Source organism: Ziziphus jujuba, chromosome 1 (assembly GCF_031755915.1).
Source record: "Ziziphus jujuba cultivar Dongzao chromosome 1, ASM3175591v1".
NCBI lineage: Eukaryota > Viridiplantae > Streptophyta > Magnoliopsida > Rosales > Rhamnaceae > Ziziphus > Ziziphus jujuba.
In genome coordinates, this window is record NC_083379.1 from 16,243,729 (window position 1) to 16,387,907 (window position 144,179).

The 144,179-nt window shown below is 31.5% G+C and overlaps 8 protein-coding genes and 1 long non-coding RNA gene across 10 annotated transcripts; 4 read left to right on the top strand and 5 right to left on the bottom strand.

The window, feature by feature from the left end:
• Positions 1-365: 365 nt before the first annotated feature.
• LOC107420023 (cytochrome P450 77A1) lies at positions 366-2,395 on the bottom strand. The gene has a single exon (XM_016028885.4). The coding sequence runs from the start codon at positions 2,154-2,156 to the stop codon at positions 633-635; it is 1,524 nt and encodes a 507-aa protein (XP_015884371.1). The 5' UTR covers positions 2,157-2,395; the 3' UTR covers positions 366-632.
• Positions 2,396-11,053: 8,658 nt separating this feature from the next.
• Positions 11,054-11,665, top strand: LOC107419314 (vacuolar iron transporter homolog 4). The gene has a single exon (XM_016028075.3). The coding sequence runs from the start codon at positions 11,054-11,056 to the stop codon at positions 11,663-11,665; it is 612 nt and encodes a 203-aa protein (XP_015883561.3).
• A 2,139-nt stretch (positions 11,666-13,804) lies between these two features.
• Positions 13,805-19,296, top strand: LOC132804570 (RNA pseudouridine synthase 6, chloroplastic). The gene is made up of 9 exons (XM_060819253.1): positions 13,805-14,077; positions 15,061-15,189; positions 15,298-15,552; positions 15,633-15,714; positions 16,239-16,354; positions 16,444-16,498; positions 16,768-16,879; positions 17,478-17,647; positions 18,167-19,296. The coding sequence occupies exons 1-9, from the start codon at positions 13,851-13,853 to the stop codon at positions 18,449-18,451; spliced, it is 1,431 nt and encodes a 476-aa protein (XP_060675236.1). The 5' UTR covers positions 13,805-13,850; the 3' UTR covers positions 18,452-19,296.
• Positions 19,297-21,888: 2,592 nt separating this feature from the next.
• Positions 21,889-40,700, bottom strand: LOC107419322 (beta-glucosidase 46). Its single transcript, XM_048469774.2, is given in 13 exon segments — positions 21,889-22,904; positions 23,185-23,293; positions 23,458-23,560; positions 23,648-23,903; positions 24,019-24,134; positions 24,600-24,766; positions 24,769-24,851; positions 25,004-25,091; positions 31,451-31,525; positions 31,638-31,713; positions 39,750-39,808; positions 40,137-40,203; positions 40,497-40,700. Coding segments are annotated over 13 exon segments (1,572 nt in total). The 5' UTR covers positions 40,650-40,700; the 3' UTR covers positions 21,889-22,684.
• A 14,882-nt stretch (positions 40,701-55,582) lies between these two features.
• On the bottom strand, positions 55,583-67,643 carry LOC107420379 (beta-glucosidase 45). Its single transcript, XM_016029321.4, has 12 exons — positions 67,363-67,643; positions 66,391-66,460; positions 66,241-66,299; positions 64,620-64,695; positions 64,429-64,503; positions 63,912-63,999; positions 57,399-57,651; positions 57,030-57,145; positions 56,527-56,779; positions 56,323-56,425; positions 56,116-56,224; positions 55,583-55,958 (listed from the first exon to the last, which is right to left on the bottom strand). The coding sequence occupies exons 1-12, from the start codon at positions 67,528-67,530 to the stop codon at positions 55,763-55,765; spliced, it is 1,566 nt and encodes a 521-aa protein (XP_015884807.3). The 5' UTR covers positions 67,531-67,643; the 3' UTR covers positions 55,583-55,762.
• An 8,676-nt stretch (positions 67,644-76,319) lies between these two features.
• Positions 76,320-78,832, bottom strand: LOC107420411 (glucose-6-phosphate/phosphate translocator 2, chloroplastic). The gene is made up of 5 exons (XM_016029368.4): positions 78,083-78,832; positions 77,679-77,904; positions 77,334-77,556; positions 77,016-77,229; positions 76,320-76,678 (listed from the first exon to the last, which is right to left on the bottom strand). Exons 1-5 carry the CDS (start codon positions 78,587-78,589, stop codon positions 76,667-76,669), a joined length of 1,182 nt encoding a protein of 393 aa, XP_015884854.3. The 5' UTR covers positions 78,590-78,832; the 3' UTR covers positions 76,320-76,666.
• Positions 78,833-126,246: 47,414 nt separating this feature from the next.
• On the top strand, positions 126,247-134,500 carry LOC107420599 (polyadenylation and cleavage factor homolog 4). 2 transcript variants are annotated; one of them, XM_048474164.2, is made up of 10 exons: positions 126,249-126,536; positions 126,662-127,237; positions 128,460-128,561; positions 128,676-128,930; positions 129,961-130,022; positions 130,289-130,781; positions 131,829-132,740; positions 132,838-133,386; positions 134,187-134,233; positions 134,317-134,500. In XM_048474164.2, the coding sequence occupies exons 2-10, from the start codon at positions 126,860-126,862 to the stop codon at positions 134,369-134,371; spliced, it is 2,853 nt and encodes a 950-aa protein (XP_048330121.2). In that variant the 5' UTR covers positions 126,249-126,536; positions 126,662-126,859; the 3' UTR covers positions 134,372-134,500. The 2 variants fall into 2 exon arrangements, with proteins under 2 accessions (XP_048330129.2, XP_048330121.2); XM_048474172.2 differs by lacking the exons at positions 128,460-128,561; positions 128,676-128,930 and having other exon boundaries at positions 126,247-126,536.
• Positions 134,501-138,655: 4,155 nt separating this feature from the next.
• LOC107421024 (tryptophan synthase beta chain 1) lies at positions 138,656-142,506 on the bottom strand. Its single transcript, XM_060815200.1, has 5 exons — positions 142,059-142,506; positions 140,584-140,940; positions 140,022-140,455; positions 139,363-139,457; positions 138,656-139,235 (listed from the first exon to the last, which is right to left on the bottom strand). Exons 1-5 carry the CDS (start codon positions 142,398-142,400, stop codon positions 139,054-139,056), a joined length of 1,410 nt encoding a protein of 469 aa, XP_060671183.1. The 5' UTR covers positions 142,401-142,506; the 3' UTR covers positions 138,656-139,053.
• LOC132801746 (uncharacterized) lies at positions 140,665-141,802 on the top strand. The gene is made up of 2 exons (XR_009636871.1): positions 140,665-140,805; positions 141,599-141,802. It is a non-coding gene; the product is annotated as an uncharacterized LOC132801746 (long non-coding RNA).
• Positions 142,507-144,179: the final 1,673 nt, after the last annotated feature.

The window sequence follows — 144,179 nt, forward strand, 5'->3', positions numbered from 1 at the left end:
TGAGAGCAAACCACCATATCCCATATGAGCTACGAACTATATATTCCACCACAACAATCAATCATCCATATTATATATATATATATACATACTGTTTTGTTGCAAAGAGTACCAATTCACTTTATAAAATGAAAATTTAATATTGAATATTATTTTAATAGAGTTAATTTTATTCCAAAGCAAATACTCAATCACATATTATACGAGTGAATCTGTACCTTTTAAAATTAAACTAACTTTTATAAAATAATATTTAATATTATACTTTCACTTGATAAAGATCGGATCGATTTTAAAAATATATATATTATTAAAAGAATGTACGTAAAGTTGACAAATATTCATGAAGGTGTGGAAGTAGTAAATGCATTTGATTCATAAATTCTGTATTCTATTCCAATACAAATTCATTGCTTCTACTACATAATATAATATATATTATATGATCCCTCCACAAACAAAATAATAATAATAATGGCTACTCAGCAAGCAATACCAGGAACACCGAGACCAATTAAAAAAAAAAAAAAAAAAAAGGAAAAACAGTAAAAGTGATATCAATGAACATCAACAGTAACAGTATGGGCTACGAGCATATATCAAAATGCCTTTAACCGGGGAATAAGAATAATTTAATTTCTTCTCGGCAAAATCACAGCCTTAAGAGGGTCCTTCATCACTACAGTAAAAGCGAAGGTCTCAGTCGGGTCGGGGGGGCTATTCGGAACGGGTAACCATTTAAAAGCTTGGACCATCCTAGCAAGCAGCAAGTTCACGTGCAGAGTTCCCAAAGTCATCGCCGGACAGATCCGCCGTCCGGCTCCGAACGGCACCATCTTCACTCCCCTCGTCCCCGTCACATCCACATCCACTCCATCTCCATCCAGGAACCTCTCGGGTCGGAACTCACCCGGATCCTTCCACAGATTCGGATCCTCAGTCACCCACGCAGTGTAAAACTCCACGCTTGCATCCGCCGGAATCGTATACCCACCGAGCTCCGTCTCCTTCACGGCAGCATGAGACAGCACGAAATGGCTCGGCGGATGCCGTCGGAAAGTCTCCTTGACCACGGCGCCGAGATACCGCATTTTTTCGACGTCGTTTTCCGTCACAACTCCGTCTTTTCCGACGCACTGGACGATCTCTTCATACAACTTGTCTTGAATCTCTTGGTTGGTGACCAAGTGAAGCAGGGCCCACTCGACGGTCGTGGCACTCGTATCGGTTCCGGCGTTGATAGCTTCGGAACACAATGTTATGAGCTCATCCTCCCCCAACCGGCCACGACCGGGAGCTTGGAGGTCGAAAAGCGAGTCGATATAAGCAGCACCAGCAGGACTAACCATCTCCTCGTCAACTTTTCCACCGTTTTCCACAAACGACCTTCTCTTTCTCAAAAGCGGAGTCAGGCATTCCATCTGCTTCTTCCTCAGCTCTTTCGCTTCCCGAACTTGCCGGCGAAACAGCGGAGTTAGCACCGGCAAGAAATCGGGGAGCTTCGGCGTTGTCATCAGCATGACGTCTTTTAGTACGTTCTCGATTTTCTTAATCCGATCCTCTGAGATTTTCGCTCCGAAGCATAGGCATATCAGGACGCTACAGATAGTAAGCCTACAGTTGCTCATGACCTCCACGAAGCCGTTCTCCGAAGCTTCCCTGCGAAGCCTCTTCATGTGGTGCTCCAGCGCCCAACTTCTTATCCAACTGCATTGCTTTATCCTCGCCGGGTTTATGAGCTCCGTGACGAAGTTCCGCCTCAGAGTCCGCCAGAGAGGCCCGTATTCCGCCGAGTTTATGGCGCATTTCCCGACGCTGAATAGGAGCCGGATGGGGGAGTCAGCTGGTCGGCTGGCGAAAGTTGGTCCTCTCTGGACTAGGGCTTCGTGGATGAGTTCGGAACTGGTGACGATGACCAGCGTGCGCTGACCCATTTGCATGGTGAAGATTGGGCCGTATTTTTTACGTAAATCACGGACTATAAATATGAAAGGACGGCGTTGGAGGATAACTTGGATGAGGTTTCCAACGAGCGGCCAACCCGGTGGTCCAGGCGGGAGGTTCTTACGTCCACCGCCGGTGACCGACCAGTAACGCCACCATAAGCGGACGAATACTATTGCGGCAAAGAGGATAAGAACATCTAGTAACTCCATTATTATTCAGGAGAAAACTTTCAGAAAAGCTAGTTGAGTGAAGCACAGAGAGAGAGAGCGAAAATAAAGAGCAATATGATAGTGGGGGTGAGTGAATGAGTTTTATCTACCAAAACTGATCCAATTCAATATATCGTTCAGAAAATAATTACACTAAAGTACGGACTAAGATGAAAAGTTGGGCATTTTGCTTCTTTTTTTTTTTTTTTTTTGGCCCGTGTAATTGAGTATGAAGAACTGAAAACACACACACACACACACACACACACACACATATATATATAGAGTAGATGTAAGAACTAAGAACAACTATATATATATATATATAAATAAAATAAAATTTTAACTGTTTTGTAAAATTTATTTATGGGAGAGGGAGAAAACTAAAAGAGTAGGAAAGGGACAGGTAGGGTTAGTTGGCGATGCATCAACCATAATTGAAGAATCAAATTACTTTTTAGTAAATGGCTGTGTGTTGAGGGTATGCCTCTCTTTTTTCGTTTTGTTTTGTTCTGCTAAATTCTGGTCCATTTTCCATGGTGTGAAAGCTAAGACTTTAGAATTTATATAATTATACATTTTGTAATCAGGCATAGAAATTAGAAAAGGGACCGTTTCTATACCAAAGCGAAAAACATTACCCCTTCATTTTTATTTTTATTTTTATTTTTTTTTGTTGTGCAAAAGTATTTAACATGGAGCGGAAAGTAAAATCAACCGATTATAGCAGTTTCTTTTTTTTTTTTTTTTGTTTTTTGGATCTGGACTTATATATATATATATATATGGTCTAATTATTTAGCTGAGGCAAACACTCCCTTCCTAGTGGATTTGAGAAATTTTTTAGGAAAAACTCAAGAAGTTGTGACCCCACGACATGCCGTTTTAAGCCATTTGAAGTTGCAATATTATGATACATGCCGTTTTATACTAGTAACAAGCATATAGATATATATATATATATATATATATATATATTTATACACGTTGTTTTTTTAGCTTAATTTAAGATCCAAAAACAATTGTTAAGCTGGTGAAATGAAGTTTTTCAATAATTTTGTCTGAAAAAACATAAGCACTAAAAAGGGATAATCAAAAGTTACTTCAAACATAATATAATAGTATTCTATGAATTACCAGTCTTCCTATTTAAATTAAGCTTGCAAAATTTGACCGACACCATATACATGTAGGTGGATATTTCTCCAATTTTATTTGGGGTTCACCGCATTTTAATATACCCTCTAGTATCAGCTTTTCTTTTCTTTTTTCTTTTTTTTTAAAAAAAAAATCAACCATCAAATTTAAACAGTTGTAGTTTAGATATTTAAATGTTAACTTATTAAATTTGGTCCAACAAGAATTTTTGGCTAACATCATTATGAATAGATGTTTACTATTTTTTTTTAATTCACAATTTAAAAAGTACGAAGTTTTTATAAATTTATATTATGAAAAGGTTAAATTTATATTATGAAAAGGTATTTATTAATTTTTGTTAATTGCATGTATTACAATGATATAGACTTGTATAAAATTTTAACTTTTAGAATATGAATTATTTTATTTTTTAAGTGATCTTATAATAATTAAAAGATAATAAAAAAAACGACAAGCCTTATTAAATTATAGGCTTTGCTTAATTTATCAAAAAAAGAGTTATAGGCTTTGCTTAAGGACACCTAAGCTTGTAAGATTTGAGCCTTGACTTAGCTGCCTTGCTAGGCTTTATGCCTTTTAAGCCTTGATTCTAACCATTAATTGTCATTAGAGAAAAGAAAAAAAAAAAAAAAAGAAGTAAATCAAAATGAAATAAATTAAAACTTAAAGGCCTAAATTGTAATATATTAAATTTGAGGGCTAAAAATATAACTTTTCCTAACAAGAAAATATTAAATTGCATTAAACCCTTTTATTTATTTATTTATTTTAAGCTGTCCAACTGTGAATTTCACGAGTTGGGATTAGAAGCATTTTCCTTTCAAAAATGGACCAAACAAAGACAGTTTTGAGATGTACATTGCTTCAGTCAACTAAAACCCTCCATGGAAACTTTGCTGATTGTGTGCTGCAATTGTGGTGCTAGTTTGTCTGTTTTTACTATTTTTTGTTTACTTCCAGTCGACATTGGTTAATCTGCCTTCTAACCCAAATAAAAAATGCTTGCTATATTTTGTCTCTTCCAATGCATATCTCAATTTCAAATTTTGTAGTTATCAACAAAAACATATTTGTGCCAACTTCCAATAACTAGATTGAGTATAATCATTCGTTTCCAAAAGACAAATCTACGTATAAACCAATTTAATAAGATTTTGTAAGGATTTGGTTGGTTAAGTAACTTAATTTTGAGCTGTATGTTATTGCTGATTATGATTACTCAAGATTGGCCTCTATAGCATTGCATTTTCACCATATATATATATATATATATAAGGTAACTCAAACCCTGCACGAAACCGATGTTGGATCTTAATGCTATATACATGGTCAAAATATACAAGGAAACGCAAAAGAAGCCAAGCATTTTTCAACATGTGGACTACTATGCAGGGAGATGCTTAATTAAGGGAAGGGAGAATTAGTTACTTGAATTTTGTACTATGTAGCCTCAGCCTAATATATATATATATATATATATCATAATTTTTTTGAGACATAAAAGTGGTAATTTATAAGTTATATAATAAGGAATTGTAGCATTAGCCATTTCACCAAATGGTTAATAGAAAATTTATAATCTTATATTTTATTCTGCCATTTAACAGCTAGTTTACTTAATAATAGTTTTTTTTATATAGATGTTAATGAAAACAGACGCTCAATAATGATTTAATAGGTACATATATATATATATATATATATAGGATAAAAATGTTTTATATTGATATTATACAAGGTTATATATCATTCAATTTACATTGCGTGAAACCATTGCACCTTAAATATAGCGTGTAACTGCTGCTACATACATATAAAATTTTCTCCCAATTAGATATAAAGATCCCCTGGCGGTCTACTTCCAGTCTTAACTATGGGGTAGCCAAGCTAGCTGCATATGTTCCAAAAGTTTATATTTAATTTGGTTGGTATAATTAATTTACGCGTGCAGATGTGGATATTAATGTGTAGATTCAATTTAATTTCCAACAATATTACCTAATAAAGAGATTGTTTGAATAAGCGGTTCTGAGTAAAGTACTACTTATTTATGGAACTTCATCATTATTAATTAGCTACAAAAGTTATAATGCAAATTATATTGCTAAATCACTTTCCTAAACATATATTTAAAAGAAGGAAAAAAACTTTCCTAAACATATGAATGTATATATATTTGCTTTATATGTTGGAACCTAAACTTATATATGCTTATCTCCGAAAAGGAAAAAAATAACATATATGCTAATCCTTAAGCAAAAACTCTTTAAGTAGGTCACATGTTATATCATAATTATTCGATTTTCTTCATTCAATATATATAGGAGTAGGTTGAAATAAAATGCACTTTATTTTTGTTTTAAAGTAAAGTGTACTTTTGATGATTATTGGAATAATTTCATTTACATGATAAACTTAAATTTAATTGAAAGATCTATCTGCTATGAAGGATGGACTGTGTTTTAAAAAGTATAATACACCTGATTTGTTTAATTGATCTGTAGATACATAAAGGCAATACTTCTGATGATAAATAAGGTGAATCCTTTTTTAGGGAGAAAAAAGAAAATTGTTAGAGATATGCAATAGAAGAAGTGAAATTGACTGAAACTCAAACGAAATTATGCCTATCAATTTGTAAATTAAACCTAGTTTTCACAGAAAAAATAATAAAAATAAAAATAATAATAATAATTAAACCTTGTTGGTTTTCTTTATTATTATTGTTGTTATTATTTATTATCCAAGAAGATTCATTGTATGATCAGTTGGAAAAGGGAAATAGAAGGAATAATAGACGGTAAAGCATTGGGAGGATTTGATGAACATTCTCATTTAATTCGGTTCCTAGATGTAGGGCAAATTTTCCGAGAGATGTGCAGAATTCTGGCCAATTTAATCCTGACACAGCCCAGCCAGTAGGCCACTAGCTTAGGTACTTGCTATATTTAAACCTCCAGCTTATTTATTTACTTCAATTTTTGGCCATACAGTTACTTAATTGCTCACCCACCTGTTTACTTCATCAAAATAATTGACTAATCTACGTGTGCTTCTTTATTATTATTATTTTCAACAGGCCACAGCAAGTGCCCCCTCCTTAGCTAATATACTGCTGTAAAACCTGAATAATTTTATTAAAAAAAAAATAATTTTTACATTAAAAAAAATGGAAGGAAGTAAAAGAAAGGCACAGAAGACGAGGGGACCTAATATTTAAATTTAAGACTAGTCTCCCAAAAATTAAACTAATTTCTTTTCTTTTTTTTTTTTGGGAACTTGCAGCTTAGTTTTGAGTTGCAGATACATTAATATATATATATATATATATATATATATATTTGGTAATTGCAGATATATTAATATGGATACGAGATATATTTCATAAAAAATAACACATCTTTTATTATTATTGTTTTATTTTTTATGAATTATTTTTGTTGTGGTCAAGTGATTATGAAAATTATTTTTAGATAGTTTTGGCTGAAAGGAGGCTGTGGGCTTTCCAAATTTATGTACATTAAAATATTTGATCACTAAAGTCCAAATTAACAATCACTTATGAGTCGTTTAGTGTAGGAAATGGAAATGGCAATGGGCCACGAGATCCTTGTGATTTGATGATTAAGATGTGAATTGATGATTGTGATTTGATATTTTTATAAATTTTTTAATCTATTTTCTTTTATTATATATATATATATATATATATATATATATATTAGACTATGACAGAGTATGAATACTTCGAAAAAAATAAAATAAAAAGTACTTTGAATACTTCGACGAGGAAATAGAACAGTTCGTGATCTCATTTCTCAGAATAGAAGAAAATTAATTAAAAAAAATATTTTTTTGAAATATTTTAAAAAACTATATATTTTTAAAAATAAACTACATGTTCATAAAATATATTCATATTCATTAATATAATTGTATTTAAATATAAAAAAATATGGTTTTACCTAAAAAGGAAAAAACAGACATGAAATATAAATAAGAAACATATATTGTATAATAATATATATACGGGCTGGGTATGAGATAGGAAATATAATTTCAATTCTTATCCCGATTTCGACCAAAGTACAGTTTTTTACAATTCACTTCACTTCATAGATGTGGATATAGAAACATATTGGGTCATTTTTATTTGATATGAAAATTAACCAGACAACATGTTATATTGAATTGTTTTTGCATTATGTTATGTCGTATCATGTTCGTATAAAAAATAGTTAACTTGAATATCATTATTAAGTTTTCGTATAAAAATAAATACATTTAATCATTAAATTATAGTATAATTTATCACCGATTAACTAACTTATTAAGAATTTATATAATTTTTATTCAAATTTCAAATAATATAAAATATATATATATATATATATATTTTTTTTTTAAAACTTATAACTATATATGCTTGTTTGTTTTTAGGCTTTTTCAAAAATTAAATAAAAAAGGATATAATTATACATGTTTGAACTAATAAAGTACTTTTAGTATTATAAAAACTTGTATAATTAAAAAAATAATTTTTTTTAATGTGTCTAATGGCTTTACGGTGTTTTTCATATTTCACTTATCAATTTATTGAATCTTATTTATGTGATACTAATATAAATATATTATGTCATGTGCTATTTTATGAAGCCTAATGAAAATATTATAGTTGTATATAGAAAAAATATGTTATGTATAAAGTCCATATAAATGAAAAATTATATACTTATTTAAGTTCATCTTTTGTCAAGTGACATTAATTTAGTGGTTAGTATCTCACATCCATATAATGAGCATGGGTTTAGATATGCTTTCCTTACTTTTAAAGTGTAAATTATTTGTAACCTCATAAGAAAAAAAAGTTTGTGTTTTGTCTTAAATGCAAGGATTTTCTAAATCTAAACATACTAAAATTTTAGTGGAAAGCAATTTAATTTTACTAATTGTACGTCGTCCTCGCCTTTGGCTTAGCCCTAAAGTACAGTGCTTTAATTCGTCGGCAATACTTTTGTGCAAAAACTAAAACCACTTCATATCCTTGCCTGCAGCGCCATTACATTTCAAGAAATGCGTACATTATAAACTTTTTCATCCCATTAATGGGAAGAGCTGACGTAGCATTTAGGTCTGTTGCTAATAGTACATTTTAGTTTTTAGTTGCATTTACTAGACATTTTTTCAACCACCTCCAAATTGTTTGTCTTTTATTTTCAATTTATTTTTTATCTTATGGTTGAGGAAATTCGAATTCAAGCTCAGGCTCAGGCTCTGGCTCTGCTTGGATTCCACAAAACTGCTATATATAAGAAATGTTGTCTGCCACACACTTCATCTTTAGGGAAGCTTTTTAACTTATGCACCAGCCGGAGGACACCAATGAAATTAATAGAAATGCATATATGTTAGTTGAACTAAAAGTTTTCAGCGTTAATACATTATAATTACATGTACGTGTGTACTAGTAGCTGCTTAATTATATCAACCAAATTAATACCAAGTATATATCCAAAAATTGTAACCACAGGAGAGTATAACTCTACACAACACACCACCTTTGCTTTGCAGAAAAATTCATGTACTCCCGGAATACTGTACAGCTGGATACTCTTGCCATTGGTTAAATGACATCTGGCCAAGTTTGCCACGTCAGCTATCTAACCAAATCTCTGTGAAAACGTTACCTTCTTTCTTCTAATTCCCGTTCTCAGTCTTCTCGATCTCTCTCCATCATCCTCTATCTTCATTTGCATTGTACTTCATTTTTCTATCAATTTAAATCCTGGTGGCCAATGATCAATTCATTTAGGTTCTGTTTAAAGCTTGGATTCTGGTGACCAAAAAAAAAAAAAAAAAATTGAGGAAGGATTTTACTTTCCAATTCTTAGCGAAAAGAAAAAGTGCGAGAAAAAAAAAAATATATATATATATATATATATAGAGAGAGAGAGAGAGAGAGAGAGAAAACTTGAGGAAAGCCACAACATGAGAGGGATTTTTATGTTCACCAATTTTTGGTGGGGAAAGTAAGAATATATATATATATATTTTTTGGTCAAAGTATCCATATTTCAAACTACTCAAACCTCTTATCTACTTGCATTTGTGTGTACTGATTTGGATGCTCAACCATTAAATATGGAGGAAAGTAAGAATCCGAAGGAAAAATAACTTATGCGCCCTGATGATCCACTTGTCTCTCTTCTCTCTCTCTCTCTCTCTCTCTCTCGCGCGCGCTTCTCTCACTTTTTTTTTTTTTTCTCAAATATTTGAATAAATAACCACCATAGAGAATTTCAATTTTTTTTTCTCATATGTATTTATTTATCTTTATCTTTCTTTTTCCTCTCGGTTTTTTATTATTATTTTTTTCCGTCGATTTTTTTGACTTCCAAATTAAGCCTTAGAATATTTGTACAGCTTTAAAGAAAAGAAAAAACTACGAAATAGATAGAAAAATTTGAAGAAAATTCCCCAACATGTAATATTACAATGAAGTATTTGGAAATGTTGGAATCCTTAAAATTTTCCGTCAGCTGTAGATCTAGCTTAATATTCGCTTCCTGCCTGCTTCGAATTTGCTTCAATTTTGAAAGTTTGGAAGTCTTCTTTTGTTGGTCATTCTGCACATTAGAAGCCCAAAAATTCAAAAGGGGAATATCAACTCTAATTCCACGATTGGTTTTTAAAGAGAGTTTTGAACTTATTAAAGGAAAAACATGAGATTTTTAGTAAACTCAAAACTAGGGTTCAGATAGAAAAGAAATGACGACGAACGAGACTTTCCCATCTTCTAGCGTTTCTAAATGACGTTTTCACAGAGGTTTGGTGAGGTAGTTGATGTGGCAAATGTGTCCAGTTATCACTTAATAACCAATGGCAGGAGCATCTTTGCATATAGCATGTATACAAAATTAATTTAATCATGCAGTCAATAATTAATATAATCTTGAACTATGATATTATGTCTGTTTATATATACTTTCTGTTCATTAAAGTCTGTAATGAATTTATTATTCAATATATACAACAATGTTAGCAGCAAAATTAGGTAAGTAACTTAATACCTGTATCAACTAATTCCTTATAAAACAAAAATGGAGTTAGGAACAGGAAGATGAGTAAAAAATTTGGACCACCCCCTGCGGCCAATATTACTAATTTGAGCAAAAAGTTGTAACGTTTTAGTAAAATAGTAAAGAAACATATAAATTTGAACAGAGAAATAGTCTAACAGACCCTAGCAGTCACTTCTTAATTTCAAAAAAACAAAAAGATTAAATATGGCACCATTCAGCAGCTGCCACGCACTTCCTTTTAGAAAACAAGACCCCCGACTATATATTTTTCCCAATTGCGACAATGAGACAAACAGTAGTCAGAAACCTATTCTTATACTAAAGCTGTAAATGTATAGCACAGTAGATCATTGCGTATACAACTACTGTGTCTCTCATATCGCGAAGTTACTTTCTCTGTTTTGTCAAATCGAAAATTAACCGACAACATTGGTAACATAGTCAAATTTGTGTAACGTTAATTAATACCAATGTCAATGATACTTCTTTATATGCTGCACTCCTGCAGATAAACCACCACATTTCTCTTCCTTTCTCTTTGCCACATTAATAATCCACGCGATATATACTCGATTTCAATCCCGAAATTCTTAGTTGCATAGCTATTAGTATTTTATTGCATTTCAAAATTTTCTCCTTTTTTAACTTTTCGTTATGGAAGTTAACAATGTTGAATCACAGATGCACCACTGGCAAGTAGAGGATGCCAAGCATTTCGATTACTCACCAAGGGCACTATGGCTCCGAGCCATAGTCTTAGGAGGGCTCGAAGGCTTGGTCTTTTCGGCGGTAACTATGATGGGAATAGGTATGCTTAAGGAGGAGGATAACAAAGTTAAACTCATCACAAGCTTCCTAGGTTTAGCGTCTGGGGCATTCAACGTGGCAATTGCTGAATTTGTATCTGTATACACCCAGTACGATATAATGAGGTTCCAATTGGAGAGGAACATTAGAATGGGAAAAGGGGATCAAAAAGCCGGGTTGATCCCCAGCCCAATTGTGATTGCTGTGGCAGCTTCAGTGGCATATTTTGTAGGGGGTACAGTGCCTGTATTAGGAGGTGGGTTTATTAGGGAATCAAAGTGGAGATCTTTTATTGCTACAATAGTGGCTTCTTCTTGTATGATAGCGGTTGGAACCATTGGAGCTGGAGTTGGGAATTCACCTGTGGCAAGGTCCTGCGTAAGAGTCCTGTTTGGTGGGTGGGTTATGATTTCCATTGGCTGGGGGAAGAATTATATTCTTAGGTATATTGGGGTCTAGGAAATATACAAATTAGGAAAATTTTAAAAAAAAAGTTATTGGGAACCTCATTTTTGGAGGGTCATCCCTGGGATGGAAAAATTGGGCAATTGCAATAATAAATCCATATATATATATATATACTGTATGCATGTTATTCTAAGGGATATATGATGCATCTCTCTACCTGTTTTTGACTCCTTTATAAATATATATATACTGTATGCATGTTATTCTAAGGGATATATGATGCATCTCTCTACCTGTTTTTGACTCCTTTATAAATATATATATATATTCATGATCTTGACGATGGAGAGTAGAATATATAATAGAGTTGTATAAATAATTTAATAGTATTGGAGTGCTGCTATGTATATGGAAATCGAAACCTGCTTTCCATGTTGTGCATTTTAATATACGTACGTAGGAGTGCCTCTTATATTTATCATCACCTTCTCAAGATGTAATGCGATAATTCCTGCTATATATATATATATATATATAATGTAATTTATCATCATCTTCTCAAGATGTAATGCAAAAATTCCTGCCAAATATAAATATATATATATATATATATAATGTAATTTATTATATACTATATATATATAAATATAATGTAATTTATCATCATCTTCTCAAGATGTAATGCAATAATTCCTGCCAAATATAAATATATATATATATATATAATGTAATTTATTATATACTATATATATATAAATATAATGTAATTTATCATCATCTTCTCAAGATGTAATGCAATAATTCCTGCCAAATATAAATATATATATATATATATATAATGTAATTTATTATATACGTTATATATTAAATATCACATAAAAATGTTTTGGTATAATTCCTTCTATATATATATACATAACATAATTTATTATATATTAATTATCACTTTTAGCCAATATATATATATATATATATATTAATTATCACATAAAAATATTTTGGTTTTAACGAAATCCGGATAAAAACTAATCTCTCTCTCTCTCTATATATATATACACACACACACACATTGGCTTCAGCCTTCATGCATGCTAGCTGACTTCATTATTATTATAATCATTATTATTAAAATTATTTATGAAAGATTAGCTGACTATATTATAATTTCATATGTATTCTCATATTATTATTAATATTGTTATTAGTATTATTATACACGCGTAATGGATATTAGCTTAATATTGTTAATATAATTATCCTTGATGCGATTTGCGAAACATTTTTAGAGATGTAAATTTCTGTTTTCATCCCAGCTATGAGAAATCCCCTATATCCCTTTCCATGGGAACGCTCCGACTGCGATTGCCATATATTTCCAACATCGATTTTTTTTTAATTATTTATTAGTATCATTATTATTATTAGAAATGTCAAATTGTAGGCATAAATCTCTCTCTCTCTCTCTCTCTCTCTATATATATATATATTTATATATTTTGACAAAATATTAATTCTAAGGGTCAATTTAACGGCCAATATCAATAAAACAAAAATGAACATCCTTTTAGTGAAGGAAACTTACATTTTGGACTTTTAACATGTTGAAATTAATGTCTCAATTTGTACTTGGTTGCATTCCGATCCAATTTGTTTTTTTTTAAGTAAATGGTGGTTAATGTCTTGACCTACTTTATCAATTTTAAAATATAATTTAATCAAATTGTTATTGTTTAAACCATTTTATTAAATTAAATTATATTGAATTTGATTGAGACAGCAAAATGAAAATGATTATCATTATTTAAACTGTCTTTTAAAAAATAAATCATTTAATTTTAATTTGTTACAATTTAAACTCTTCAGTTGCATAAAAGTTTCTTACATTCAACTATATATTTGTCCCTTGAAAATGATACAATTTTAAGTTGATCAATATAATCCAGCGTCAATGGACCAAAAAAAAAAAAAAAAAAAAAAAAACCCTTGTTTCTCCCAGTCTTGACCAAAACGGCAACGTAGTTTGTCTATGATATTAAACTACAAGTCGTATTTACAATATAAACGACATATCGTCTTTTATTACCTGTTTACGGGTAAGCCCAATCGAACGGCTGTCAGTTTCCGGTCATGCTTTGACCCATATTTGACACTGGATTCGAACCCGATTTCCTGAGTTAAAATCTTCTTTAAACCTCCAAACCAAAACGGTCTACACTGTGGTCGCTCAGAACCGAAGATGAGGTCGATGGGTTTCGCTTCTGTCTTCGCCAATGGTTGCCGGAGTTTCAGTGCCCCTGCGGCCCACGCGCGCACATTAGCACTCGCCCCTGTCTCTCTCAATGGACAGCGCAAGAAGCTTGTTCAGGTGGCATGGAATTCTCCGAGTCCAAATAAAAGAACCTTTAAATGTGAATCCGCACTACCAGATATTACCCGGACAGCTCCCGCTTCTTCCGTTAATGGGTACCTTAAATCTTCCGAATTTATCGCTTATAATCATCTTGGCTTTTTGAGATTTTGGTTTGTCTTCCATATTCTTCGTTTCAGTTTGTTTGATTGCTGAGAATAGTCGCGAGTGAAAGGAAATGGAAGTTTCATTTTATATTATTTCATTGTATCAATCCTGGTCACAATGGGATTGTCGAATTTCTCACTGATTATTATCTTGGATTCTTTTTCTCCGACGAAAGTACATACATGGTTATTTCTAGTTGTTCTAAGTCTAAAATGCAATTTTTAGTTGGTTTCTTTAACTGTGGAAGCATTAGTAAATTTGAACATTTTGTTGTTTCAGTTTATAGCTTGCATATATTTTAGCTTGTTGGTACGATGAAACACGTTTTTCATTTTTCTTGATAAGGAAGTTCAAACGAGGATTCTTAAATGGGTAATTTTGAATTAGCTTAAGTGTCAAATTATTTTAACTTTTTGATTCTGTGTTGCTATTTTGACGAATCAGTTTGTGTTGGGAGTTCTAGGTTTTTCTTTGGGTTCAAATCTTATGTGGCATAACGGTTAAAAATTTAAAGTTTCTTAGTGATTATTGTTTCTTTTAATGATTGGTGAAATTTATGCCTGATCATGTACAAAGCATCTAAATCTTTGACGCTTCTCAAAAGTAATAACTTCTGACAAAAGGAAAGTTAAGTGCCTGCTGTCATGTTCTATTATTCACTGTATGAAAATAACTTACTGAATCATCAACTAAACTACATTCCTCTAGTTCTTCAAGTACATGTTGTTGAACTCTAGTAAGAGCTGTACTTCAATACCTTGATTTTTCTTGGTCTTTTAAGTTGTTTACAAGCTGAAGACAAGTCAACAAATGATTATTGTTGCTGTCTTTTGCCTTTTTCCCTAGTTAATTTGAAAGTTATATGTTGTATCTTTTATCACCTTTTCCTACTGCCTTTTGATGCTGATTTTAGGAATTAAATTGATTGCAGCTACCCTGAATATGATCGCTTACTTCCATGCCCCTCACACAATATAGCTCCAAGAGTTGAGCACTTGGTTGTTAGAGAAGGAGTGCGTGTTCAAGATTATATCTGTAAAGCTTTGGATCTTCCTCCTCTGTAAGTGCCACAGTTTTGTTGCATTTGTACTTTTATGTAGTTGGCAAGACCCATAATTGCTATCATCAATTAAGATGGAATGATAAATAGAAATTTCATTCTTTGAAGGTTTGTTGCAGATCTCATCCATTTTGGGGCTGTATATTATGCCCTTGTGTGCCCACAACCTCCTCCAAATGCAACCCCAGAGCAAATAAATGTTTTTAAAGAAGTGACAGCACCATCAGTTTTGAAAAAAAGAGCTTCCATCAAAGGCAAAACTGTACGAGAAGCACAGAAGACTTTCAGGATAACTCATGTAGACCAATTTGTTGAAGCTGGAACATACTTGCGTGTGCATGTACATCCAAAACGTTTCCCAAGGTATATCAAAATGCTTGAAATATTTTCACTGCCACTTGTTTTTGCTAGTACTTTTTACCTTGACACCTAAATTTGATCAGGTGCTATGAAATTGATTGGAAATCAAGGATTATAGCTGTGACTGAATCCTACGTGGTTTTGGACAAACCTTCTGGTACATCAGTATGTAACCAATCCATGAATTTTTAGTTGTGCTGATGTGACATCAGATAAAATGTGTTTCTCATAATTGAAGGTTCTGTCTAGCTGTTTTCATATTTCTGGAGGTTGAATTTGTAGATGTTATTTTCTTCTCTTTTGGGAATGACTTTTGTATTTGGTCTCATCCTTCCCCTCCTTGGCCCACACTCTGAAGTAGGTTGCAATGATCTGGTGAACATATCAGCTTTATAACTTGAGCAAAAAATGTTGTCCGCAGAAATTGGGTCAAGTTAATTATAAGCTTATAATATGGTAGCCTTTCAATATAGGATTTTATTCCTGTAAAGTTTAGCAATACTAGCAGAGACTATGATCCTCCCCTTCATTTTCTCAATTTTCAAAATGCTTAAACACAGTTGGATAAATTTCTGCATTGAAATTCTAAGAACCTATACTGAGTTATCTGGTTTTGTATGAATGGCATTTTCATTTTTGTTATTTGATTAAATAATTGCTTGCAGCACTTATGAATATGGCAAATGTAGGTAGGAGGAACTACAGATAACATTGAAGAAAGTTGTGCAACCTTTGCTTCTCGTGCCCTGGGATTAAAAACGCCGCTGAAGACTACTCATCAGATTGATAATTGCACAGAAGGATGGTAGTGCACCTTATTGAAATTACCATGTCAAAATTGTTGTACTTGTTTTTATTTTAGATATGGAGATAATAGTTGTTTTACACTTGCAGTGTGGTGTTAGCTAGGACCAAGGAGTATTGCTCTATTTTTCATGGAAAAATTAGAGTAAGTTTCTGTACTTTCATTCTTTTCATTTTTAGATTAAGCTAGATCTACATCTACTTGTAAAGTGGGAAACTCCAATAATTTAGAAGCTGTATGATCATTCTTATTGTGGTCCTACTCTGTTAGGGTATCCCCTTTAGAAAATGGATGCAGAAGCTGAACTTTTATGTTTCACAATTGAGACATATTTGGGATATCCAATGCATAATCTGAGCTTGTCTCCTCAGCCTAGTATAGTATTAATATTTCTGTGTTAAACTTATGAGCAGGAGAAAAAGGTGAAGAAACTTTATCTTGCTCTTGCTGCTGCTCCTATGCCGGTTGGAACAATTACTCACTATATGCGTCCAATTAACATGGCTCCAAGACTCATTTCGGAAGGTAGTTATCTTTTTCATGCATTTCAGTGTAAGAGAAAATCTTTTGACCCTTGAAGAGATGCACTTTGGTGTTTTGTAGCAGCGACATGCATCTTTTAGTCCTTAGAATTTCCTCTACTGCGGACATGCACCAAAGATGACAACGAACAAACACATACATCCTACTCTGTCTTTCCTTTCTTCTTCTTCTTCCCTTTGTTTATATTTTTAAATACCTGTTTGGTAGTTTTCAATACGTGGAGAGCTAGTGTTTTGGCAGAGTAGAAAATAATTAGCTTATCATCATAAGCTTTGTATGAGGTGACTCAATTTGATGGGAATCTTGGTACATAACAATTTCTGTGGAAAGCTGTTGTTTTTCCCTCCATAAACTAAATTAATTGTTTGTTAAAACTTTTTTATATGTCAACTTGGATTAATGGGTACAAATCTTTCAATTACATGCTGAAATGTGGTAGTTATATTTAATAAAGATATCTCCTTGACAATGGCAATTACTTGAAACTTTCTATGTGGATCTACATGATTAAAAGGAAAATTCTCTGTTGTATGTGGGTTTAGATGGAGGAAACTAAAACACAAAGCCTTTTGGAATGCAGATTTTATTGAAGGATGGCACTTGTGTAAACTTGAGATCATGGAATGCAGGAAGGTTCCTTGGCCAAATCAAGTCACTGAAGAGAAATATTGCATTGAAGATTGTCACTGGCCTTCAAAAGATTATGCATATGAGTGTAAAATCAACCTTCTGACTGGTCGGACCCATCAGGTTTGGAACCAAATATTATACAAGCATATGTTTCTTGAATATTCATTTCTTTTCCCTTTATGTTTTGGAGCAACGTGGTGTTCTTTTATCTGTGGGTTTCATACAATTATCCCTTGATTAAAACCAGGCTCTATATAATTTCAAGCTTGTAGTTCTCAAATACTGTGAACTTTCAAGAGGAATGCACAGTTCAAGATAGGGAAAAAAAAGAAAAAAAAAAAAGAAAAAAAAGAAAAATTGATAATATTTGACAAAATTTACTTGGGAAATTGATGGATTTTGAAGATCTGGTATGAGGTTCACTTGATCAAAGAAATACCGTGCGTTGCAAAATATACTGAACAGACAATTTGGCCACATATCAAATTTCATTTACAATTAGGTTTATTATTGTTGTTAGATATGATATGATGACTGGGATTCGAAGAGTAGTTTTTATTTTTTTTATTTTTTTAATGCAGTATTATAACTAAGATGCAACCACATGTATTGCTTTGATGATGAGGAGTTATGATGCAGATTCGAGCACAGTTAGCCGCCTGTGGTGCACCAATAGTGGGTGATTCGATGTACATGCCAGCTGCTATTGCAGAGATCACCAATACTGGGGTGAACCCATTTGGAAAATGCAGAAAAAGCTATACAAGTGAGAACGATAAAGCAATTGCTATTACAGAGTGGATTGCTCATCATGGAAAGGAACCTAGTGTTGCTATAGGTCTTCAAGCATGCCAGATATCGTGGGATGATGGGAAACACATATATGAGGCTAGATCTCCTTGGTGGAGATATCGAGAAACTTAAAAGAAGGGATATGGATTTGATGAGCAAGATCAGATAATTACTTAAGCTGAAATTCATTTCTGAGTTAGTAATGATCTTTGTTAGCGGTTGAAGTTCTTCACATTGGTGGTACTCGGCATTGAATTTACCTCTCATGAAAGTAATTTGGTGATGAAAATATGCGATATGTGCCCTTGAGCAGGCATGCGCAATTGAGCAGGCATGCATGTTGACAGGGAAGTCTTATTTATAGAGACATGAGTACTGATAATACGAGGACACTAATGACTTGTGGCATGTCACATCTCACTGTGATGGAAACAGAGCTTGGCATGGTTTTAAGAAGGCAGAACGTGAGTGCCCAGCTCTGCTTAGGTACTGATTTATTTTGTATGTGAAGCAAATCTATTCACTCTAAAAAGTAGTTCCATACTTTTGTCGGTTTTTATTTGTTGGTTGGTGGTGGTGGTGGTTGTGGTGGGGAGTTCATATAGATGATTCTGTGTACCAGTATGACATACTTCTTCTAGCATGATAGCTGCCTATAAGCATTGACACATGCACCCAAATCCTTTTCTCAACATCACATAATCTTGTTGCCAAACAGTTTGAATGGTAGAAAAACTTTTGAAATGAGAGAAAACGAGAAGATGATGGCAAAAATAATTAGTAATGATAAAAGTTTACTAAGTCTCCAACGTGAGGGTATTAATCCTTTTATAGGCTTGAGGAAAGTTACCATGGAGTGAAGCCAGATACGGATTTTTTTCCTTTCATGTGATTAAAGTTGACCTCACATTTGTATATCATGTCTATATTTGATGGTGCGGTTTAATTTTAATTATAATTATTATTCTTATCATTTAGTATATTTTTGTTCTTAAAGTAAAACAGCCAAATGTCAAAACTCTCCATTTTTTGCGCTCAAGTTTGACTTTCTCATTCTATGTTAATGAACCGTATGTTCGATGGTTAGATTTGTGTTATTTCATTATAAATTATGAAAGAATTTTTGATTAAATCAAACATTATTTGAGTTCCGTCTATACAATTAAAGTTCTTCAAAAATCAATACAATCCAGTTTATAATACTACTAGGTTTTATAGAAAAGATAAAAAAACATTTTATAGTAGCCTAAAGTCACAAAAAGTACATTAAAAGTCGGATTGCTTTAGCTCAAGTACCCTATACGATGAGGGAAACAGTGTAAGTTACTTGTTATTGGAAGTGTTCTCCATTATGTTTTGGCATTTGGATTTTAACCTTATGCTTTGCAATGGACTGCTGGTACCAACTTGCTAATAATTTTCTAGTTTTGTTCAGTGAACTGCAATCAACATGGTGAAGTTCAAGCCTTACAGTATATCCACTTGCCCACTCAAAGTTGTCGAGCAAGGTAAAATAACCCCTCAAATCTGCTCCTTGCTTAAACATGTAAAGAAAATGTCATAAGAAAAGATATGGTTATAGCATCTGAATTGATATAATATTACAATGAAATTATGAATTCCCTAATCTAAGTGTGGCAATAGACTATTCTAGACCAATACATTCTCATAGAAAAAATCCCAGATGCAAATATTTTTATCTGAGTTGGACCATGGAAATTGAAAGTTGAAACTATGAAACTTCTTCTGCATTTATACCTCATTGTTCTAATTAGGGCAGCTAAGTAGTCATCCATGTATTCTACTCGTTTGACATTTTTCACCGTGCATGATCAGCTTCCGTGTATGATCCTCTATAATAATTATGGGTATGTTCTTGTATCTCTTCATTACATAGATTACTACTTTTTTCGTTCCTTCTGGATAAACATATTGGCATTCTATGGCAGCTGCACAAACAAAAAGTTTAACAGTATTGAGATTGTTAGATTTAACTCCTAATAATACATAGGATGAGGTTTATATAGAGTCTTTCTGTGCTTTCACTATAGAGGCCTTCTGTCCTGGAGACTTGACGTCCAGGATCACAGGGAGCATAAACCAGTATATATTGGTTGATGCCGAGAAAGTCCAATCCCTTCTGCAGTTTCTCCCTCCCTTTAGCTGTAAATTTTGGCAAAACAGATCTGATAATGTTTTCCATCTCCGCTGGATATTTCTCATAAATGATTGGGTCGAGGAACCTGCATCATACTTGGTACTATTTTTTCAGTGTCTGCCAAAGAATGTCTTCTACAAGTCGTTTGATGGTTTGATCATAATCAGTTTAAGAATAAAAAAAATCAACCAGTTGGTAGTAAATGACATAGCCCTGTCAGCAGCTAACTTGTCTGCTATGGAGTTGCTGATTGGTTCATATTTCATACCAGGGTATATCCATGACAATCCCAAGGATGCCTCCTCCTCCTTCTTTCTGGACATTTATAGGGATAAAAGAAATTAAGGGAAAAAAAATTGTGAAGAATGTTCAGCAGTAGTAGTGAGAATCTAGGTTGCTATGTCAGGATTTATTTGTATTTGGAAAGTGTAGTAACAAGAATCTATATAAAAAGACTTTTATTAGGTGTGACCTTTTATTATTATACTAAAGAGTTGATGTGATAGGTTTTTCGTATAATTCATAGGTTTTAGTATAGTATTATCAAATCCACCTGATAAAAGAATTACCTATGGTATTTGGTTCTGTAAATATCAACAGCAGAAGCATGGGATAGGATAATATGAAGGGCTGCAACTAGGACATTTACATAATAAGAAAAACAAAATCGGTCTGTTGGACAATCTGCTTTGGTTTTGCCACTTTGCTTTAACAATCAAGTAACGTTTTTTTATCAAAATGCTAAACGTACAGGTTGGTAGAGCATTTGGACTCTCTCACTTAAAAAAGGTAAAAGTTCAAGCATGGGGTTGAGAGTATGTTGTCCCACCAACCCCCTCATTTTTTAATTTATTTTTAAGATTATTTTACTATTTTATCCTATTTACAAACAATAATGCTTATCTTTAATTTATGTTAAAAAAATTTATTCATAATTGAAACGGAATGTATATCTTAATCTACAATAAAATACTTATTTAATTTTTTAACTAAGAGAAATTTGAGCTGCCTATTATTTGGTTTTAATTATAATTATTTTTTATTCTGTTTTTTGGTAGTTTTCACTATTACTTTGATTACCAGATTCTAACATAAAACTGTACTTTGTTTTGGCATTTGTTTTTATAATTTTTGATGAATATATTGTGATGTCAACTACTTTTATTTTTTTAAAATTATATTACCAATAAATTTTAATTTATAACTATGTAATATCATGTATGAATTTTGAATTGAAATTTTAAATTTTGAGATAGTTATGGAGGGGCATTTTCAAATGAATTTACATTATTTTCCAAAGAACTAAAACTAGTTCAAACGAAACTTTTTCTTAACTATATTGAAAAAAAAATAAAAATTTAGTGAGTTTTCACTGTATAATAATACCCTTTAACTTTTTTTCTGGTCACAGCGAGGCCGGGAAGAAAAAAAATAAGAAAAGGGTGAAAAGCTCAATATGGTGAGGCTCTCATCGATATGAAGTGCTAGTAATTGTTTTAAAAGCAACTTCATATAATTTATTTGTTCAAAATCAAATGCAAGGCCTGCATGTACGGCTTGGTGGGTGGTGGGATTCGAAAGTTAGAAAGTTGCTAAAGCACAGAGTTAGCAAGCATGGTTTCTGTCCAGGAGGCGAAGCTTATGCTTGGCCTTGTAATTTTTGTTTCATAAAAAATACTGGTAATTCACTCTTAACCAAAAAAAAAGAAAAATAAAATACTGGTAATTCACTTGTGTTGTGTTATCTAGCTAGGACATAGAAAGGGCTCTGCTTTTCATTTTTTTTCTTTTGTCCATTAGGATTACTCGAATTTAGAGCCTTCCATGAATATAATAAAAATATGATATGGTATATTTTACAAATAAATAAACATAGGAAAATTATCTAAAACTAACAATATAATTCTGATAGGAATTATATATATTTTTTCCAATTTCATTAAGGATCTATTTTAATTGTCTTTAATTGCATCGGAAAAAGTAAATTAAACTAAGATCTTAATTGTAAAGCTTTAATTTGCGGATCTTTTTTATCGAACTGTCCTGAGGGACTGGTTTCATTACATTGACAGTTTCATGATCATATTGAAGGTGAGGGGCGAAATTATTATTGTAATGATGAAAAATTCTCTATACATATATCTATAGATATATTATATTATTTCACCAAATATATATAAATCAATATATATTCTATTCTCTATTCCCTAATATTGGGAATGTTTTCCATGACGTCTTGGCATTAATGGGGATTTAACCTTATGCTCTGCAATGAACCGTTTGTACCAAGTTGCTGATAGTTTCCTACTTCTCTTTAGTGTTGCATAATCAACATGATAAAGTCCAAACCTTATTGTATATCCATGAGCCCACTCAAAGTTGTCCAGCAAGGACCACACGAAGTACCCCCTCACATCTGCTCCTTTCCTAATCAAACACATATACACATATAAAAAATACAATAGTAACATTATGAATTGTTGAATTGATGAGACAATAAAAAATTTAATAATGATTCCTTTCTTTTGATTCTTTTTCAAATTTGATAAATGTTGGTTGATCGTATATTTCATTCTCTTAGTAGCTAAGAATTTGAAAATAATTGATGATTCAACTTTGTATCATATTAAACATCCATTAACTTCGACCAAAAAACTGAAAATGAGTCCAAATTATGATCAGCAGTGAAATTGTATACTTTTCATACCTCATTGCTCTCAACAGGGCATCTATGTAGCCAGTCATGAACTCCACTCGTTTGACATCGTGGAGAAAATCAGGGGTGGTTAAATTTGGACTGTTATACTCGCTGTACCCTACAAAAAACCATCAAATTTTCTGTATCAGAGAAGGGAAAAAAAAAAAAAAGTTTTTTAAATTGGTTTATATCAACTTCTTCATACTCATTCCTCTCCGTGCAGCTTAGTTTTTATTTTATTTTATTTTACAATATATATATATATATATATATATATATTACCGTTCTCTGTAATGAACAAGGGTATGTTCTTGTATCTCTCCGTTATATAGAGAACTATTTTTTCCATTCCTTGTGGGTAAACTTTCTGCCAAGCTAACCCTGCCTGAACCACCAGTTGAAAAGCATAAGCATATATTTTTTGGGAGTCCATAAAGTTAATGTGTTACAGCAGGGTTTGAAAGTTACATACAGATTCTCCAATGGGGACACCATTTCTTTCTGAAGTTATAAGATTATAACCTTCTGTTCTGGAGGAGCCCAATCCTGGTTTACAGGGAGAAGAGATGCAATCTTGGACGTAGAAACCAGAATATTGATTGATGCCAATAAAATCCAATCCCACCTTCAGCCTCTCTACATCATTACTAGAAAACTTTGGCAAGACATTTCCAATAATGTTTTCCATATCGGTTGGATATTTCCCATATATAATTGGATCTAAGAACCTGCTTATATATATATATATATATATCAAACATGAAATATTAGTAATATTTCTTCAGCACGATCTGCAAATTAAAAATATTGGTCAAAAACAGGAAGGGGATAGAAGAAATTAACCACTTAGTAGCAAAGGAATGAGCCCTTTCAGCAGCTAACTTGTCTGCTGTGGAATTGCTGATTGGTTCATACCATCCCATGTGTAAGACAATCCCAATGCTACCTCCTTGCTCTTTCTGGGCATTAATTAGAGGAAATAAATTAAGAAACAATGTCCAATTAATGTTTCATGGCCTCTTGCACAGATATATAGGTTTCCCAATATTATTGCCAAGAAATATAAATTGAACTTTGCTTTTGTTTCCCTTCAAACATGGTTGAGGTTTACTCAACATCAATCTGCCACTAAATCCAACCATTACCATTTGGGTTTTGCTATATCTGTAACTAGTAATTATTAGCATTGGAATCCAGCTAACATGGGAATTATTTATTCGGTTTGTTCCTAACTAAATTTTTTTCAAAATAAATTCATTAGTGATAACAATAGAATTAGATTAGTTTATTTATTTATTTATTTATTATTACTCTTATTCATTTATTTTTGTTTTTTTTGTTATTATGATTTTTAATTTATATATATATATATATATATTCAATCCATCTATCCCTGTTTTTGGAAATAAAGCGATTTGCAATACCTGATATTTGTTTCTATAAAGATGAACTGCAGCTGCATGACTTAGGATAATATTATGAGCAGCAACAAATGGCTCTACATCAGAATCTCCATCACTACAATTTCCAAACTGCCTGGAACATCGAGATGGTGGGAATATACCGGTACGGTAACCAAATGTAACTTGAAGTTTGGTTCATTGAAGGTGACCCAGTACTTTACCCGGTCTCCAAATGATTTAAAACATATATCTGCAAAATATGCAAAATCCTCCCTGTACCAATTTTTAATATTATGCCATGATTAAATGTTTCAAATTACTATACATCTATGTAGATTTTAAAATATATACTTACAAAACCCACAATGAATTTCTTATTAAGGAAAAAAATAATAATTAAGAATTAAGAATTAAGAGTTACTTACTGTGATTCTGGATTTAGCCAACTGCCATATCTGTCTTCAAGCTCTTGGGGAACATCAAAATGGTGCAATGTTACGAATGGTTGAATCCCTGTAATTACTGGATATATAATTTGAAAAGCCAAAAACATAACATATATATATATATATAGTTTTAATTGGCTGTAAACATAATTCTCATCTTATGTTGGAAATATAGTTCCCAGTCAACATATAAGCACATTTCCACTTATTTTATATGTTATATATAAAAACTCTCTAGTCAGGAATCTCTTACTTATTAAAAGCTTATTTCAAAATGACTTTTTAAATTTTTTATTATTTTTTATAACACTTATTTGTTGTAATACTTATTTTCATAGTAGCATTTTTATTAAGAAGTGTTTCATAAAATAAATTGTTAAAGTTAAAAGTATATAAAATAAAAAAAGACTTAAAGTTATTTATGGTATTTTTACAGTTGAATTAAATACACTTTGCACTATTTTATTTTCATTCCGAAGTATTTATTTAGAACAGTATGGAAGCACCTGTAGTGCTTGCTTTTTTTTTTTCGAGGTTTTTGCTAAACATGTAAGCAGATGCTTTTTTCTCTAGGCCGCACTTATTAGAACTCCAGAAACACTACCAAACACACTCTAAATTAAAGATTCTTAAGTGGTAAATGCTCATAGTTGCCATATCTTATTTAAGATTTTTGGATTTTAAATTCAAATAACAATTGATAATACAGCTCATTAACAAACATTTGCCGTATAAATATTCTCGATCTAACTAAATTAGGAATTTCCTAAGGTTTCACTTGATAAATGATAAAATTAGTGAGAATTTAATCCACTTGAAAAAATAACAATGTTCATGTGTTTTATTTTGAAGTGGAAAAATATGGATCTAGAAAATTAAATTTTCATCTATGTCGGAATGTTATTCCTCCCTATGAAGGTGTTATTTTGACAATATTTGGAAAACTAGTTTTATAATTTTTTTTTTCTAAAATACAAATTTATCATTAATTTATTACATACAATTAAATTTAATTACTTAGAAATTTTAACTTACTTATTTTTACCAAACATAACAAGAGAAAAATTGATTCTTAAGAAATTAATTTCTGAGAATATAAATTTTGAAAATCAGTTCCCTTCAAAACTTTAACATTTTCCAAATAAGATCTAATAAAAAATTTATTCTCTCTCTCTCTCTCTCTCTCTCTCTATATATATATATATATATGATTTTGCTAACATGGGTTATGTTGCCCACCTTCTAATGCGGGACAAGTGTTGATTGCTCATGATTATATGATATAATCGCATTTAATTACATGTAAACCACATGGATTAGGTATTGATGTGCATATATATATATATATATATAACTAGGCTCGTATTGGATTTTATGGTTTTATCATAAGGTTTTTCTTTATCAACTATTGGGTTATTTTAATAGCTGAGATTTAATAATGCATTTGTGGTACATTAGGTTCTTTCAATTTTTTTTTTAAAAAAAAAATTAAGATTTTAGTATATCATTAAATTTATACCACTAATTTATTTTTAAATCCCAACTATTGAAGGGATCCAAATACTGATAAAAAAAATTGATGCTAAAACAATCAAGTTGATATGATGTGAGTCTTATTATCTCTCTCTCTCTCTCTCTCTCTATATATGTATATACACACATATATATATATATATATATATTCTTTTATCAGAAAATCATTAAGGCCTCACTTACTGGCTTTTAGATTGCTTTAAATGTTGATATTTAAAAATATATTTAGGTTTCAAATAAGTCCATACATACATAAATACATATATAGACATTTATATATATATATATATATAATACATATATATATATATATATACAATTAGGCTCATATTAGGACGATTAGTTGTTTTTAATATTATTTTTCTTTTATTAGCTTTTGAATTATATTAAAAACTACAATTTAAAAATCAAAGATGTTAAAATATGGATTTACTGACATACTAAAATCATATTTAGGAAAAATGAATCCATCAAAATCCAATTATTAATAAATATAATTTTAAATATCAATTCTGGATATAATATAAAAGTTAGAAAGTGAATTTTTGACATTAATCTTGATATTAAACATTTAATTTTAGATTGGTTGTATATATATATATATTAGTAAGTCTCTAATATAGAAATCTTTGACAAAAGTTAAGCCTAGGATTCTAATATTGACTGTTTGATCTTACCAACAGTTAAGATCATCAAATGGTTAAAGGCAAAAAAAAATCTCACATGCTTTTTATCTGTTATAACTTTAGAGATGGTCTTACTTCATCCATCATCAATGAGCCTCTCTTTCCTTTTCCAATTCCAAATTCTAGGTATTGTAAACTCTCCTCTATAATAATTTTTGTCTTAAAACTACATCATCATCTCATATTTTCAAGAGGAGCAATACTACAGGTATCAAATTTTTTTACCAAAATTTTGATAACTAATTATGTGGTAGTTTTTTAATGGTGTTAAATTAATATTGCACTATATTCATGGGAAGGTAAACCATTTAAAAGATGCTAAATCATGGATACCAAAATTTTGGTAAAAAAATTTGATCATTCTAGATTTATTTTATCAAGAGTATTTAACACGTAAATAAACACAATAAAAGAAAAACCTACATTAGACAAGGATTTAAAGAACCCCAAAAGCGAGCAAAGAAAAAAAAAAATCAATCCAAGGTATTTTATTTTTGTTTTTGTGTTGAATAATCATTGATGCCATTGGTGTCAATGGAGAATGCAATCTTTCATATTCTCAAATGCATTCAATGGAGAACATGTTTTTTGTGTAATACCCCATCCCGAAGTATACCGAAAATTTCTCAAGTTGACTGAAGTTGATCGAGTTTGACCGTCGTTGATTGAGAAGGGTCAAACTTTGACTTTTTGACTCAACAAGAATCCTAGGTCAACCGAGGCACTGTTATGAAGTATGCATCGACCCGAGTTCATAGACTAGGAGCACATTGAAAACGGAGCTACGGTTTGAAGGTTATAAGCAAAACAAGTTAAGGTCTGAACTGTTCGAAGGTGCCGATTGACTTTTTCTTCTTATAAAATTGAGCTTTGAATCATGTATGGTTGTAAAGTACTCATCGATACGAGTCCATAGACTAACAGCACGCCTAATTTGGACATGTCTTTGAAAAGTTATGGACCTGCAAAGTTGTCCAAATACTGTATTATTTTAATATTATTTTTAAATGTGTGAACTGTGTGAGTCACATATCAATTTGTTAGCCAATCCTGTGAGTGCACAGTGGCACTCATGGGTGGGCTTCTTATTGGGTGGATGAGTGTGTGAGCTAGGAGAGAGAGATGAGAGAGAAAGAGGGGAGGAAAGAGAGAGAGGTGAGAGAAACCACCACCACCGGCCACCCCCACTGACCATCTTCTGATCATTTCTAAGCCACATGCACCTGACCACCTTGTAGCCCATTCCTTTTCTGGCCAGCCATCCAAAATCCACGGCCAACCACGCACTGGGATCGCGGGTTTTTCCGTCAACAACATTGATAATGTTTTCCAATGATTTCTCCCAAATCAGCCATCCATTTTTGTCACCGCCGGTCCCATTAGAACATCCATCTTCCGATTTACCTCTCCACCAAAAATCACGGCCAGTGGCCACCAGATGTGCCGTCGGCAGTGGCGGTTGCTAGTGGGCATGGTGGCTCGCCGGAAACTGTGATTCCGGCAAGTTCCAAGTCATACCACCCACCCTTACCCACTAATTCGACCTCCCTGAATCCAAATCCAAGGTCAGTTTCCTTCAATTCTCGATGATTTGTGAGATTCGAGGACTTGAATTCTGAGAGATTTTTGATAAGATTCCGACCACCACGGGTCTGATCTCCAGAAGGTGAGATTCGATTCTTAAATCCTCGTGTTGTAAGCTTCGTTTTGATATATTATTTGCGAATTTTGGATGTCGTTTGTGTTAGCTCTTCCAGGTACTGTGTATTATTTATCCGAATAAAATATTTGATCTTGTATAATATTGATATTTTAGGAGCACGTGTGAATTGTGGAATCGATTTTGTGAAAGATCTTGATTGAATTGCGTGCTCAAGATGAGTGACTCACCTTTAAAAGAATTTTTATTCAAATACATTATTGATGTTTGCTGTTTAAAAGAATTTCTATTCAAATTTATAGTGCCAATTTTATGATGAATTGAGATATATTGCTGCCAAATTGTATTTTGGGTTGTGAAACTTTGACATTCTCCAGTAGCCTTTGGCTCATAGCTCAATGATCCCAATTAATGAAATTATCTCTATTTGTACCCAATTTGTTTATCATCTGGTGGTTACTCAATTGCCATGGTTGACAGACGACGGCCAGATCTTTTTCATTCAATTATTTGTCGATGGTTGTTGATTGTTGCTTGAGTGCCATAGTTGGACGATTTCAAGTTGAATAGGGAATTATATTTTTTACATTTAAAAAATTTAGAGTGAATGGGAAAGAATGTTACATGATAAATTTTCAAATCTAAATCTAATCTTGAGTATAAGATTCAACGGTTGATATTAGAATCATAGACTTAATTTTAGTTTAAAATTTTTTCATTAGTGTTTCACTTTATTTTTTATAAGTCTACCTAATCTGCTAAAGAATCAGTCTTTTAGATTTAGTTTCAAAAATAGCTCAAGCCCAATTAAACAAGCCCAAATAAATATAACTGTTGTAATTAAAATCTTTAGCATAATATTGTCAAAGTGATATGGTGATAAGAAAATTATTGTATATATATCAATCTCAATCTTTTATCAGGTTGACTGAAAAATTTATAAATCAAACCTTAGATTTAGTTCTAAAATAGATCCAATCAAATTAACGAGCCCAAACAAATCTAAGCGTTTTCATTAAAAATATTACTATAATATTGTCACTTGATACACTTCTTATCTATGGTTAACGTTTTGCCATGCATATATCTATGATTTAGTTAAAGTATAAATTCCCTTGTAAGAAACTTTCTCTCTTTATATATACAGTCATACTATGGGTGTAGTCGTTGCATACCATAAATGGGTGTCAGCTCTTGACTACAGCTAATTAGTAGGATATCTCGATTGCATATTATAATTTATGGGATTTATGTCTAAATTACATGTAATGGCGCTAATGGCTATCATGTAATGAGTGACTATGCCTATAATATGAAAATTATATATTATTTATATAATATAATATATATATATATATATTTTTTTTCTAGTCTAATAATTCTAGGTGTATAATAAGTAGAGTCGGACCAAATATTGACATTCTCAAGTTTGGCTAAGTAAAGTCAAGCTAAGTATTGACATTTTCAAGTTTGGCTTGCATGATTTTAAGAGTACTCAAGTTTGATTTAAGTTTACAAAATTTTGAAATTACTTGTTTAAACTCAACTTAACTCATTACATGACAAAAATTTAAAAACTTGAATATATATATTTTTTAACATTAATAGTTAATAAATTTTAGTTATTCTATTAAATTATTATAAAATTAATTTAATTTTAAAAAGTTTATAAATTTAAAATATAAAAAATATTATTATGCATTTTAAATATTCAATGTGCCTAAATTCATAATAAAATCTTTATATAAATACATATAAATAATAAATTCAAACTATTTATAAGCTATTCACGAGCTTAATTTATTGCTTAAAATCATATTAAGAGTTTCATTTCTTGTTCAAGCTAGGTTTGTTTTCTTACTAATCAAATTCAAGCAAGTTAAAATCGAGCAGAGTTCAAGCTGATCATGAGTTGAGCCTACTTACATGCTTAAGTAATCCGTAAGTTTCTTACCTGATAAATGCTAAAGGTTATAGCATCCGATTTTAAGTTTTAAGATTCAAATTAAAATAACAACTCACACATGGAATGCATGAATACAATAGTTATTCTATAGATTTAGTTTTTTCTAAGTTTGATACCTTTTTGAATTTGGGAATAACTATTTTATATGAATAAATGTGATTATATTTGAAAGAATAATAATTTCTTTTTAAAACCTTCGAATTTTTATTTCTATATTTTAATATTGATAAATTTTAAATATTCTTACTATATTTTGATAAGTTTATATTTAAATTGATTATCATATACTTAAACTATATAAATAGATATAAAATTTAACTTTTAATTAATTTTTATCAAATTTGAATATTTTTGGAAAAAAAAATATTTATAGAAGTTTAACCTTATTTCTAATTTAATATTTTTACTAAAATAAGAATGATTATTTCTTTTTCCATTTTCTATTTTTATAAATAACTATTCCTATTAGTTAGCCATTCGCATTCGTGCCCTTGTTGTATACATGTATGCATATATATATATATATATATACATATTAATTTTAATAAGAAATTAATATGATGAGATGGATGGAGATTCACCTTTAGCTAGAAGAGCATCAATGACGTTGTTGTAGAAGTTGATGCCGGCCAGGTTTACATCTCCAAATCTCCCTTCTGTTTCAAATTGTGTCTCATGGAATTTCAGATAGAATTCTTTGTTTGGTTTGTATGGTTTTTATTTGGTGAAAGTATTCAAAGGATTAGCAGAGGGAAAGAGAAAACAAACTAGGCAAAATTCTGGTCCATGAAATTGAGAATCTGTAGCTGTTAACACCAAGGGACTCCATAAGATCTATGTCTTCCTGTTGTTATCAATATATATTGCCACTTGTTAGTGATCCGTACATTAAATTAAATCACACCTTCAGTTACTCATCAATAACTTATAAATAATCCCTTAAAACTATGTAGATAATAGTAAAGGTAAATATTCAACTTGAATATCAATATGTATTTTTAAAAATTACGCATCAATATTGTGATATATATATATATATATATATATATGCAATGCAGGGATTTAATGATAGATTTTTCTAGAAAAAATAATGGATTTACCATTAATTTGTTCCATGGAAATTTATGATTATAAATTTGTATTTGTAAATATTAACAGTTTAAAATACTTTAATGTAATTTAAACTAAATGATAATGCTAAGCAATATATTGTACTTTGGAAGGAAAAGAAGTACATATATTGTACTTGGCCTATTCAAGCAGTTTATCTTTTGGACAATAATGAAGTTTCCAAATATGATAATCCTTTTTGTTTTTTTTCAGGTGAAACCTCAAAAAAATGATAATGCTAGCGCAGAGTGATGGAAGATGGAAGTGATAATGTTTAACTGATTAATAGTCACATCAATAATGTTGACTAATTTTTCATTAAAAAAATTAATAATCATATCAATATTACAAAATAAATATAATCACATCATCTATTAGCTATCATTAATATCGGACTTGATAATTGATGCCACGCACTCTAGACACCGCGCTTGTAAGCCAAACGAAAATTTTTTTTACTCCCCAAAGTGAAAATGAAAGCGTGGCGCTCCGCTGCATTGAATGATTGATCGAGTTACTAAAGTGTATGTAGAAAAAAAAACCTCTTCCATGGCGATTCTCTCTTATAGATCTGCCATCTAAGTCCTGCTACAGACTGCTTAGGTGATATAATCAGTTTCAAAGCTGGTTAGTCTCTGTTTTAGTTTTCTTTTCCTTTCTACAAGCTTTCCCCTTTCTTCTCTCTTTTTGTTTTTGGGGGTTTTTTTTTTTTGGTTTCTGCTGGAATGGGGCAAGATCAACTGGGTTTTATTCCTCTTCATGAATCACTTAGAACATTATCTCTTCAACCAAGGACACAGGGGGGCGAGCTCGCTTGTAACAGAGTCTTGGTAGGGAAGCTACTTTCTACCCGTACCTTTCGCCAGTTCACAATAGGAGAAATTATTTCCAAAACTTGGAATTTAATGGGCAAAGTCAAGATTGAAAAATTGGAAGAAAACATTTTCAAATTCTCCTTTGAGCGGTCAGGGGAAAAGGAAAGGATTTTCAAAAGTCGACCATGGACTTTTAATGGGGCACACATCATTCTCAAGGAATGGCTAGAGACTTTAGCGCTATCTGAGATTTCTTTCAAATTCTCGACTTTCACAGTCCAAATTCACGGTCTTCCACCAATTTATTTACATGCTGAGGCAGCTTTTCAAATTGGAGCACGTTTAGGGAAGGTTGTCAAAGAGTCTATTACAAGAAAATCGGTTGTTTCTCAACGTTTCCTACGTTTTAAAGTGGACATTGACACAGACAACCCTCTCCCGGCTGGCTTTTTTCTAGAGAGAGCAGAAGGAGATGAGTTATGGGTCCAGTTCAAATTTGAAAGATTAAGTGATTTCTGCTACAAATGTGGGCGTCTATTCCATGTGACCGGAAAATGTCTGTTTGAAAAACCGGCAATGATCAGAGCAAGCACAGGAATCGAAACTCGCCTTTATGGGCCATGGATCAGATCGGAGACTTCGGGCAGTCTACAGTTTGTCAATCCGCCGATGGCAATTAATGAAGAGATCCATCTAAACAGACAAGCAAGTCAGATAGAATCTAGGGAAATTATCATTCCCAATAATTTTCGGCTGACAGACACCGTTCACCAAAGCCAGGCGAAGCTCGAGGAGAAAGGAAAAAGCAGCAGCAGCCTTTGTCAGACTTGGAAGAAGAAATACTTTGAGAATATCAAAGATTTGTGCCCAGAGGTCGATGCTCTCAGTCTTACCCTAAAAAGACATGATTTAAATTTTGAAAAGGAGTTGCAGGAGGAGGTTCTGCAGAGATTTAAGAGCCCAAAGTTTAATGTATTGGGCCTAAGTAATTGGGCTGCATCTATTATTAAGTCCATAGCAACTTCTAAAGACACCGAAAGAAAAGAAATAGACTCCCTTGACTCGGGCTTCTTAGAAACTATTGGACTGGGCCCACCTGCTTTAGTGAAAGCCTCGGGCAAGCAGATATGCTCAATTGATTTGCACAAGTCAATTTCAACTCAAAAACGCCCAGCCCCAGTTGATTTGTGTGGCCCCCCTTGTAGCTATTTACGATTAGAAGAGCCCATTGATGGTATTTTCCAAGAAGGAACGAGTAGTTATGGATTCGCTGGATCTTCTCTCCCAGACTCCCAACAAGTAAACCCCCCTGATTTAAACAACTTTACAGGAGAAGTGGTGACCGAAACCTGTGAGCTATCTCTGGAAAATATTGCTTTTGGTGGTGAATCACCCAGAGAAAGAAGAATTCCCCCTGCTCAAGAATCAAGGAGGACAAGATCCTGGAAAAAAGATGCACGAAGAAGGATTTTATCCCACTTAGAGGAAAGTCGACCACTGGAGAGAGCTGAAGGGTCCTTTTCCAGGCGAAAGTTGGATTTTCAATAGGCCAAGGAGGCGGGCCCTCTCATGCCCCCCCCTCAGCCTTGAAAATTCTTTCATGGAACTGTAGGGGATTATGTAACCTGGCGGTTACAAATGTTTTAAAAAACTTAGTCAGAAACCACAATCCTTCATGCCTTTTTCTATGTGAGACAAAAGGGAGTAGGAAACGGTTAGAAAAGGTGAGTAGAAGTCTTGGCTTCTTTAATGTTGAGATTATTGAGGCCAAAGGAAATGCAGGGGGCTTGTGTCTGATGTGGAAGGATGAGTGCAATTTTAGTATTTTTTGGTCCTCTGAGCGAATCATTTGCGGGATTGCTTCTGATGAGGAAGGATATCCTAGTTGGAGTTTTCTGGCTTGCCATGGCACTCCATATAATTCGGAAAAGAACCAATTCTGGACCCATCTTGCTAAGGTTGTGTCTGTTTGGGAGAGACCCTGGATTTTATTTGGTGACCTTAATGAGGTGATCGATAGCTCGGAAAAATTCGGAGGCCGTCCTATTTGGAGAAAAAGACTCCACTTGAAAAACTTTATGCAGGAAGTTGATGGTAGCGATCTTGGGTTTATCGGAAGACGTTTCACATGGGACAACAGACAATGCGGCCAAGCGCTTATTAGGGAAAGGATTGACAGAGTAGTGGTGAATAAAGAATGGATTGCTAAATTTCTTCTATCTTTAGTGGAGCATCTTATGTTTGAAGAATCAGATAATTGCCCAATTCTTATTAGGCTAGGTGGTCAAGAGAAGAGAATAAAGAAACCTTTCAGATTTTTGAAGGTCTGGACTACTGACAGATCTAGCAATTATGTTATAGAGAAAGCTTGGAATGCAGACATTCGACCTGGGATGAATTGCCACAAAGTAAAAAGAAGCTTTCAGGAAACTACTAAGGCCCTAAGGATATGGAATATGGAGGTCTTCGGTTTTGCTGATAAAGAAATTCGAAATCTTGAAGCCGATCTCCTTCTTCTTCAGCAACGGGAGGATAGAGACATGGGAAAAGAAGCTGAAGTTTTGGATAAGTTGAGGTTACATAGATCTAGATGGGAGTCTATCTTACGTCAGAAATCTAGAAAAACTTGGCTCAAAGAAGGGGACAAGAACACTAAATTCTTTCACTCAAGTCTTCTGAACAGAAGAAGGAAGAATAAAATCCAGGCAATTAAGGATGATCAAAGGGGGCTTTCTAATCCGGATCAGATAAGACAGTACTTTCTTAACCATTTTAAAGAACTCTACAAATTTGATTTTCCACAAATTCCGGAGAATTTTAAAGAGCTTGGAGAGAGACTTATTTCGCCTGAAGATAATATAGCCTTATTGAGATTACCTACGCCAGAGGAAGTTAAGGAGGCAATATGGAATTTGCACCCGTTGAAAAGTCCAGGTCCAGATGGTTACCCAGGTATATTCTTTCGATCATACTGGAATATTGTACAAGATAAGGTGGTAAAATACACGCAGGAATGTTTTCGATTACAAAGGATACCTTCTTCGATGAATGAAACTTTTATTGTTCTAATCCCTAAGATCAATCAACCTCAGAATTTTAATCATTTCAGACCAATTAGTTTATGCAACTTTGTGTATAAAATTGTGTCCAAGATTTTAGCAGGGAGACTTAGCAATGTTATTGAGAAGATTATTTCTCCTTACCAAGGCGCTTTTGTTAAAGGACGTTGGATAGCGGAGAACACTGTGATTGCCCAATAACTAGTTCACAAAATTCGAAAACACAAAGGAAAACAAGGCCTTATGATGATCAAAATAGACTTAAAGAAGGCTTACGATTGCCTTGAATGGAGTTTTGTTGATAAAGTTTTGGAATTGTGGGGCTTTTCTAGCGAGTTCCGGTGGATGATTCGGAGCTGCTTAAGCTCGGTGCACTACTCTCTCCTCCTTAATGGCAGCGTGTGTGGCACTTTTCAGCCCGAACGTGGGATTCATCAAGGTGATCCCCTCTCACCTATACTTTTTATACTCTGCTCTGAAATTTTGTCCAGACTTCTGCTAAAAGAGGAAGATCAAGATAGATTACACGGAATTAAAGTGGACCGTAATGCTCCAGCAATCTCACACCTCATGTATGCGGATGATCTAATCATCTCCTGTCGAGCAAACCCCAAAGATGTCACTATTATCAAGGAGTGTTTATCTTATTTCTGCAGCTGGTCGGGGCAAGAGGTAAATGAAGAGAAATCCAACATTTTCTTTTCAAGGTCCATTCCTCGGAAAGCAAAAATGGCCATCAAAGAAATCCTAGGATTCAAGGATATGGGAACCTCGGCAATCTACTTGGGGAATTCATTGGTTTTTGGGAGAAACAAAACGAAAGAATTCCATATTCTCAAAGAACGGATCAAAGGAAGACTTGAGGGATGGAATAGACATTTTCTTTCAAAGGTTGGAAAGGCAACATTGATCAAATCCGTGGTTCAAGCAATCCCTAGCTACACAATGTCCACCTTTTTACTTCCTGTAAATGTGTGCGAAGATATGGATGCCATTGTTCGAAAATTTTGGTGGGAGTCCAAGCCGAATGCTACAGGTTTTTTGGCTCTGAAGGCTTGGAAGGACCTGTGTAGGCCTAAGGAAATGGGAGGTTTAGGCTTCAGAAGCTTTAAGGATTTAAATTTGGCCCTTGTTGCTAAGCTCGGTTGGAAATTGGCTTGTGAAGAAGATAGCCTATGGACAAGATTAATGAAGGCGAAATATCTGAGAAATGAAACTTTTTTTGGTTATAAACTAAAAAAAGGGACCTCTTGGGTATGGCAAGGAATCATCAAAACAAGAAATATCATAAGGAAGGGATCATGTTTTCAAGTTGGAGATGGTGTGACAATAGATATTTGGAAGGACCCATGGCTGCCGGTATAGAGTCAAAAAATCCTACTGCAAGACTTGAATCAGATGTTTCACGATGGAGGAGAGTTTTTGAGCTTCGAGATGAGAGAACTAATCAGTGGAAAGAGACTGAGATTCGTCATTTTTTTCATCTGGACTCTGCTGAAGCTATTTTACAGTTGTAGAGATAAACTTATCTGGAAAGGCAATAAGGAAGGCAAGTTCTCAGTTAAACATTGCTTTGAATTTCTATGTATGTTAGACCAAAGCAGAGAATCAGAGGCTATTTGGAAAAATCTGTGGAACATCAAGATGCATGAACGTCTTAAAATGTTTCTGTGGAGAGTGCTGTCCAATGTGATTCCCACCAGAGATTTGATTTTTACTAGAATTGGGAAAGGGGACCGCAACTGTGTTTGGTGTGAAGACAAAGAGGAAACATTATTGCACATTTTCAAGGACTGTCACTTTATCAGAAGACTAGCTTTTGCCAGTAACTGGGGGTGTAGACTTGAGAACTGGAATGTGTCCAACACGAAGGAGCTAGTGGAGATGTGTATAAATCCTATTACAGCTGGAGGATGTCAAGGCAAAGATAAGAGATCAATCTCCATCTTTCTTACCACTTTACTTTATTTTACTTGGCTTTGTAGAAATGAAAAGGTTTTTTCGGACTCTTTCCCTAGCCAGGATATGTTACAACGGTTCAACATTCTTGTTGATGAATTTGAAAGTGTGGAAGAGTTAATTCACAATTGCTCTTCAAAGGAACGATGGAGCCCTCCAACTAAAGGGTGGTGGAAAATCAACTCTGATGCAGCCTTTAACAATGATCAAGCTGGGATTGCTTTTGTTGCTAGGGACTGGAAGGGGGAGGTCGTTTACTGCGATTCTAAACGTATTTTTTATAGTTCTCCTCTAGAGGTTGAGGTGAAGGCCCTTTCTTGGGCAGCCGAGACGGCTGAGAGGAACAACTGACAAGACCTTTGCTGGTCTTCGGATTGTAGAGAAGCTGTAAACACTATCCTCTCGGCGGACAATCCTTTGGTGTGGGAAACAAGGCATGATATAATTTTCCTTAGATCTTTATTTAAAAAGGAGAATTGGTGCCTATCCTGGAACTCCAGAAATTCTAATAGGGTGGTTGACTTGATGGCCAAGAAAGCCCTTCAGACAGGATCATCTTTTGTTTGGCTTGCTTGTAATGCAGGTTCATTTCCTAAGGACATATCGGACTTGTTAGCTTTTGATGCCTTGGGAAGTAACCTATCTATGTAATTTCCTCCTTTTTTTGGGAGGTTCTCTTTTTGGTCTTGTGCAATGAAATGTCAAAAAAAAAAAAAAAAAGAATCTTTTTTGGGTAATAAAATGCAAAAGACTCTTCTGAATACGAAAGTCATACTTAATTGATGACAAAATGGCTGGTTAGGAGCCCCTGTGTCAAAGATGATGCATGTTCAACTCATTGGGTGGGGACACAGGGGACAGCCGAAAAAAACAAAGAAGAAGAAAAGAAGAAAAGTCATACCTAATTCCAAACACGTATTCCAGTGTCCTTTTGCTGCACAGGTAGAAATTCACGTGGGAACAACAAATTCAATTTATTATGGTCCTTCCCTACAGAAGTTTTATTGTTTTATTGCTTTTTTTTTTTTTTTTTTTCCAATTTATTTTGGTCCTTCCTGCTGAAGGTTTTTTATTTTATTTTTATTTATTTATTTTTTTGTTTCCAAACACATATTTCAGCGTCTTTTTGCAGCACAGGTAGAAATTCACGTGGGGACAACTGATTCAATTTAATATGGTCCTTCCCTACGAGAGATTTTTTTTTTTTTTTTTTTTTTTTTTTTGTTGCGTTCACTGACGAAGATATGTTGCTTGTGTTTTAATTTTCAGCACATGAAGTACCATATATAATAATGATAAAAAAAAAATACCATACATAATAATTCGCCAATTAATTTCGCTAACTACTACAATTAGCTAATGACATGATCTTGATGATGAAAAGAAAAAAATCATTGTTAACAGTGCCCACCACCCAAAAACAAAATCAATAAAAAACACCAACGATTAACGTGCAGAATTGTACGCAACCTTATTCATCCAAAAATAAAAATAAAAAAAAAACCAACAACAACAACAAACTTATCTGTATATGGAAAAATAGGTTTTCCTTTTCACTTCAGTTTTAAAATCACATCACCAATATTAGTTTGTGATTAGGCATAATATAATGAAAAATTCATTATCCTTTTTAGCAATAATATTTGGAATCCCCATATTTCCATTATAAAATATAAAAATAGTTGATTACACATTACATTGAGATGCTAGATCCTTATTTCATGCCATAAGTGTCGGATGGCTAATAAAATATCCAAATTTAAATTTAAATCTGTACGTACTTAAAAAAAAAAAATCTTGCTTTTATAATTATTATTATATTATGGATTCTCAAAACAGACAATATCTTTTATTGATTGATTTAAAGTAGAGCAAAATCATATTAGTAATCAATCACAACTATACGAGGTAACGGAAGTAGCTAGAAGTTTGATTACCAGATAGCGATGGTAGTGATCCACTGCAACATCTCCATTACTTCCATCTTCTATGTTGCCTGCAATGATTCATAAAGCCAATTACTTTCTTCTTCTTTTTCTTTTCTTATTATATTATTTTGCTTTAATTTATTCAAAACATGTCAATATTTATTGATTTCGCAGGGCCTACTTCATAGTTTATATTTATAAATGCTGCTTTTATTTTATTTTTTTATTTTACTGGGAAACGAACGTGTATATTCTATTTAAAAAAAAAAAAAAAACTTTTTTTTTTTTTTTTTTTTTTTCAGTTTGGAGTTGGAAACTTCAAGAATGAAGAGCAGGGTTTTGTTTGGATGGATGGAATTTTTATTTTTTATTTTTTTCCTTTTTTTTATGTCTCACCTGAAGTGTGCGAGAAAACGTCCCAGTTATTGAGCCCTTTACCATCGGTTATGTAAGCCCCTTCATACTGCATGTAAGATTTAGATCATCATCCTAAGTATAACTATAACAGAGCCATTTATTCATTCATTCTCTCTGGAAAATTTAATGAATCTATATATATATATATATATATCACATTGGGTATTTTTCCTCTGTATGGTTTTGTGCTTTCACTTGTAATTAATAATCCCATTTTGTGATTAAGCAGATAGATGAAGAAGATGATTGTGACCATAAACAAGTGAATCGAAACTAGTTAAGAGAAATAGCAGTTTGGAATTAATTAATAAAATTAAAGATGGAGATGGTCAAAGTCACCTGATAGGAAGAGGAAGCAGTACCAAAGAGAAAGTTGGAGGGAAGTGAAGAGGGATCTGAGCTTTCCTTCATGGACATGAAAGCAGGTAGTGATGCAACAAGTATCTCTATCAGTAACACAGCTTTGTGAACAGTTTGAACTCCCATTTCCATGGCGATATTTGCTAAACTCTCTCACTGGCTTGCGATATGCCTATTGCAAGATGGATAGTGCTTTTAAATGATATCGAAGAAATAGAGAAAGCATTAAATAATAAACATATTATTATGTAGGGCCCAATGCCACCCCACCCAACCTTTTTTTATTGGTTGTTTCCCACACCTCTGCTAAATGCTTTTGAATTTTTTTAATATTATTTTTTTTTAATTTTTTTTTTGTGTTTTAAATAATTTGTTTTATTTATTAATTTTTTGCTAAGAATTTGTTTCATTTACCTAAACCATCATCTTTACATATATTTCTACTATTTTTCTCATTTATTTATTTATTTATTTTGCTATCTTATTTAACTAAGATAATAAGATTATACTTTATTACCAATTTTTTATTTTTTTTTAAAACTAATTAACCAACTTTTTAGTTATATCAGGCTTGATATATAAAAAAAAGTTATATCATGTTTATTTAAATATTGTTATTTAATAGAAAAATACTAGAAATGTACCTTTTTTAACAATATAATATTTATTTAATTACCTTTTGATTAGAAATTTATTTAAACTTTTGATTTTAATGACAAATTTCTTTTATTATTATTTTCATTTATTTTTGTGATTAATTTTATATATTTAAAATATACAATAAGTGTACAACCTATTTAAGAAAAATACCCAGATTATGAATCTTTGATAAGGCCAATGAAGTGGACTGTTTATGGATCTTATATTTGATTTTTCTGTATAGTCTAAAGTTTTAATTTGACTGGTATATCATAGTGTAGAGTTTATTGAACTTGTCATAGACTAGCGACACGTGTAATTCTGAGTTACGCTTAGGAAATTATTGTTCTAGAGAGTTTTTAAATATCAATATAGATCTATGTTCAAACTATTCTATATTTTCATCTTTTAATAGACTCAAGACCTATATATACTTCAAGAACTATGTCTTTATTAAACAAATTGAAAAATATTCAAAAAGCCCCTAAACCATTTAGTAGACCCAAAACCCGTGAAATTTATTCAACCAAACCCATCAACACCAACAACCAGCTCACACCGATTTTCTTTTTTCCCAGCCACCATTAATTACCATATGCCAGCCAGGGTTGTTGCTTGCCATTTGACGAACTCCGCCCCCAAGTCTCTGGCCAGATTATGGCCAAATAGAATGGGCTGGCCAGTCAATCATTGTGACAAGGCTGGGTCGCAGGAGATTTTTTCATTTTTCGGTAATTCTAGGCCAATCCATACTTTTTATCCCCTATTTTGAAACCTCTGATCTTGAATCCAGTCTCTATTTATCAAATTTCTTCATGATTTTGAGAGATCCATCAACATTAAGTTCGGCCAAATTTTCTAACGTGTTTTCCAACCACCAATAATGTTTTTGGACTAAGGTCAACTTAGATTCTTGTTACCCATTCTAAAAGATTTCCACTCATATAAAGTTTGTAAATTTAGATATCGTTTGATAATGTTTTCATTTATATGTCAATTAATTAATACCGAATAGAAACTGGATTGTATTTGGATACAATTGGACAACTTGGACAAAATTGAAATTGTATTTACATAAATAGGTGTTAATGGGACTTAGTAGAAAGTTCAATTTTAATAAATTGTCTTCTGGATGAAAAACCTCAATTTTGGATATTTGGTATTTAGGGCTCACAGTATAATTGGACTACTCGTGTTTAATTTTAGAAATTTTAGAGTTATAAAAGTTATTTTGGAACATTGATATACACCAATACCTTAGATTTGATTTTTGAAGTTTGAGGCATATTTTATTATATTATAAGCACTTATACTAAGCTTGGAGGCCACCTCACGGAGGAGTAGAGTGGACATCTGTGGTATCTGCTAGTGATTTATATTTTTAAATATTTTTGGACATATTAATACAATTATATAGTTTGAATATTTTATATATATGGTTTGATGTAAATACTTATTGAATATATCTATAAATATATACTTTTACATATATGTGTTATCATTTTATGTGAATTTTGGCAATATTTTAAATGATTTTAAATTTAAATGAGTTATGGTGAACTTGGAAGTTTTGGTATTTAAATATCTGGGTACTTAAATTGATATTTTAGTCCTTTGAAAAATATTTGATTTTGAGAAAGTGAATTTAAAATTATATATTTTTAAACATGTTTAAGTGTTTATATTCCAAAATGCTTAAAAAATGGGCTTTGGTAATATATATTTCCCTATTGGTATTTATGTTTCGGTATGAAATAATGATTTTTAAATATTTGGAGTATTTAAATAAATGTTTGAGTTTGAATATTAAATTTCAGTTTACAATACTATATATGTTTGGAAAAAATAGAAAATATGATTTTGAAAGGATGGTTTATAAATATTGCACTGTTGCTTTTAAATGGTGTACTATATAGTATCAATGGTTCTATTTATATTATTAGCTACGCGTAGACTTAGTCATCCTATGTGTAGTTGCAATATAAGAGAATGCTTATGAGCTGTGTGACATTTTCTAGGAGTGATGATGAGTTGTGTGCCACTTCCTCATGGTCATAAGATGATAGGTTATCATGACATGAGAGAATAATAATGAGAGGTGTGCCATACTTTTGGAATGATGATGAGTTGTGTGCCACTATCTTATGATGCTAGTTTTTGTATATCTCTTTACTGTATGATGGTGTTTTGAGATATCATGTATCATTTGGTAACACTATGTATATCATATGATACATTATATGTGTTTTTTATGATATTTTGGTCGTTTTAGTATGTTTCATTATTGTTTTTAAATTATGATTATATTGTTTATTGTATAGTATTAATTTATGTTTCAGTTTATTAATGATATTTTAAAATTTTTAATTATAAAATACTTATTTATGATATTGATTTAGGATACAAGTTGGGTTTTGTAAAATGATTTTAAACGGGAGAACTTTTTAAAAGAGTGAAAATGAGATCTTGAGTGAAAAGTTTTGAAATTAAATGGCTATTTTCATGTTATTATTTTATTCCATTCACTAAGTTTACATCATAGTTTTATATTTTTATATTGTTCCATTAGGCCTTAGCTAACATGTTATGCACCCTATGTCTGGCATTTTTGTCATCTTTCTAGTATATTATCATCTCATATTTTTATGGCCGTTGTTATTCCCTTATTGATGTATTTTCCTTTTCACGTACTTTTGTAGACTTATTTTTTTTATCGTTTTTTATTCAGTTTTAAGCTTCTGCACTTTTTTAGATTACTTTGGTAGAATGACCTAATATGTATAATTTTTTATTTTATTTCTTTTTCTTTGGATTTGGATTTGAAACCCTTGATTTGATATTGTCAATTTATGAAAAATCTTTTAGAGTTATTATTGGTATTTTACTTGTACTATTGGATTACATTAATTTTATAGGAGGTCCCATTTGACTTTTTGGTGCTGATTTGATAGAGTTATTCAAGACGAGACCACTTTGGACATCTGGGAAGGAGTCCGAGGGTGGTCCTATCAATAAGTTTGGAGCAATTATCAAGAAACACATAGAAATAAAACATTCATTTCACCATTACTAGAGATTAATGTTTGAAAAGGGTTTTGTAAGCTTGTCAATCCCTTTACATCATATATATATAAATATATATATATTTTTTCTTTTCAAATAAAAAAATTGTTTTAATAAATCTTCTAATTGGTTAGACTCTATATAGCTAAATTTGTTGCATTTTATGTATATAATTATTTCTTCAAAACACACATTTGAAAACAATTTGATGCTTAATTTTGTAATGGTGATCCCTACAAAAAAATAAAAAATAAAAAATTATGGGTCTGCCACCATATATATAGTTAATCTTTCATCAAGATATTCTAATGGATTTTGGTATAGATCTATTACATGATTTTTTTTCCCCATAACATGTTGCATAATGTGAATTTTCATTAAATCTATGACGATTAGTCCCAAGAAATAAATAAGAATTTAAATGTTACATGGTTTGACTAGATTTGACTAATTGGACTACATGAGGGCCATAAGTTTTAGATTGATTGGTACACTATGGGTGTAGAGTTCGTTGATGTGAGTTCGTGACTGGCAATATATTTAATTTTGAGTTACGGTTAGAAAGTTATAGTTTTGAAAAATTTTGAGCATAAATATTTTATCTATGACTAAATCAATCTTGAATTTTTATCTTTTAGTGGATCCAAAGCATATAAATACATGGGAAAGCTTGCTCATTTTAAACAAATCCAAAAATACCAAAATTGTCTCAAAACCCATTAGATTTTCAACGCAACCTATAATGTTAGGACCTGTCCAAAATTCCTTACCGGAACCCTAGATAAACCCTGATCCCAGAAAAATCTTACCGGACCTTCCAATGGAAAATCTGGTAGCATCTCCTCTAAGGGCTTGACTTACCACAAAATTCTCTGCATATAAAACACGCTTCTAAATACACCACCTTATTCCTCTCATCTTGCTACAATTTAATTCCACAAATTTGCAGCAGTTCAAATAAATACAGAGAATCAGTGCATAAGTAATTAAGTAATACATCCAACATAGTACACAGAGCATAAATAAAATTCTAAGTGTGATAGTTATTATAAATAGAGTAGAAAGAAATATTATAAGGTAAAAAGTGAAGAAAAGGAGACTTCTCAGATTTCCAGGAACAATCAAGCCGTCGAGCTCACCTCGATCGACAATATCTACCACCTGTGCCTAGAGGAACAAAGGTTAAAAATATGAGATGTTAATTATCTTAGTGAATGACCCAATCTACTATACAAGGAGTAAAATATAATAAAATAATAATAAATAACAATAAAATGAACTTGATTAATTAATAATAAGTAAGTGGTTTAGTAATAATAGTTGAAAATAATTTTTCTCTCAAAACCTCACAATCATTCAGTTGGAAAAGTTTCCTTTTTAAAATGTTTTCACAAAATCCGATATTTTATGCCCCAAGATTCAGAAAATAATTGGTCAAATAATTTACAAATAACACAACAAATTAAGAATCCAAGGTTGTAATGGAAATAATAATAGAAGTGAAAATAAACTTTTATAACAATTACTAAAAGATTAATAACATATCATAAACAAATAATACAAAAATATCAATGAAACTCATATTAAGACAATTCAAGAAATAATTAATTAATTAGAATAAATCAATTAATTGAATAATTAAGTAAAGGAATAATCAAATCAAAATAAAACACCCATTTAAATAAATGGTAAGAATAAAATAAAATGAAAGAAAATAGAATATATTAGAATTGATTTTAAAATACCAAAACAATTTGAATAATAAATTCTTAACAACATTTTCATAAAAATTGTGTAAAACTTTAAATTTAAATAAATAATAAAACAATGTTAAATATATTTTTATTAAAATAAGATTTTAAAATATTTCATATTTGAAAATCATGTTGTGAATATCATTTGATGCACCAACTATATACCAGTGGCGTCGAAAGTAGCCAGCATCCCAAGCACCGTCAGACAGGGAGGTTAAAGAGAGAAACTGGCATATAGGTGTCCCGGCCATAAAGGGGCGGCCTATCTTTGATCCAATGGCAACCACAGGACAACTCCATAAATCACCTGCGCGCTAATTACATCCACCTGCACGCTAATCACATTCACCTGCGCGCTAATTATATCCATATATACAGAACACCAGTACGTATACGGTGCATCTAAAAATCATAAAATTAATATACTTTTCCAAATCTTAAAAACTCATAAATACTACCGGATTTATTTTATCCACAATTTCCTTTTAAATTATCTCCACAATCCATCACTTTAAAATCCAACAATTTCAAATCCATCAACTCTCAATTCCATCAATTCAAATATACAAATTTTCAATCACATAATAAATCCGTCAATGAAATTAACAATAATTTAAAATAAATATTCCTTCAATTCCTCAAAATTCAATATATGAAAAATTACATTTAAAATCGCATAAAATTCCACAATGCATAAATTTATATAAATACATTTTTATTAAACATAGATAAATTCACAATTAAACTCAACAACAATTCAATTAAAATTAAATTCACAATTTCTTTAAAATTGAATTTCATAAAAATAAAATTTTCATAATTTATCAAAATCAAAATATGCTTTAATGCAAATATACATTTCAATTTACTCAAATATTGCATCAAAAATTTAATTAACAATTTATCTAATAATCAACATAGAATAAAAACATTCAAATATTAAAATATCCCAAAATATAATTAATTTAACACCCAAAAATAATTTTGAAAGTGGATCACTCACCTCGAGCACACGTATCAATCAAAATCCTCCACAAGATCAGTTTCACGACTTACACGTGCTCTTAAAATATCAACATTAAATAGATCAAATATATTAATATTTTATTCAGATAAACAATACACGGTACCCGGGGGAGCTAAAACAAACGGTAACTAAAATTTATGAATTATATACCGAATCGAAGCTTGTGAAGTGAGGATTACGGACTTGGTCTTACTTTCAGGAGATTGGACCTGTGGTGGCCAGAATCTTGCCGAAAAGCTCTTGGGTTTTAGGCCTTTGATTCTCACAATTTGTTAAGAATTGGGGAAAAAGGACATCGGATTTGAGTTTAGGGGGTTGGAAGTAGTGGGAGAAGATGGACAGTGTGATTGGGAATTTGCCGAAAATTGATTTCCCAATGAGCCGTCATGGTCACCGGAAACCATCATTGCCGGCAGTGCATCCGGTGGCCACTGGCCATGATTTTTGGAAGAAAGGTAGATTGAAGGATGGGTGAATTGATGGGACCAGCGGTGAGGCAAACAGAGGCTGGATTGGAAAGAAATCACGATTTGAAATAATCGGCGATGCCGCTGAAAAAAAGCCTCCATCTAGGCTCGTCGGCGGTCGGCTGGTTGTGATTTTTCTGGGGTTCGACCATAAATGGGATGGAGAAGGTGGTTGGCTGGGGCATGTACAGGAAGGGTGGCTGAAGCAAGGTGAACGGGTGGTGGCCGGTGGTGGCTCTCTCCTCTATCTCTCTCTCCTCTTTCTCTCTCTTCTTTCACACGGCCCACACACGCAATTTTGGCCAATTAAAAGCACCCCCGTGAGTGACACTGTTCACTCACGGGATTGGCTGAGAACACATCACATGGCACACATTGTTCACTCAATTAAAAATATATTAAAATATTACAGTATTCGAAAAAATTTGCAGGTCCATAACTTTTCAACGAAATGTCCAAATTGGGCGTGCCACTAGTCTATGGACTCGTCTCAACAAGTACTTTACATACACACAAGAGTCAAACCAAAATCTTACAAGATTAAAAAGTCAAACTTGACACCCTTGGACAATTTGGACGGCCACTTGTCTTGCTCGTAACTTTCAAACGTAGCTTCGTTTTTTATCTACTACTGGTCTATGAACTCAGGTCGATGTGTACTCTGCAACGGTGTTTTGGTCAATGCAAAATTCCACCCAAAACAAAAAGTCAAAATTTGATCCCTTTTGGTCAATAACGGTCAAACCCGATCAACATAAAGAAAATTCTGATATACTTTGGGACTGGGTGTTACACATGAACCCATTTACCACTTGAATCGGGTTACCACCATCTGGCACTTTCTAATCACCCACCACCAACATGCATTGGTTGACATTGAAGTCCTTTAGGTGGCAAACCCAACAACCAAATTCAAAGCTAGCTAGTTGGCTATGCGTTGAGATTAGGCTTTTGAAGCTGACAATGGTCACCTCTCGTCCTTTGTTGATTTGGTCGTAATTACCCAACCTAGGCTGAGCCACCCTTCCTTTTTCTTATTTTGGACTTTTTGAATTCATTTTTTACCTCTATTTGCTAAGGTTTCTCGTTGTTTAAAAGATATATTAACATTAATTTTGGCGAAAACTTTGAGAAGGTTTTTAGCCGTTGGAAAAACTTTTGGACCAAGGTAAGTACACCAATGCGTTTCTCATCTTATGGGCTTTTTGTCGGTATAAAGTTTGTAAATTTTGGTTTTTGTTTGATAATTTTTCCATTTTTGGATCAATTAGTTTAATATTGAATAAAATTATATTGTGTTTAGATCATTTTGGACAAAATAGAAGTTGAGTTTGTGTAATTAGGTGTTAATATTATCCAATAGAAGGTTCAATTTTATAAAATTGGCCTTTGGATAAAAAATCTCAACTTTGGATATTGGGTGTTTAGGGCTTGTAGTATAATTGGACTTTTTAATGTCCAATTTTAGTCAACAATATCTTTGGTTTAAATTTTGAAGCCTGAAAAATATTTTATTATTATTTTAGATACCGGGATAAAAACTATAGGTGATCTGGCATGACACCAATATCTTTGATTTAAATTTTGGTGCTTGCAAATCATTTTAAGCACTAGAACAGATACTAGATGTGATCTGATAAAGGATTTGGTTTGAGCTATGATTTGAAAGTAAATTTTTATTTTTGATGATGTTTTGGGAATTATCTATTTAATTATGTATTACTTCATCATTATTTTTTGAATTATTTAAGTTATATGCTTTAAAATGTATTATGAAAGGATTATCTGAATTGTCATTTTATAATATATTAAAAAGAATGGTTTGACAGAAATATATTTCGATATATGACCATATAAAAGTATATATTAATATTTGTGAAAATATTTTGTCATGATGATTATGGATAATAACTTATAAATTATTTATATAATTGATTAAGAGTTGAATATTGGTTAATAGATTATTATGTACTATACTGTATCATGGTTACGGATTTGACAAATTATGGTTTTGAGTATTTGATTGACCATCTCCTGCTTAATCACATGATTCTTGAGGTTAGATGGGAGGTTTGCGACACTTCTAGGATGTCGAGGATGGTATTGATAGTTTTTCCCTCCTTGATAATTGGCAAAAAATTAGAACGCTAGATATGGTTGTACGATAGGTTATGAAAATTATTATGGTACAAAGGGATGTTATATGGTACACTAAGGATACAACAAAATCTATGGCTGTTGGTATTATATGAACCATGATTGATCATTTGTTTATATTAATTTCTATCTTATGACTTATGAGAATCATAATTGTTTGTCACAATAGATGAATTTTCAAATAGCGAAAGTGAGGTCTTGAGAGAAAGAACTTTGAAGACTAATTTTTTTTTTTTTTTCATAATATTTCACTTGTTCACTAACTAAGCTCATCTCATAGTTATATATATATTTTTAAACTTTTCCTTAGACCTTAGTTGACAATTGGTGCATGCTACGTCTATAAACTCTTCACCATTATCTTCGAGTATATTGTAGTTTTCACATTTTCATCTTCATTGTATTTGGCTGCTAATGTACTTTCCCTTTTCTATACTCTTATGAAATTTATTGTTTATGTTGTTTTATTTGCCTTGGGACTTATATACTTTCTTTAGATTTTTCTAGTAGATTAACCTAATATATATACTCTTATTTTTATTTATTTATTTATTTTTTTTTTAGGGTTTGAGTTTGGAACCTTTAATGTTTATGATGACAGTTTATGGAAATTCTATTGAAAGCGTTCATGTTATTCTATTTATACTATTAGATTATATCCAATTGATGAGGAGGTTCCATTGAACTTTTGGTACCAATTAAATGGGATTTTTCCAAGCGAAACCACCTTAAATGTTAGAAAAAGACCCTAGGAGCAGTCTTGTCAAAATTTTTACCTAACAAATTATATATATATATATATATATATATGTAAATATATACTGAAAAGAGAAAATTAAAAAGCTATATGTATACTTATACATACACATTTAGTTTCAGGTCAGGATGACCAAACTTTTTTAAAATCGGGTATAAACCCTTCCTTTTGATTCTATCACTTGGATTGAAAAGAAAGGTAAAAACCTAGTTCAAATGTGAGAAGTCAAAGTTAAGGATTTAGGACATTGATTTTTAAAAAGTCAGGGCGTCATGACCTGAGACTAACTGTATATATAATTCTATATATATATATATATGTGGACTATTTGTTTGTAGAGTTTCTCATAATAAATCTTTTACAAGAAGAGTTTCTATTAAAAAGCTAATGACTATTTTCTTATCAATTCAAAATTTGTTGTGAAGATTAAATTGAGTATTTGGCTACATAACTATACGAGTGATTTCAACTTAAATGTGTACAATATTATTTTTTATTATATATTCAATAATTTTTTCATATAAGTAATGCTAATTAAAAAAATATGTAACATATATTAAAAATTAATAATACTAAAATTAAAGGGTGTTTGTTAGTGTTTTTCAAGTTAAAATAAATACAACAAAGATAGAAAAACACTTGGTTATACGTTTGACAAAATATTAGGAAGTGTCTTTTGTATTAAAAAAAAAAGAAAAAAAACACTTTAGGTCCTTGTTTTAGCTAGGTTGTGCTTCTAAAAGTGGCACTTCTCTAAATAAGTGTTTTAAGAAAAAAGAAAAAATAAAAAAAAAGACATTCAATGCATTAATTAAAATATTTAAATATCAAAAATAAATTTAAAAGTGCTTCTTATTTTGTATAGTTAAATATTTTACCATTTATTTTATGAAGCATTTATGAACAAAGTATTACAAAAAATATATGTTCCGTAAAATAAGTGTTTACAAAAAAAGAACTCTTAAGCACGTCCTAATGTGGTAATTATTATTGTTTATACATTATATTATTTTAAATTTTTATATTTAGCTTATATATTTAGTTTTATATATACAAAATAAAAAAATAATATTGAAGAAGCAAAAGAAAGTAAGGTAAGAAGCCAAAACAATTTTAGCAGTTGAATTTTATGGAGGCTTTAGTTAGGACATATATTGGATATTTTAGTAAAATAACGAAGAAAAATAATAAGTAACAAAGTTTCATTTAATGGTAATTTGGCTTTTTGCGTAAGTTAGAAGTAGAGTTTTTATAGATAAGTTTAAAATTTAGATTTTTATAAAATTGCTTAAAAAACGGTTTATTTTTTTTTGTTAAAAAATACTTTTTAACCGCTGCGCAACATTTATATATATAAAGATCTTTTGGCTCTCAAATAGAGCTTTTTGATTTTATTTTTTTTCAAAAAGATCGTACCAATCAAACGTTTATGAGAGATGGTTTTTACTTATTTTGGAAGCTATAGTAACGTAACATTATGTGATCCACAACATATGCTCTTATAATAATTTAAAAATAAAAAAATCAACAGATCTTACAATATAAGTTGAAAAGTGAAAACTATTCCACAGAAAATAAATTTTGTATATCGTCCATGTAAACTTGCATTAGGGGACAAGAAACAGATTTCCACTTTGTAGCAAGCTACTTCATCAAAATTTCCACATTCAATGACAGGACCACTTCCGAGCCCTTTTCGAGCACCTGGGATGGGCAATAAAAATTTGGTTGGGCCTCATAAATTTTGAATATAACCCAATAGTACAAATGAAATATTATAAATATTTAATAAAATTTCCAAAAGATCATCAACATAACATCAAGGGTTCCAAACCTAAGACCCATGAAAAAGAAAGATAATATAAAAGTTATACATATTAGGTTAATCCACCAAAACAATCTAAAAAGTATAAATAAATAAATGTAAAATATGATATCAGAACCAGCGAAAGAAGAATAAATAATATCATCAAAGGAAAAGAACAATATATCTAAATAATACTATCAAAGGAAAAGAACAATATATCAGTAGCGGAAATAAAATACGAATAATAAAAATGCATGGACATTATGTATGTAATTTGTCAGTTAAAGCCCATGAAAAAGTTTAAAAGCAAAACTATGAGACAAGTTCAGTGAGTAAACAAAATATATATTAAGAAAATAATGATTATCCTTTTAAAATCATCTCTCAAGATCTTACTTTCATTTTTTGAAACTTTTCCTATTTGCTTTTACAAAATGCATAATTATTCCCGAAATATAACAGCTCTCATATCACATAAAATAAAATAGATAATATCAAAAGTTTTCATAATTCCATAAGCAAATTAACATTTCAATGTAATATAATCCCAATCAAATCCATATCTTTATATGTATAAAAAATTTCAATGTACCATATAATATTTTTAACATTCCGACTTTAGAAAATGCCCCGGGTTTTTAATTTTTAATTAAGTTTGACCAAGATTGACTGGGATTGATTAAGTGGATTTTATTGTTGACTTTTTACTATGAGAGAAATTTCATGTTGACCGAGGTACCATGGCAGAGTACTCGTTGACACGTATTCATAGACTAGTAGTATACCAAAATTAGAGCTAAGAATAGAAAGTTATGGTTAAAACAACATATGATCCAGACTGATCGATGAGTTCGGAGTTGATTTTTTATTTACGTAGATTTTGTTGTTGACCCATGTGAAAAGGATCATTGATGTGAGTCCATAGACTAGTGGCCCGCTTAATTTGGATCTACGTTTGAAAAGTTACGGATCTATAAAGTTGTATTTATTTTTTTGGAGATTGATTTTATTGGATAGTGAAATATCTAAAAGAGTCTTTGATTTGTGCCATATGTCATCAATTGGGATGAACCATGTATTACATTTACAAGGATGCCATGTGTCAAAATGAGAGAGTGCCACATATCATTCTTAATAAAATATTATTATTATTATTTTTATATTTTTATATTTCTTTTCCTTTTTCTTTTTATTTTTCTTTTTCCTTTTTCCTTTTCTTTTTTTCCCTCTCCCCCTTTCTTTGGCTCTCACATGTTTTGAAGGGAAAAAAATTAATTCTCTTTCTTCCCCCTCTTTCTCTTCTCTTCTCTCTCTCTCTCTCTCTCTCTCTCTCTCTCTCTCTCCCCTTCTCTTTCTCTTTCTCTCTCTTCATGTGGAGGACAAACCACCGTGTCCAGATTGCTGGGTGCAACACGCACTGATCGGCGTTGCCTGCGGCCGACAGCCAAATTTCCAGCCATTTGGCCGACAGATGCACCAGGATCGACCATCCAAAGTTAGCAGCTGGTGTTCTCCAATTAGCCGATTTTTTGATGGTTTTTGACCATGATCTCGGTCCCTTCCCCTAGTTTTCAACCCCCTAATCTAAAAAATGATCTTAATTTGTCCGAAGTCTAAGCCGCTTGTGAGATACATGAATGGAAAGTTTGGCCGAAACTTCTCGGCCATTTTTCGGCCACCACCAGTTAAGCTGAGCCCATCGGAGGTTAATAACGTGTTCCTTGTCTTTTTAGCTTTCCAATGATACCTTATTTGTGATTTATAACTGTGTATTTGAAAAAGTTGCCACTTTTATGTATATATTATATTAATCATGGTAATTGTATTGGATTGTATATGTATGTACATAATTGTGTACAAATATGCACATATATATATATTTGTAATGCATATTCCTATATATATATATACATGTGAGTGTGTAAGTATGTGTGAGTACTCTATTGGCATGTGTGTAGATGTTTATATGAGCTTATATAAATGTAATTTTTCATATATTCTTAATAATGTCATCCATGTAATAATTCATTTAATAATTAAATTCAATTATAAACAATTTTTCTTTGGTAATCATGTAAAAATATCTTGTTAAAATATTAATATTTAGGAAAAAAAATTCTTGAATTTTGTTTTCGTTTACCCATTTTCTATACGTCATTTTTTTTACTTAATTATTTTATTTCTTTTACTTATTTTTTATTCTTTAAAAGGATCATATATTGACACTATAATCCTATAAAAAGATACATATATTTTCATATATATATAAATATATATATATATATATATATTTTTTCCCTTTTACAATGCAGTCCCCCAAACTAATTATCCTGATTTCGTTCCTCACAAAAACAATCATATTATATGGGCCATATATAGGTTCTACACATTTGTGTGGAAGTAGACAGTGTGATCTCACTAACATCTAATTATTTTTATCAAAGGTGCAAATTTCAGGTGATTGTAGGACTACCTGATTACTCTAACAAAGACTTTCACGTCATATAAATTCCATACAAGTTTTTGAAATAGACATGTGATCTTTGGACCACCTAATTATTAGTTTTCTTAATCCAAGGAGGCAGTAAATTAGGGTTGAGCCCTTTCAGCTCCTAACTTCTCTGCTGTGAAGTTGCTAATTGGTTCATACCATTTTACTTCCAATACAATTCTAATGCTACCTCCTTGTTCTTTCTAAAAATTTATCAGAAATATAATAAAAAAGACTAAACCGATTAATCGTTTCGCAATCTTATTTGGACATAAAGCAATAAGAATATAAACCTGATATAGTCTTATGATCGACGTCCTATGGTCAATTTTTTTTTTTTTTTAGTTTTTTAATTTTTTAAATGAGGTCCTACGATCCTTTGTTTTTGCTTTCTTTAAAAATCTAATTGATAACATGGAATAATTATCAGTCTATGGATAGATTTCATGTTCTTTTTAGTGATCACACGGATAGTCTAGATTAAAAAGCAAAGAAGACAAGACTAGCACTTGTCAAGCCGAACAAAACTCCTAGTAAAACTACTTGTTGAATATTAATTCAAAATACTGTTTGACTGATGACAAAGTTTTACCGAGAGTTATTACAATCCAATGGGAATTACTTCTGCAGAATATAAACAAAGAAAATCGTCTATTTATTTATTTATTATGTTTATTACTGTATCCTCATAATTGGATGGTGTTATATACATTTGCAATCATGGCGCAGCTGAAAACTTAGGTGTTGTTTATTTTGGCGATGTGTTGGTTTTTTTGGTATGTAGTTTTCTTCTACCTAATTTCGTTATTTGCTTATTTAAAATGTCTGTTAATCTAAATTAATAGTGATTAAAATTTGTTAAATATCTTCTTAATTAACTACAAATTGAGGAAGAAATAAAAAAAGGGAAAAGAAACTAACTCAATCACAACCATATGTAAACTTTGTTCCACAATGGCATTACTGGTCACAGTAACATCCTATCTTTGCGGTTTAAAGGCATGATACAAGTTTATGAAATTCCAAGTTTAGTATTTAATTAGGAACGTTTTGGATGTGCGGTATATGTGTGTAGAATGTTAATTATGCCCTGGCAGTGAAACTTTTGGCCTTGTGCTTAGCAAGGAAGTGTCTGAACCAAGCAGCTGATAGTTTTGGAGTCCTGTTGAGGTTGGCATAATCGACATGGAAAAGTCCAAATCTGGTGGTGTACCCATATAACCACTCGAAGTTGTCAAGCAATGACCATGCAAAATAGCCTCTTACATCTGCTCCTTTTCTGCAATTTTTTTTTTTTTTAAATCATCACTATATAATTGATCTCCAAAATTAAAACAAACAAACAAAAGATATATATCCACTCAGTGAAAATTGTTATAATTCAAGAAACGAATGCAAAGACATATTGTCATGGTTAATTTTAGTTGATTATTTACCTTATTGTAGTTGCTAGAGCCTTTAGGTAGCGCCTCATGTAATCCACCCTTTTGAAATCATTCAGAAAATCGTCATTGGTGGAATTTGATTTTTCCATCTGACCATACCCTAAAACCAAATTATGTATTATTGATTAATTGATTAAGATAGTCTTTATAATGGGGTCAACATTTAAGTCCTTAATTAATTTCCTAATTTTCACTGACCATTTTCAGTAATGAACATTGGTGTGTTGTTGTATCGCTCTTTTATGTATGTTACTGTTTTTTCCAATCCTGGGGGATAAACATATAACCAATCAACTTCAGTCTGCACCAATGAAGCAAAACACAAATTAAAAATTAAAATAAAATTAAGAATTAGCATAAAATGAGATGGCAATTTGTGCCAATAACAATCAGTTGACACACCGGTTCTCCGATGTAGATTCCATCTTTTTTTGCTGTCCGTGAAACAAAACCTTCTGTCTTAGAAGCTCCTGTTCCTTCACATGTAGAAAATATACAGTCCTTTGCATAAAAACTTGTATAGTGATTTATGCCAATGAAATCCAATCCACTCTTCAGCTTCTCTAAATCATATTCTGTAAATACAGGCAGGTCATTTCCTATAATTTCTTGGACTTCTTTAGGATATTTTCCGTGTATGATTGGGTCTAGGAACCTGCATTGCATTGAAATTTCAATTTTAGTTAGAGTACTATGGGTCGCTCAATTATTGATGTACATATTTAAGAGTATATTTTGAAAACAGACCCTTTAGTTTGTAAATTTCGTAAATGAGTCTCTCTGTTTTGAAATTAAATGTTTCAATTGAATCCCTTGCAATTTTAATTCTGTTTCAATTTAACCATTTTTACATTCAATTTAACTTCAACTGTTAGTCAAAAAAAGAAAACTAGGAGAAGCCTGACCAGTTCATAAAGAAAGACTGAGCCCTCTCAGCTGCTAATTTGTCTTCTAAGGAGTTGCTGATTGGTTCATACCAAATAGCATTCATGACAATTCCGATGCTTCCTCTTTGTGTTTTCTGAAAGCAAGTTTTTTTTCCAGCAAAAAAGCATTTTATTAGTTTGAAAAACACTATTAATCATCGCTGATTTGATGATATATAGATAGATACATAGATATATAATTTTGCTAAAAAACACACCATTCTCGCATTATAAAAGGCGCATCACCAGTCTTTTGTTAATAAGAAATTGGATTTTCAAAACTGTTCTCAATAAGAAAAAAGTCGCATTGTAATATGGCTGTGTATGTATATGTATATGTATATTTACCTGATATTTGGTCCGATAGATATCCACTGCAGCTGCATGGGATAGGATCATGTTGTGAGCTGCAATAAAAGGCTCGGTCTCAGAATCTCCACTACTACAATTCCCATATAGGCCAGAGCAACGCAATGGTGGATAAATCCCCAACCTATAACCATGAATTGCTACAACATTGGGCTCGTTAAAGGTGGCCCAGTACCTTACTCGGTCTCCAAATGATTTAAAGCATATGTCTGCATAGTGTTTGAAATCCTCCCTGCAAAATATTATGTTTAATAAATTTTAGACATTTTTGTATTGATAATGCCTGCCGAACTTTTTTTGGTCCCTTTTTAAACAAAAGTTCCAAAAACTCCTTCTGTACTTTCAATAGTACGAAGGCCTCTTTGGCTTTTATTTTTTTTGGTTCTAGAAGTTGTTCTCATAAATAGAAAATAAGAACTGTTTTATAAAACTAGTAAGTCTTTGACAATTGTTTCCTCTTCTGAAGAAAAAGAAATTGCCTGGGCATTATGGATTTATTTTATTTATTTATTTTGAGATAAAGCATTATGGATGTTATAGGGGATAAAATTAAATTAACCAGAAACAGTAGATACATCATCATCCAACTGAGCATTGAGCCAATCAGAGGTTTCTTCAAGCCATACATCATGCTTAACCGAATTAATAGCAGTTTTCCCCAAAGAATGAGCTACTACATTAGTACACTTAGGTGAAAACACATAGGAAAAATGTGGCTAATTTCTAAAAATTCTCTTAAGCTGATTCCACAATAAAACACTCTCTTACCATACTCTGAATTTTCCAAGAGCATGGTAACAGCTTGTTGAGAATCAGTTTCGATAATCCCTTGAAAAAACCACAATCCGTGGCAAATAATCTAGCTTCTCGAATTGCCATCAGTTCGATAGCCAAGGGAGAAATCTGCTTGGAAATTGGCTTTGACAAAGCACCCATTAATTCTTCTCTATCATTCCTAATCACAACCCCAATTCCAAAACCCTGCCTATCCTCCATATATGCCCCATCAACATTGATCTTAAAGCTTCCAACGTTTGGCGGTTTCCATTTCTGCGGCACTCTCGGCTGAGAAAGCAAAGGACTAGGTGCATGAGCATCTAAAAATTCAGAATGCAAGCATGCAATCTTGTCCATTAATTGCTTTGCTGTCTCACCCGCTTAACCATGCACATAGAATTTATGCGATTCCACAATGCCCACAGAATCACACCAAACCGTGCACCTCATGATCTAAAAAGAAAGGGAAAAAAAAAAAAAAAAATCTGCTATCAAACCACAAATATCTGCATATGTAGAAAAAGCATGATCCTTTTAGAACAACCCATGAAAAACAATACCTTTCTAAACTTCCCTAGCCTTAACGCAACCTCCTAATACGTGAATCCCATCTTCATCAACGGACATGCATTAAACACAAACTACATTGGACACAACTCTCCTTTACTTAAGATTGGTAGAACAAGGGAAAATATTATGTGCAGCATGCCAAAGAAAGAGTTTCATTCTGCCTGGAATACATAACATCCACAACACCTTCCACCAATTTACAGAAACATTACAAGCTGACCCAATACAGTTCTTTCTTCGAAGCTTCTCATTGTTACCTGAAGCAACCCAATATCCAGAGCGGACCGTATAATGGCCAGAAGAAGTGAAGTGCTAGGCCATCTTATCTCAAACTCCACTTACCTTCTTTCAAAAAATTCAAATTCATATGAGCTTCATTCTCCAAAAAATTGTCTAGAACTAACCAAAAATCCCAATGGCCTGCTCCAACTATTACCAATTTGCCAAACACAATCCAATTGCAACAGCTATGTAATGCCCTGGCCCCACTTGCATCCGAATCTCTTGCTCCATTGATGTTATTTTCCATTTAACCACCTCACTTCAGAAAGCATAGGGTTTTTTCTTTAGACTTTTTAGGAAATCACTCATCCTTGGTTTGTTTCTATTGGAATACGTTTAATCCTAAAGTTATTTCAATCTCTAAAGCCAACTTACTCTAGAAATGCATCGATTATTAGGAGAGTGACTATCTTTACATTTGAATTATCACCATTCTATACTTGAATAATGTGAAATTGAATACTACATAGCTTTTGCCTATAAAGTAGCATGCCAGTGCCCTGCACTTGCCCATACTTATCTCGACAGCCTCATATTGATCTGTCAATAATCATCACAATCCACTCCCTGATCGGGTATAGACTCTGATATGTAACACCCTGCTCCTATTGGTGTTTCACTCTCTTGCTCTACCAATTATGACTTTGATACCATTTGTTGCATTTTGACTCCACCAGAATCTCACTATCTTACTTCACTAATTTTGTAACTTCTTAAGAAGTCATCTATCCTGAGATTGCTTCCATTAGAGCATACTTAATTCCACCAATTTTTTTTTAATCCTAAAACCAATTACTTTGAAAAGGCCTCAATTTGTTAATAGAGTGATCATCTTTACATTTAAAAAATCACCATTTCACATCCAAACGATATGAGATTGAACACTAGGTAATCTTTTCTTATAAGATAGCTTACTAGTGCCCATAGTTATCCTGACAGCCTCACACCATTCCACCACTAGTCATAACAAGGTGTCTTCCCTAAATCAACCCTTTCCAAAGCTTCAAACAATCTCTTCCCACCATAAACATAGAGTTAAGATAATAATAAGCCTTCAACATTTGTCCTACCAAAGAGTGAGGACACATAATAATATGCCATTCCTGCTTCACTAAAAGTGCTTGATAAATAAATATAAATATAAAAAGAAGAATAACTAAATTAAAAGGTCTTTCATAAGTTTGGATGTTCATAAAAAAATATCTCCTTAAGCTAACTAGGCTCCACCGAAGCCCGTTCAGGCTTTACAAAGAACAACCCTTTTATTGCTAACCTAGCAGTTTTAGGTTACGCCAAACCTTTTTTACTAGGGTAGCCTTTATTAGGCTAGGACAATTCTTTCATGGTTGAGACACTTTTTTGGCTAAATGAGCTCTTTTTGGCTAAGTCAGTCCTTTTCAAGCTAAGCTAGCCATTTTTTAGGCAAGCCTTTTTTAAGCTAAGCCATCCTATTAGGTTGGGTTAGATCAGTTACCCTAGGCCTAGAACCTTTAGGTTAAGCCAACTCTTTTATAGCTAGGTTAGTCCCTTTTGGCTGCATTAGTACCTTTTATGGCTAGGGTAGCTTTTTTATGACCAGGTAAATTAGCCATGTTAAATGTTGAGTTCGATCCTACAAAAGGTAAGTATCAATTTGGTTCGATTGATTTTTTATTTTTTGGCAAATTGAACCAAATCGAGCTAATAAGAAAAACCAAACCAAACTAAACCAACCATCATCAGTTCAATTTAGTTCAATTTAGTCAGTTTATTATTTTATTATTTTTAATATTTAATTAGTTTTTAATAATTTTTATATTTTTTAAAAAATAATATTGTTTGAATAATTTGAATTTAATATTATTAAAATTGTAAACTAAATAATTTTAAAACATAAAAATATATTAATAATATAATTAATCATAATAAAAGAATTAAAAAATTATATCTATATAGTTGGTTCAATTCGATTTGGTTTGGATTACAAGTTTATCCAATTGAACCATACCGATCATAAATAAAAATCAATAAAAAAAATAAATCAAACCAAAGTAGTTCAGTTTGATCAGTCTAGATCACTTTGTGCCACTGTTAGATCCTACCTCATCCGAAGGCTCAATACCTACAGGCCTACATAGGAACTATTTACCTTGTGAACAAGACTGACATATGACTAACACAACGTACCTCCACACATCACTACAAGCTAACATATGAGTTAAAAACCGTTGCCTGACCTTGCAAGCTATACAACAACCATGCATTCGAAAAGTCAAGCTATTATAGTATCTTTGTCGTAGACAAGTATAAGATTACAAGTCCAGCCAAGGGTAAATTCATGGCAAAGCTCCCTCTCCAACCCTAGGGAGCTTTAGCCTTACAAATATCCTTTAAGATCGCCTATGAGTATACATTCTAACACTACAAAAACTCTATCAAATTCTCTCTAAATGTATTGATTTGACTTTTGGAGCCTTTTTAGCAGATTCCACATCGGTACCCCCGATGAACTTTGTTTTAGGCTTACAACCCCATCAAAAAGAGTAGAAACGAGGCATGTAAGGAGGAGGAGATGTGTGCAAGAATCGTGCATCCATAATGGACTCGAATTTGGGTATATTGTATTCTACATGGGTGAAGTTAGGGTTCATTAGGAGAAAGTGGGAGTCTCTATACAAAGAAATTGTTCTTTCATTTGTTTTCAATTTATGTTTTCAAAAAATAAGTTTTTTTTTAAATAATTAAAGGTAAAAAAACAACTTGTATATGTTCTAGAAAAGTATTTTCTAGTTACCTGGCTAAACAGGCCCATAAATCTAGTCCATATTTTTAGCTATTTGGTGTTATATGAAAGTCATGTAAAGCTTCATGTAATGTGCAAGGTTATTGTTGTTTTACTTAATGCCCATCTACTCAATGCCCCATCATTTATCACTTTTGAACTCAAAAAATAAAAGCCTTTTATTGGTAGTAAATGTGCTCCTAAAGGGCTACTATTTATGAAAACCAGATGGTTATGATGTTAAAAAGAAGAAAAAAAAAAAAAAAAGGCACACTTTGAAGGGCATGAACCAAACTAGATAATTGAACCAAACTGATTTAATTCGGTTTGGTTTTATTTTAGAGATCTGTATGTTTTGGTTTGATTTAAAATGTTGAATATCAAATTTAATTCGGTTCAATTTTTAAATTAATCTATTTTTAAATTGATCTAACGCAAACTAAACCGACTTACCTATATATGTAACTTAAAAATTATTTATATTATTATATTCATACCTTTAATTTTAAACCATCAAATTAGATGCCATATATCATTACTACGTTAGATTTTTTAATCAACCAGCACCATCTGGAAATTAAAAACAAAAAGAAACAATTTTTTTATTCTAAAATTGAAAAGTCCCCTGACGATCGTTTGAGACTAAACTGAAGAGAAAAAAATAAAAAAAATAAAAAATAAAATATAGTTTATCTCATCTCCACTATACCTGGCAATTCGTGTTGGTGGATCATGTTCATGTCAACCCGTTTAATAATCGTGTCAAAAATACCTAACCCGAATACGACCCATTTATTAATCGTGTCAGGTACCTAAAACACTAACCCGACCTGTTTATAAACAGGTCAACACGACACGACCCGTTTAACACGATTATTTTAACGGATCGTGTTGACCTATTAACCCGTTAATCTGAAATTGACCTATTAACCCGAAAACTAACCTATTAACCCGTGAACCCGAATATTAACCTATTAACCAGAAATTTTTATTTTTATTTTTATGTTTTTGTTTTATTAAAGATGTATTTTTTGTTTTTAAAAAATTAGTAATAGAAAATTATTTTTATAAAATTTTTAATTTATAATATTTTTTAGTTATTAAATATTATATTAGTGATAAAATATTAATTTAAAATTAAATTTAAATGGGTTGTAATAGGTATATAATCGTGTCGGGTTGAAACTGACACGTTTAATAAATGGGTTGTAACGGGTCAATTTCGAGTTAAATAGGTCAATCCGAAAATGACACGATTAATAATCGTGTTAAACGGGTTGACTCGATTATGACCCGAATCCATTTATAATAAATCCAAACCCATTTATTCCTTGTCGTTTTCGAGTCGTGTCGCCATGTCATGACCCAAATTGCCAGGTCTAATCTCCACCAAACGGTCGGTCGGCATCCCTGACCTTAACTCACGATGACATCACTGGTCTGCTTGACAACCACATCTCTACTCCACCAAACAGTGTCCCTTCTTTGGTTCGGTCCACTCCCTAACTTACGATGACATCCTTGATTTACTTAACTAGTTAACACGATCTTGACAACAATCACATCCGGTTCACTTGATAACGACCCCAGCAGCCACCTAAGTGGTCAAGCCTACCCATCTTAAATACAACAACTACCAGTCAATCAAGCCTACCCCATCTTTTGATTCTTTTGAAATTCTTTAGTTTTTATTCTCATGTAATTTTTCTTCAAATTTGATTCTTTTGTTTTTTTTTTTTTTTTTTTTGGAAAATTTTTAAATCTTTTTTTTTTTTTTTTTGGGCAGTTGGGTGACCCAATCAAACCATTCAAGATTCGTTTGGTTTGAATTCGATTTTTTGTCCTTATCAAACCATCTAGCTCAATTCAACTTAAAAAAAAATCCAATAGAATGCCCAATCCAAAACAATGCCCATCCTTACTTCTGAAAAAAAAAATCCAAAAATTCCTAAAATTTTAAAACTATATCAGCACATAATATTGGAACTTTTTCGTTGTTGAGGATGAATTTTAACACTATATAAAATAGAGAGCATATAAATGTGCAGCATGTGATTAAACTTTAAAGAGATCATAAGAGAGGATACGTTACAATTACTTACTGCACTCCAGGACTTAGCCATGCTCCATATCTTTCTTCAAGTTCCTGAGGGATGTCATAGTGAGTCAAAGTCACAAAGGGCTGAATCCCTAAAACCAGAAATCAAAAAAGGTCAAAAAGGAAAAATGCAATTATTTGCAGAGGCAATTGGGTTCACATTAAGTTCACCTAACGATTTCTTTGCTAAGATGATTTTTTTATCAGTTTTTACTCATTTTAAAAATATATTAGTGGATTTTTTATATAAAGTTTACTTTGTCCAAATAAAACTTTACTATTTCATTTACAATTATATTAAATTATTAACGTAATTCTTAAATCTCAATCTTTAATTTATTCAAATAATAAAAAATGTTCAAATACTAAAATCATCATGCCACCTGAGCTTTTTATAGAAAACTAATTATACATGGTTACTGATTACATCATGATTTAGAGCAAGAATTACGAGTTTAAAATGGTGAAGCAAAATTAAGTGGGATGAGCACACAAATAATAATATTGGTAAGAGAGAAGACCTAAATTCAAAAGAGCATGAATGAACTTGTTATAATGCTCAACGCCAGTTTGACTTATGTTCCCAAATCTTCCTTCTGGTTTAGACACAATTGAGTTAGAGTTGAAAAACAATAAAATATACTTTATATATAAATCAAACTAGAAATAATTGGAAGCTCTTGAATTTGAAAGGAAGCGTAAAAAAGCATACGGGGTAAAATTCTCGCCCATGATATAGAGAAACGATAGGCATTGACTCCCATATCTTTCATGAGATGCAGATCTTCCTGTTTAATATGATTTTTATTTTCAAAACAAAATGGTCAGTTTCCATAATCGAAAAAAAGGAAAAAAAAAAAAAAGAACTGTTTTATCGTTTTCCGTGCTACAGCCATGACACAATGAAGGATTTTTTTTTTTTTTTAATTAGCTAATTTATTTTTAAAAGCATAGGTGAAAGTAGCGGAGGGTACCAAGTTGTGGACCTAGAGCACAAACATCATACTGTCAACAAAATAACACAATAAAAAACAAAATGTTAACACAGTATGTTATGCATTAGAAAAAAAATATATATATTGTTCATTGTAATTTAATTTTTTATTCCTTTCAAATTCATTCCCCTGGTAATTTTCCTTTCAAATTCTTAACTTCACACCTCAAGCAAAAAAATCTTGAACAATGCGGGAATTGATTCTCCTATATACACACACACACACACACACACACACACACATTGATTCTCCTACACACACACACACACACACACACACACACACACACACACACACACACACACACACACACACACACAGTTTTGTTTTAAAGATTATTAAGTTTTCTTTATAAAATGAGTATTTAATATTAAACATCATTTTAAAATGATCAATTTTAACATCAAAACAAATAAGTTTATTTTCTAAGTATGTTTCTGAAAAAATATCCATTTTGGTGCAAAACTTATTCTTTCAAAATGATATTTAGAATTAAATTCTTAAATTATGAAAAAAATCTAATTTTTTCTATAGCGAAACCATATGTGTGTGTGTATATATATATATATATATATATAAGTCTAATTCGTAGGAAATCAAATCACATTTAAACTAAAGGCTCAAGAAAAAGACAAGTGTTTTTTTTTCTTTTTTTTTTTTTTTTTTTGGTGGTTGCTTTTGCTGAAGAAAAGTGGGGTTCTGAATCATTCAATCAAATTAGGTTGTATGTCTCTGGTGTCACCTAGTTAATCAGGTTTTCAAATCCAAAATTCGGCAGCTTTTGAATTTTTTATTTTTTTTTAAGTTTTAGTTGTCACAATCATGGTTATCAAAATCATTCCTGATATTGATTATTAATTGATCGCATTTTGTTTTGTATTATTTTTTATTTTATTTTAGAAAGCTAACTGATAAAAACTTTTTTTTTTTTTTACTTTAAATTGTCAAATATTGGCTTTATTATAATGCATACTAGATATATCACTATAATATATGAGGAAAAAATAAAATAAAAATGAAAACCTAAAATCATATCTAAAATTTGGGTTGATGGCTACAGTTTCTATGATAATATATATTAATTAAAAGAAACCAGCTAGCTAATTATGCAAAGAATAATACAAATTGTTATGATTAATTTGGTACCATAGCTATGGAATCCTTACTAATTTGGTGACAAAATATCTCTTGTGACTCATAGATATGGAGTATGGAATCCTTATTTATCCAATAATTTAAACGGATCTGACCCATATCACAAGACTGTTACTGGTAAATTCATACTAATATCTAAAGAAAATCACATGCAAGTTGTTCAATGTGACAAGTTGTTTTTACCGGATAACGGTGGTACTGGTCAACGGCAATATCTCCATTACTTCCATCCATGATACTGCCTATATAAAACCCACAAATCTTATTATCAGAGAAGATATTGGCTACTAATTTTGGCATGGAAAGAGAAGTTTTGGTTGGGGACGATCTAACCAGGTTTATCATGAGTAAAAACATCCCAATTGTTCAGGCCTTTGCCATCAGTCAGAAAAGCCCCTTCAAACTGCAAATACACACGTTACAAAATATATAGGCTAACAGGGAATACAAATATGTATATATATGCATACAGCTTTATTACAGTGCGGGTCAATCCTATACCAAAAGGAGTGTGCCACAAATTTATTGTTGACAATAAACTGTTGGCATACCCTTTATGATGCAGGATTGGACCAATTGGTGCATTTTTTTAGCAAAATCAGAAATTCAATCTATTGTGGAAAATAGACTGGTGGCACACATCTTACAGTGCGGGTCTGGTGCATTTTTTTAGCAAAATTGTGTATATATATGTATATATAGTTAATCTCAAATAAAGTTCATATTATTGTATTAAACAAACGTCACTATTGATAATCATTGAACCACATCAAGTGTTAGGATTTAAAATTTAAAATGAAATAAATATGAGTTCAGTGACATAATAAAATTTTATTTAAAAAAAATGAATCATATCGATATGTGATATAATTAATAAATATAACTTTAAATTTCAGTTTTTGATGCGATCCAAATACCAAAAAATGAAAATCTCATATTAATTTTCTTATTAAAGACTTTATTTGAGTCTCGCTATATATATATATATATATGCAATAACGCTCTTTATACCAACGAAACAAACAAATAAAGCTCTTAATTATACAGGATTTTGAACTAAAATTAAAGTTAACTAGGAATATCCTATGGATGGTAATATGGTAATATGTGCTTATAGTATGTGTCAATCACAATTAATAGGTTGTTCCTCGACTTTAGTAAACTCCAAGATGCAGGAGAGAATTTTCATAATTTATATTATGTACACATACATATATATATATATATATATATATATATATATATATATGTATATATAATAAATATGGTTTGTGAGGAAAAGGAAGGAAGGAGTCAAAAGTAAACCTGATAAGAAGAAGATGCAGTTCCAAAGAGGAAGTCGGATGGGAATGGGGATGAAGCTGCTGTGCTTCCTTTCATAGATATGGGATTGCATTTGCATGACACAACCATCAAAATTGAAACACACAGCTCAAACACATGGAGATGATAAAGCCGCCATGAAAACTCCATGACTAAAAACAAAAATAAGTGAGATGAGGAAGAAGTAATTTACTCTTAAAGAGTGCTTTTGATTACTTGTAGGCAGGGTTGGTGGCCTGACCATAGGCGGGACAGGCAATTGTCTAAGGCCCTACTTTTATCATAGCCTCTTTCTCTCTTAATGTGTATATATATACATATATTTTTTACCAGGCTTGGCTCATATGATGTCATTGATATCAAAACTAACAGTATTTTTTATTTTATTTTTTTAACTTTTAGATTCTATCATCTGTTAATGTTTAAAATTATATTTATAAATGATTGGATTCCGATAAAGCATTTTCTCTAAATAGGATTTTACTATATCATTAAAATCATATTTGATCATATTTTATATTTTAAATCCTAATCGTTAATGTTATTTAAGAATTAATAAAGAAACACATGATATTAAAACAACTGTCCTTATATGAGCTAAATTATATTACATGTATATATATATATATATATTAAATTGTTTTATACATAACTTAAACTAAGGGACTATTTGAATCTTTACAAGGACAAAAAAAAAAAAGGCCAGCTTATTGAAATTTTTTAATAATTTTTTTTTTTTTTTACCTCTTCAAGTATAAAGACATAAGAATGGAATATTTCATTTACAAATCTAAAGGGAATATTTCATTTACACTCCCTAAGATTTGTATTAAATACAAAAACATATCTTAGATTTTGAAAAAAATATTTACATTTTCTGAATAAATTAAATGTTTGTTTGGCAGAACTTTTTTTTTTAATCAAAAACTTTACTTGAAGGCAAACAGCTCTATTATTAAAAAATAAGAATATTTGACAAAAGTTAACAAATACTTATTGACTAAAATATAGCTTTTTAAAATTGTTTTAGATAAATCCAAATTTTGTATTTCTCCTAAAAAAAATTATTTTTTTAGTTTATATAGAAACTCAATGAGCAATTAATGCAGCATTTTTAGCTTATATGAAAATTCATTGAGTATTTAATACAGTTTTTTTATTCACAATCAAACACTTAATAATTTTTTTATAAAAGTTTTTTTTTAAAAGATCTATTATACAAAACTATACAAATTAAAACTCTATTTTTATTAGCTATACCAAACGAATTCTAAATCTAATCCTATACCTTTTTAAAATTAAATTTTTTTTTAAAACTTTTTGCAATAATTAATTGGAGTACTTTAAATTTTTTATTTTTAATTAAATTTTATTTATGTGATAATTTTTCTTTTTAAAAAAATAATTGATAATTTTAACTGTGAAGTTTTTCTAAGTTATATATTTGACAAATACTTTTAATTAAATATATTTGAAAAAATTATAATATATTTAGTTAAATCTATTTCATAATTATAATACATTTAGCCAAATATATTTGACAAATTACCTAATTAAAAAAGCTTATCCATTAAAATCATCACATATTTTTTTTCTTTTTAAACTAAAAAACTATAACATAGTTAAAATAAAATTAATTAAAAATATAGATTAACAAAACTTTTAACTCTTCAAATTAATTTTCGCAAACTCATCAAAAGAAATTAATAACTCTTCAAATTAATTTTTGCAAACTCATCAAAAGAAATTATTTTTTGTAAAAAAAACAAAAAAGAAAAAAAAGCATTTAAAGGTAATTTAATTTTATAAAGAGTATAAGAGTAATTTAGTTTGCCATAAAAGGTATAAGTGATTTATTAAAAACCTAAAAGATATTTTTATATTTATCCCAAACTTCATAAAATGTAAATATAATATTTTCATATAAAAATATTGTCGAGTTTGCTTAGTGGCATATCTTTGACACTTGTATAATGTTAAAAAAATTAATTTTAGATGGAATGCATATATATATATATATATATATATATATATATATATTTATTTATTTATTTATTTATTTATGTTTAACATTATAAACTACAATATAAGGTTGGCCTAAAACCTCTTAATCTCATAGCCGGCCATGTTTGCTTTGTAGTTGTGGGATTCAAAACGGTATAGCTAGCAACATAGGCAGATAGAATGAATTAATGTATATTTATAGATATTCATTAAATTCTTTTGCTGTCCTCAGAAAAACACTTGCATAGTGCTGCGTTAAGTTTTACCATTTATTTTCATTAATAATGTAGATTTAATAATTTATAATCACATCGTAAATATTAAAATAAAACATATGGGATTTTATTTTATGTGAGTTTGTAAATAATCTGTTACACCACATCGTCCTGACAGTGCTTGCGAGACCTCTATATCATGATTCATGATCATATGAAAATTTCATGTCATTCTCACAAAATTTCATGCCGTTTTCTTGATTGTATTGTCTTCTTCTCTTTAGTCTCTTTTCTTTAAATCGTCACTATATATTGGTTTTCCTTCAATGTATATTGATAGGATTATTGTTCAAGAAAGAAAACTAGAAAGAAAATTACTTTGAGATGAATGTTAATTAAAGTGTTAACCAAATTCATCATTAAGAAGCTTTAATCCCTCCAAAATAAAATAACATTTTAGAATTTGTGGCTAAAGGTAGTTAATCAATGAGTGTTTGATTGAAGGTAACCAGTAATATGAATTTACAATCACTGAGATAAAATCTGGTTTTTGAACCATTTATTTTTAAATGATCATTTCACAAATTTTTTAATACGTAACAAAAATTATAATAAAAAAATAAAAATATTAAATTATATTAATTATTTTAAAATCGTAACAATCAATTTTTTTCATATAAAAAATTTATAAATAGACAATATGCACCATATAATATTTTTCCACAATCACTAATAATTGACAAGAAAATAAAGGGGGTGATGTGAGATGTTAACGAATGAGAGAATAGAAACTCATAATCAAATTGACAAAATAAACAAGATAGGATTCACGAGTATTAAAATTGGGCACAGAAATTAATACAATATTGGAAGATCAGGGGGAAAAAAGAAAACAGTGGTACGGAAATCACCAACCAATAATGTTGAATTTTTGCTGTCCACTCTTTAATTTTGGACATTTTCCAAGTATCCCTGGCCTACATTTGCCGATAAAATCAAATCATTTAGGTTTCATATCATTATGATTGATCACCAACATGACCACTAAGAGTGAATAGATAAGAAATAGTAATTTTTTTCTCCTTTTTAAATTAAAAAAACATTATTCTCTTTTTTTCTTTTTTCTTTGTTTTTATTCCCAAATGAAGGGACACTTTCTAGAGGGCAATTATTGTAAAATTTTACGAGAAAGAACGTTTCTTGATTTTTGAAGGATCATGAAGAATATATATATATTGAGTTTAAAAAAAAATTCATTTTATTTTATTTTATTAAGTTAAAATTTATTTTTAATTATTATGAAATTATAATAAAAGTTGAAACTTAAAATTTAAAAAATTATTAAATATGAATTTAATAACATACTAAAATTTTATTTATAGAACGTGAACTTTATCAAAATCTAATAATTAATAAATATTATTTTAAATCTATGTGATCTAAGAATTAAAAATAGAAGATCTCATATGAATTCTCATAGATTTTCCATGGGCGCTTCACTTATTAATCCTTTGATCTCTTTAAAGGCTTATCGAAGGACTAATAATTGAGACCTTAATAAAAATCCGTCATGATATTTTGAAGAGAGATTGATTCTATATATATATATATATAGATAAAAAGAGAGTCAGATCACATTAGGACTATGTGATGATTTTAACATAATTTTTTTATCAATTCTTAGATCATGTTAAAGATTAAAATTTAAAATTCAAAAAATAATTAAATATGAATTTAGTGACATAATAAAATTTTATTTAAAAAAAAATAAAACCTGTTGCGATCGGATAATTAATGCAATTTTAAATGTTTGCGCTTCATACAATTTATGAGTTGAAAAAGAAAGTTATGACATTAATTCTTATATCAATGATTTGATTTGAGTCTGACAAAAAAAAAAATGTATGCAAGGTTGTAAAATAAATATTTGCATATGGTACAACCGTTAAATAGGATTCTTGTTAACCAATGTCATGAGAAATTAGTTTGATATTATCTTTTTTTTCTTTTTTTCTTTTGGGTCACTTTCAATGATATCTTTTTTTTATTTTACAATAATTCTCCACTTCTCACCTAATTGTTTCAAATCTACGACTTTTTAAATGTAAGTAAGAATAGTTTATCAATTAAATTCAACTCATTTGACATTTGATATTATCTATTTGATTGTCTCACAATTGAGTTTTTTGTTGCATATTTTGGGTAAAATATTTTTTTTTCTTTTTTCTTAAATATCCATAATTAGAGTTGTGATGAAATTTACTAACTTTTTCATAAAAATATGCACCCAAAAGTTTACTTGAATGGACCAAAAACATTGTACTCTTCCCCAATTCTAAATAGTCTATATTTTTCCCACAATTTCTCTTTCTTTCTTCCGTTGCAAATAATTTTTAAACTCAAAATAAGTTTGAATCCCTCTAATCTTTTTTGTCTTTCACTCAAAGGAATTTTATAAAAGTTTGTGTAAATTAATTTTGGGTTATTGTATATAATCTCTTGAAAATTACAATGGATATTATTTGAATGCAATTCTCTTTTAAAATTGGTAGGGTACCAAATAACTAAACCTGATAAAAATTGAGGAACCCAATAAATTGTTTCAATATTTTGAATTATTATGTTTTTTTTTTTTCTATTTTCAATTTCTTAATTTTATAATTTTTTTCTAAGAAAATAATTTTATGGATGATGGAACTACATTGTGTATGGTGGGGGTGGATTATGAATCAAATAAGAATTTCTGTACATAAGAATAGTCAATCAAAAATTAAGAAAATTTTGAAAGGTTATTTTAATGAACTTCAAAGAATGGTCAACAACTAATATGCATATATATATATATATATATATATGGAGAGAGGGAGAGAGAGAGAGAGAGAGTTAAATTGATTTGGTTAACCTTTAATTACTAGTTAAAATTTAAAAGTTAAAAAGTAATCAAATATTAACTTAGTAATATATTAAAAATCTATTTAGGAAAAGCAAATCCTGCTAGGACCCAATGAGTAATAATTATTATTTTAAATGTGAGCTAAAAATTAAAAAAGGAAGTATTAACGTTAATTATGATATTAAGAATCTAGTATAAATCTGACCATATATGTTATACACATAATGAGTCAAACTCACATAGAAACCATTAGATCTTTCTTTATTATTCTTTGAATCATGGTTAAAATTTAAAATTGAAAAATAATCAAATATGGATTTATACATAGCAAAACCCTATTAAGAAAAATAAATTTTATCAGAACTAGATTATTAATGAATATAATTTTAAATCTCAGCTCTTGATAAGATTTTATAGTTAAAAGATGAAGTCTCGACGTTAATCCCAATATTAAAAACCTAATTTGAATCTTACTGTATATATAATATTGTAGTTTTCTCCATCATTTCTGCTTAAGGTTTCATTCCCCATCTTTACTTGAAAATTTTTCTTCTTCATTAGTTTTTGTTTTCTTAAGCACCAAGGAAAGGAGTATCTGGTCTATTAACCCTATGTTTGTATAGAGTTCTAATTTTTAAAAACATCTGAATAATTTCTCTTAATATCTCTATTAAGTGATCATTCAAGCTTAAAAAATTCTTGACAATTCATAGTTGAGATTAAAACTAAGGATACACAAGGGTGAAAAAAAAAATGGACTATTTGTGTTTTTTTTAGTAATAATTAATTTTTTTCCTTAATGAATGGTAATAATAATAGTTATTATTATTATTATTGTTTAGAAATTTGGAGACCATGTTTTGAACGAAAATCTAGATTAGCAGGTAGCCACTAACAACTAAATGGGTACGATAATTATATACACTTTTTGCCTGTGGCTTTAAAGCCTAAATTTTAGGTGGCTGAAGATTTGTCTTCTATTACTATTATTATTATTATTATTATTATTATTATTATTATTATTATGATGGAATCTTCTCAAATATATGTATATTTTGTCTCCTTTTGATTCAGAATTAAAATTATAATAATAATAATAATAATAAATAAAAAGTAGCATCACCACCAGAAAAGCTAGACTAAGACTATTAGGAGTATGTCATACTCCTAATGTTATTTCGTCGACGCCGATGCTTATTGATCGCTTCATTGACGAATTTATTTGACAATAATACTAAAGTTATAAAAATATTTATCAAAGAATAATATTAAAAACAGCATATAGTCTACTAAATTATTTATCAAATATACATGTTATTATTTGCTTAGTTTATATTTAATTACATTTAGCTCTTTAAAGGTTCATTAATTTATATCCAAGTTATATTAACATGTTTACCAATTAAATAATAACACGTATAAACTTAATAAAAATTCTGATAGCTAATTTATTTATCAAATTATGTATATTTTATTGATACAATTTAGTAATAAATAAGTGAACCCATAAATGATATTAGCTATACAATTTGGTAGATTTATTTGGGGATAATGCTAGAGTTACTAAAATATTTATTAAAAAATAATACTATAGACACCATCAAGTTATTTGCTAAATGTACACATGTTATTATTTAATTGATTTATATTTAATTATATTTATCCATTTATTTATCCATATCTAGGTTATATCAATACCAATTAAATAACAATAAGTGTAAACTTGGTAGACAATTTAATTACCAAATGGTATAATAAATGATATAATAATATTTAATTGATTTATTTTTTAATCATTTTTTAATTTGCTTATTTATATTGGTTATATGAATATATCAAATAATAATTTATTAAAATGTATCATTTGGTAGATAAATTTGTTATATATTTTCGTGATGTAGCATTTTTATTTATTTAATGCCTACTATTATCAATACTGTTGGAGTTATCAAAATATTTGCAAAATTCAGTATCAAATGATTTAGAAAATAATGTGGTAATATTTGTTTATTTGTTTTTTATCTATTTATCCATTTTATAAATTTACTTATTCATGTTTAGATTATATATTAAAAACTAATGATGTATTAAAGTATCTACATAAATTGTTGAATGTTTCATTGTTTTAGTGTTATTTATTATGAATCTTAGGTTAATTAAAAGTTTAAATGAAATTGCAAGAAGACCTAAGCGTTAGGCATTGGGCTTGGCTTTTTCAGGCTTTGGCGTACTATTTTTTTTTTTTTGATAAATAGTATTGGATCAAGTTCATTTGGACATGCTCAAATAGATTCTCGGCATCAAGATTTTTATTTATTTATTTTATTTTCAGTATTACTACAAGTATTAAAAAGTTTATCAGATGACAAATTTGATAAATATATATATATATATATTTATAGACAATAATATGGATGAATAAATTTTTTTAAGGAACAAATATAACTAAATACTCAAATCAAGAAGATAATATCACGCTATTTTATTACATCATTTGATGAATTATTAATTTTTTTTTTTTTTTTTTTTTTTTTTACACCATGACAACATGAATGCTCTTTTCGAGTGAGTTTTTGCATAAATGATCACAATTAAAAAGTTCTAATTAAATTTATCCATTTTTTTTTTCATAAATATAAAGATTATCCAAGAGTTAACTTGAATGAACCTAAATACTTTTATATCACTAATCCTAAACTATTATTATTATTTTTTTTTCACAGTTCTTTATCTTAGTTTCATAAGCAGGTTCCAAATAATTATGGGATTTCAATGCAATTTAGATGAAAATCCAACAGGTTTAGTTCATCCGTGGAACTTCAAATTGATGATGATTTCCCCAAAAAAAAAAAAAAAAACAAAAAAAATTATGAGAAGATAGCACTTTTGATAATGAAGAAATGAACAATTGATTATATATATAAGTGCATTATCCATGGTATTACATCTTATATGTGAAAATCAAATTGACCAACATAGTAGATTTAAAAGAGGAAAACAAAGTTTTCAACCAATTTTCTTTTTTTTTTTTTTCTTTTTTGTAAAGAAAGAGAGAGATTAAGAGGAGAAAAGATAAGAGTCACAAAAGTTTGAGAGAATAAAAGTTTGAGAGAGAAAAAGAAGCAAAAAAAAATTGGAAACAAGAAACAGAAAGAGAAAGACAAATAGAATGGAAGAGAAAAGGAGAAAGTGAAAGTTGAAAAAGAAAATCAAGTATTGGCAATATTTAGTTGTGGGTTTGCTCCGTGTATACTTTTTTTTTTTTTTTTTTTTTTAAATTTCTTAGAATGTTTAGAAAATGTATTTATGTCCATCTACCTTAGGGCCGACAAAATTCTACACAACAACATGAATGTACACTATATTCTTAATGTTTGGGTTTGTCTCAACAGTATCGGCTACATAACAGTGCCAACACAATAAAATATAATAATCAATGAGTTGGTGATATTGAAATATGATAATAATCTGTTACATGTTAAAAAAGGTGTTTTGATAATATATATTTATATATATTAAATATTTTATTGCATTGGTTGATAATATTCAATATTATTTTCTTATATGTAACATTCTAATTCATCTATTAAATATTAAAATTTATAAATATAATTATTTTTCATACTAAGAAAGATTATTGCAAACATAATGTGGGTATTATTGTAACTTAAAAAAAAAATCCATCAAAATACTTAAAATCAGTTTAATTTCTGTACTAGAAAAAGTTTGAACTCAGAATGCAGGTGTTTCGGCTGGCCAGTCGGCGAACCATGATATGAGATAAAATAATATAATATATATATATATATATATATCCAAGAAAAATGGAAAGAAATCAATGAAGGAAATCATTATTCAGCCTCAAACAATTGTTCTTATTTAAATTACAAATACATTTGTTCTAAAGGGTGGGGAAGAAGATCTATGTATATCATCAGCCAAATCCGTATGTTGAAAACGTATCACTAAAAGTCTGAAACCATTGCTATGGCGTTGAAGACGAGGAAGCTCTGCAAATTCTGATTCATGTTAATCACATACTAAGTCAAAATCATTGATCAAAAGTCCGCCACCAAAATTCCAATCTCCAGAGGTCAAGTTTTATTTACTCCTCCTCACTTCATCATCCATTTTTCTGTGCTATAGCTTTTGCATCCTTAAGTAATTTGCTTGCTTACTGCTTGGACTGCTCAACAATTTAACAACTTTCGTCAGCCAAAATTTCCACCAAAAGCATTTACAAGGCGCTTCAAATGAAATAGAATAACTTAAATGTGATTATGTGACTATGGCCCTATAATATACCATGTGACTGTGGCCCTAAGATATACCAAAGGGCCATTCCGCAGTGTTTTCGTCACTACATATACAGACAAGTGGTACTGAGAGAAAAGAATAAAAACCAAAATCTAACATTGACCGTACATATGAATATACAATACATTGTGGTCCAAAAACTAAAATGTTAAAACTTAAAACGGTTCCCAGCCATCAAACTCTAGAAAGAAGGTGAAAATTTCTACCTGCGAGTAAAGGAAGGTGCCGAGGATAGCAATGGCTGCTCCGAGAGCATTGATTGGTTGAACAGGAGTGTGAAAGATGATGATGGAGGAAACTATGACCGAAATCCGTTTCATGGTGTTTCCTACACTGAACGTCAATGGAGATATCTGATCGAGCGACATGTATGAGACCTGGTTGTACAAGTGGTAGAACACACTCTGAGCTACAACCCACCTGTATGTATAAATGCCAAGCACTTTGTCAGTAAAAACACTGAAGAAAAAACCAAGAAGATGAAGCAGAGCAATAAAAACAGAGTAATGGCGTTTGGTGAATACCAGACGAAATGGGGACCAATTTGGGAGAGAGCTTTATCCCAACCAGCCATCCACATCTTGGGGCCCTCCACGGCAATGGCAAATGGTGTAAGAATCAATAGAGACAACATCGACAGACAAGCATAGTAGTTCATCCCGCTAACAGATTTCCCTTTCATCCCTTTCTTCGAAAATATGTTCCGAAACACAAACGCCAAGTTCGATATCATCGCCCCCATAAATCCTGTTACACATACCACCAAAACAACAACATAGCTTAGAAACTAAGCCTATTCAAATATGGAAAAATATGTGTTAGTGTGTTTTTTCATATTATATATATAGTTATCTGAAAGTTTCCCTCACCAGTCATGTTGAAATTGAGTTCGGTGACAGCAGAGAGCGCGCAACCGCCGATGATTGGAATGAGTGAGAGGTAAACAGGAAGCGGAAAGGCTTCGCCTAATAGAAACCTCGAAACCAATACACTGAAAGCAGGCTCACCGCTCTTAATGATATGTGTGAAAGACACTGCAACTTTTGACATGCTAACTGTCGCTGCTACATGACCGATTGTATGTGCCACAGCTACCTGCACAAAATCATACATCAGATTTCAATATATAACACCAATTGTTCTGTTTTTCTATGTAATAAGAAAGACTCTGTTTTGCGAAAATTAAAGAATTAAGCTCTGTGCCATTTTTGAGTCAAAAGGGAAACAGAGCAAAAAGTATACGATGTGGAAAAGATTAAAGCTATATACTTACTGGGAACAGGGATTTCCAAAAGTCCATATCCGTTTTTGGGGCTTCAGCGATTCTGGTAGCCCATGAAATGAGCATCATAAGCGAACCAGCAGCAAGTGAGAGAGTGGAAGTGAGCCATGGATATGGAAAAGCGTTCAAAACTTTCTTGTTGTATATATTGAACACGACGTTCAGAGCCCACCAAGTTGCAAAATACAAGCCAATTTTAAACTTCTGAGCAGCCTCAAACGTAGCCTGCTGGTCCGGCAATTCGATGTTGATTTCCAATGGCTGCGAACGGTCTGCCTCATAGACCTTGCACTCGGTCAAAAGCTTCTGGGTTTTGGGTACCAATGCAAAATTCTTAGTGGAAGAAATGTAAAGAGGTGTTTGGGAAGAGAAGGAGTTGCTTTCGCTTTGTTGTGCATTCTGAATAATGGGTAGTGAAGAAAACTGAGGCTTAGGAACCGAATACCTCCGGTTAGAGAAACCTGAGGGCGTGAATGATGAAGCTCTAAGAGAGATCATGATTCTTTTGCTGACGAAGATGGAAAACTGCAAAGCAAGAATTTGAAGGAAAATTGGTAGGGGGTTTTTGTTTGGTTGCCGAGACAAATTTGGATGGCGGATTAGTAAAGAAGAGAAAGAAAGATTGTTATCGAAGAACTTGGAAGGAGGTTGTTGAGGTCGATGAGATTGAAGAGAAGGGAAGGTGAGAAAATGACGACAAAGTTCGGAGGCAAGAAATACGAGAACGGTATTTCTTATGAAACAGAGGAGGGAATGAGAGGGGCTTTATATATGAGTCCGAGCGATGAGCTGTGGGCCGTGTGACAGCTTGGTGGAGATTTTCTCTCTAATTACCAAACTATCCTTTGTCTTATTTTGCCTCCCCATGTTTATAGTGATACTTCGGGGAAAATCTCTGTAACCAATGCCAAAACGATTTCTTCTTTATTATTATTTTTCTTCTTATATATATATAATGTACGTCATTTGCTCCTCAGTTTTATTTATTTATTTACTTTTTCTAACCTTGATATATTGAAATTCAAATCCAAAAAGTTATGAAAGAATAGCAGTATTTTTCACTAATGAGTTCTAATTGATTTTATTTAATTATGTATTGATTTTTTATTTTAAAAATTCAAAGTGGAAAGCTGAATATTTTGGATAAATTTTTAAATTATCAAATGATATATAAATTCAATTAATTATAATCACTAATGATGTCAATTAACATTGGTCTCCATATCAACATTTTCCCTTAAAAGTTTTTAACATAACAAAATTTTACATGCAATCATGTATGAAGTTTGCAAAGGTTGATTATTAGAAAACTAAAGAAATAAATCTGCTTAATATCAATAAAATATTATGATAACTTAAGAATAGGCTATATTTTTCTCTTTTCCAAATACTTATTTTAAAATTCAAATTAATAACCAATATTATCTACCATCTAATAACTAGATTTAACAAGATACTACAAGTCACATGCAGATTATACAATGATAAGTTAGAGTTTACTATTTCTACATCGTTCACAATTTGTTCACTATACTATTTTTTTTCCCAAAAAAAAAAATTCAGCCAAATTATTATGATGTTTTCTTTTGCATATAATTACCTCATCAATCAATAATTATATAAACTTTTTCACATATTTATTTTCTTTCACAATAATGCTATTGCCATCAAAATATTCATCAAATAATTTTTTAATTAAAATATTTATAGAATTTAAATAAAATAAATATAGTTAGTTTAAAGTAAAATTCATTCTATTTTATTAAATTAAAATTTATCTTTAATAATCATTTAGATTCTATTAATGAATCGAATTTTATCCGAACAAAATTTCAATTGTCATAAGAAAAAATATTAATTTAATAAGATAAAGTTTTCTTTGAGTTTCAATAAATAGATAACTAGGAGTATTGTTTCTACTATACTTCATTTAGAAATTTTTTAATTCTTCCAAACTTGCATCCTTGATTTATTGACGGTTGTCCGCCAAAACACAAGTACACATATAACTGTATTTTGATTATTCCTCCTTGCCATGATAGAAATCTCAGCCAATAATCTCGATTATTGCACCTACTGTATGTGATCATGATGTTTCAACCTTCCAAGATTTGATGTAACGTGCCATGATCAAGCTGCTCTAATTCTACACCGCAAATTCCCCGCAACAGCCAACAAGTACCATGTCTCTGATATAAAGCGACAAACAGCTCCAATTGAATTATTGTTGAGGAAACAGAAAATATCTCTCCCATAGAAAGCCAAGCATCTGGGCTTAGGCTTTGTTGTGAGAGACACTTAAGGCATGCATGCATGGTGATGTTCAGCTCAGCTAGCTAGCTGTAAATGCACTAACAAGTGACAGTGATATTCTTTCTTTTCTTAGCGCATGGTGATGCTGATTTGCATGCTTTTGTTTTTTGGGCTACAATTTTTTAAGGTTTTTTTTGGTGTCCTTTAGCGATGCATGGATTGGTTTTTTTATTTTCGCTTTAGTTTATATATTTTTTATTTGCAATTTGTTTATTTTAAATATTAATTATTTATTTTCAACAAGTATAAATTTGAGAAGTAGGAAACATAAATACTAAATTAAAAATAATTTAAATTATATTTGATTTGGTATTTTAGCCTTTTGCCTTTTTAAATTTGTAATTAAATGAAATGTTTTAAAAAATGTTTTTTCTATTCACAAAGTAAAATTAATATATAGTTGAAGTAAGCAAACTAAATACAATTATAGAAAAAAACAAAAAAAACAACGCGCTATTTCGTTTTGATTTTACTTTTGGACGGATGAAATTCTTTTCAAGTTTCAAAGTATTTATTGACGGCTAGCAATTGCATATTTGCAAGGTGTAAATTGAGTTGGGCAAGTTGCATGTGGGTGAAAATAACAGAGGTTTTTGTTTCCATTTGTTAAGGAGAGTGTCTTAATCTGACCTAATTGGACCAAAGCTGTGGTTTGTGTAGACATGTGAGTTTTGAGTTGGTGGCTCGAAGGCACCGCGAGAGGACCTTTCTTTGGGTTGGGGTCGTTTTTAAGTTAGGTGGGCACCGGGTGATGTCTGGGACTATGTTTCAAACGCACGTGATTCTCACGCATCTGCCACTATTAGTTGTTGTCGTTTGGACCTCCTCTATGGTCGTCTTCTGAATAATTTATATTTAACTTGGTTAATTAAATAGTTTTTTTAGTACTTAGCTGAAGAAAAAAAAAAATATATATATATATATATATATATTATAGTTAGCTAACTAACTAATCATCTGTGGAAGCCATGAACACAAAATTATCTCAGCAGGTATACCACTTGGCTTATATATCTGCATATTTATTTGGACAAGGGGCTCTTGACCCCTTGGCTTGGTGATGAGTCAACGACGAGAATTTGACCTCCTATATATATTTTCCTAACTTAATTGCATATATATACGAGTTCTGATTTTTTATCGTCTTACAATGAATGAGGTCACTTTATTTAAAACCATTAATAAAACAATACGACAAACTAAGTGGGAAAAAAAAAAAAAACTGAAAACAAAAAAGAAGCTACAATAAGAAAAACTAAGTGAAAAAAAAAAAATTACTTTTTAAGATGGGATGTCAAAGCATCCACAATGACCTATTTATGGTTCTATCCATCGTTAAAAAAAAAAATTTAACCATATCAAATAAATAGATAGATTTCATCAAAAAAAAAAAATTCTTTCCAATAATTTTATGAAAAAGTTTTGTCAAGTTGCAGAGGTATTCTTCTACATATAGAGGATCAATTAGATATGTTGACTCAACAATTTCTTTATTTTAATAATATATATATATATATATATATACACAGAGAGGTTAGCCTGAGGACCGATTGCATGGGTTATATGCGGACCAAATATGTGATGAAATTTCCTACCCTTCTATTTGCACTGCTGGCATCTACGGCCCAACTTCAAAGCAACTCTCACGTGAGAATGGTTGGCCAAATTTTCCCTGAGCCCTTCCTGCTTTCACCAGCTCGAAAGGACTTTGCCAAAATTCCCAATCGCACCAGCAGCAACTAGCCAAAATTCCAAATCGTACCAGCAGCAACCAGCATTGCCATCCTTGTAAACCCACCAGATTGCACCACCATTGCCACAGCATTGCCATCTTGCAAATGCACTAGCTCGCACCACGATTGCCACCCTTCTCTGTACCCACCAGCTCATAATCTTCTACTCTGCATGTCTGTATTCTGGCTCTTTGTTTCTATGAGTGAGTGAGTTTATGTTTTGTAATTTTTTTTTCATTCTGTTTTTAATGTTGGTGATTTTATGTAGTCTTGCATAGTTGAAATTGTTAAATGTGGGATTGTGATTTGGGTTGAGAAATAACTTGAACGAAGGCCAATCTTCATGATGATTTTCGAAAATTTAGAAAATGATACTTTTTGCAGAAAAAGCATGAATGTATGCATGTTGTTTTTCTTTCCTGGTGTATAAATACCACTGTTTACGCATACTGTTCACGCGTACTGTTCATTGTGTAATAATCAATTCACTTAGTCTATCATAATACTAACATAAAAGAGATATTTACACCACTTATTTTTGGAGAATACGAATGGCCAATCCATTCATGCTATACAAAAGAAAATAAGTTTGTTATAATTGGAACACAAAGGAATTCTATTTTGTAATTCCTATATCTACACACACACACACACACACAAAAAGACATATGTATATATATCCTATTGTGTTCCGTTCCAAAGCTGCTTAGTTTAGTCTTAAATAAAAACTTTCAATAATTATAATCCCCTTAATATGCATGAAACATAGAGCTAATAGATTAAATTGATATCATTGCTTTTTATTTTTATTCTTTTAATAGCCTTTGCGTAGATTAGTTAACCTCTCATTGATTAAAGAGTTATGTATCAATATTTTTTTTTCCTTTATGGGAAATGCCGACCCTGAAGCATTAATGTACCGTCGGCTTAGTGCCATTTTTTTTTAAAATTTTTCTAAATTTCGTTGGCTTTTTTAAATAATTTTATAATTTTGATTTAAATATCCATGTAATCATTTTGTCCAAAATTATTAAAAAATTTACAAACATAAAAGTAAATTATAATGATAAAGAAAATCAAGAAAAAAAAAATCAAAATAATAAGAAGGGGCCAAAGTCGGCATTATAGCATCATTGTAGCATGGACTTAGGCCCATTTTTTATTTTTTAAAATTTTTTAATTTTTGTTTGTCCTTTTTAATGATTTTGTAATTTTTATTTAAATATTTTTGTATTTATTTTTTCTAAAATCAGTAGAAAAATTCATAAATATCAAAGTAAATTATAACGATGAGGGAAAATAAGAAAAATAACATCAAAAATTTAAAAATGGCCTAAGCCAACGGTACATTATCATTGTAGCATCAGGTTGGGTGCATTTTTTAAACTTTTGAAATTTTCGTAAATTTTGTTTGCATTTTTTAAATGATTTTATAACTTTTATTTAAATACCTTTATACTTATTTTGTCTAAAATCAGTAGAAAAATTCACAAGTATCAAAGTAAATTATAATGATGATAGAAAAAATCAAAAATAACATCAAAAATTTAAAAATGGCCTAAGCCGATGCTACATCATCACTGTAGCATTGGATTTTCTGCACTTTTTAAAGTTTTGAAATTTTCATAAATTTTATTTTTAATAATGTTGTAACTTTTGTTTAAAACCCTTTGTCAATATTTTATTTAAAATGATTAAAAAAATTTACAAGCATCAAGAAAAATTACAATAATGAAGATAATAAAAAAATAAAAAATAAAAAAGCAGAGGGGGCCAAAGCCTACCGCTTTTGTCATGTAAAAAGCATCGGTTATGGTTTTCTTTCAATATTTTTAAACTTTTTGTAAATTTTGTTAACATCTATAATGATTTTGTAACTTTTGTTTAAAATCTTTCATCATTATTTTGTTTAAAATCATTAAAAAAAATTTCAAACATCAATGGAAATTACAATAGCGAATGATAACAAGAAAAAAATGTAATAAAAGAAAAAGGGGTCAAAGTCGATGCTTTTACATGTTCATAGCATCGGCTTTGGCCAAACCAAAGCCGACGTTGTTACGTGTTTATAGCTCAACTTTGATGCATTTTTTTAATTTTTTGATTTTTTTCTTAATTTTTTTAATAATTTTGTAACTTTTATTTAAAATCCTTTATTAATATTTTATCTAAAATTATTAAAAAAATTTACAAGCATCAATGGAAATTATAATAACAAAGGATAATAAGAAAAAAAAATTAAAAAGTAGAGGGGGCCAAAGCCGCCACTTTTGTCATGTAAAAGTAAATTTTGTTAACATTTATAATGATTTTATAACTTTTATTTAAAATCCTTTATTATTTTTTTGTCTAAAATCATTAAAAAAAATTTCAAACATCAATGGAAATTACAATAGTGAATGATAACAAGAAAAAAAATGTAATAAAAGAAAAGAAGGCCAAAGTTAACGCTTTTACATATTCATAGCATCGGCTTTGGCCAAAGCCGAGCCGACTCTGTTACGTGTCCATAGCGTCGGCTTTGGTGCTTTTTTTTTTTTTTTTTTAATTTTTTTTAATTATTTTGTAACTTTTGTTTAAAATCCTTTGTCATTATTTTATCTAAAATCATTATAAAAATTTACAAGCACCACTAGAAATTACAATGGTGAAAGATAATAAGGAAAAATAAAAAATAAAAAAGCAAAGGGGATCAAAGTCGATCGGTTTTGGCTTCCTTTTCTTTTGTTATATTTTTTTTCTTGTTATCTTTCATAATTGTAATTTCTATCGATCTTATAATTTTTTTAATGATATTAGGCAAACTAATGACAAAGAATTGTAAACAAAGGATACAGAAACATTAAAAAAATAAAATTTAAGAAAAAAATCAAAAACTTAAAAAAATGCACTAAATCCGACACTATAGACATGTAAAGAGCCGATACTATGGACATATAAAAGCATCGACTTTGATCTTTTTTTTTATTATATTTTTTTTATTATATTTCACTATTGTAATTTTTATTGATCTTGTAATTTTTTAAAATAATTTTGGACCAAATAATAAGGAGGGATTTTGAACAAAGAATATAAAAATATTTAAAAAATAAAACTTACTTAAAAAATAAAAAAATAAAAAAAATTGTACTAAATCAATATTTTTATAATATAAAAATATTGACTTTTGTTATTAAAAAATAATAAAAAAATTTATAAAAACTAATATTTTTATATTATAAAAGCATTGATTTTGATTTTTTAATTTTTTAATTTTATTTAATATATCCGAAAAAAAATCAAATCACAAACGCTCAGCCCAAAAAACTAATGGTGTCAACTTTTTGTGAGACCAACACTATATGTTTATTTCCTAGCCACGTGTATGCATCAAGTATGTTTTAATTTCTCTCCTACCCACGTGTATACAAATCCCATTAGAAAAATAAATACATGGCTTTATGGATTTTAATCATTAAAAATAATGGTGTCAGCTTTTTGTGAGACCAATGTGTTTATTTCCTAGCCACGTGTATCATAAAGTATGTTTTAGTTTATCCCCTAGCCACGTGTATACAAAGCCGATCCTTTTTAATATATCTTGATTTTTTTATTAGAAAAATAAATGCGTGGTTTTGTGGATTTTAATCATTGTTTTTCACTCTGTTCGGAACCTTTATAGCTCAAAGCCGAAGCTAAAAGCCTTTATCATCGGCTTTTGTAATTTTTTTAAAAAAATTTTTTAATTAATTTTTTAATTATTTTATAATTTTTAATACTTTTTTTTAAATTTCAAAATTCAAACTTGGTTGTTTGTAAAAGTATTAAAAAAATTATAAAAGAATTACAAAAAAAAAAAATAAAAATTAAAAAAACTAGGAAAGCCAACGCTTTTACAGTACAAAGGCATTGGTTTGGCTTCTCAATTTTTTTGTCATCTTTGAATTCTACAACTTTCAATTAATCTTTAATTTTTTTGTTAAATTTAAATTTTATAATTTTAAATAATATTTGTAAAAATATAAAAAAAATTACAAAAAATTTAGAAAAGGCAAATAACAAAAAAAAATTTAAAATTTACATAAACAGACACTTTTAGCATTGGCTTTGAACTATAAAACTTCCATTAATTTTACACGTCTTATTATTATTCCATGTCAACAATGCTTTCTATCTTCTCCGTTTCACGCATTTTGTTCCTCATTTTTCTGCTCCCTTTTACTCCCTCTCTCTCTCTGTCTAATCTTTTTGCTCATTCCTTCTCATGGGTTTTATTCTCTTTTTTATTGAATTTTTTTTATTCTTTTTTACAAATTGAATCTGTTTAAAAAATAAATTCAAACTTTGTAGATGAATCGGTATGACAAAATCAGCAGAATTGATGCACAACAACCTAGATCTCAAAATTGTTATTAATCGAAATTCAAATATTTTACAGTAGTAAAATTACATATGGTGCCTCAAACATAAACTTACCCATATTTCAAAATTTCATCTTTTTTCTCTAATTTCAAAACCTTTTTTTGCATAAGTTTAAGTGAAAAAAATTAAAAAAAATAAAAAATAATAAAAAAGAAGAAGAGAGTGACAGTGCGACGACAAGGAAGACCAAAGCCATACAGCAGCAAGAAAGCTACTTCCTCATACTTTCCCTAACCCACCCAGCCGACATCAACGCCTATTACTTTGCAAATTTTTTTTTTTTTACTTTTTTCTTTTTTCTTTTTGTATAATAGCTCTGCATATACATAATCCTCCACCGCCTCCCTTTATAATCAAGGCCCTCTTCACTTTTTCCCCTGGCATTTCTCTCTTCATCTTCAAACATTTCATGCAAAATCAGAAATGAACCGATGAAGGAGTTTGAAAGATCTGTCTGGAAATCCAAGAGCATAGAAATATAATATATATTTATGATGAGCATAGAGATCCAAACTTCTATATTCAAGAGCATAGAAATCCAAATAGATTTTTAAAATAATAATAATCAACTTTCATGAAAATATAATATATATTACAATGAAAGCAACTTTCATAAAGAAGTAACCAAATTACAAATATCTGCCTGAATAAAATAGAACTTTAATCAGAGAATAATAGAGAAGAAGAATCAAAATACAATCTCTTGGCTATAACAGAAGAAAAAAAAAATTCAATAGTATAACATTAACCCAGTTGTTGTTCTACCTGTGCACCTTCCAGTAAGTATAACATTAGAATACTGCCAACATATGCCTTTCCGAAGGTAAGAAAATGGTCAATTTCTGTTAGAACCTTGCTGTGAAGGTTTTTTTTTTTTTTTTTTTTTTTTTTTTTTTTTTTTTTTTGGGTTGCCAAAAGCAAGAAATGAACCTTGCTTTTCTATTTCATTTTTTATATTCTTGCTGTCAAAAATGCTTCAATTATTGCCTCGTGGGAGTTGTGGTGTCGAGCGAGAAGGAAATTTTGGTAATTTTTCTCATGTGAGAAAATCTTAAATCTAAGATGTCTGTGTCTATAGTTTTGAATCCAATGACTATAATTTTTAGCATGTTTTTGGACCACATCATTTTGATTAGGTTAGACCTGACCATAAAAGGATTATATATATATATATATATATATACTCAGATGTGTAAATTCCAACATATGAATACATATGCATAACTTTGACATTGCATGAATAACCATGCATTTTTGTGTATTTTAAATTATATTTATACTTTACTGATATATACATATATAGCCTTTCTGGATTTCAAAATATATGTGTAAATACATTTATTTACATATACGATATATTTCTCAAGCACAACCTCAGCATCTATTCTACATAAGAAAATTACATTTTATGTGGAAATTAAGTTTTATAAGCAACTCTCTTTCTTAAATCTCACATTTTCCCCTTTAATCAAGAAAGATGTTTCTTTTATAGTCCCAAAATGCTTTTATCAACTCATTAAGTCATTGTAACTGAGAGAAAGAGAGAGCATGGGGAAGAAGAAAGTTGTCCAATGTAAATATCTTCCCTTACTTATATAAAGGTATTAGGCCTATTCGGATGCCTGTTTTAATGCAATAAATCATCAATTTTTACCCGTCTTGTTGCCAAATGTAGAAGACACACCATCCCTACCATTTTATTTCTCTTTTAACCATTATTATTATCAATTTCTTTTATCTTTATTTGATGGATAAAATAATTCATTTATTAAAAGAGCAATGTAAAAGGTGGTTTAGCTCCACTATTTAACGGAAAGCCTCCCCTTCATAAAGGATCCTCTTCTTCCCCACTTACTTTGAGATTTCTCACATCACATAGTCAAGTCTAGCATTAGCTTAGATCATCTAAATGACTATTTAAATAACCCTATAGATTTAGTAAATATTCACTCTCATTCTAAGAAAACCCCATGCTTCTCTCTATGGCCATAGTGTGTGATGTTATTACTCTTAATTAACCATTCTAAGAAAGGCAACTCTTGATCATATTGTAAAGTTTGCTCCTCATATTTTCTTAAAACAATTTTCTCTTAGATAAAAAAATAATTGTGGACTTAGTATAATCAATTTCTCATTTATAAGATCTATTTATATCATTAATGAGATTGACTTATTTTATTATTTTGTAGTAGGGCTCTTGGTTACACACTCTCTATAATACTCCGATTGGCCTATTGGACTGGAGGACCAACTCTCTTTATAAGCCCAATGACTTACCCATATTTTTCTATTATTATTATATTATTAAAGTATTATTATTATTTTGGTGTGTGTTAAAATTAATGTAAGTCTAATTTGCAAAGACTATAAAAGATCTAGGACAAGCAAACAGATATATGCCATATGATATTTTGAGATTAGGTTTTTTTAGAGATCTGAAAGTGGTTTGAGAGTAGTGTGTCCATAGGCACTACTTTACATTGTTTTCTATTTTACAGGATTAAATATTTAATTTGTCAATGGCTGCGTTTGGAGGTTAGTAATTTATGATTTATGAAATTTATTGTGTATATTTAAATCAGTAAAATCTAACATTTTCTCCTATTTTGTTTGCGTATGGATATGATTTAGTATATTTTGGTGTCACATGAATATTTATAGATTATATAAAGGAGTATTACACTTGTCTCTTTTAAAGTATTTTGTACTATACTAACTCCCTTTAGCGAGATGTGTTATGGATTAGTTGTTATTATCTTTTTTCTCTAAGTTTGTGAGTTGCTCCTTCAAAATAATTCAAGTTGGAGAACATATGAGTTGGCACCAATAAATTAAGAATCTAGGGGGCTTAATTTGGGCATGTGGGAGGACTATCCATACAAGTTCATATCCCGACACACGTGTGAAATTCAAATCACAGATTTAGAACTCAATACTAAAAGGAGAATCCACTAGGGAGCCAAAGAGCAGACTGAAGTTGAGAATGCTATCCAAGATTGTAAGAACCAAGAGTCTAAGCATGACGAATGAAAGAGAAGGTGATTCTAATTCCCACAAAGCTGTAATACTAGCTGAAGGGGAGAATTCGTCCAAGAAACTGTCACTATGGTAGGCATAGTTTACGCCATTTGATAATTCCAAGTGAATAAGGAAGGTGCAGCTAAAACTATCTGATATTTTTTGGCCTAAATATGATGTTTATCTAGATTCATCTCCAACTCATGGACAAAGGGCTTTTACAACCCAAAGAAAGGAAGAGTTACCATTTGGTCAAACTGTTAAATAAATAAATAATTTGTAAACTTAGCATAATCAATTACTCACTTACAGGGTCCATTTATGCTTAATGAGACTAGTTTATTTTATTATTTTGTAGTAAGACCCTTCGTCACACACTCTCTGTAATATTCCGGTTGGCCCATTGGATTGGAGGACCATCTCTCTTTATAAGCCCAATGACTTACCCATATTTTTCCTATTATTATTATTTTGTGTGTGTTAAAAATTAATGGGTAAGTCTGACTTGCAGAGACTATAAAAGATCTAGGTTAAGCAAACAAATATATGCCATAAGGTATTTTGATATTAGGGTTTTCAGATATGTGAGAGTGGTTTGAGAGTAGTATGTCCATAGGTACTATTTTATATTGTTTTCTATTTTGTAGAATTAAAAATTTAATTTATCAATGGCTGCATTTGGAGGTCAGTAATTTATGATTTATGGAATTTATTATGTATATTTAGATGTTAAATTCTAACAATTGATATTAGAGCACATGGTTAATATGCATAATAAATTATTTTGAAATTTGTCTTTATAATTATATGCGGCCATTGAACTTTGATCGTGTATATTGATGACATGATATTTATGTTATAATTATTCTCTCGTCCTTTTGATTCTGCTATTACATGCTTGTTTCCTGAAATCAAATATGTGATATTCATCTGTGTTTGCGGCTATTGATTGTATGCAGATCCAAATTTTAAGGATGGAATTTTATTGATTAATTTCTCTTCTCTTGTGCAATAACGGGTTTATATTGAGTTTGAGCAAATTATGTGAATTTTTATTTTAGTTCGAATTAAGACCTGGGTATGGTGAAAAATTCTTCTTTATTGTGTTTTATATTGTTTATTATTTCTAATTGGATCTGAAAATCCTTAAAAAAATAATAAAAATAAAAATTCTGCGACGTATATTGCTTTTGCAAAATTTTGAGAGAAAAAAAATTGTGTTTTGCATGAATTTTTGTTCTAAGTATTGTTGGATCTTGTTCTCTAAACTCTTTTGAATTCGGATAAATAAATTAAAAAAAAATTGAGAAACCCGGTTTTGGCTGAACGAATAAGTTTTCTTGGGCATTGATTTTGGTTGCTAAAAAAATTGAAATTGATTTTTGGAAAACATTGCCCAAGAAAAGAGGAATCAAACGGCACCAAAATGGTAGAAAATGATTGCTGGAAAAGAAATTTCCAGGCGGGTCGAATAAGCAGGTCGCGTGACCCATTTGGAGTGGAAGCTGAAGAAGATGAAACATACGATATGTAGTTTCTGGCAGTCTGTTGACGTTAGTGTGATGACGTCAGCACGACATGTCGCTTGCTGACGTCAGCAGCCGAAAATAAAAAAATAAAAAAAAATCTGTTTTCTTACTTATATTTATTCTCATTTATTTAATTTATTGTTGATTAATTATTTATTTATATATTGTTTTTATTTTATTATTATAAAATAAATAAATAAATAAAAATTTGTTATTTATTTGTTTATTGGTAATTAGTTCATTTGTTTATTTGTTTAATTATTTTATTCCAAATTTATTGAATTAAATTAAATATCTATATTTGGAGAATTGGATTGTGCTAGTTTTCCTTAAAGAGGCTTTGTGCCTGGTTGGTATAGTAGTGTGGAATTTTAAGTACTCACCTGTTGTGAGACTTATTTTGTCTGCATTATGTGTACCAATATAATGTATGTTGGTATAGTGAATGGGATATTTTATATTTATCTATTTCATGAAATTGCCGATATGTTGTTATCTCCCACTTATTAACCAGAGTCTATACGGGTAACTGGACTACCCTGTCGGTAGTTTTAGTTATTCTGTATGACGCCTGGAATGACAGTGGAAGTTAATTGAATGCCATGAATCGCAGGTTCTGAGTTATCCTGTCGATGATTCAATTTAATGCATTTGATTATGGTTATTTGGTTGACTGTCCCTAGCCCGCGAAAGGGTATCTTTTGTGCTATAAAGACCCTAGCAATATTGATTTTATGTTATGTGATAAAGGGCTGAAAAATAGTAATTATTTTATATATATTAAATGATTTGTTGTGTTTACTATTTTACAGTTAGTAGCACCCCAAATATTCTACCTATGACTGCCATGATGAAATTGGATGGGACAAACTATTAGAAGTGGAAGAAGATTTAAGTTATGAATTTGACCTTTGTGAAATTGAATTTGGCTTTGGAGATAGATCCATCAAAGATACCAACTGATGAGAGTAGTGCAGTAGATAGGAAACTTTATGAGGATTGGAGACATTCTAATAAGTGTTGCATGATGATGATAGAGAATCATACGGATAAATCAATTTATGCAAGTATTTTAAAAGTGGAAACTGCAAAGGAACTTCTTGAGGAGATAGGAAAGAAATTTGTCAAGTTTGATATGAATGAGAAGCATCAGGAAAGAAATTTGTCAAGTTTGATATGAATGAGAAGCATCATTATTTGGACCTTTCGAATAATACTAAGTATGATGATGCTTATCAGATAAGAGAAATGAAAGCGTACTTCAATGGAAGGTGTGGCTACTGCAATAAAGTTGGACATAAGAAGATAGAGTGTTGGAATTTAAAGGAAAAGCAAGAGAAGAAAGATAATATTTTAATGATTGAGACCAATATTATTGATGTGCCTTTGAATTCTTGGTGGTTAGATACTGGAGCAACAATTCATGTTACTAATTCATTGCAGGGGCAAAGAGGGCCAACCAATCTTGAGTATCATGTTTATATGGGAGATAACTCAAGAGTGAAAGTGGATATCATGGGAATAATCAAGTTGAAGTTTACTACTAGATATATTTTAGAATTACAAGAAGTTTCATATGTACCCTCAATTAGGAGAAATTTATTATCTATTTCTCTTTTGGATAGTCAAGGTAATAGTTTCTTATTTGGACATAACAAAGTTGAAGTGTATAAGGATAGCAAAGTTGTTGGTTTGGAAACTTTATGTGACAATTTATATAGACTTGATTTATTTAGTAATGGTCTCAATTCTTCTATTAATTTTGTTGTTGCCTCTAGTATTGCTTCTAAACGTTCAAGAGTTAATGATAATTCCTCAATGTTGTGGCATAAGAGTTTGGGACATATTTCTAAGTACAGGATGGAAATGTTAGTGAAGGATAGAATATTTCCTAATCTTGATTTCTCCGATCTGTCGACTTGTGTAGAATGTGTGAAAGGGAAGCTAACTTCCAAGGTTAGAAATGATAAGATGGTAAGGTGTGGAGATGTTTTAGAATTAATCCATATTGATATATGTGGACCTTTTACTCCAATTGCTTTAAGTGGTTATAGGTATTTTATTACCTTTATTGATGATTTTTCTCGTTATGGACATGTTGAGCTTATCCATGAGAAGTCGGATTCTTTAGTTGCTTTTGAGGAGTTTAAGGTAAAGATGGAGCTTCAAAAGAATAAGAAAATAAAAGCTGTGAAGTCTGATAAAGATGGTAAATTTTATGGCAGATATGATGAGACTGGATGGAACCCAAGGTCTTTTGCAATATATTTATGTGAGTGTGGCATTGCTGCACAATATATAATGCTTGGTACACCTTAGCAGAATGGTATAGTTGACAGGAGAAACTGCACTTTGTTGGATATGGTGCCATCTATGTTGGCAAATTCTAGTTGGCCAAATTACTAGGGGAGAGGCTTTAAGGACGGTGGCTTATATTTTGAATCAAGTTCCAAGTAAATCCATTCCTAAGACTCATTTTGAGTTGTGGTCAGGAAGAAAGCCTAATTTACACTATTTTCGAGTATGGGGTTGCAAAGCTGAAGTAAAAATTTATAATTCCCAAATTAAGAAGTTGGATCCTAAAACTATAAGTGGGTATTTTGTTGGCTATTGTATAGGATCTAAAGGTTCAAGATTCTTTTGTCTATCTCACACCACCAGAACTGTAGAGTCAGATAGGGTTATTTATTTTGAAGATAATTATGGGTTTGATGATAGTAATGCTCCAAGAGAGCCTTAATTTAGAGAAGAAAATGTATTCATTCCCAGTGTTGTGGTTCCTGATAGAGATATTATATATCCAGTAATTAATGAACCAGTAGTTGATCAGGATGAACCCATTATTGAGGAGCAAGATATTCCAGCTATTGTAGATGCTAATGTGCCTTTGAGGAGGTCATAAAGGACTAGGAGGTCTGCTATTCCTGATGACGATGAAGTTTACTTGCAGGAGCATGAGTTTGACATAAGTGATGATTAAGATCCAATCACTTATGAGAAGGCCTTAAGTAGTTCACACTCAAATTTTTGGTTGGATGCAATGGAAGATGAAATGAAATCCATGGCATCAAATGGAGTTTGGGATTTAGTTGAGTTACCAGAGGGTAGTAAGCCTATTGGGTACAAATGGATCTTTAAGACTAAGAGAGACTCTAATGGTCAAGTGGAGAAATATAAGGCTAAACTTGTAGCCAAAGGCTTTAGCTAGAAAGAAGGAATTGATTACACAGAGACATTCTCTCCTATATTCACAAACGATTCTTTTAGAATCATTATGGCGGTTGTGGTACAATATGACCTGGGGTTGCATCAGATGGATGTCAGAACTGCTTTTCTGAATGGTGATTTGTTTGAGGATGTGTATTTGGTTCAACCAGTTGGCTTCCAACAAACAGGGAATCATAATTTGGTTTGTAAGCTTAGGAAGTCAATTTATGGATTTACCTAGGCTTCGAGGCAATGGTATCTTAAGTTTGAGGAGGTTGTCACCCAAAATGGCTTTAAGGAGAATGTTGTTGATAGATGCATATATATGAAGGTCAGTGGGAGTAGTTTAATATTTTTGGTGTTGTATGTTGATGACATACTTTTGGCTATTAATGACACTGACCTGTTGGCTGAGATAAAGTAGATGTTATGCAACCATTTTGATATGAAAGATATTGGTGAGGCTTCTTTTGTTTTAGGCATCAAGATTGTACGAGGTAGGACTAATTATGTGTTACAATTGTCTCAGAGAGCCTATATTGATAGAATCTTTAAGAGATTTGATATACATAATTGTTCTCTTGGAAGTGTATCAGTCACGAAGGATGAACGATTTTCTAAGGATTAATGTCCTAAGAATGATAAAAAGAGGATGGCAATGAGAAATTCTTGCTATTCTTCAGTAGTGGGTAGTTTAATGTATGCTCAAGTTTGTACATGGTTTGATATAGCTTTTACTGTAGGTGTGCTTGGTAGATTTATGAGCAATCCTTGTCATATTCATTAACAAGCAGTTAAGAAGGTTTTTAGGTATCTTCAGGATACTAAAGATCATATGTTAACATATCGACGTACCAACTCGCTTGATGTAGTTGGTTATAGTGATACAGATTATAAAGGCTGTGTGGATGATAGAAAATCTACCACTGGATATATTTATCATGGCAAGAGATGTTGTGTCTTGGTGGAGTGTCAACCAGTCTGTGACAGCATCCTCAACTATGGAGGCAGAGTATGTGGTGTGTTATGAAGCTACTCGTCATGCAGTTTGGTTTTCGAAATTTTATTTGTGATTTAGAAGTGGTTGGCTCCATTGAGAGGCCTATTATGATGTATTGTGACAATACTGCAGCAGTGTCTTTCTCCAATAATTTAAAAGGTACCTCTGGTGCGAGGTACATTGATGTAAAGTATTTTGTAGTTAAGGAGAAAGTTGAAAAAAGCTTCATTACTGTTGTTCACACATCGGCTTATAGTATGGTGGCAGATCCACTAATCAAGGCTTTACTAGTAGGCATATTTAAGGAGCATGTATCCCGTATGGGATTGTTAGGCAGTTGAGACTGCTGTGGGTCAGTGGGAGTTTGTTATATTTTCTGCAGTAATATCCATGTTAAATATTTTTTATTTCTTTGAGTATTTTGATACATTGATGTATGTGGATCATTATCTATTTATGAGATGATTTATTACACATATTATTGCTCCTATATCTACAGGCTTGTTGAGACTGTTAGTCTATGTATATGTGTATATTGATCCACAGGTGCCATGGTGAGTCCCTACTAGCTAGTTTGGGTATATTGTTGTATCCTGTCGATACACAATGTGTTCGAATGAAATGATATTTGTGTATTGGGGGATTGCATATGGTTAGGTAAATCTCTACTACCTAGACTGAGTTTAAGGCGTGTGAAATACTCAGTTGAAATGGTATCATGTTTTGGAAGATTTACTAAAAGAATCTCTACTACCTAGTCTAGTATATTGTTGTACCCTGTCGGTATGCTATATATTTAGATGAAACGGTATTATGGTTTGGGAGATTCTATAGTAAGTGAGTTTGGATTATATATGATGATGATTATGCAGTTTAAGTGGAAGAATGTTAAATAAATAAATAATTTGTGGACTTAGCATAATCAATTACTCACTTACAGGATCCATTTATGCCATTAATGGGACTTGCTTATTTTATTATTTTATAGTAGGACCTTTGGTCACACACTCTCTGTAATACTCTGGTTGGCCCATTGGATTGGAAGACCAACTCTCTTTATAAGCCCAATGACTTACCCATATTTTTCCTATAATTATTATTTTGTGTATGTTAAAAATTAATGGGTAAGTCTGACTTGCAGAGACTGTAAAAGATCTAGGACAAGCAAACAAACATATGCCATACGGTATTTTGATATTAAGGTTTTTAGATATGTGAGAGTGGTTTGAAAGTAGTGTGTCCGTAGGTATTACTTTATATTGTTTTTTATTTTGCGGAATTAAAAATTTAATTTATCAATGGCTGCGTTTGGAGGTTAGTAATTTATGATTTATGGAATTTATTATGTATATTTAGATCTTTAAATTCTAACACAACCAACTTTCTTGACACAAGTTGATGTTCTCACACTCTTTAAGCATATATAAGCTACGTAAGTCATCCAGGCAACCATACCCAATGGAATTGCTCCAAAACCTTATCTAATAGGATATGAAAGCCTATATTCCACTTTGTTGGATGGAAAGAAATGGAAACCGGAAGGAACATATTAACCACTTCACTGATTCGTTCGGAACATAAGCTGGGAATGCAGATAGCAAAAACAAATTATAAAATAGTATCTATAGATTGTAGTATAGCTAACATGTTTTGTAGTGTGGATAGAACTCTCCTAAAAACTATATATTATTCTCTAGTATAAAATCTAAGTTACCCTCTAAAACAAAGAAAAGACAACATTCTATTTTTCTTTTTTTTTTCTTTTTTTTGGCAGAATGACAAAACTCTAGTTAGAAATGCTATATGGCCTGCGAAACAAATTTTTTTATATTAAAATATTTTAATATTTTAAAAGAGAATGAGCAGAGTGGGGATCGCTTCCATCTTATGGCGCCCCATCTCCCTCATTTTATATTATGTAATTTTTAAAAAAAAAATAATATAAAATATAGTTTTATTTATATTAAATAAAATTTACTATTATCCAATATGATTGAAGCTGATTATACAATCTACCAATATATGTATAAATTTATATGGAGGTAAAGTGGGAAGGACGGAATTCCACCTCATCTCTCCATCATTTTCCATTTTAAAGTGGGAGGACCCATAAAATTTTTCAGGGGGAACATAATTATATAATGAAATATTAATTGCTTTTTAATGTGTGGTTTGGGAAAAAAAAAAAAAAACTAACATAGACAAAAATGCAACAAATTTAGCTATACTAAAATCCAACTAATTAGGATATTCATTAAAACAATGTTTTTTTGGTAAAATATATATATATATATATATAGAAGTTGCAATGCGTGTTCACGTGTTGAGTTCGTGTCGATCCATTTAATAATCATATAAAAAAGGCTCAACCTTAATCCGACCCATTTATTAATAGTGTTAGGTATCTAAAATACTAACTCGACCTGTTTATAAACAGGTCAATCCGACACGATCCATTTAACATGATTACTTTAACAGGTCGTATTAATCTGTTAACCTGAATATTGACCTATTAACCTAAAAATTAATCTATTTGTTGAAAATTAACCTATTAATAATAAAAATTACTTTTAAATTTGTCTTTTAAAAAATCAATAATAAAATATTACTTTTATAAAATTTTTTAATTTATAATACTTTTTACTTATTAAATAATATATCATGAGTAAAATCATAATTTAAAATTAAATTTAAATGAGTTGTAATATGTATAAAATCGTGTCGGATTGAAACTGACACGTTTAATAAATTGGCCATAATGGGTCAATTTCGAGTTAAACGGGTCAATCTGAAAATAACACGATTAATAATGGTGTTAAATGGATTGACCCAATTATAATCTAAATCCATTTTTTTCGTGTCGTTTTTGAGTTGTGTTGCCATGTTATGACCCAAATTGACATCTCTAATTTGAGATATATATATATATATATATATATTTTATTTTTATTAGGAAACTATAGCCTTTTTTTTTTTTTTCTTTTTTCGGGGTAATGAAAAACTACTTTGGTCAAATTGTATATAGATTTGTGAATTTAAAATACCCCACTTCATGCCCTTGATTAAAAATTAGTTTCACATGAGTCTAACTCCCCAAGTAACTAGTAAAAAATTGAAAAATAAGAAGAAAAAAAAATTCCTTTCAATATGAAGCCTAATTATAAAATCAGCTTTAGTCTATAACATTGATTCATTTGGAGTAGGAGAAAGTTTAAATATTGAGAACTATGAGGGAAAAAAATACAATTATTTAATTAATTAATGAGAAAAACTAATCAATTTTTTTTAATTTTTCAATTTTTTTTTAAAAATTGTTTTGGAGTAGTATATTTCTACAATTGTAACAAAATTTAAAATACCAAAAACTTCCACAAAATTTTTTGGGAATTTTGTATTTCATGAAAATGAAAAAATATAAGAATTAAAATTTACAAAATTTTCATAGAAAAATGTTCAATGGTTCCACTTCCACTGCAAAAATTCTATGGTTTCATTTAATGTTTTATTAAAATTTTAAGTAAAATGTTCCATTGACTAAGAATTGCAGCCTTGAGTTTTCATAGTAAAACATTCTATTGCTAAAGACTAATAGTCACTAATTGCCACTACAGGGGACTCAAGTTCATGTGGAAACCATAGAGGAGAAGCCACCAAAATCCAACTTCAGTTCCCCATTTTGCACTCTCAAGTCCATTGGCTGCGAGGTCTTTAAATTTCTATATATTTTTAATTTCTGCCCATAAAAATCTTACTGGATTTTTCTAACATGGTCGAGATTATTAAACTAATATGAAATTAAATTAACTTAGGTGTCCTGCAAGCCTCATGGAGAAGAAATTGCTCTAAAATCAACTTTCTCAATACTAAACAAGCTCTCAGACTGCTAATGGGACTCAAATGCAGTGCTTACTCTGTTGGCTTTCGCTTTGGAATATACAAAATTCTAGCACCTTTTTCTTATTCGGCATCAAAATCTCAGTCGTCTTCTGGGTTTGGAAGAGATTGAAGATGATACATTCAATAGTATAATAATGGCAGCGAAAGAAAGTAGAAATCCATATATATATATATATATATATTTTTTTTTTTTTTGTGTTCAAATTGCAATTAGATTTGGGTTATTATGATTAGATTTATTCAAGTTTTGAGATTCTTGAGGGTTTTTAGGATTTTCTAATTGGAATTGTTTGTTTATTCTGTTTTAGGTTTCGTAGTTGAATTTTAATTCAAGTATTTTCTATGTTTTATTTTCGTGTAGTGAAATTGGATGGTTTGAAGTCTAATATGGGATCTGAGAAAAATTAATGTGGAATTTGAGAGTTTTGTGGAGCCGTGGTATGATGTGGAGGTGGAATTCGATGGCCATGATGTCAATATCAAAAACATAATAGAGTATAATGTATGTGATCAAGAAGAGAAGATGTTGTTGGTCTGAATTTGGTGGAGGGTGATGGGTTAAATCAAGTTGTGTAAGTTCAATCTCATAGATTGGAGGGGGAAGATGGGTTTAATACAACCAATAAAATGTAAAATTTGAAGTTTGATGTGGGAATTTGGAATCTAATAGAAGTTTTGTGGTGCCAAGTTTGATTTCTGTAGAGTTTTCTAATTGGAATTGCTTGTTTATTTTGTTTAAGGTTTCGTAGTTGGATTTTAATTCAAGTACTTCTTGTATTTTATTTTCATGTAGTGAAATTATATGGTTTGAAGTCTAATATGGGTCTAAGAAAAATAATGGAATCTGGGTGTTTTGTGGAGCTGTGGTATAATGTGGAGGTGGAATTCGATGGCCATGATATTAATATCAAAAACACCATAGAGTCTGATGTGTGTGATCAAGAAGATGTTATTGGTTTGACTCTGGTGGATTCTAAAGTCAAGGTGGAGGGTGATGGGCTAAATCAAGTTGTTGAAGTTCAATCTCGTGGGTTGGAGGGGAATATGGGTTTTCTAACTGGAATTGTTTGCTTATTCTGTTTTAGGTTTTGTAGTTGGATTTTAATTCAAGTACTTTTTGTGTTTTATTTTCGTGTAGTGAAATGGCATGGCTCAAAGTCTAGTATGGGATTTGAGGGAAGTCAATTAGAATTTGGGAGTTTTGTGGGGCTGTGGTCCAATGAGGAGGTGAAATTTGATGGCCTTGACATCAATATCAAAAACATCGTAGAGTCTGATGTGTTTGGTCAAGATGTTATTAGCCTTGTGGATTATGATATCAAAGTGGATGGTGACGGGTTTGATAAGGTTGTGGAAGTTCAGTCTCATAAGTTTGAGGAGGATGACAGGTATGGTGGTCATACTCAGAATGCAAATGTGGTTGACTCTAATGTCTAGGTGGTAGAACAGTTGGCTGAAGATCATGTTAGTACTCTAAACCCTGTTCCTATTGCTGATCAAATTTTTGAGAGTGATGATCAGTTAATTGGTCACCCCTGGTCATATAGGTAATGAACATGTTTGAAGCTGCAGTTCATGAGCATCTTGGACAAGCTTTCATTGAAGAGAAAGCACTGCTCAACCCAATCATCCATGTAATTACAGATGACACGGTTCATTTGAAGTTTGATAACATCTTAAATAATAAAAAGAAAGGGAGATGATTTTGTTTATTGATGATTTTGAAGAAAATTTAGAAGAATATTATAATGACATGTGGTACTATTTTTTTACCTTTACATATTTTTTCAATTGATTATCAAATATTATAATAATAAAAAAATATATTTTTAAATACAACAAATAAAGGTAAAAAATTTCATGCTTTTAAATAGGTATTCCATTTAATATTGATTAATATTTTGATAGGATCATAAATAATAAAAAAGAGGAGATGTTTGTTTTTTTTTTACTAATGATTTTAGAGAAATTTGGAATGATAATATGATAACGTGTGGTGCATACTATTATACTTTTATATATTATATAGATATTTTAAGTATTTGTACAATGAGTCTATAGTTCCAAACTTAATAGAAGATGCGATAGACCTAGTTGTAAGCCCTAAAAATCTCATTTTTGAAAATGATGAGAGGGTGGTTAGTGACCCTTGGAGGATGACAAGGAGAGCAAGGATGGGCAAAGCAACTTTTATTAACGATGAGACGGTGGCTAGTGACCCTTGGCTTGTGGAGACAAGGAGGATGGTTAAAGCAGTTTTCAATGGATATTTTGGACTTTTGATGTAGCAGCTTTTCAAAGGCCCATACAAGAAAAGAAAAGACATTTTGGACTACTTGATGAAGTGCATGCTAGTCGTTTAGCCATGGACCAAAATAATGGTGAGATCTTTGGGCCAACTTTAATTAGAAACTATTCCAAGTATTTTTACCATGGATATGATGGTGATGGGTTTGTAGCTCCAAACGCAATAGAAGATGCAGTAAAGCCATTTAGAAATCCTGAAAATCTCATTTTTGAAAACGATGACAAGGTGGCTGGAGACCCTTCGATTATAACGGCAACATGGATGTTTAAAGTAGTTCTCATTGGACATTTTGGAAATATTTTTATTAAAGATAACTAGCGGCTCAATAAAATCATCTACATATTCACCGATCATACAATTCATGCCAAGCGTGAGAGGTTTTGCAACATTTTGCACATGGAACAGATTGATGAGGACATTTATAGTAATATTGTCCTTGCAAGTGAAAGTTGAATCGTACAATTGCCAGAGTAACAGATTAACCATGATAAAGATAGGTTTACCACTGTTTGCAAATCTACTAAGAGGCAGATATAGTCAATGTCTATATATGCAAACATAACCTTTTAATGATGCTCAAATGAATATTATGTTTATAGGTATCTTTTCATAGTCATTCAAAATTTAACATGTTATAGAAAGGTTTGTTTGTAGCCCATGAAGATGACCCAACAATGGTTTTAGGCCACTTGAGTTTAAAACCCATAAGTATATCTTCTTCACTATTTTCACATGAAGGATTTAACAAGAGAGGCAAATCATAAATTTTGACCATGATACGAAAAGAGAGATATATAACTCTCCAATGGTTAAGTTAAATGGATCCTGCCTAGTTAGTTGTTGATGGGAAGGCTCCTAAAATTTTCAAACCTAAGTCACATGTCTTCAATCTAGGAATATTAGGGTTTGGCCCAATTATTCTTCACCTTTCATTTAAGTATGTAAATAGATAATGATGCCACATAAAAGGTAAGAGAGCATAAATCCTCAAAAACTCTACTACCCATTTTTCTCTTTCTCTTTTATGTTTTTCTTCTCCTACCAAGAACAAATCTATTTTTTCTTCTTTTCGAACTATGGAAAAAACATACTTGAGGAACCATTTTTATGGGGGGAGAAGGAGCTTTTGGAGATGGCCACTGAATTAGGCATCAAAGAGTGAATGCAGGTGATCCCACTGGCATTCCTTCTAACACCATTTTTTTTTCTTTTGATTTTGGAAAGATGGATGGAGTCGGTCTTGACATTACAGTAAAGTGAAAGTAGATTTTGCTCAAGGTAAAGGAAAAGATGAAATTCATCCTCAACATTTTGGTGACATGTTGTTCTCTATAATCCTTCCTTTTTCTTTGAGTGTTCAATATTTTGTTACCCAAAAATATGATGTTCATTTCTCCTATGACTTCTACCTTTATATTCTCACTGTGAATATCGTTTAAAAATTTTCCCTTTTGTTGTTCGATTTTGCTCTACCACATATTCTCTAGTTAGCATATTTTTTTGGGTTTTGTTATGTTTTAGAGCCTTTTTTTCAAATGTTTTTCTCGTTCATCCGTAACAAAAAGCCCAAAAGTATAGCTTTGTATGAGTTTTTAGACATATTTTGAACTTCTTTAAACTATTGGCTTTGAATGGAAGTTTGTGTAGTTCTTGTAGTTTTTAGCTTTGGAGGAGATTTGTGTTATTGATAGCAATTTGGTGCTGCTAAAATTTTTTCTTGTTTTTTGGAAATTTTGGAGCTAACCATGGTGGCAAATGACTGGCAAGAGCTGAGGCTCACCTCTGGAGGAGGTGAACCTTGAATTAATGGAGTTCAAGAGAAACATGTGGTGGAAACTATCTCAGCTCAGCACCAAGAAGCATCACTCTCTCCTACTGATCATGCCCCACCACATTCTTAGCAGTTGGTATTGTCATCACCTTGGATGAGGGGTGAAAGAAGGGTCGCACCTTACTAAGAGAGAGCTCAGTTATTCGACTTAGAAAACCATGTGAAACAGCTCTTGAGCACACTCGAATAATGTCAACTAACTCACTAAAAGAACATTTCATTAACTAGAAGAAGCCTAACTCTTGTAGATTCTCCGTGACACCGTGAGAGATCTCAAGTCCATGGAGATGGTTTCACACTAGACTACATACATGTAAACCTAAATCAACTTTTCGGTAAATCTCCTTTCTATAAAAACAAAAAATGGTTAAGGTTCTAAACATGAAGAATGGGTTTTGCTGGGGCGGAGCAGTGGAGTCGAGAATTTAAACGCTTGTTGTCCGCCATTAATAGTTTTTTGTGTAACCATGCTCATCGGCTACATTAATTATACAAGATGAAGAGTATGAGTTGGTTGCATGTGATGATCTTTGAATACATTTTACTCAATTTTAAGGAGATTGTGAGTTATGGAGGCTTGTTTAGCTGGGTTTAATCGTGTTTGTTACTCATTGGGTGATAAGGTCATGTGTCATATGATGTGGTATTAAAGGGTAATGGCATGGTGGCCATGTGGTAGTAGTTAAGTGATGTGGCATGATGATGTGGAATTCTTATTATTTTTATTGTTTATTTAGTGTAGTTTTGGATAACTAAAATAGTATTTTAATATTATTTTTTATTCTCTAGTGGGAGGAACGATACATGTAGAATATCAAGACGAGCAACACGCAGAGTTGGTTTGGGAGTCATTATCCTTGTAAGTAGAAATTTTCTATATGTATATGTATAGATAAATAGCTAGGAGATAATTCATGATATTTTAAAATAATGATTTGAAACTATGATTTTATGTCATTATTTTGGAAAGAATAAAACATTATTTATGCAATTTTATGTGACTTTCTCTTTAAATTTGGAAAATACAAATTTGTGCTCTTTTCTACTACTATGATTTATTTGGGATTTCTTAAAGAATTATTGCTAAAAATTTATGATTTTATGTATATCAATGTTTCATTACATGCATGGTTTGCAAAAGTGTATTATTATTTATGCGTCCCTAGGATATTTAATTCTTAATTATGACTGTTATGATTCAGAAATTTTTCATTTGGATTGGTTTGATTGTGATCATCGAGGCTTCAAGGTTGGTTACTACTAGCTTGGTCTGGCCAACTAAGCATTAAGGGTAGGGTTACATATGCGGTTCAGGATAATGTGTAGTATGGTCTAGAGTTTGCTCGACCAAGCTAACTAAGCATTAAGGGTAGGGTTACATATGCGGTTCAGGACAGCGTGCAGTATGGTCTAGAGTTTGCTCGACCAGGATCTAGTTGGCATTGAGATATCTCCATCAAGTAAAGGGTATAGAATTATTTTTATTTTCAAAATAATGCATGATATGATTATTGGTATTATTTTATTCAAAATTTTATATATACAAATATTATTACTGTTGGACATACTTTCATATGTTATTATTTGATTTTATTATTATCTTTATTATAATTACTGTTAGTAAAAGTGTTAATAATATATAGACCATTTGTGGTTTATTATTCTTATTTCAAAAGGTATTTTGTGATTTGAAACAATTTCCTCCTATCATTAGTTAGTTTCCATTATATTTAACTCGACAAAGGTAAAATGATAATTAAATATCAATACGAATTTAATTAGCTGAAAACTTGTCTGTCATCTTTGAAAAATGTAAAATATATAACATGTACTATTATTATATTAATAAAAATAAAAAACTGTATTTTTAATAATTCTTATATATTTTATAAAAGGAATGAAAAGAAAAAAGTGCTTTAGGATACAATCCATTCTTCTACATTCGACATAGGTTTGGATTCTTCTTGTTCTTCTCTTTTCTACTGGTTTTTCTTTTTTCTTTCTTTTCTCCTTCTCTCTCTCTCTCTCTCTCTCTCTCTCTCCTAGTTGAATTGAGCAAATCTTCCCTCAACAAACTCACTCGTCTTCCCTTTTCATTCTCTCTCTCTTCTACAGAAGAAAAAAAAAAAAAAAGAAAAGTAATAGAATTTTTCAATTCTTGGTAAACAAAAAAAGGAAAAAAATTCTTTGGGGACAGATCCATTCTTTTTCTTTTCTTCATTTGCTGGGTTTTGTTTTTTCATTGGGTTTATTTATTTATTGGTGCTGGATTTCTTCCTTTTGTGGGATTCTTCATCTTCATCTTCTTCGCTGGGTTTTTTTCATCATGTGAGAACAATGAAAGAACTCATATAACATAGCCTTTTTTTTTTAAGGAAAAAAAAGGGAAAGAAAAAATTTAGGCTTCGATTTTAGTAGGTTTCTAAACATTTCTTATATAAATTTGCCAATTCATCTTCTTTACTAGGCTTCTTATATAAGAATTGTGAATCCACAAGTGTTGCTGCAATTTTTTTCAGCATACTATTATTATAAGGAGGTGACTGTGATTTTACGGTTCATTTTCCAACTAGGTTGCTTTAATGGGCAATTTTCTTGCAATTTTGGTTATTGGGTTCTGATATTTTGAACTATGGGGAATAATTTTAATTTTCTATATTTCTCCTTTTATATATTGTTAATAAATTTTTATATAAAGTAAAAAATTTGTATTATCTTTTTCTTTTTTTATCTTACTATTTGTATTAATAAAGTAAGACAATTTTTTTCTTTTTTGATAAATAAAGTAAAACATTTGAACTATAGGTACATTAATACCAATATAATTTTTTTAATTAAATATAATAAAACAGATCTAATGTTTCTAAATATATAGATATATAATAAAAAACGATATATATATATACACACATACACATAATAGGTCATAAAAACATTCTAAGAGTAAAGTGATAAAATATTGTTTTTTTATTAATAAAGTGAAATATTTAAATTATTATTTACTTGTAAGTATGAAACAAATGATAAAAGATAATTTGTAAGGTTATTTAAGTCATTTCATAATGCCATATAGGAGAGAAAAAGTTTTGGACGGAAATTAACAACGTAAAAGTTGTTTGTGAATTATTAAAAATCACAAAATAATTTTTGAAATAGGAATATCCACAAAGGGTTTATATGATCTTAACCCTGAGTAAAAAATAATTATTCTTTATTATTATATTATTATTTACATTAATTATTATCCAAAACAATTCACTAAATATCAACAAATACTTACCCCTCTCTTGTTTTCCTCACAGGTTATTTTATTATTTTGTCTTTCAATCCTACTAGTCTTCACTAACATAAAGAGTTGGCCTTAGGTGCTAGTTTTACACGATAATGTATGTCTTGGTTGTGGATACCTTTTCTTGTTAATGGCATCAGGATTCTTTTACCCGTCATTATGGTTTTATGCTTTTGGATTTGTTAGGAACTTACCGGAAGTAAGTAGTTAACTTTTGTTTTGGGCATGTATAATTCAATAGTTATTTTATAATTATTATTTACGGAGTTGGACATTATGACTTAATATTTTTGGATCTTGAATGATTAATTAGTAATTTTATTTATGTTAAGGATGTGTTTAAGTGTAATTGGGTTTTAGGTAAGATTCAATCCTATCAAAAGTTACATAAGTTTTATATAATTAATTTCATCAATTTTTCTTTAAATCAATATACATGATTAACATGAACCGATAAGAATATAATAATTCATGGGAATATTTATATATATATATATATATAAATATTTTTAATTGTGAATCAAAGTTAAAAAAGTGTAATAGTTTCTAAATGAATGTAATTTCAAAATAAATAAGTGCAAAAGATATCAAATTGTTTATCAAATTTATTGAAAAATTCATATATCTTATTTATGAATACGTAAACTTTTAAATATATAAATAAAATAAATAACCCATTAAAAATTACCACATTAAATACCATATTATTTAATAAACAATTTAGTATATATAACATTATTATTTCAAAATATAGGTCACAATGTCCCACAAAATTAAAGAAGAGAAAAACGAACAAAAGCACAGCAATAATATTAATTTAAGAGTATTTTTTTTTTGGATATTAATTGCTAAAGGACAACTTCAAAGGTATTATGACTGGTGAGAAATATAGATATAAAAAAGGTCCGAAAGCTCAACATTTGATTAAGCCTAGTCAAAATATTTAGTTTGTTGTGTTGTTGCTTCATTTTTTTTTTTTATCTATAAAAATATTTATAATATTTTAAGCTATATTTGTTTTTGTATTGTTTATATGTTTATTAAATATATTTCGAGAAAAAAAATATTAATTTAAGAGTATTTTTTTTTTTGGATATTAATTGCTAAAGGACAACTTCAAAGGTATTATGACTGGTGAGAAATATAGATATAAAAAAGGTCCGAAAGCTCAACATTTGATTAAGCCTAGTCAAAATATTTAGTTTGTTGTGTTGTTGCTTCATTTTTTTTTTTTTATCTATAAAAATATTTATAATATTTTAAGCTATATTTGTTTTTTTATTGTTTATATGTTTATTAAATATATTTCGAGAAAAAAAATATATCGTTAAATTAAATTTTAAACTCCAAATCTGGACTTAATCTTTAACCAAAGAGTGTGCTATTTATACAATGTAAATTATTACTTACACATAAATTTTATTTAAAATTACAAAAAAGCCCTTTTTGGTAAGTTTTTATTTTTATTTTATTATGATTACTTATTGTTGTTTGTACAGAGAGGAGTGATGCTAAGAAGAGAGGAAGATCATCAAAGACGGATTTTTGGGGTTTCTGTATTTGCGCAAAAATAGGAATAAGTCGTTGGTTGAAATGTGGTGATGTAATTTCTTGACACCCAGCAAGCAAGTAGATTACTCATCAATCTAGTTTAACACACAAGCAACACATGGCTTGTAAGGTGTACTCATGCATGAACATATAATGTGGTTAGTTGACACCTAGATTAATACATGTCTTTATGCACGAAATTGTAATATATTTAGTTGATTCATAAGCTAGTTAGTTGTCAACGAGCATGACAATTTCATCCTCTTATAAATACAATGTTTCTCCCTTTTGTAATACACAACAACAAGGGGCAAAAAACAAAAACACAAAATACTTGTAGTAAGATGTTGAGATTTTCAAAGTCAAAACTTCCACTTTCTTTTCTTACTTGTATTTGAAAATATTTTAATATAAGAATTTAGCAATTTTCAAAAATATTTTCCCCTTTAATTTCTAATACTAGTAGAGCTTCAATTTATCGTTGTTGGATGTAAAGATATTCTTCGGCAAATATTGTTATCATGGCCGAATCAAGTTCTTCATCAAATTTTATGTCAATTTTCAAATGTGAGAACTACTATTTTTGGTGCATTAAAAAAAAGACTTTTTATAAATCCCAAAATTTGTGGGATAAAAAAAAAGTCTTCAGTCGAAAACTCAACATCATTGATTTTGATGAGAAAAAAGCATAAAAGATCTCATAAATAGATTTGAAGGCATTCTATATTTGCAACAAGCTATTGCAAATTAAATTTTTTCTAGGATTATGAGTGTATAAAGTGCCAAGGATGTGTGAGATGTCATACAGGAGAAATTCCATGGCAATAAAAAGGTATGCACTTCAAAATTACAACTCTTAGAAGAAATTTTGAAGATTTGAAAATGAAAGAATATGAATATTCTAAAGATTACCAGTCTAGAATTAAAGAGTTGGTAAATCAAAAAAGCATATGGGGAAGATATTTCTTATAAGAAAATTATTAAAAAAATATCAGTGAGTATTATTGAAAAATATGATGCAAAAGTGACTGCTATTGAAGAGTTAAAAGATACTTCTCAACTTTCACTAATAGAGTTGATTGGCTCTTTACAAACTTTTGAAAAAAAAAAATACGATGAAAGGTTTGCCGTCAATCAAAGAAAACGATGATGTTTGTTAAAATTGTCTTCTTGGAAAGTAATGCTGTCAATCATTCAGCTTAAGCAAATCATGGGGAGCTAAAAACTTGATAAAGGTGATACATATGGATGTATGTGGCTCGATTGAGAACTCTAGCACACAATCAAAACAAGTATTTCATTGTTTTCATTGATGATTATTCAAAAATGAATTGGGTATATTATGTGAGAACCATCACAAGTTTTTGAGACTTTCAAAAAAATTTTAAAATTATGTTGAAAATCAAAATGGTCATACAATAAAGTGTTAAGGAGCGATCATGATACAGAATACAACTCTAGACAGTTTACTCAATTTTGTAAAGATGAATGTGTTTGATCATCAAATGACAATTGGCTATGTTTCTGAACAAAATGGTGTATTAGAAAGAAAAAACAGAACTGTTATGGAGATGTTAATAACTATGTTGAAAGACAAAGGCTTTCCAAAGAAGTTATTAGCTGAAGTTGTTTACACAACAATCTATTTATTAAACAGGTATACACAACAATCTATTTATTAAACAGGTATCCAACAAAGGCAGTTCAAAATCAGATGCAAATTGAAGCATAGAGTGGACAAAAACCTTTTGCAAAACATCTCAGAGTGCTTGGTTGTATTTGCTATGTTCACATTCCAAAAGAAAAAGGAAGCAAATTGGTGACAAAACAGAAAAGTTTATTTTTCTTGGCTATAATTTTGAATCAAAAGGTTATAGAGTCTGCAACTTGAAAACAAAAAGATTCATTATTAATTAGATGTAGAATTTGATGATAATGTAGCTTGGAATTGGGATGAAGGAAAAAATGAGAAGAAAACAATTATTATCGTAACTCAACCTTCAACTTTAAGACAAAGGAGATGTGGAAGAAGAAGAAGAAACAAAGACTCCCTCTCAGACACAAACTTTTCAACGTGATGAGTTTACTCTTGATTTGCCACAAAAATGTGATGTGTATCAAAATATGAAGTTTGCAACTTCACCACACTAGAGTTTGAAAGCTTTGAGTTGCATCAAAACAATATGTTTTGGTGATAGCAATGCAAGAAGAAATAAAAATGATTGGAAAAAAATAAACATGGGAGTTAGTGGAACCACCGATAAACAAAGAATTCATTGGAGTTAAATGGGTTTACAAAACAAAACTTAACCCAGATGGTTCAATTTAGAACCACAAAGAAAGACTCGTAGAAGGCTATGCACAACAATTTGGTGTGAATTATAATAAAACTTTTGCTCTGGTAGCTCAATTAGACATAATCAGAGCATTCATTGCACTCGTTGCTTAGAAAAATGTGTCACATTCATCAATTTAACATGAAGTCTGCATTTCTGAATGGATATTTTGAAGAAAAAAATACAACCATTGAGGTACAAAATTTCTATAGGAGAAAACAAAGCTCTTAAATTGAAGAAAGTTTTGTATGGATTAAAACAAGCTGCGGGCCTGGTATAGCAAAATTGATATATACTTCATAGATCAAGGATTCATGAGGAGTAAAAGTGAACCGACACCATATATCAAAATCCAATATAAAGAAACTCTTATTATCTCCCTGTATGTGGATGATCTTATCTATATAAGAAACAATGAAAAAATGATGCATGAGTTCAAAGAAGATATGATGGAGACTTTTGAAATGATAGATCTATATTTGATGCATTACTTCCTTGGTATTGAAATAAGACAACAGAAGGAAGAGATTTTCAGATCTCAAAAGAAGTACACCAAAATATCGTTGCAAAAGTTCAGAATGAACACTTGCAAGTTAGTAACTACACCATTTGTGACAAATGTAAAATTGAACAAAGAAGATGGATTTAAAAAGGCAGATGATAGGCTTTATAGAAATCTAATTGAAAGTTTGCTATATCTCATTGTTATTCGACTAGACATTATGTATACTACAAGTCTATTTTCAAAATTCATATAGAATGCAAGTCAAATACATTTTAGAGCGGCAAAGCATATACTTAGATAATTTGGTAGAATCATGTACAAATTTTAAATTGTTTAGCTATACTAATAGCGACTTGGCTAGATCAACAAATAACTCAAAAATTACTTTTGGGTATGCATTCACATTAGGCTCTTGAATTTTCATATAAGCATCACAAAAATAAGAAAGTGTAGCATAATCATTTGTTGAAGCCAAATACATTGCAACTGCAATAACATCTAGTCAAGTAATTTGGCTAAATATTTTTTTTTCTTTTCTGAAAATATGGAAGAATCTCATAATCAAGTTATAGAGATCTTTTGTGATGGCAAATAAGCAATTGTTATAGCAAAGAATATGTATTTCATAAGAAAGCGAGACACATCAAAATCAAATTTTATTTCCTAAGTGATGTTGTAGAAGATAAAGAAACTGAATTGATGTATTGCAAGACTAATGAGTAGCTAGCAGATATCTTCACCAAAGCAATGCCCAAGGCACAGTTTGAACTACTTTGAAAAATTATCAGAGTTTAAATGTGCATCAAAGAGGAGTGTTGAAATGTGATGATGAAACTTCTTGACATCGAGCAAGTAAATGGATTATCATCAATCTAATTTAACACAAATGCAACATATGACTCTTAAGGTGTCTCATGCATGAATATGTAATGTAGTTAGTTGACACCTAGACAATACATATCTTTATGCATTAAATTGTAATATAGTTAATTGAAACATAAGCTAGTTAGTTTTCAACAAGCATGGCAATTTCACCATCCTATAAATACAATGTTTTTCCCATTTGTAACACACAACCAAGGTTTAAAATATTGGATATTTTTTCAAAATTTCCTCGATATTTGCATTTTTTGAAGGGGTTGAAATAGAAATGGATAAAATTTCCATAATATCCATTGAAATTTCCAAAATTTTGCCAAAATTTCCGTGAAAATTTCCGTAAAATATCCCTATCAAATCCTCAACGATTTTGTTAAAAAATCTATAATTTCCATGAAAATTTTTGAAATTTCGAAAATATCCAAGGAATTTTTTAATTTTTTTTAAAAAATTCATAAATACTATTGATATATAGTAAAAAAATTTATCAAATTAACTTCATTGATAACTTTTTTAACCCTTTAATTGCTTTTTAGACATTTAGTGATATAAGCAAAATAGAGTGAATTGAATTGAATAACATTAACAAATTCTATTTGTCATATATCGATAAAACAAAAATACAAGATTGTAGATTATATTTTTTAACCTGGCAAATTTTATTATCGGGAATATCTGTTTTACAAATATGAGTAAATAGATGATGAAATATATACATGTGAAATAATAATGTTTGTTTGAAAAATAAAAAAAAAAATTCCTGACAAGTCACAAGTTTTTTTTTTTAACATTTTGAAGAAGTTAGAAGAGGTAGTGGCCAAAGGAAATCACCAAGTCGAGAAGTTGGATTAAGTACATTTACTGGTGAATAACATTACACATATGCAACACAAGATGAAGATCATGAGAGTAGAGATGCAGGTTAAGGATCCGGTACTATTGGAAAAGACTATATACATAAAAGAGAAATCTATAACGGAGATGTTACAGCAAAAAAAAGATTTGATTTCTATAAATTTTGGATCTATGAGGGTTGGAAGTCATTTTCATAACCCTTATTCAATGGATATTTAGGAATGTCATTGAGCAGCAACCCATGGATACCATCTCAAACTCAACCAACATAAAGTAGTAGTTATGCACATAGTCAACCAATAATGCAAGGTCCATATGGTTGGTATATTAATAATTATATGTAAAATTATTAGGAAGATACATCTTTTCATAACTACTTCTCAAATTTTACATCTCAAAATTAATGATGTCAACTGGGCGGGGTGGGGCCGGCTTTTAAAATTTCGTCCCCATCCCTGCGGGGAATTTTTCATCCCATCCCCGCTGTTTTTCCCGTTTCTTTAGAAGCGGGGTGGGGACGGGGATTCCCCAATCGGTGGCGGTGTGGGACGATTTCCCCCCCCCCCCCCTCCCCCTTTTTTTTTCATATAATTGATATAATTTTTTTTTTATAAATTTATATAAAAAAAAATTTCTTCTATAAATAAAATGACCAAAAATATAATAAAAATACAATAAAATATATCAAAGTTCAAATTTATAATTTTAATAACATACATTCTCAAAAAATACAATATAATATAATCCAAATATATAAACATAAAATTTATAAAAGTACACATGCACACATAATAAAGTTTTACTTCTCATTTCCTTAAGTCTCCATGGAAGAATATTCCGTAAGAGTAGATTGCTAAAAAAATATTAAATAATATCAAAATATTTTAAACAATTTAATATAAATATTTTTTGTAATAAATAAATTCAATTTACCTCCTCATCAATTTCTATGTCACTCATAGCAGAAGAACAAGCTTCAACATATGGTGAAGAAGATGAAGCTAACAAAAATGAGATTAATTAGTTAACAATAAATACAAAAAAATATTTAAGACAAAAAAATATAAAACTTAATTTTTCATACCATTAATTTCAGCCCATAACCAATTTTGTGCACACATCAAAGCTTCCAAAGTTTTAGGATGAAGTCTACTTCGATGTGGACTTACAAATCTTCCACTAGTACTAAATGCAGACTCAGATGCAACAGTCGATATTGGAATGGCTAAAATATCTCTTGTAATATTATGCAAAGTAGGATATTTCATTGCATTTACTTTCTGCCATGTTAATATATCAAAGTCATTAGATCTAGGCAAAATCGGCTCCTCCAAGTAATGATCAAGTTTAGATTTTACATTATCAAGATTAGTAGTGCTAGAAACGAATATATCAAATTTTACCAAACGATCTTTTTTTCCAGATGGAACCACATTGGATTGGGAGGATGAAACATTTGGAACATTTGCACTCAAATTGTGTTTTGATTGATACTCCTTCACTAAATCATAGCAAATTTGACATACAATAGCTATCTTATGCACACTTTCATCCCCATAAATCAAAGGAAAATAATATTCTATCACTTTTATTTTATACCTTGGATCTAAAAGAGTTGCTATAGCCATTATTCCATGTGTTTCACTCCAATATTTTTCAAATTTAGATATCATACCCGTTGCCATCAATCTAATTTCCTCACAAGAAGATGCTAGCCAATTACAAATTGACATCCTAATCTCATATATGTGTGGGAAAAACATATTATGTAACACCGCAACCCAAACCACATCAGAATTTGTGCACGTTGACAGAGGTTGACTGTTGACCGAGTGGGTCAAAAGTTAACTTTTTGTTCCAGTTGAAATTTCTAGTTGGCCATGGTACTGTGGCGAAGTGCATGATACCCCGAGTTCGTACACTAGTAGCACGTCGAAAACGGAGCTACCGTTTGAAAGTTATGGGCAAAACAAGTCGAGGTGCAAACTGTCCAAAAGGTGCCAGGAGTTGACTTTTTATCGTTGTATAATTTTGTTTTGACTTTTGTATGGTTGTAAAGTACTCGTCGATACGAGTTCATAGACTAGCGGCATGCTTAAATTGGACATCTGGTTAAAAAGTTATGGACATGTGAAGTTCGCCGGATACCGTAATATTTTATTATATCTGGTTTAAGTGCACAGTAATGCCACCTGTCGTCACCTGATTGGTCCACGTGGGTGAACAGTGTCACCCACGGTGGCTTTTATTTGGCAAAAACGACAGAGAGGAGAGAGAAAGAGAGAGAGGAGAGAAAGAGGGAGAAAGAGAAACGATCAGTCGTCGGAATTATCAGACGGGAGCGCCTCTCCATTCCCGGCCGAACCCCGAAATTTCACGACCGCCGGTCGCCGGACGCGCCCAGATCGAGCCGACGAAGCTCAGTGGTGATTTTTCCCCTCAACCGCCGGCCACAGCCGTTGGCTCGTTTCCGGCCATTTTCAGGTCACACGCACCAGTCACCCTTCACCACCTCCTTATTTACGGCCAGCCGACCAAATTTCACGGCCACCGAATGTCCGACGCGCCGGGATCGGAGTATTTTTCGGCGAGGCGCTGAAAACCTTCAAACCCCGATCTCTTCGCTATCCGGCCTCCGTTCTTGTCACCGCCAGTCCCATTGGAACCCTCTCCCCTCGATCTACAAAACCCCCAAAAATCTCAGCCATCGGCCACAGGACACGCAGCCGCCGGTGATGGTTGCCGGTGATCGCGACGGCTCGCCGGAAATCACTGTTCCGGCGAGTACCCAGTTGCACCGTCAGTCCCTCTCCACTAATTCCGACCTCCTGAATCCAAATCCGGCATCATTTTCCTCCAATTCACGACAGTTTGGGAGAATCAAGGTGTTGAATTCTGAAAGCTTTCCGGCGAGATTCCGGCCACCTCGTGTCCGATCTCCTGGAAGTAAGACCGGATCCGTGATCCTCGTCACTCAAGCTTCGATTCTGTATATTATTCGTAATTTTTAGTTGTCATTTGTGTTCGCTCCCCGGGTACCCATTTGGGAGTTACCCGATTAAAATATTAATATATTTGGTTGGTGTACTGTGGATGTTATAGGTGCACGTGTGGGTAGTGGAGTTGATCCTACGGAGGATCTTAGTTGATATACTCGCTCAAGGTGAGTGACCCACCTTTAAAAATATTTTGGGACAATTAATTATATTTAATTGATGTTTAATTGATATTTGAAATTATGCTCATGTGGTGCAATTTAATTATTATTTTATTGTGATTTAATTTTATTTATTACGCATGAGTAAGGTATTTTCAGTAATAAATTGTATGTGGTTTTAATATTATTTTTGGGCATAATTGGTTTAAATATTTTTTAAAAAAAATATTTGTTTAATTGGTGGTTTAAATTTTATAATTATGCCCGTGGTATATTATTTGTTGAATCTCGTGTTACGAGAAAAATTATTGTTTTATCGTAATCGATGGTTTCGTATCGGGTATGTTAAGGGAAAATATATGGGATGATAAATTTGAAAATTTGTATATTTTCCACGGTGATTTTGGAAAATCGGTATGATAATGATTAATTTAATAATTATTTTAGACGCACTTATACAGTATTGGTGTTCCGGTGTATATGTGGTTAGCGCGCAAGTTATTATGTCTCCCGTGAGTTGCCATTGGACCGTGGGCAGGCAAGTTTGATATTGGCCACAGCCGCCCCCCTCCTTGGCCGGGATGACAGTTTCAGCAGCGAACTGTCGAGGCGCCGAAGTGCCGTTTGCAAGTTTCTGTCTTTAACCCCCCGCCAGTCGATGCTCGGGACGCTGGGTATCGGAGGGCATCACTGGTATATGGTGTGGTGTATCAAGTATAAGTTTTTGGATGGAAATTTCAAACCCCAAAGTGTTCAAAAATTATTTATTATATTTATTTACATTTTAATTATATTTGGGGTATTTATTTATTTATTGTTTATTAAGTTATTTGATCCCTTGGTTTTCGGGAAACACGAATATCGGGTTTTGTGAAAATGTTTTAAAAAGGGAACATTTCCAACGGAGTGAATAGTGAGAGTTTTGAGAGAAATTATTACTTTCAATTGTTTATTAATTATTTATCTATTTAATTGTCGGTATTAAATTAAATTCCCTTATTTGTTATATTATTTATATTAAAAGTGTTCAGTAGATAGGGTCACTCACTGAGATGATTAGCATCTCACATTTTTTAAATTCCGTTCCCTTAGGTACAAGGGGTGGTAGACGTTCTTCCGGAGCGAACCAAATCTCCGCCGCTATCGTAGTTCGAGAAGTACCTTTGTACTCGTGTATTTCAGTTATAATATTTCTTTCATCTTTATTGTATTCTCTGTTTAATAGTACTTCATGAAGCTCTGTATACTGTTCTGGACACTTATGTATTATTTATGCACTGGATTACTGTTATTCCTGTGAAGTGCTGTAAAATTATGGAATTAATTTGTAGTATTGTGGGAGGAATAAGGGGACGAATATAGAAGTGTATTTTCAGTGCAGAAAATTTGTGATAAGTCCAACCCTTAAGGGAGGTTCTGCCGGATTTTCCGTTGGAGGGTCCAGTAGGGTTTTCTTGGGATCAGGGTTTGTCTAGGGTTCCGGTGAGGAATTTTGGACGGTCCTGACATATTAGCTGTAGGATACTTTATTCCTGAAAATATTTCAGTCACTTCATAAAACAACTCTAGCCTTTCACAAATCTTTTTGGCTAAATCCCAATCTCGGTCACTAGGCAAACATTTATATAGTGACTCTCGTTATTTCAAATGAGGAAAAACAGTCTTATATTTCAAAGCAGTAGCAAGCATAAAATATGTAGAATTCCACCTAGTTTTACAATCAAGAACCAACTTCTTATCAAAAGAAATTTTCAATTGACGAACACATTCTAAGAATTTTTTCTCTCTTTTTGGTGTTGATGTCCAAAAATAAACACTTTCACGAATTTTTTCTATACTTCCACAAATTATTTCCAAACCATCCTTCACAATCAAATTCAATATATGTGCACCACACCGCATATGAAAAAATTGACCATTTAACAAAACTGAAGAATTAGGAAGCTTATCCAAAAGAAGATTGACCAAAGCATCATTTATGCTACAACTGTCTAAGGTCAAAGTAGAAAGCTTACCATCTATATTCCAATCCAATATGCAATCTATAAAAACATTGCAAAGAACCTCGGAAGTATGTGGATAAGGCACATATACAATGTCAGGATCCGTCCAGAATTCCTTCCCCGGAACCCTAGACAAGCCCTGATCCCAGGGAAACCCTACCGAACCCTCCAACGGAAAATCCGGCAGAGCCTCCCCTAAGGGATTTACTTACCACAAACTACCTGCACTGAAAACACACTTCTATAAACATCCCCTTATTCCTCCCACAAACTACAAATTGTTCCACAAATTACAGCACTTCTTAAAGGCAACAACAGTCCAGTGCATAAATAAAAACAGAAGTATCCCAATAGTATACAGAGCTTTAAGAAGTGCTAAACAACAGAAATACAACAAAGCTGAAAGAAATAATACACTGAAATGAAAGAGTACAGAAGTACTTCTCGAAACACAACAGCAGCGGAAAACTTGGTTCGCTCCGGAAGAACGTCTACCACCACTTGCACCTAAGGGAACGGAATTTAAGAGTGTGAGATGTTAATCATCTTCGTGAGTAACCCGAACTACTGAACACCTTTTGTGATAATAAAAATAATAGTAATAGCAATTAAGGAATAGAACAAATACCAACAATTAATAAATAAATAATAATAACTGTTGGAAAATAATAATTTCCCTCAAAACTCTCACCAATCGCTCCGTTTGAAATGTTCCCTTTTTAAAACCTTTTCGCAAAACCCAGTGTGCATACCTCCCGAAAACTAAGGGATTAAATAATTTAACAAACAACAAATAAATAAATAAATACCCCAAATATAATTAAAATGTAATAAATTATAGTAAATAATTTTTGAACACCTTTGGGGTTTAAAACATTATTTGCAATTTACACCGACAATTACACCTGACGCACCACACCATATACCGGTGATGCCCTCCGATACCCAGCGTCCCGAGCACCGACTGGCGGGGGGTTAAAGAGAGAAACCTGCAGCGGTCACTTCGGCATCCCGACAGTACCGACTGCTAAAAACCATCAACCCGGCCAAGGAGGGGGGCGGCTGTGCGCAACAATAACCTTGCCTGCCCACGGTCCAATGGCAACTCACGGGTGAAGTAATAACCGTGCGCTAAACCAGATAATAACCGCGCACTACCACGTGTCCATACACCACACACCAGAACACCAATACTATATGAGTGCGTCTAAAAATAAACATTAATAACCAACCGTATCGTTTTTCCAAAAACCACCGTGGGAAGTATACCAAATTTTCACAAAACACCATCCCACATATTTTTATTTAATAACCCGGTACGAAACACTGATAACCAACAAACCACAATTTCTCGAAATACGAAATGCAACCATAAAAATACCGCGGGCATAATTTATAAAATTTAAACAAATATTTTCGTAAAATATTTAACCCAATTATGCCGGAAAATCAATTTTAAAAACCACGTACAAATACTACCAAAATACACCTTGCTCATGCATAATAAATTAAACCACAATAAAACCATAATTAAATCACACCACATGAGCATAATTTAAATACCAATTAAATATAATTAATTGCCCAAAATAATTTTTGAAGGTGGATCACTCACCTGGAGCACGCAAATCAACTAAGATCCTCCTCGGGATCAACTCCACTACTCGCGCGTGCACCTAAACAACCACAGTGCACAAACCAAAAATATTAATATTTTATTCGGGTAATTCCCAAATGGATACCCGGGGAGCGAACACCAAACGATATCTAAGGGTTACGAGTTATATACCGAATCAAAGCTCGGGTGATGAGGATCACGGATTCGGTCTTACTTTCCGGTGATCGGACCCGACGGGGTCGGAATCTCGCCGGAAAGCTTTTCGAGTTTCGGCTCCGCAATTCTCCCAAACCGCGGCGGCTCGCCGGAAAATACTATTCAGGAGGTCGAACACAGCAGACTGGAGCCGGCCGGAAAACTGGGTACTCTCCGGAACAGTACTTTCCGGCGAGCCGCCGCGGTCACCGGCAACCGTCGCTGGCGGCGGAGCGTGCGGTGGCCGTTGGTCGTGAAATTTTTTAGACCTGTAGATCGTGAGGAGAGCAACCCAACGGGACCGGTGGTGAGCAAAACGGAGGCCGGACGGCCGAGAAATCACCGTTTGAAGATTTCCGGCCCCTCGCCGGAAAACGCTTCGATCCCGGCGCGTCGGTTGTCCGATGGCCGTGATTTTTGGTGGGTCAGCCGGACTTGAGGAGAGGATCAAGGGTGTATGGTGCGTGTGGCCAGAAAATGGCCGGAAGTGGGTCGATTTGCGGTGGCCGGCGGTGGAGGGGTAAAACTCGCCGCCGATCTTCGGAGGTCCGATCCGGACGCGTCCGGCGGCCGTTCGTCGTGAAATTTGGAGGTTTTACCGGAAATGAGGAGGGCAAGCTTGCTGACCGGTGCGTACAGTAACTCGGCCGGAACAGTGGAAAAATTCCGGTGGCCGGCGGTCTCTCTCTCTCTCTTTCTCTCTCCTCCTAGAGATTTTTACCAAATAAAAACCCTTGTGTGACACTGTTCATGCCACGTGGACCAATCAGAAGCTGACACGTGGCATTTCAATGTTCACCGACCCAAAAATATTAAAATATTACGGTATCTGGTAAACTTCAAACGTCCATAACTTTTTAACCGGATGTCCGTTTTGAGCGTGCCGCTAGTCTGTGAACTCGTATTGACGAGCACTTCACAACCATGCATGAGTCAAAGCTCAATTCCTCAAAAATAAAAAGTCAACTCCGGCACCCCCTGGACAGTTTGGACCGCAACTTGTTTCATCCATAACTTTCAAACCGTAGCTCCGTTTTCGACGTGCTACCAGTCTACGAACTCGGGGCATCATGCATTTCGCCACCGTACCCTGGTCAACTCGAAATTCCCACCGAGTCAAAAAGTCAACTTTTGACCCCCTTCGGTCAATGGTCAACGGTCAACCTCGGTCAACGTGCACGGATTCCGGTGCGATTTGGGACGGGGTGTTACATACAAACCTACAAAAAATAATAATAATAAATAGTTATAATAAACTAAACTAATTTGACTTAAATACATAAAACAATCCAATAAATATGAAATTTAATATATAAACTTATAAAGTACTTTATAATTCGACTTTGAAGTATCCAATTATCATCAATGAAATGTGCCGTAATAGCCATGAAGCCTCTATTTTAGTTAGATGGCCACATATCCGTAGTAATTGCAACTCTACCATAATTCTTCTCTAACAACTCCATTGTTTTGGATTTTTCATAATCATATAAATTAAAAATATCATTTCTAATTGTATTACGAGAAACCACTTTAAACAATGGTTGAACTGTATTTATGGACCTCGTAAACCCATAATGTTCAACTATTGAAAGAGGGTATTCATGCAAAACAATCATATTTGCAAGCATCTTTCTAGCATTCTCTTGGTCAAACGTGTATGTACCAATTTTAACTTTTCCACCGGCATCTTTAGTAGGATTCAAAATTGCTTGCTTAATATCTTTTTGTGTTCGAAGAGGACACCTTTTAAAATGATCATGCAAATGTCTTGTTCCATTTCTACTCCCTCCTCCTAGTTTCTTACTACAATAATTACATACGGCCTTATCCACCCCATCTATCTTTACCTTTTTAAAATAATTCCACATAACCGAAATCAATTTTCTTTTTCCAATTACTTGACTACTATCCTCGTCACATACATCTATCGGAGTTTGGTTTATATCTTCATGATTAGGTATTTCTTAAGGAGTACTAATTGGAGTCGAATTGTTGCTAAAAGGTGTTGATGATGATTGATCCTTGTTATGTGGAGTGTTTCCAATTGTCGAACCACTAGCTTCAACCATAATTTACCTTAAAAAAAATTAAAAAATAAAAATAAAAAAAAATTGAAAGACAAGACAATTAGATTAATGTGTTGATACCATCCTAACAAATGTAATAGTACTCTCACATGCATTTCACCGAAAATATAGTACTCTCACATGCAAAAAAATTCATTACACAAAAAAAAAAAGTAAATAAATAAGTGTAATAAAGAAGCCCACTGCCCACCAGCCACATGTCTCTACTTCCAGAAGTAAATGAAAAGCTGCTGTTAATTTATCTTTTTACATTACCTGAGTAATGAATATTCTAGTTAGCATTTGTTTTATAAAATGGACCAAAACAAGGCTGATCATTTTTCCTTCGTTAGCAACATCATATTAACCAACTCCCAATTTGTGAGCAATATTAATTTCTTTGAGTAGAGAAGAGAAATGAGAAACGAATCACAAAGTAGAGGTCATTAATAAATAAAATATCTAGCTAGAAGCTCATACCATTAATGCAATATGAGATCTAATGCACAATCACGACAATTGCATAAAATAACTTCATTTTACTGGCTGGCAGGTGTTGGTACTGATTCTACGATTCTATCTAAGCGAAACCTATAGATTTTTAAAGCTTCAAATTAATTATGCTTGGTAATGTTTGGATTTTTCTTTTCCCAGTAACAATATTCACCCACATCAAACTTGGAATTCTAAATTTGGTGGTTACTCCCAGGTTTTACTGCTAAACCAAGCTTACAGATAAACTTATTTATATAAATAAATTCTTTGAATATCAACTGATGTGATATTATTTTTCGAGTTTATATGCCCATTTAAAAATTACACTTACCCTTCCTTTTTTTTTTTTTTTTAATTTCTTTCCGTGAAAGAACTTATTCAGGAATTGCTATATTCTAGTTTTCTACTCATTACCATTGCTTCATTGCTTCACACCGAGATAACCATATGGAAATTAGCAATTAATTTGCTATAATCAGTTCACACATGACACAGCCATCAATATGGACTTTCATCGAAAAAAAGAGATATATCATCATCATCATCAAAAAGAAACAATAGTCGCTTTTTTCAATTGAATTAATGTCATAGGATATTACACAAACAAGATTACTAATCCAAGTTTCTGGATATTATAATAGATGCAGAACCATCCAAAAACCAAATAATATAAAAAAAGGAAAGTTTAAATCCCTATACATTTCTAGTGTTCTTCATTGCAATCCCTGCCAAAGGGACTTAGGTATCATAATCCATATTCAGATGACTCAATCATTTCATTAAAAAAAAAAAAAAAAAGGAAATCAACACTGACCTGAGGGAGGAGGTGATGCTTGCTGGTGGTGGCTGCGGCTATGAAGAAGAATCGACTGAGAGAGCTGAGGGAGATCAGAGATGGTAGTGGTGGCACTGTTGGAGGTGACTACTGAGGGAGATTGGAGATGGTGGTGGCGGCACTACTGGAGCTAGACTAAGCAAAGCTGAGGGAGATGGTGGTGGAGTTGAGGGAAGGGAGCTGAGTGGAGTGTGACTGGTGAGTGTGTGTGTACTGTTGACTGAGGAATGTGTCTGTGTTTGGGGCCATCTGGGAGAAGGGCATAAGTGTAAAGTTTCAAAATATTAAAAAATAATAATAATAAGGTAAATATATATGGGCCGGGTTCGGGCAGAGATATTTAATCCCCGGTCCTGGCCCATCCCTGATTCGGGCTTAAGAAATTTAGCCTCAGCCTGCCTCGTCACCCCATTTTTGCGGGGAAAAACATCACCTAACGGGGTGGTGCACCGCGGTTTTCGGGGTAGCTGGGGCAAATTGACATTCCTACTCAAAATCAAAATGAGGAAGAAACTGATGATTTTCAACTAGCCAGGAGTTCTATATGGTATTAAGGTGACGTTTATGAACTACAATGTAATTGTAATTGTTTTATATATTTTAGTTAATAAATAATTTTATTATATATATATATATTTTTTTTTTGATATATTTTTATTAATAATAATTTATCTATTGTTATTAATACTTATTATAAATTAATTCACTAAGAAGAATATAACATCCATTCAATATTTTAGTAAGTTTTATAATCAATTTGATAAGTGATGGATTAAATAAGCTAATTTTAAAGTTTCAATAAAAATTTCCATTTTTCAAAACAAATTTCCATCATTTTTTATAATTTTTTATCGATATTCGATATTTTTCGATATTTACATGAAAATTTTCGTATTTTAAACTTTCGATATTTCTATCGATATCGATTTTTTGAACTTTGCACATAACAACAAGAGGGAAAAAAAAAAAACATAAAATACTTGTAGTAAGGTGTTCAGAGTTTCACATTGTCAAAACTTCCATCTTTTTTCTTACTTGTAGTTAAAATTATTTCAATACAAGAATTTCTAACAATTTCTAAAAATATTTTCCCTTTTCAATTTCTAACGCTGTGATTCACAAAGATATTAAAATTGGCAAAATTTTTTTTTTTTGGATTCAAAGTAAACAATAGACTCTACTATTTCAAGCTTCACTGATTTCTTTGTGTCTATAGATTTTTTTTCCATCTTTAAAGAACTTCTTAGGCTATATTGATGTTAGAACCTCATCTTCTTTCTTCACTGGTAAAAGACAACGTATGGAATCTTGGGAAATGTTTTGTATGCTTTTGGGCTTAAGCTTAAACACTTTCTTCTTTCTTTCTTAATCCTCAATTCCTTGATATCTTGATGCTTCTAAAAGCATAATTTTCTAGTGACTTTGTATCGGCTGAATCAGAGTGATTTCATGCTTGCTTAATCACCGAAGCCAAACTCTAGCTATAATCTCTTACAGTCCCAAACTCACATCTTTGTGGTAGGTTTTGTTATTGAAAGCAACTCACCTTTTATGGTTGAAAAACTTGGTTATTTGGCATTGGAGTCGACTCATAATTAGCAGACCCATAACGAGCTTCAATGTGTTCGTGTTCGACTATTGATGCATAGGGATGGATGTCCATTTGATTTGATCGATTTTTTGTATTTTTTTTGCAAACCAAATCAAATTGAACTATGAAAAGAAACCAAACCAAACTAAATTGATCCAGTTCGGTTTAGTGGGGTATATTATTATTTTTAAAATTTATAACATATTTTTTAAAAGCATTATTATTTTTTAATTATTCAAATTTAATATTATTAATATATTTAAGTAAATAATTTTAAAACTTAGAAATATATTAAAAATATAATTAAATAAAATAAAAATATTAAAAATTATATATAATATATATGATCGATTTGATACAATTTGGTTTGAATTAAATACTGTTCAAACTAAAACAAACAACCATAGGTAAAATATTGAACTGAACCAATTCAATTTGGTTAGTTTGATCAATTTAGCCAACCCTTTTAATTGTTACATATGTGAGAGAAGATTGGACCCTTAGAGAAAAAAAAAAAAATATATATATATATATATATATAGATACATGATTAAGGATCCATTTGGGATTTATTTAAAATGATTTAAATAATCACTTAATTAGTGCTTATTCTATAATTAACATATAGATAATTTTTTTTATATAACAAAATACTAACAATGATTTTAGAAATTTTTTTTTTTTTTCTGTGAAACATTACCGAAAGTGTTTTAATTCCTTTTGCAATTATTTTGTACCTCTAAGAGTCACTCTCTAACAAGTTCTAAGAAACTCAAAAAGGAAAAAAATAATGAAAATAGAAGGGTTTTTAGTAATTTTGCATCAAAATGCGGTATCAGTAGGAATTCTAGCCGTGGGGAAAGAAAGAACAACCTAAACCGAAACTTAAGGCCCAATTAAATGACCCATAGAATCAGAAATCTGATTTAAATTTAGGATATTGGTCTGACCCGTCTGTAAATCTCTATTCAGCGTGAAAAAAAAAAAAAAAAGCCCAGTTCAAATCTGCCTCGATCTGGTTTTTTGGGTTTGAGTTGGACTGCGCGTTAGTTTGAAAGAAGGTTGATGTTCAGTGTATAATTTATACAAGTAACTGCAAATTCTTCTTCTTGTGCACGGCTGTTCAACATGCATCATGGATGAGAATCCATAAACAGGGGAAGAGAATTATAATTACAGATCTCAAAATGTCTACAAAGTCATTCTAGTGATGAATAATAGCCTTTTCCCCTTTTTCTTTTTTATATTTTATTACTACCCCAGATCACAACTTTCATGAGAACAAAAAAGTTAGATTTTTTTTTTTTTTTTTTTTCTTTGCCCTTTGGGCAAACCCTTTCTGTTTGTCAAATTCAGCATAACAAATTAAAATTACAGATTTGCAGAATAAGAAGAAGAAGGAAGTGACAAGAGGAATCAAAAACTCAGTTCCAGGCAGCTTCAATGTGTATCCAATTACCCGGGTAAAATAGAAGCAAGCGAAAAACAAACATGCCCAAAAAAAAAAAAAAAAAAAAAGGATTTTCAAAATTTTGGAGGTTAATGAAAAAGGTGGTGGAGTGGCAGTGATACTGTCCGATCTTTGACCTAGGAACCGTCGGATTCATGGACTTTCCTAAATAAGGACCTTCCTTCTTTGTACCATAGATTCTGATGCGGATAGTTAAATCTCTTCTCGTACGCTTTTATCGCACCCAAAGCTAAGCGTCTAAGTGCATCTTCGGCCGTCCACGGGTCCACAAGCCTCACTGCTCAACGAATCTGGAGCGTCGGATCAAAATTATAAAAAATAAAAAAAACTTGTTTGGCACGGATCACGAGGAACTAAAAGTACGCTTATCAGGCAGTTAGTTTTTTTTTTTTTTTTTTTTTTTTAAATTTTATAATTTTTAAAATTTAATTTTTCTTTTACTTTTTATTTTTTGTTGGCTAATTCGGATTTTAAACATCCCAAGGGGAAAGCAAGAGCGAGCTGTGGAAGGGCGGTCTCATATTTATTCCATATCTATCCCCCTCTATCTTTTTCTTTTAATTTTTTTAAACTCAAGTACATATTTCTATGGTGGAAGAAAACCCTAATTCGATTCTCACCCTTTCTTGATGGGGTAAAACCCTAACCCTAATCCACGCTCAGGGCATTCTCTGAGTCGCAGATGGATTCCGAGAAACTGATATTTCCACGCGAAAACCCTAGAACCATTGGGTTCCCAACCTCCACCGCCAGCACCACCACCACCGCCACGGCCAACACAAAGGTCATGCCCAATGACCCATCTCAGAAACCTCCGCCGTCGGTACTGGACCGGTTTAGGGCTTTGCTTAAGCAGCGGGATGAAGACCTTAGGGGTTCGGCCGCCGACGATGACCTTTTGCCTCCAAGAACAGAGGAAATTGTGCAGCTCTATGAGCTCCTCTTGTCGGAGCTTACCTTCAATTCGAAACCCATCATTACGGATCTTACAATCATTGCTGGCGAGCAAAGAGACCACGGAAAGGGCATTGCTGATGTAATTTGCGCTCGGATTCTTGAGGTCTGTTTTGGTCTCTGCGGGTTTCAGTTTTACTTCTTTTCTGTACGATTATGGGAAGTTTGCTTAATTTTGTATTCATATTTCGGATATTAAGGGTTTGCACCTCCTTTTGTATCCTATTAATTACTTAAAGATATTTTTTTTTTTATTTTTTATTTTTTTTTTGAGTTCTAGGAGGTGTAAATATCAAATGTTCAAAAGCGCTAATCCATAGTGGCTCTCTGTTGGTTTGAAGATTTTCTGAATCTTGGTTCTTAAATCTTAATGGGTTTTTAACTGTGAAACTACAAATCATCCTCAATTTAAATTTGACAAGATTGGAAGCTCTAAAATTTTCCCTTCTTCTTTCTCTGCTTCTTCTTAGTTGATGAAGAGAGAGTGAGTCAATGGGAAAATGATTAATTTAATTGGTCAAGCTTGATAATTGACTGCATCTAACATTAATTTTAAAATTTGAATGGGACTGGTAGTTCATCTATTGAAAGGTACATAGTAACGATTTTAACAAAAAGCTGTTTTACTAATTTCTTCTTTATTCTTGACAGACTGACTGTTTTGTTTGTAAAAGCTTGTACTCTTAGTGGCTTGTAACCTAATATAATTTTTTCACAAACAAATAACTAGTAATATCTTCTGCCATGCAGAGTTGAGGTAAAAATGATAACCTTAGTAATTAGTTCAAAAGAAATAAGGATCATATCAAATCTTGAAAGAAAACATTAAGACGCAGCTGTAAGTAGAAAGAAAACCTTTTTTGTTTTTTTTTGTCTTTTTTGTTTTTTTTTTTCCCTTTCGAGCTGAGAACTTTCTAAAGGGGAATGTTAAGAATAGGTGTCAAGAGGAGAATTTGTAGTTTTCCTATTCAACTGGAGCCTACTATAAAGTAAGTCAGAATTCTGTCAATAGTAGTGCTGCATTACTACATCATCAAATGCTTTGTTGTTTCTTTTGATATGCAAAACTCAATAATTTTTCCTGAGACTGCTCTTATTTTAAGGGCTGGTTAATTTTCATTTCCTTCCTTATTTAAACCGTTGTTACCTTCAAATTTGTGGATTTTTTTTGAAGTCATGCTACAGTACTGAATTATAAAACTTGTCAAAACCTTACAAAAATTATAACACCATATGGTTATTGTAGAGGTGTTAGAAGAACATACATTGTTAAACAGTTGTTTCCTACCTGCAAAAGATACTCATCATTTGATTTTTATCTTTTTCAGGTTCCCGTTGAGCAAAAATTGCCTTCCCTGTATCTTTTGGACAGTATAGTGAAAAACATTGGCCGTGAATATGTCAAGTACTTTTCTTCCCGTCTACCTGAGGTGATCTAATTGCAATATATATGTATATATTGAACCTGGGTCTTTAAATAATATGTAGAAATCTAACTTTGAAAATTACAACTCTAGTAACTTACACAGTTAGCTTTTGTTTAGGTATTTTGTGAGGCATACAGGCAAGTTCAACCTAATCAGTATCCTGCCATGCGCCACCTCTTTGGCACTTGGTCTGCAGTATTTCCACCTTCTGTACTTAACAAAATTGAGGCACAACTGCAATTTTCTCCACCTGTAAACCAACAATCATCAGGATTGCCTCCATTGAGAGCTTCTGGATCTCCTCGGCCAACTCATGGAATACATGTCAATCCAAAATATTTGCGTCAGTTGGATAACTCAACTGTTGATAGTGTAAGCTTTTCATTCAAAACTATTACTCTCTCTTCTGAAATTGCTCCTGTTAGATTGTTGCCTTCATTTGGTATGCTAGGTGGAAATAAAATGTATGTCAAGATTTTTTGGTTTAGCTAATGATAGCAATCATGTTAACTTGCTTATTTGGAAAGACATATAGGGATCTTTTACACTATGGTGGGTGAAGACTAAGATCATGTCTAATGATTAACTGTTCAAATAATTGCTACTAGATGCAAAGCAATGATTGGGCTTTTTCTTAATACTGTGCTAGTAGAACCCCTATTACAGGTAGATGTGTGCTTGAGCTCCAACAGACAGCAAATTACGATAAGTTATGCATATTCGCAATTCTTATCTACTTATCCTTCCTCTTCTATATTAGAAGCGCATTCATTGTTGTGTGCTCTTAGTTACTTGATCCAGTGTTTCCATAGAAATTTTCACAATTGGTCTTGTGCCTTCTGTGTCATTTGTTGATTGGTAACCTCTTTTTTTTTTTTTGGGTGAAAAAAAATTTCTGGGACGTAGTCATCTTGGTTGGTAACTTATAAGTAAAATTTCTATGAATAATGACTCCTTTCTGTCTTATTTTATTTTAATGCTGGCTTTATATTAGTGACAAGGTGCTAGTGGTATATCTTGAATTCAAATTTGAGCTCTATACAAGTATTTTGAGAATCAGTGTAGAAAATGCTGTACTAATAGATGTAAATTTAAACTACAAACAAGTATTTTCCTTGAGCCCTGGAGGATAATTCTCCAAAATCCTAGATGAGTAATTTGTAGTTTTTTTCCTTTTCTTTATTTATCTATTCTATTTTATCTTTTTCTTTTTCATGGGAGGGGGTGGGTGCATAACGATGCGTAATGAATAAATCAATTATTTAATTCTATATCTATTTTGCCAAAAAGTGGTTTTAACATACATGTTTCTTTTCATTGCATACTATTGTCCTAACTTTATTGCTTTCTTTTTCTGTTTTGTTATAATAGTTATTGAATTATCTGGTTGAAAACCTTGCAGAATATTCAGCATGCGAGAGGAACCTCAACTCTAAAAGTATTTGCTCAAAAACCTGCAATTGGGTATGTAGAATTTGACCCTGATCTTGCAGATCTTGTATCCTCATTGGTTGGAGCCCGAAGATTGAGCTCAACCAGAAGTCTTGGTCTTACAATATTTTCTTTTGGAACTAATAGCTGCATTAATCTTCAACTGCTGGACTTAACAAAATCCCTGTCATGTTCAAGCGTGCAGATGAAGAATTGCAGCACAAATTTTTCCTAATAGTCTTGTAGAAAGTTCAAAGGATCTCGTTATCTAATAATTTGTTTGATTATGAACTATGCAGAGCAATTGTTAGAGATGAGGAGCCTAGTGAGTGGCGGAGAAAACATTATACTGAGGATAATCAGAACAAATTTGAAACTTCTGCTGCATACAAGCTTAGTAATGGACGTGAGCATCAAGGACCAAGAGCTTTAATTGATGCATATGGAAGTGACAAAAGGAAAACAACATCCAAAGATATGCCTCTGCAAATTGAGCGCTTGGACTTGAAAAATATGGACCAGAAGGTGATTCCAATGTCGTGGCAGAATACTGAAGAGGAAGAGTTTGATTGGGAAGATATGAGCCCCACTTTAACAGAACGCGGTAGGAGTAATGATTTCATGCCATCATCCATTCCACCTTTCAGAGGCTTCAAAGCAAGGCCTGGTTTTGGAACATCAAGGGCTACCCCCTTGGAGCCTGACATCAGAAATAGTTGGTCAAGTCAGGCTCAGCTACCTGCAGCAGATGATTCGTCTATCGCTGCCGATGGTGCAGTCCACTCGATTGCAGTATGCTTCCTCAACTTGCTTTTTGTTCTTTGTTTATTAGGCATCTTAAGCTAATGTAGTTTTAAATTATGTTTAAACTTGCATGATTATATTTTGGAGCAATGTTTTATGATTGCATCGGTGATATTTGTTAGTTCCTACTACTTCCTTGCCATTTTGACATTCTGCACTGTTTTTGCTTCTGTATTTAGGTTTAGTTAATACCATTCTGGTTGTGGCTTTTTTTGCTGTACGCCATCTTTGTCACAATTATTTTGATGTCTGGGCCTGCTAGGGGCCTTCTTTACACCTCTCTTATTAATTGTAGACTGGCATGTATTTGAATGTGATCGAGTGTCTTTTGGTAGTGGGCAGTGGTGGTAGCGTCCTTGAGATATGTACAGGGCATGCCAAGGCTTTTTTAATGCCTAAGCCTTGGTTATGAAAATTTGATAATATGAGGTCAACTTGGACCTTGCATTGTCTGGTTCAAGACTTATGTTTAGGCTTATGTTTATATATATCCTTTTTGCAATTTACTAGAGTAAGCTTCTCTTTTATTTGTCTTTCAGAGCTTCTGGGATATGGGTGTTTTGGTTAGTTATCAAAGTGTTTTTGGCATGTACTAACTTATGTGTGATTATCAATAGTTTGAGCTTAGCAGTTCACTAGTCAAAGTTTACTAATCATATTTAGTAGCTTAATTTGAAGCATCAGTCATGCTTTTTTTCTTAATTTTTTCCCGCATCTTTCAGTATGTAAATGGAGAAACCATGGCTAGGCACGGTTTCTCTTCTTAAAATTTATAATTCAACTTCATTACTCTGATAGCCTCTTTACTTTTTAGGGTTATGACTTTACAAATTTAGCTTTTCTTGTTTAACAATCCAATTACAAAGACATCTTGTCTTTTGTTTTAATTCGCTTGTTTTTGCTTGTGTTCTTTTTCCCCTGGCTCCAAAATTCTATTTTAATATGAAAGAATTTATATTTATTTGTTACATACATGCGCATAAAAAGTAAATGCAAACTTTCAGCTAAAATCCAAGTGCTACCTTTTTCATGCAGTTTGGTCATGGATCAACAAGTAAGATATCTCGATTCCCAAGTGAGATAAATCATAATGCTGTTTCTCGCTATCCTCGAGAACCTTGGAATATGCCTCACCATCTCCCTCAGTCTTCACAGAACATCCTGAATTCCAAAGGAAGGGGTAGAAATTTCCGAATGCCCTCATTGGCAGGTGGTATATCTTCAGGTGCTGAGAAAATTCCTCCTTTTATTGACAAGCTCCCAGATGATGCACAACTTGGTCCTGTAACTGTCATGTCTAGAATGGGTTCTACTACTATTGACTCCATTAATCCTGATGGTCGATCAGTTCTTTTACCATCTTCAATGGGATTAAGACCTCCAGTGAATGTGCATAATTCTGGCATTCTGCCCCAGCACCATAATTTTCCACTGCAAAACCACAGGAGTCGATATGAGTTTGTAAACAACAAAGGTCCAAATAAGTCTTTTTATAAGCCTGAGCAGCAGTTGGATAATTTTGAAAGTAAGGAGCTAAGTTCAGCAAAGCTCCCACAGTTGCCTAATCAGGCTGCTGGGTTGGTTCCTTTACAACCACGGTTTCTACCAAATCAGGACCCACGAGAAAATTTTTTTCCCTCTGAGGCACCAGCTGTACCACCATCTTTGGATCGTGGATTCACTTCACAGGGGTATAATGCTGCTATTAGCTCAGGTTTATCAAATCCTGCACCTCTTGTAGAATTGCCCCTACCCAAAATGGGCAACAGCTCTTTGAATTTGCAGAGTGGAGGTTTGCCGCCTCTACCACCGGGGCCGCCTCCTGCTAATGCTGGTCCAGCTGGTTCAGCTGTATCTAGCCAACAGCCGGGGAGCGCATTCTCTGGTTTGATTAGTACTCTAATGGCTCAAGGTTTGATCTCATTGACCAAGCCCACTGTTGTACAGGTATCTGACAATTGCCCTTTTATCATTTAAAATTTTGAATTGTTGATTTATGTTTGCAATGTGGCTCTGCATCTGAACCTACTTTATGAAATTTTAGGATTCTGTGGGAATCGAGTTTAATGCAGACCTTCTTAAGGTGCGTCATGAATCTGCTATAAATGCCCTTTATGGCGATCTCCAAAGACAATGCACAACCTGTGGCCTTCGGTTCAAGTGCCAAGAAGAGCACAGTAGTCATATGGATTGGCATGTTACTAAGAATCGCATGTCTAAAAGCCGCAAACAGAAGCCTTCTCGTAAGTGGTTTGTAAGTACTACCATGTGGCTTAGTGGTGCCGAGGCATTAGGAGCTGATGCAGCTCCTGGCTTTTTGCCTGCTGAAACTGTTGTGGAAAAGAAGAGTGATGAAGAACTGGCTGTTCCTGCTGATGAAGATCAGAATGTATGTGCATTATGTGGAGAGCCCTTTGATGATTTTTACAGTGATGAGACCGAGGAATGGATGTATAAAGGTGCTGTGTATTTAAATGCGCCAGATGGGTTGGTTGCTGGCATGGATAGGTCTCAGTTAGGTCCTATAGTTCATGCTAAATGCAGGTCCGAGTCTAGTGTGGTTTCCCCTGAAGGTTTTGGACAAGATGAAGGGGTATTTCTCTCATTCTCTTTAGTTATTTTGCTATACATGCTTTTTCTTTGTATAACTCTCAGACTAAAATTGCTTGCTCATCCTGTTGAAGTCCTCTTTTATGTGTTGCAATAATGAGCCCTATTTTTTGAACTCCCAACCATTATATTTCTTTGAATTCTTATATATTCAATTATGCTTATGAAGAACAAGTAGATCATTGGAATCTATTGGAAACTTAGAAAGATGAGTAGTTAATGAGAATCTCTAAATGCATGATTAATCGTATAAGTGCCTGTTAGAATTAAAACACTTGCTTTGCCATGGATGAGTTTTGAGAAACCAATTTTAGAAACCTTATAGGTTTGAAATGGGATATTCGGGAACCCTTTCTACTCTTTTAACATTTTTGTAAGAGTTTCAACTAGAGATCGAATAGTATTAAAGTAGTGTTTGTTTGATAAGGCAAGGTAATGCTTTATGTTCAAACAACTTGGTTGTTTGGCCTGTTCTTTGAATTCAGAATAAGTATGGAATCTAACCATGCAACCCCTTGGGTATGTTAATAAATTTACTAAATTTGAAAATACAAGGTGATAGTCCTGACCTGATAAAATGATAGCTGCATGTGGCTTTATCTTTCTGATTGTTGTAGAAACCCTTTATGCTTTCACTGGAATGTCTGTTTGTCGGTTTGCTAATGTCCATGTTTCTTTGCAAGCAATTGCTTATTCTAGAGGCTTCTGCAAGCTGTCTTATCTAAAATATTAAAAATAAATGAATACATATTGATGATTCTATTCAAAATTTGACATCTACAGGGAATTACTGAAGAGGGTAGTCAAAGAAAACGTTTGCGGACAACATAGTTAGATCGCCTTCATTATCTACTGTAGCTTATATTGAGTTTCTTCATTTTTATGGTAGGCTCTTAACTTGTTTTTTTTACAGTATTGTTGGAGCTTGCAGTACCTTGGCTTTATGCCAGAATCCTGTACATGTATAGACATTATCTTCCAGCAAAGTTTACAATTTGTCGCAATTTTGCGATTCCAGAATTTTTCTCTTGCTGAAGAACTTCAAAGTGACTTTCAAAACTGTCTTTATTGCCTTTATTATTTCATTTTTCTTTTCATTTTCCTTTTTCAAAGATTCCAAAACTAATATATTATGGGGAATTGTATTAGTTCTTGCTATACCATGTCAGTTTGATGGAAGAAAAGAGAATTGAAGACACCCTGAAGTATTTCCATATATTATTCTATGAAAGCAAGGGGGTTATGCTGCAATACAAATTATCTGCGCAGGTGACAGTTCTCTGTAAGCAGGTGCAATTTCTTGGCTCATTCTTCATCAAACAGATGTACAGTTGCGGTTGAAGCCTATGAAAGCCTCCCCGCTTCATGCTTCATTTTTTTTTTTTTTTTTTTTTTTTTTTTCTCCTTTCCTTTTTTGCGACATTTTCTGGTTGTTGTTATGTATCTTTTATTAGTTAGTTATAGTAAATTTGACAGAATTGCGATAGTAAATTTGATAGAATTGGGATGATGTTGCCAATTGTTACCAGTGCTCATGTTGGGTAATCCTGTTACTGTTGCAGTGAAAATTATGTACTCTCTTCTTTATTGAAGTCTAATGAATTTCTTATTCAATTAGCTCATTATCTTATACGCTTTCATACACAATACATGGTAAACAAAGCCATTCACATGCCATGCCTATGGCTATGCATTGGCTAGTCTTTTGCTTGCATTTCAGGTGTATTAAATTTTGATAAAGCTGAATCTTTATATACATGTAATGGGGCAATTGTAGTTGAATAAGAGTTGGCATACGATTAGAACTTGTGTTGGATTGCTTTTTCCTTTTCCCATAACCAAAAATCGTAATGAAATTAGTAAAATATTGAATATTTAGACGCAAAAGCCTCTTACTAAATTGGTTTTGCAGTTCTGTTTGGTTTAGTGTTCATTATATTCTTTTTCCGGTATTGGTGGTTCAACCAGTCTATGTTGATTGTAATGTTTTTTGAACGTATACATATTCAGTCCCACCAAGCTAATTGTTTCTATTTTATTCAAATTGATGAGAATAATTAGCCTGCGTAGAATAATTTTATCATCTAGAGCGTAATGATCTATCAGTTGCTCAACACAGCCGAATCCTCTAGCCCTCACAATCAAAGCGAACCAAAGTGGTAACCATCGGAAAAAAACAGAACACTTTTACCTTAAAAATAAAAATAAAAATAAAAATAAAACAAACATGTCCAGAGATATTGGGCATGTACGGTGTGTAAGGATTAATTAAATTCAAATATTTATGCGAGATATTATTTATTTATTTATTTATTTGTTTTACCATATAAGCCATATGGTTTTAGAAACCTATCAAGGTGTCTTGTCTCCTGCAGAATAGCAGAGGGGAAGTTTTCTGTGAAATTTGTGGAATTTTGAAAAAGAAAATCAAATTGGCCACTGCGATATTGGGCAATTTTCTCACACGTTTTATATAAAACCATATCAACAAATTGATAAGATTATCGTTTTACATGAGAGGAAAAGCTATTAATAATCTTTACAAAAGTGAGTTTCACATGGAAATAATGGAAGATTTCAATTCGTCAATTAAACAGATAATTACTCCATTAAGTAATGTCCCAATCAAATAGAATTTTTCCATGAATTTAATATAATTAATTGGAGCACTGCAAAAGGGAAAAAGACTCGCATGCTATTTGGTCATATTGCTTGTCCTGGTCTTTGACTATTCTCCTTTATTATGTATCCCAGTGCAGACGTAATGTTAATAATGATCACTGTATAAGTTAGTTGATGGGTATACTTGAAGCTCTTTACCTTTGCTAAACTAATTCGTTGGTATTTTTTACCATCTTAACGTTCTTTATTGTTTCTTAATCTTTTAATGAACAATATTGCTGGAATTATGCCACGAGAGCGATAGTTTAACATAAATAAACTACTCAACTATCAAATCTGCAGATTCAAAAATTATGGTTCAAATTTTATAGCAAATATTAAAAAAAAGAAAAAGAAAAAAAGAGTAATTTATTGAGTCATTAAAATTGTGCGCCAAATCCATTTACAAAATAAACTTGGCAAAATGATATATTAATATACTATTTATTAAAGATTATTATAACCTAAACATTTAATTAAATTGATAAAAGTAAATTTAAAATACAAGTTAATATAATATTATTGCATCATTGATGAATAATTTGGTGTCTCTAATTTAAAGGCAATGTCAATGGTCCCCTCGCTTGAATATCGATCACATGGTGCAACTTATAATGAAAATCGTGCTGATCGATGTAGACATTTAAAGATGAACCCTCTTAGTATGTGATGAAAATTAAAAGCTTAGATGCCATGTGAATAAAAACCGAAACAAATGACCGACCAAATTTTCAAAAGAAACTACGGGAGAAGATACGTGATCGAAAGAATTGAAAGTGAAACGCAAGAAATTAATTTTTAAGAGGCAATTGCATTTAATTTGCAAGCAAACCAGGATAACAGTCAGACTGTGTGGATTTCTGAATCAAACAATTAATCAGTCAATCTACAGACGTAGTAGAAATCATGAAAGATCTTTAAAAGAAAAAGAAATAAATAAATAAATAAATAAATAAAATTATGTGGACATCAATCCTTAGGATGGACAAATATCCTTTATTTTTATTTTTTTAAATTTGGATTAATGAAATTGAGATATTAAATTTATATTCAACTCACTCTTTCCAAACTGCATCAATCAGACGTGTCAACTCAAAGAGTTTTCAGTCATTCAGCCAAAGAAAAGAAGGAAAAAAAAAAAAAAAAATGGCCGGAGCTGAAAAACCCATTCCCCAATTAATCATATGTCAAAAGAAATTAAAAAAATCAATATTTTTCAATTCTATCATAATTTTATATATTCCAAGTACGAAAATCAATATTTTTCAATTCTATCATAATTTTATATATTCCAAGTACGAATTACATTTTGAAACTCTTGATATCGTTTTATGGCTGTACTTAGCGACAAGTACAGTTGTCTTGTAGGGTCGGATGAAGGTAATTTGCACGTGTGGCAAGTAGCTGTTTGTGATTAATAATTTCCTTGGAGATTTCTTTTTTTGTTTTTTTGTTTTTTTTCATCCAAATAGCCACGAGTTTGTTTATTTATTCATTTATTTTTTTGTTTTAAAGAAGATTTAAATGATCTCACTCTATCTTTAGTGGAAAAACTAAGCGGTAATGTCCACATTCCAGATTTTGAGTTCCAATAATTCTAATTATAATATATCTATATATATTACGTTTAGAGAGTTGATTTTTTATTTATTGAAAAATATTAAAATCATTTAAAATAATTTTTAAATAATTAGATATATTTTTTGAAAACTAGGATGGTTATAGAAATGAAAAAAGATATTTATTTTATTTCATTTTTATCATAGCAAAAAAATAAAAATAAAAAATAAAAATAAAAAGGAGAGATATTTTTTAGGGTAAAAAAAACTGCTCAAGTACTAACTAAATGTTTTAAAAAATATTAAAAAGAGGCTAAAAGAATCACACAAATGCTATTCTTATCTTCTTCGGGACATGTATGTGTGTTTCTTAAAAACGATTTTCCTACGTATTTAGGATATCTAAACAAAATACTTACACAGATTTTATACAAATCGTTTGGTCAAAACTTAAAAAAACTAAAATATTGTTCAGGATAACTCTACAACCGTTAAATTTATATGATTTTTATCATTCAATTGTAATATATAATTACTTTTTACAGTTTTTCTAGTGCTTTACCATCAAAACTATTATATATACACACATATATATATATATATATATATAACTTAAAAGATTTTTTTTTTTACAAATATTTTTTTAGAATTTTTTTCACAAATATTTTTTTTCATACTCTATTTGTATTTCAAAATGTTTACAGTATTTGTCATGTTTAAACAAATATTAATATTTCTATTTGAAGAAAATAGCATTTAATTTTAATCTAATGATATTGACTTAATAATAAATGACCATATTTAAATTTAGAATATGTAGATCCAGCCATATAATTTGTCAATGCCAAATGTCAAAAAAGTCCTTAAAAAATTAAATAAGATTAGTTGAGAAAAAAATTCTGTCCAATAAAAAAAAAATATTTATTACCATTAATGAATGATTACTAGTACAACGTATATTTAATGATAATTTAAATAGTTTTTATTAAAAAATTATTTTTAAAATTTTATTTTAAAAATAAAATAATATAATTTAAAAACTCAATTAAAATTTTTCATATAAAAAAAAAAATAGTATACATCGTACTTTGTTAGTCATTTCCCTAATACATAAGTATACAAGTTTGAATCGACTCTCTAGTCAAGCCTCAAAGACGTTCGAACTACGCTTCGTTTCCGCTAGCTGGCTTCCTTCTCGCCGAGATTATGGTTAGACACATCCACATCCAAATCTTCTCGTCCCATTTTTATTCAATTACTAATAGATTCTCACTGCTTCTTATTTCATTTTCATTTGGTTTATTTTATTTATTTGTTAATATTTTTAAATAAGGTGCTATTGCATCATTAATGGACATTGATGGGATAAAATAAAATAAAAAAAAAGGGGGAAAAACAGAAGCTCCGGATTTTTGGTTGGTTGGAGGTAATCAATTATTGGATTTAAGGCTGGAGAGAACAGTTGCAGCGTCCTTGTCTCCGCGACCACTACAATTTACGATCACTTTTGTGTCATTTGGTAATGTAGGACATAGTTTTTCCAAAAATGCCAATGCATGTGAGGCTTCCAAGGATGGGAATATGCCTTCCATTCTACACAAAAGTTTGTATGCTGCAAAATAATATAATTGTGATTCAATATTTTAATTTATATAAGTCATCATTAACTTTAACTTTGACTATAAAAGAAGCAACTAATTAAAGGATATATGTTCCTTTAATTTAATTTGTTGCCATACCTTCCAGAGCTTCACCATCTGTGGCAGTATAAAATTCTGCTCGACCTGCGTCTTTTAGAAAACTCAGCTCTGGGCTCACCCCTGGGTACTCCAGCCTGCAAATGTTCATCGAATTTTATCTCAGTTTAATTCGGGGCTTAATGTTCTCAGAAACGAGATCGGACTTGCTCACAAACACATATTGGATCCAGATTTATAACATGTATGTGAAACCCCACATATCTCAAATTATTTTTCCTCTACAAATTGACTAGTCTATTCTTTTGTCGGACGGATCTATATAATTTCAGCAGTGCTTTTCAAAGGATAAAATAATTCACCATTTTTTTTTTTTCATTCTAGATATATTTATACTTTCAAACAAAACATCCTACACACCGATGTCTATGCTTCTTTATTATATTAAGTTTTAGATTCAAGTTTCCTAACCATAAAAAATAATAATAACAATAATTAAATAAAACAAAACGTTCTACATATGTTTGCTATTTTATAAACTAACATAACAATTCGTATAATTTGATTTTCACGAAGATCAGCCCCTAATGAAGTGCAAATTCTTCGAGGTTTGAAACACACCCTCTTATCTTTCGAAGCAAAAATTATTGTAAGTGGATTAAAAAAATAATAATAATAAAAAAAAAGAAACAGAGACTTACCCCACACCAATTGAGTGCGGTCCCACAATCTGTCCATCATCATCTTGCAACAAATAACACATTGCTCCATGATACACACCCAATTCTCCTCTAGCCAAAGTTGCAGAGTGAAGACCACTATCCAACCCAAAGCCACCAGCCTCAACCCCAACCAACCTCACATCTTGGTCGTCTAAGAATTCATGGAACAATCCCAATGCGTTGGACCCACTTCCCACACAAGCCACTAGCACATCCGGTTTCCCTCCCCACTTCTCCATCGCTTGCTTCCTTGTCTCCTTTCCTATCACCGATTGGAATTCTCGTACCATGGTGGGGCATGGATGGGGCCCCACAACTGTACCAGATAGGTAATAGTTGCTTTCCAAGTCACCCACCCAGTTCCTTATGGCTTCCGAAGTCGCATCCTTAAAGTTTCCATGCACGGATTTAACCTACACCACATGTACATAATCAGATAAGGCCTACGCGTGTGAATATTATTAACCTTAATTTTGGTATTAGAATGTTATTAACAAAAACAAAATAATCATAATCATAATAAAATAAAAAAGGTATGTACCTGAGCACCTAGAAGCTCCATTAAAACAACATTAGAATATTGTTTTTCTATGTCTTTGGTTCCCATGAAGATGGTGCAGTCCAAAGAGAGTTTGGAACATGCAGCCGCGGTGGCGACGCCGTGTTGTCCGGCACCGGTGGCCGCCACGATGCTTGTCCTGCCCATGCGTTTGGCGATCATCGCCTGGGCTAGGGCGTTGTTGATCTTGTGTGCTCCACCATGGTTTAGATCTTCTCTCTTTAGATATATCTCTGGACCTTCTCCATTTTCGTTCTTGTAATGCTCTGTTAGCCTTTTAGCAAAATATAGTGGTGTCTCACGCCCAACATAGTCTCTCAGTGCTGTTGCCAGCTCTGCCTGCATTCATCACATTCAAAAGCAATACGATATTATATAATTTGATAATTCTGAACGAATCATATTAGACCCACCTTTAGGTTTTTTATTTTTTATTTTTATTTTATATCGCTACTTGATTTGTTTAGAGTATTAGTGCACAAATTATTATTATTGTCGTTATTTTTAGTTTAATTTTTCTCTTTGTTCAGAGTTCCACCACACAAATAGGATTTGGACCTTCCATTGTTTTATTTTGGTGCCTTCATTCATGTCACAGTAAAAGCAGTTTTTTTTTTTTTTTCAGCTTAATTTTTATTTTTATTTTTTTATCTTTAAAATATATATATTTTTAAAATAAAATGACATTGTATCGCCCATCCAAAATAATACACACACACACACACACACACACATATATATATATATATATATATATAAAAGGATAGAGGAGTCTAACCTCTTAAATAAATATTGCAAACAAAAATATTTATATATTTATTTGATAGAACCTAAAATCTCCTTTTGACTATGTAATTATTTTTTTGTGTGTAAATAAAAAACAGAAACGTGTTTGTCAATTCTTTTTTGTTTCTTAAAAAAAAAAAATTTTTTTTTTCGTATTTTGTCAATTCTTTTTTTTTTTTTTTAATGATTTCTTTTTTTTTTTTTTTTGAAGGCCGCGTGAGCCAAATTGAACGGAGTCGCTATCCGCATAAAGAAAGATTGGTGGGCCACATTACCTACTTTTCCGCCACGTATCTTTATTTGTTTCCCTTTTTTTTTTTTTTTTTGGTTGTTGCTGTTATTTCTGGATGTCACTTCTCTACAACAGATATTTTTTTTTTTATATATTTTCAAATTTGGGTTTTTGATCCGCAAATATGGATTTTATATTAAATCTTTAAACAAAATACAAAATAGAAAAAAGAAGCAAAAAAAGTTACCAAAGTTTTCGTTTATGTTATTTTTTCAAAAAACATAACAAAAACAAAATAATTACCAGCCAAGTTGTATTTCTTTTAAAATATATATATATATATATATATATAAACAAAAATGAAAAACAAATAACCAGTATGTTAACAAAGCACACCTTAATTACAGTAGCTTTGAAGGGTTAAAAAAAACACACTTACCTGAAACTCAGAATCACGCAGAACCGACTTGAATTCAGTTTCAAGGTTGTTCAAACAAGTCATCAATGTTTCGGGGACAAACTTACCCCCGAACCTCCCGAATTTTCCATTCCCTAGTTCCCTATCCTCAATTTCAAATTTCCTCTCTGTGAAAGATCTCTTTAAAGTACCAAAATGAGTTGTTTCTACTGGTATGCAATCAGCAGCCAAAGTACCGTGGCCATCAAGAACATGTGCACAGTTCACGGAGGAATGGCCAATCTTTCTCTTAAGCGTGAAATGTCCAGAGACTGGACATGCATGGCTGCCAAGAAAAAAACTTTGCATACTACTGCAAGCCATAAGTATATGGTTGCTGTGCACTGTCTGTCTATCTATCTTTTTGAACGATAATGGATAAGAAACTAAAATTCTTTTGCGCCTGGTTTGTGGGGAGACCGAGTGAGGGGTTCCTTGATTTATAGAGTAAAGGAAATTGTACTGGTTAGGAAAACAGTAGCAATCGCAGTTGCGTTTAATGCCACGAGTTTCACGAGTGGTACTTTTGTTTTCGAAGCCTCACTTCGGTCCGGAGATAACAACAGTGTCAAAAAGGAATATGACTGGTGCTTGTGATGGCACAAGGGAAGGTAACGCAGTTAGTTCGTAAATTTTTTTTTTTTCTTGTATATATTTGATTGTGTATAATTTGATTATCTTAATGTTTATCAATACTACTAAATCAGTGATGGTTAAAACTTGTTAGATATTTCAATTATATTATATAACCATAAAGTTATGGAAGGAAAAAAAAAAAATTAAACACATTGTCAAATTATGTTAATTTTTACTTTTTATTTTATTTTTTTTTATTTCAAGTACTACTTTCGTTTTCAAAGCATCGTGGATGACACCCTCAAAAGTTAATATAACATGTGCATGCAACCAGGGGCTGAGGTAGCCTTTCGACGAGGAGGCCATGGCTGCCAACCCTCCCAATTTTTCCTTTTAATATCATAAATATTATATATTAGCATTCATCCCATGCACACAATATGTATGACCATAATAATGATGTAACTATAATAGATTATGTTAAACATAATTTATAATAATTAATTATATTTGAAAATTTATTTAAAAATTTTATTGCTAATAAATATATTTTGATATTTTTTTTTCTTCAATTTATACTATAAAAGTTTGCTAAGAATCAAGTAATCAAATTATATACTATAATAATATATAGTAATATGCACTTTCATGTTTAATATTTGATTTTATTTTATTTACCAAATAAGTTGAACATATTTAGTTACAAATATTTAAGTGACACCTCCCGATTATTTGAAATTTCAGTATTCATTATTTTATATACATATATATATATATATATATATATATATATATATATATATATATATATATATATATATATATATATATAAATCAGGATTTGATAATTGTTATTTACAAAGAAGAGATATAACTCAAAGCTTCCTTTTTATAATGTGGATATGAAACTTATACTGTACTGTTCAGGGTGGCCATTCTAATTATAGATTTTTTTTCCTTCCTTTTTCTTGTTGAGCTATAAGCCATTCAACTTTTTTTTTCTTTCGATAATGTAAGCTATTTAGCTTAGAACATCTAATATGGTGGCACATTCTTTGGCTAAGCATGATTTTATCTTCTAATGAGATGTGTATTTGGGTCGAGGAAGAACCTTGTACTTGTCGTTTAATAGTTTGTTATTGAAAGATGTATCTATTCCTTCTTAATTAATAAATTAATATTTAAAAAAAAACCCTTAAAACAATGGATTTTATATTGAAATTAGAAAACAATAACATAAATAAATTTTAATTAAATTCAAACACTCTACCAATAAAAATTTTGGCATCTATTATCATTGGTATTCATAATAATTTTTTTTGGATAAAAAATAAAATTCATTTCCATTATTAATATGATAAGTATTAATTAATTGCATTTAAAATTTTTTTAACTTTTTACATTAAAAATTTAATTTTTGAAAAAAATATTTTTTTTTTTATCATGTAGAAACAAATTTGAATAGCCAATTAAAATATCACTTGGAAATATGATGATACTATGCTATCTTTTATTACTTTCATTAAT

Bases quoted from the DNA above. Each gene is read 5' to 3' on its own strand.
- LOC107419314 (XM_016028075.3), top strand. From the start codon at position 11,054: ATGGAAGTTAACAATGTTGAATCACAGATGCACCACTGGCAAGTAGAG.
- LOC132804570 (XM_060819253.1), top strand. From the start codon at position 13,851: ATGAGGTCGATGGGTTTCGCTTCTGTCTTCGCCAATGGTTGCCGGAGT. The intron at 15,190-15,297 runs GTAAGTGCCACA...CATTCTTTGAAG, and splicing joins GCTTTGGATCTTCCTCCTCT to GTTTGTTGCAGATCTCATCC. The intron at 16,355-16,443 runs GTAGTGCACCTT...TTACACTTGCAG, and splicing joins GATAATTGCACAGAAGGATG to TGTGGTGTTAGCTAGGACCA.
- LOC107420023 (XM_016028885.4), bottom strand. From the start codon at position 2,156: ATGGAGTTACTAGATGTTCTTATCCTCTTTGCCGCAATAGTATTCGTC.
- LOC107421024 (XM_060815200.1), bottom strand. From the start codon at position 142,400: ATGGCTTGCAGTAGTATGCAAAGTTTTTTTCTTGGCAGCCATGCATGT. The intron at 140,941-142,058 runs GTAAGTGTGTTT...TGATGAATGCAG, and splicing joins TGCGTGATTCTGAGTTTCAG to GCAGAGCTGGCAACAGCACT. The intron at 139,458-140,021 runs GTAAGTCTCTGT...GAACATTTGCAG, and splicing joins CCGCACTCAATTGGTGTGGG to GCTGGAGTACCCAGGGGTGA.
- LOC107420599 (XM_048474164.2), top strand. From the start codon at position 126,860: ATGGATTCCGAGAAACTGATATTTCCACGCGAAAACCCTAGAACCATT. The intron at 128,931-129,960 runs GTAAGCTTTTCA...AAAACCTTGCAG, and splicing joins ATAACTCAACTGTTGATAGT to AATATTCAGCATGCGAGAGG. The intron at 132,741-132,837 runs GTATCTGACAAT...ATGAAATTTTAG, and splicing joins CCAAGCCCACTGTTGTACAG to GATTCTGTGGGAATCGAGTT.
- LOC107420411 (XM_016029368.4), bottom strand. From the start codon at position 78,589: ATGATCTCTCTTAGAGCTTCATCATTCACGCCCTCAGGTTTCTCTAAC. The intron at 77,557-77,678 runs GTGAGGGAAACT...TATGTGTAACAG, and splicing joins ACTCAATTTCAACATGACTG to GATTTATGGGGGCGATGATA. The intron at 77,230-77,333 runs GTATTCACCAAA...TTATACATACAG, and splicing joins ATTGGTCCCCATTTCGTCTG to GTGGGTTGTAGCTCAGAGTG.
- LOC107420379 (XM_016029321.4), bottom strand. From the start codon at position 67,530: ATGGAGTTTTCATGGCGGCTTTATCATCTCCATGTGTTTGAGCTGTGT. The intron at 57,652-63,911 runs GTAAGTAATTGT...AATATTTTGCAG, and splicing joins TGGCTAAGTCCTGGAGTGCA to GGAGGATTTCAAACACTATG. The intron at 56,426-56,526 runs GTGTGTCAACTG...TCATTGGTGCAG, and splicing joins GAATCTACATCGGAGAACCG to ACTGAAGTTGATTGGTTATA.